General features: G+C 42.2%; 2 protein-coding genes and 1 pseudogene across 2 annotated transcripts; 1 reads left to right on the top strand and 2 right to left on the bottom strand.

The window, feature by feature from the left end:
- Positions 1-24,627: 24,627 nt before the first annotated feature.
- Positions 24,628-58,753, bottom strand: LOC110210103 (uncharacterized). The gene is made up of 5 exons (XM_020988897.2): positions 58,535-58,753; positions 50,880-50,973; positions 46,399-46,563; positions 44,568-44,867; positions 24,628-26,860 (listed from the first exon to the last, which is right to left on the bottom strand). The coding sequence occupies exons 1-5, from the start codon at positions 58,684-58,686 to the stop codon at positions 26,456-26,458; spliced, it is 1,116 nt and encodes a 371-aa protein (XP_020844556.2). The 5' UTR covers positions 58,687-58,753; the 3' UTR covers positions 24,628-26,455.
- Positions 58,754-60,982: 2,229 nt separating this feature from the next.
- Positions 60,983-113,103, bottom strand: LOC144454858 (uncharacterized). The gene is made up of 5 exons (XM_078147651.1): positions 112,990-113,103; positions 102,377-102,555; positions 87,749-87,934; positions 67,537-67,622; positions 60,983-61,078 (listed from the first exon to the last, which is right to left on the bottom strand). The coding sequence occupies exons 2-5, from the start codon at positions 102,531-102,533 to the stop codon at positions 60,983-60,985; spliced, it is 525 nt and encodes a 174-aa protein (XP_078003777.1). The 5' UTR covers positions 102,534-102,555; positions 112,990-113,103.
- A 30,740-nt stretch (positions 113,104-143,843) lies between these two features.
- The window catches only part of LOC110210198 (large ribosomal subunit protein uL1 pseudogene), a 605-nt pseudogene continuing 269 nt past the window's right edge, over positions 143,844-144,179 (top strand).

Genomic DNA, 144,179 nt, shown 5'->3' with positions numbered 1-144,179 from the left:
TCCCAGTTAGAAGTATGGACTAGAAATACAGACTAGATCTACTCCCTGCACCTGGTGGCACTGAAATCTGGTTACTACTCGTTATCAGCTCACTGGTACTTCCCCTCTGCCAGTGCTTTGGGGACTTGACAGGGATGGGTGGACTTCAAAGACACCTTCAGTCCTGTCCCCAACTTCCTTTTGAGGTCTGAAACCCCCAACCTAAGCTTGCTTTTCAAGCTCTGTCTCCGTCACAGCCATACACATCTTTAGCGTTATACCAGACGTGCCGTTTTTCACCTCATCCACCTGGTATTATATAGACACTGCCTGGTTCAAATCGGAATATTCCAGTATCCTGACTTCCTGGATATTTTTTTTTCCCTTAGACCACAAACTTGCCAAGTCAAGTAGAAATTTAACATCTTACTGAATCCTAAGCAACATGCAAAGTGACTCTGCAATTGAATCATAGAACCGACGACTGAGAGCTGGAGGTCCCTTTATCCAACACTTTCTTCCTGACTCCAGAAGACCAGACACTTAGAAACCAGTATTTATTTCCAGTGTTTGTGATGAGAGATCTCCTGGGAAAGTCTGACCTGCCCTGGCAAGCACTTGGCTTGTGGTAGGATGACCTATGTTTCATCTGAGTGTCAGGGAGGAGTGTCCCTTCTCCTTGGCCAGCTGCCAAGCTCCATATTCCTCCCAGTTCCTCCCCACCTCCCGAAGACATGGATGATCCCCAGAGACCCACCCTGAAGAAGCTCTGGGGCCCAGATTTTCACCCAGGATTCTAAAGGTGTGTCCTGTCTTCTGGGCAGAGGTGTTTCAGCTCTGGGCATCCAGGAAAGGATGAGTTACAGGAAACAGTAAAAAGACATAACGAAGCATTTAGCTATACCACCACCACCAAAAAAAAAAGGCATAAAAAATGGGTGTGGTGGACACATCTGGTTTTGATCCTGGCTGCTCTAGAAAGAAGGGAGCCAAAGTCATTTCAGTAAGCAGAGAGGGCAAAGCTCATGTGAGTAAACCGTGTCTACAGCTGTTGCCTAATATGGACTTTCCCACACTCTTCCTGACACTCTGTCTCCTGGACAGAGGGCAGGAATTCTCAGTGATGGGCCCAGGAATCCTTCAGTGGGAGATGGCTCTCCATGCATTTGGTGTTTGAAGTTTGGAAGGTCCCACAGGAAGAAAGACCAGGGGCTTTTTCTGAGTGGGCTGAGGTCTTGGCAAATACTGCCATGGTCAGCTCCACATTGGGAAGTAGGAGGAGGCCTGCCTCCATGCCAGGCTGGCCAGGGGAACATGATGTCACTTTGGCCCAGTGTGATTTCTTCAAGGCTAGTACAGTATGTGGTATTCCCAGAAGGTCTCCTATGTAAGCACTAGCTAGGCCTGCCTCAGATGTGATGTAGCCCATTCAGGGAGGAATGGCCTGCCTACAGGGAAAAGATCACTGCTTCTGCAGTCAGAGAACCTACCTATGACACACTACCTGTGTGTTGTTGGCCATTGTCCCTATCTATCTATCTATCTATCTATCTATCTATCTATCTATCTATCTATCTATCTACCTGTCTGTCTGCTTGTCTACCCATCTGTCTAACCATCTGTCTTTCTCTCTACCAATTTAGCTACCTATCTACCTGTCTATCCATGTGTCCATCCACTTGTGTATCTACTACCTGTTTATTTCTTTCTATCTATTATCTAGCTACTAGTCTATCTATCTGCCTGTGGGCCTGGAGTCAAGAAGACCTGAGTTCAAATCCAGCAAGTCACTTAACCCTGTTTACCTCAGTTTCCTCATCTGTAAAGTGAGTTGGAAAAGGAAATGGCAAAGCACTCCACTATCTCTGCTAAGAAAACCCCAAATAGGGTCATGAAGAGTCAGACATGGCTAAACAACAATACCTATTCATCTGTCTATCTATCTACTTTATATCTATCTATCTATCTAATCTGTCTGTTAGGGGAGTATTGTTGGAGCAAATTAATCAAATTACCCACATTCCACCCAAAGTTAAGTGATGGAAAACACTATGCCCTGGTGCTTCTTTATAAGCCCCGTGCTTGGCCCATAGTAAGTGCTTAATAAATGCTAATTGGCTGACAGACTAACTTACCTGTACCTTTGTAGTAGAACTTTAACTCTTTGAGTGTAAGGACTTTCATTTTTGCCTTTGTATCCCCAGCACAAAGCCATTTGTCTAGAACACAATAAGAGCATGCTAAATGCTTATTGAATTTCAGTGAAGAGATCACCTATTCACGCGGTCTGGTGTATTAGATTTTGCGTTATAGTTGGAAGGGACCGCAGAGGTCACCTGATCCAACCCCTTCATTTTGTAAATGAGGTGACTGAGATCCAGAGAGAGACATTCACAAGGTCACATGGAGGCAGGATTCAAGCTCAGATCCTCTGGCTTCCTAGTCCGTACTCGTTGCTTCCACTGCACTGTCCAATATAGGAAATGTTTCTCAGATAGAACTCTCCAGCCTCATCTCCCTGGTTCTCTTTCCCAGCCTCTACTTTTTATATTTCAGGGTCAGTCTGTTGGAGGAATCTTTAGCATCTGGGCCTCTGACCCTTGTGGGAGGGTTGGCGCCCAACTTACAAAACAACAAAGGGGAGTGACTGCAGGCAATTTAATTAACCTCTCAATATCAGTTTCCTCATCTGTAAAATGGGGATAATAATGGCACCTGTCTTATAGGGTTGTTAATGAAGCTTAGATATAAATAACATTTAAAATGCTTTATAAGCCTTAAGGTGCCATATGAATGTGGCTTGTTGTTATGATTATCACTATCTTCTGGCCTTTCATATGTGAAAAGAGGATATTATTATCTTTCCTGCCCAAGAACAGGCTTTTGGACCAGATCAGCTAAGGGGTGCCAGAGTGCACAGAGCCCAGTCTCTGGAGTCAGTAAAACCCGAGTTCAAATAAGGCCTCAGACACTTATTAGCTGCCTGATGCTGGGCAGGTCTCTAACCTCTGTTTGTCTCTGTTTCTTCATCTATAAAATGGGGATAATAATAGCACCTACCTCTGAGGGTTATTGTGAGGATCAAATGAGATAATGTTTGTAAAGTGCTTAGCACAGTGCCTGTCACACAGCGGCTGCTTAATAAATGCTTGTTTCCTTTCTTCTTGAGGTCCCCTCCAGCTCTAGGATTCTGGAATTCTTTCCAATCCACTCATTTTACAATTGTATTTTCTAATATTTGCTCACCAGCAGCAATACTACTAGTGAAACAGGGTTAGAATCTTATATATTCCCTGCCATGGGTGGGTCTTTCTAATTTACTTTTCAAATGAAAATATGATTTGCTTCCAAGTACAACTTTTTTTTAATCCACTAAACTGGTCTCCCTGCCTCGTGTCTTCCCCTTCTGAGTCACCCTCTGAGCAGCTGCCAAAGTCGTATTTCTAAAGCCATCTGAGCATGTCACTCCCCCACTAAATCAACATCCGTGGCTCCCCATTACCTCCAGAATCAATACACACCCTTTTGTCTGACATTTGAAGTCCTTCACAAATTGGCTCCAATAAACATTTTTTGGTTTTTTTATACAGGGTCTTCCAAAACATTTTAGGCTTTATTAGTTTAAAACTGGCTTTCATGTTGTTATTCCTCACATGCCTGCCATTTCTATGCTCCCATGCTTGGAACACCCTCATGCTCCTTTCCTGAATACTCCCAGTCACTGGAGTTCCTTCCCAAATGACCTCGTATTTATTTTGTGCATATAGTTTGTCTACTTCTTTGTTGACATCTGTAATTTGGTGAGGACCTCTCTCCAGTCCACCCTGGCTAGACTGGTTTGGGACCTCTGGCTGCAAGGCCATTTGCCCCAGAGAAGCCATCCCAGATCAGCAGAGCCTGCTGGAACCTGCCTTCCACTGATGAAGCCTTGGAGGGACCAAGGTCACTGCCACACTATGACAAGGCACTGAAAGACTGCGGAGGAGAAAGGGAGACAGGACTTTTGCAAACCATAGCAACACAGTAAGTAATAGCATCTCAGGCAATACTGGTTTGATTAGCCAAGTGAAAGGAGGAATTCATTGTTCTGCAGGAATATTTACAGTCTACAGGAGAAAATGAGAGAAGTTGGGAAAAGGTAAGAATTTACAATGCCCAGACAAACACAATTGTCCTTACAAATAGGTATGGGAGGAAAGTGGAAGGAGCTGAGTGGATTTCCAGTGAGTTTGTTCTAAAAACAAGCCTGTGGGGAAAAGACACAGACCTTTTTCTAACCAATGATCAATATTCCTAAGCATACTAGGGTAGAGCAATGAAACACCTGAGTTCAAAACCTGCCTCAGACATGTGCTAGCCGAGTGTTTGAGATCCGGGTTAGTTACTTGACTCTGAAATTGGGGCACCTGCCTCCCAGAGCCGGGGCCATGAAACTGCAGCTCTGGGGAGTGTGGGGCTGCATTGGCTGGTGGACTGTGTTTGATAGCTCCGGCAGTAAGGATCAAGTGCTGTCTGTACGAAAAATGTCTGGCCAACTTGAAAGTGCTACAGAGTATATAAATGCTAGCTACTATTAATAGTAACAGTATCACTTGGAGCTGGAAGGGTTCTTCAAGTCCTAACTCCCTCCCCCAGTAACTTCCCTTCCATGTTTCTGTTTCTCCTGGGTGTTGGAACGAATGATATCTAGGATTCCTTCCAAGGAACTCGAGTACAAATTTGCATAAGAGCTGAACCTCTTCTTTTTTTCAAGGAGGAAAAGTGTCTTTGGTCTCACCAAGCCCTAAGGGAGGGTGAGAAGAAGAGCCTAAAATCACTTCCTCCTCTTCCTCTTCCTCCTCCTCCTCCTCCTCCTTAAGCCGCATGGTCCCAAGAAGTGGGCTTGGGGTATTGTTCCATTTCATTTGTCCTTTTCAGTTCTAGGTGCATGGAGTGGAGTCCCTGACCCAGTCACTCAAGCCATGGGGACCTTGGAGCCCATGACTCTAAGACGATCATAGCAAGCCCAGCAGGGCAGCTTCCAGAAGTCAGTGTCCTGGGATACTAGCTGGGCAAAGAAAAGGGCCTTTTATTTTGAATTTAGTGGGTGTAGGAATTGAGCTAAGCTGCGCGCCTACTTCCTCTCCCCTTCTGAGAGACTGAGATGATATAAAGAGAATAATGCTCCCAAAGCACTAGGGGAAATGTTCGTATATTTGTTCATGCTGTCTAGCTTTGAAATAAATATTTCTCTGTAAAAGTCACTCTGACTGTTAAGGGACGCTTGGACTTCTAAGATGGGGGGGGAGGATGAGAAGGGGGAGGGGAAACATAATCAGTGGAGGATCAGGGCAATGTTAGAGAACAGAGACTCTCCCAACCCCCTCAGGATACTGGAAAACCTTGGGTGAGGACTTCTATGTGACCTTTAGGGAGTGGGGCCAGAGGCCACACCTTAGAGGCAACCAGGTCCAGCCATTCATTTTACAAATGAGGAAAATGAGGCCCACAGAGGCATAGTGACATGCCCAGGTATAAGGAGCAGAGCTGAGATTTGAGCTCGGGTCTTCCTACTCCAAACTCAGCAGTCTTTTCTGGCACGATACTGCAAGCAGGTACCAAGTAGACACACGTGCGCTGAGACAGGTGGTATTTGCAGCATTTATGCCTCATTCTGTCTAGCTATACAGTCCCTCCAGGGGCAGGCAAGAATCCCTCTGGTCCCAAAGCTTTGCAGGGACACAGCTGTGGATGCCCAGACCTGACACTGCTCAGGATGCAGAGGGGAGATCCCTGGGGGCTTGTGACAATGACCTTCAGAGCCATCACAGGTCATTTATCTAATGGCAGAAGCCCCGAGGCAGACAGAGACATGAGAAAGTGAAAATGCTCAGAAACAGAAAATCATACTTAAAAAAAAAGAGACCCCATGGCTGCTTGCCTTGGAAGCTGGGCTGCTGCATCATGGCAGGAAACAGCAGTCTGAGTGATGCCTAAGTGGCTGTATAGACCAGCCAGACAGTCCCCACAAGAGCCCCCCCTCCCCAGATGGTTCCCCTTCTCTCACCCCCCAAACTGGGGTTAGAAAAGACTGAGTTTTGCAGCAGGAACTGAGGCATTACCTGAATAACCTGTGGACGATCTGTGGGTAAATTTCTTTTTAAATTTTAAAAAACTATCAAGCATTCCCTTACTTCTTTGCCTACCCCACTCACTGAGAAATAAAGATAGAAGGAAAGAAACAAAGGAGTCCTGGTATTACATTTCCATATTGGTCATGTCCAGAACCATTGCTACCTGTATGTTGTGTGGCTCTGGTCAAATAGGGGTTTTCATTTCACCCATTTATGTACTGGCAGGCAAGAACAGATCAGTTATGGGCAGCCGCCCTTAGAAGAGCACCTGCATATGCCTATCATTTGCCCAACTGGGTGAACAGTCCTTCCAATCCAATCCAATAAACATTTATTAAGCACCTACTGTGTGCCAGGTACTATGCCAAGCACTGGGGATTAATTAATAAATTAATTAAAAAGAAAGACAGTCCCTGCTCTCGAGCAGCTTACACTCTTAACAAAGAGGCAGCACACAAGGCAGCAGTGGGAGAGGGACACCCAGGGGTACCTGGCATGAGACCATCTTGTTTAGTGGAAGGTCTAGGCAGGGCAGCAGATACAGAGCTGAGGGATCTTCCAGTCTAGTTCCTGCCTCTAAAGGGATTGGGAGGAATTTGGTTTTCCACAATCCAGCTATCCAAACAGAAGAGAGAAGAGGCTGAGGGAAAGGGAATCAATCAAGGCTTGAGTTAGCAGCATAGTGCTAAGTTTAGATGGGATGAGCTTATCTTAGAAGAGGTATCTTGTTCCCTCAAGTTGAAACCAGGCAGAGCAGCAGATGCAAAGTGGAGGGCTTCCAAGTCTGGCAATTCTTCCTGGTCTGGAGGTTGAACAAAGGTCCAGGTTGGTATATGGCCTCTCTTATCCCTCCTACCCAGACTGTTGACTAAGCAACTGTTATGCTGTCATCAATCAATCAATCAATATTTATTAAGCACTTACTAGTTAGTCCTCTATGCCCCTCTGTTCTTCCTTTCTGGTGCCAAACTCTTCGATACTCCAATACCTGTGTCATCTCCTTGGGCTATGGATTGCTTCCAACCTCTTGATGTCATCTCATCCTGAGAAGGCTCTTGTCCATATTCTCCCATAAATTGTTCAAAGAAGGTTCACTCCAATGGACTCTCAACTTGAGTCAATAGATACCCCCCAAGGGATCTATGGATTTTAAATTTTTTAAAAATGATCAAATATTTTACTTCTCTCATTTCCCCCACCCACTGAAAAATAAGAAAGAAGGAGAGAGAGAGAGAGAGAGAGAGAGAGAGAGAGAGAGAGAGAGAGAGAGAGAGACAGAGAGACAGAGAGAGACAGAGAGAGATTGAAAGTCTCTGTATTACATTTCCATATCGGTCATGTCCAGAACTACTGCTACCTTTATGCTCTGGTCAAGTAACTTAACCCTTCTGAGTTTCCCCTTTCTCTTTATGGAAAACCAGGACAAGGACCAAATCCTTTGAGTTCCTCCATTTCCTCTCCCTTTCCTTTCTTCAGGCTGTTGGGGTTATGTAGCATAAATGACAATACTCCAAATCCCTCCAGTAAGTGGTCAGATCTCATGGAACTGAGCAGGATACATTCTTGGCAAAAATTTAAAGTGGTCTAAGTTTATTTTCAACCTCCAGCTCCCTTTTCCACTGCTTCACTTTTTTTTTTGCCTGTTCTGTTCCTTTCTGCTTTCTTCTGGAGCCCCCTGACCATAAGCCTGCCCATCCTAACTGAGTACCTTTGGAGTATGCCCCTCCCTGCCCTAGCACTCATGGCTTATTATTGTTATCCTTGCTGCATTGAAACTAACAAGAAACTAAAGCAGATGCCCATCAATTGGGGAGGGGCTGAACAAATTACACTATAGCAATCTGATCCATTACTATTGTGCTGTAAGGAATGATGAAGGGGATGATTTCAGAGAAACCTGGGGAAACTTTTATGAAATGATGGAAAGTGAAATGAGAAAAACCAAGAAAACAGTTGATACAACGATGACAATATCGTAAAGACAACATTGAAAGATTTAAGAACTTTGAGCAACACAGTTGTCACTAATTCCAGAAGACTCATGATGCAACATGCTACTCATCTCCTGGCAGAGATGTGATGGATTCAGGGTATAGAAGGAGACATACATTTTGGGGGAAATGGCCAATATGGGAATTTGCTTTGCATGTTTGTTACAAGGGTTTGGTTTTGTTTCCACCAGTCTGGAGAGAATGGTGGGAAGAAAAATAGATTTTTGTTAGTTGAAAAAAAAATTAAATGAAATCAAAATAAATAAGATGCAATATCGGGGGGGTACTTTGTAAGGTGGAAAATTACTGCCCCTTTTGAATCTACAGTTATGCCCATCTTTGGACAACATGCAAGAATGTTAATACAAGCTTTTGGCATTGTGAGAAGGATATTTCTAGTTTACTCTAAATCTACTTTTCACCAATATAAGCCATGAGATTATAAAATAAACCCTACCATTTAAATCTAGAAAAGAAAGAGAGAAATGTACCTGTCATATTTCATCATTCCCTCCAGGCCAAAGGTATCACTTGGTAAATTACTGCATTCTGGAGGCTAGAAGAGAGAACCCCAGGAAGGATGGGTGCCTTTCATCTGGAGCTAACACCGCTCTTGTAATCAGGACACCCAAAAAGCACGGGATTTGCACTTGAGAACTCAGTTTGAATCCTCCTAGCTGTATGACCTCAGGTACCTGCCTCAACTTCTCTAAGCTTGAGTCTTCTCATCTCTAAAAGAAGCTGTGGGGACAATTACACTTTCTCGTTGTGGAGAAAGCATTTTAGAAACTTCATAGCATTATTGAAAGTTGAGGTGTTATCATTCTCATACTCAACAAATGGTGGGAATTCCAGGTGAGTTAAGAGGGAAAGGCAGCATGGTCCCTTGAGATATCTAACCAAGATTGATTTGTGGGGGCCCATGACATCCTGCCCTATTCTTTGAATCTCCTGAAAAATAGGTTCTCAATCTGAGATGTGGGGAAATCTTTTTCTCTTCCTGGGAACATGATGCCCTTTCACTTAATTGTGATTACCAGAGAGCAGAAGAGGTTGTTTTGGGGGCAGGGAAGGCATATGTATATGTATGTGTTGTATTTACTATGCATTTTTTTCCTTCTGGAATACTTCAGCTTGCCTAACTCCTGGGTAAATTTTAATCCACTCTAGCCCAGAACTCCAGACAAAAGGGTGAAGTCCAAAAAGAAGAGAGGGCTTGTCATTGAACTCCCACAGCCTCTAATGGGTAAGAGGGTTGGCATCCACTGAGGGGGGCTATTTACCTTTGCAGGGAAGAAACAAGATAGAGGAAAAGAGAGGACAAATGTTTCCCTTCAGCAGCCTCAAAGTCACAGCAGGAGATGTGCCCAGAAGTATGGCTGAGGGATGGACATGCAATCAGCATTACTGTTGATGCTATACTTGGAGGCAGAGAGAACGGGGATCCCTCCACACTCTGAGATCTCCTCTTGGCAGTCTGTGAAATATCATTACTCCTCAAAATTCAATTGCTCTTCATTAGCAGAAGCACATTTCAGAGTCTTTCATCTTGCCCTGCCTGTCTCTGTCCCATTTCCACATACCCCATAGCAGCTGTGTATGTATGAATGTATGGCTGTGATTATGTGTGTGTGTGTGTGTGTGTGTGTCTCCTGCCCAGCGATGGGCTAAGATGTTTCAAGGATGTGGACACTTAAACTTTCCTCATAGCTGGTACTCTGTTTGTTGTTGTTTTAAGTATAATGCCATAAAACAAACAAACAAACAAACAAAACAAAACCCAGCCAAACAAAAACCATGGTTTGTTTTGATTTGGACCTGTGACTTCATTATATGGGGAACTCCTGGCATGGAAAACTCCTCCATCCATGCAAAATGAACAATTGCTTTGCCAAATTATCATCCTAGAGAGTGGTCTGAGAAGGTAAGTTGTTCACCTGTTGGATAGCTAGCTTGAGATGCTGGATTTGGAGCTACGTCGTTCTGACTCCCAAGCCAGCAGCCCTCCAGCCTCCATTTCATGCTTGAAAAGCATTTGATGTTTCTTTGTTTAAAAAGGAGGGGTGTGTGTGAAGGTGTTGCCTGAGCAGTGCAAGTTGTGATCCTTTCTATCAAGCTATATGGCTGCGAGTAGGGCCAAATGAAAGGTGGAGTGGCTGGGCTAATAGAAACAGTACAAAGTTGAGACAAAGTGATTTGAAGAGAGAGAAGGCTAATAGCAAGATAATGACCTGTATTTAGGACATGTGGAGTGTGAGGGGCTTTCAAGCCATTTGAAATGTGGTTCTGGAGCTCCAAAGGGAGGGCCAGAGTTTGGGGAGTCTGCTGTCCATGGGGGAAAAGTAAGTCCAGAGTCAATGAGAGAGCATGACAGAGATGGAAAGATAGGAAGCTGTGGATGAAGAGGACTTTCAGAGTTCTAAGTTTTGGTGGTGACCTCATTGTACCGCTGATGTGGAATGGAGGAAGTGAGGGGAAAAGAGAGATGTAGGGTCAGCTTGTCAGGGTTCTCGGGCTCGTTTTCCTGTTTACCACATCCATGCTTCAAAGTGAAACCTGAGGTTTCTTGTTGTGATTCTGGTGAGGAGAGCAGCAGTTTCTGCCTCAGTCAATTCATCTGCATTTTCACCTCATGTGGCATGCTTCTGTAATGGCCAACCCTGCTAGCCAGTACATATCTGCATCTCAACTCATCTCACAAAACTCCATTTCAAAATGGCTCAAAGGCCTTCATTTGCAAATCAGCAACAATTAATCAACAGACATTTATTAAGGACCCACTATATTCCAGGTGCTGGGAATACAAAACCGACAATCAGATAGTCCTCGGGCTGGGGTTGCAAGGAGACATTAACATATAAGCATATATAACATATATAACATATAATAATAATAGCGTCTATATAGTCTTTAAATTTTTACAAAGCACATTACATATGCTACTTCCTTCAATCTCACAACAGCCTGGTTGTTGTACACAGCCATTTTACAGATGGGGAAACTGAGGAAAGCAAAGATGAAGTGACTTGCCCAGGGTCACGTGGCTAACAAGCATTTGAGGCAAGATTTGAACTGAGGTCTGCCTGTCTCGGGTCCTTTGAGCACTCTACCCACAGCTACCTCTAATAAAAGCTGTAAGATAATAGAGGACCGGGGTGGGGTGGGGACGGAAGGATCTAGCATCTGGCAGGATAAGGAATCAGATTTGAAACCCACATGGACAATGCTCCAGTTGGAACATTTATTTATATCTCTGTAAGTTTCACCATTTCAAAGGTTTAAGTAGTCTATTAAAAAAATGTCCTGAATTGTGTTTCGAGGGGCAAACTAGAACCAGTTTACCAAGGGGCCTTGGTTTTGACATGAAGACAAATATTTTCCCCGATGCCATATTTTACAGAGGAATAATTCATTCAAAGCAGCCTCCAAGGGCAGGAAGTCTCCAGGCAGCAAGAAGGAGCCTGGCCTCGCTTTCTTCATTTCTTTCAGAGCCGCGCTTCCCTTCAGAGACCAGGTGTAATTATTCTCTTTATGAGTCAGCCCCGCAGCTCAGCACCTGTTACCGAATTCAAGTCCCTTCGACGCAGCTCGGGGCTCTTTGTCTCCTCCGCAGCGATGCTGTTTGCTCATTTGCTAGAATTGACTGTGTGGGGCACTTGTGAACCATAGTGATAATGAAAGAGAGAAGGAATGCAGACATTTCCAAATGTCGACACATAATGATGAGACCGGGAGGCTGATGTCAAACCCTGATTTTTCCCCTTTTAAATTGGCCGCAGATTAATAAAGGATAGTCTTGAGCTCTGGGGCATAATCAAGCAGCAGATGTGGGGAGCTGCAGTCTTGGGCTCCTTTGAAGAGAGTCTTCTTATGGTGCTTCAGGCATTAGGTATAGCATTCAAACTCGCTGCTTACTGCTGGAAAGGATTCAATGCTCCCTGAATGCATCATTGATGCAAAGATTAAAGAATCATTTTAAATAAATAGGACTTGATTATGTAACATAAAAAGTCATCCAGCTGTGGCATGCTGGGAGGGAAGGTCTTTACAAGACCCCATTAATGTCTAGTTGTGTCGGCCTAGTAAAGTCAGTTAATGGCTAAGGGGTATGGAAGACAGACAAATGGGTCCTTGAGCCCTTTCAGCAGATGACAGGGGTGTGGGGAGGTTGGGCCAGCCCATGGGAGGGCTGCTTAACTTTGCCTTGATCACCTGAGGCCTGATGGAACAGCTAGTGGGGCACCATGGGGCACAAAGAGCAGGGCTTGGAGTGAGTTCAAATCCAGCTTCAGACTCTTACTAGCTGGGTGACTCTGGGCAAATCACAGCACTCCTGTTTCCTCATCTATAAAATGGGAATCAGAATAGCATCTCCCTCCCAGGACTGTGATAAGGATCAAATGAGATAATAATCGTAAAGTGCTTAGCATAGTGCCGGGCACATTGGTTGTACTTTATAAATGTTAGCAAAGGATCTCTGGAGTTAGGCCACCCTTTGAACTGCACAGCCTACTTCTCGGCACCCAGCACTTCACAGGTGTTTGAGAAATATTTTTGAACGATTAAACACAGGAGAAATATGTACTTTACTGAAATAGCCATCCTGAGGGTAAAGAAATGGGTAATCCAATGCTATTCGATGGAATAAACAAGTAAGCTCCTACAAGAACACAGTAGTAAATCTGAGTTGCATAATCCCCAGGTTGAATGCAGCTCCAGCCACTTCAGGCTCTTTCTGACTGGGCATGCTGGTGCCAAGGGGGCAAACAGATGGGGTAAGTGGGTCTTACCCTTTACCTGTGAAAACAATGGCAGAAGCATGGAAGAATCGATAACTCAAAAGCTGGGAAGCAGTTGTCCTAATCAATGTCCCAGTAACTGCTTTTCAGGTTAAAAATAGTTCAAACTTCCCTTTCCCTAAATTATTTTTTAAATGGGTGTTGGTTATTTAATGGATTGTGTGAATGAGGCCATGAACACTTTCTGAATCCAAATGATTCCCTACTCACCGGTTCTACATATCCCATTTCTTTCACCAAGAAGTTCTCTCTACTCAATACCTTTGCATAAAATTTGAGAGCCACCCAAGACTTTCAGGAATCCACAGCAACTGGAATTCATTTGACCCCACAAAATAGATTCTGTATCAGAGACAGAGCTATGAGAGACTTCAGAATTCATAGAGTCCATCCTGCTCATTTCATAGATGGGGAAACTGAGGCCCAGAGTACGTAAGTGCCCAGTGACATGAAGGCAGTAAGTTACAGAGTCCAGGGCTGAATCTAGGCCCTCAGGCTTCAAATATAGTGGGTTTTCCATGGCAGTGGTTTGAATGTGAGTGAGTCTGTGGGGAACTCATTGACTAGTCTACTTCTTTTCTTTGTGATCAACTATTTTGCCTCAAATTAAAGATTATTCTTCCCTCCTCCACAGAGAGAATTCAGTTTTCAATCAGATGTCAGCATCAGAGGCCAAAGTGAATACAAAAGAAGGATGCAGAGGAGGAAAGAAACAGGAAAGGCGAAGCAAATGAGGTCCAGAGGCCCAGCAACCAGAAGAATTTTGAACTCAGGCCACCACACCCGTTCTGATGGCGCCCCTCCTCCCAGCCTCTCTTTTTATTGGCCTGCCCCTTTCTCCAGGGCTGGAAGGGAAAGTGATCTCCCCAGGAAATAAGCCCATAGAGCTGTAAAATTCTATGCCCGCTATTACATGAGTGACCTATGAGCAAGACTAGTGGCCTCCTAAGCCGGAGCCCCCACATGCCTCCCCTCTGCTCCTTTCCTTCTAGAATTTTCTTGTCCTGCCTCATCATTTAGTTTAAAAAAATGACAAAAAAAGGGATTAATAGTAGTTAAAGATATGCTTGTGCTTATTGGCTGCCACCCTTCTACCTTACACATGCACATACACACACATACACATAAACCCTGCCTAGTTTTAAGATTGAATATTTTAGAAAAAAAATAGAATAAAAAATAATCCACCTGAGCATGGTAAGTGCAGAGAGGAGGGAAGTCTGCACTACCCAAGAGTCACCTTGATTCCAAAACACAGATCCCTATAAGGAGGCTTTCTCAGGAAGAAAGTCAAATGTTGTTAAGGATACTTCAAACTGCACAAGATATAATGAAAAATAAAACTGGTCTTTTTCTCCCGGTCAAAAAGAGGATAAAACTAAATCATTGATTCAGAGCTCAAAGGGACCTGAGAAGTCGCTGAGCCCAACCCCTTCATTTTACAGAAGGGGAAATTGAGCTCCAGAGGAGTTAAAGGATTTATTAAGTTCATCCAGCTCTTAAGTATGTGAGACAGGATTTGAACTTAGGGTATTCCTACTCCAAGGCCAGATCTGTGTCTACTCCACATTGCTGATATGTGGGATATGAAAGGAGGTGACAATGATGTACACGCTAGAAGACAGAGCTGTGAACAGTCATTTAATTTCAAGCTTAATTCCATCTGTAAAAGATAATTCAACATGTCAGGATTTGGGTTTGGTTTTGCTGTTTTGTTTTCATTGATTTTAGAGCTTAATAAAAAGGTGCTTAATATTTACTGGAGTGGAGATTTCTTTTTATGTTCAAAGTACACACTTATTTAGAGATTCAAGGCACAAAATTCGCATTAGCCTCAGTTTCCATTTTTTTAAAAATTATTCTTATAGCTCAATGAATCTCTGTCCCCAAATATTTCTCATCTCTCCTTCCCCTAATCTCTTTCCGCTAAGCTTTCTGAGTTTTATTTGGATCAAATTTGAGTTTCATCCAAGTCATGTTTTCAAAATGACTAGCCTGCAAAAAACTAACACATCTTTTTGTTTCTGCCTCCATGATATCTTCCCTCTACTGCCATGGCCACTATCATCACCCTAGTTCATGCCCTCATGACTTCTAGCCTGGACTACTCCAGTAGCCTCCTAAATGGCCTCCCCTTTCCAAGTCTCCCCTCACTGCAATCCATCCTCCACCCAGTTGCCAAAGTGATTTTCCTTAAGCATAGCTCTGACAAGTCACTTGTTAAACTCCAAGTGGCTCCCTAAGCCTTGATGATAAAGTATAACCTTTCCCAATCGGCATTTAAAGCTGTTCACAATGTGGCCCAAGCTACTTTTTCCAGCCTTGTTGTATATTCATCCCCTTTCTGCACTCTACAATCCAACCAAACTGGCCAGTCCTCACAAATCGCGCTCCCATTTCCAACCTTGATCCTCCATGCCTGCTCTGGAACGCACTCCTCTTTCCCCTCCGCCTCTTAGAAAGCTCTTGTCTTCTTCGAGGCTCTGCTGAAACACCACCTTGTGGACGAGCCCTCCAGTCCCCAGGAATCGCCTTGTCTTCATTGTGCATAGACTGTGTTTCCTTGTTACTGGACATGTTGCCTGCCCAGCTTGAAAGCAGTTCTTGAAGACAGGGACCGTTCAGTTTGTGCCATCATATCCCCAGTGCCCAGCACGTGGCCCGTGTTTACGTGGCTTGTTGATTGGGTGTTTGATGAAGTATTCATTTACTCGCTATCGTTTCCATAGTACAAGTACTGCTCCTCCTGTAAAAGACTGAATTCAACATGGCGCAGTTTGGACTTGGCTTTGCTGGCTTCTTTTAATTGACGGTAGAGCTTAATAAGAAGGTGCTTAGTGTTATATTCTATAATACATTTTATATGTTTTATTTTATCATATATAAATATATATTTTATACACACAAAGCTATAATGTATTACATTTTGATATACTAATGTATACTATTATTCTATTGTATATGCCATAATTAATATATAATACATACAAATTATGAATCGTAAAAATCACAAATTGAAGAGATACAGATAGATCATACAGAACTGTAACTTTGCATCAAGTCAATGAACACTTTGCAGTGTCTACAATGGGTTTTTCTATCTGAAACGTGGACAGAATCAGGCTGAGTTGTCAGGCATATGAAGCCACATGTTCTCTATGCTCACTCTCTTTTCTTCTGTCCCTACCCCACCCTACCCCCACCCCAGCCCAGGACCCAGGCAAGTAAAAATTAGGAGGAATACTTTTGATGAAAATAACACGGAAATCCATAAAACAGGCTGAGCCTCTCATAGCTAATCAGGAGTTGACGTCCCCAGTTTAGTCAGGATTGGAAAGATTATGGTAGTGAAATGAAATAGAGAATGGCTCAAGGCTCTCCTTATAGAAGGTATAGCTTTTTGCTTTTGTTTTTTTTTGTCGATTTATCGGGTTGTTGTTTTTTTTTTTGCTGTTGTTCAGTCATTTAGTTGTGTCCAAATCTTCTTGACCCCATGGACCATAGCCTGTCAGGCCCTTCTTACATCACCATGATTTGCCCCAGTATCCCTCCTCAGCCCCTCCCAGAAAGCCATTCCATTTATTAAGTAGTATTTTTTAATGACAGGAGGAGGAGGTGGAGGAGGAGGAAGAAGAAAAGCTGTGTAACTAATCACCTTTGGAAAAAGTCTGAGAATGTGTGCCGTGTGCACCACTTGTGGAGCTCCCCCGCCCTGCCAAGGGGTGAGCTCGGGGTGTCTTCTCATGTCTCTTCTTTGGATCCCAGCTTGTTCTTTATAATTTTGCACCATGAACTTGTCATGTCCTTTGGGTTTGTTCTTTCCATTAATGCTGCTGTAATTCCTTGAGCAGATCATATATCGTGACTCTGCTTACTCCGTTCTAAAAGAGTTCACGTCTGTTTTTCCAGCCTTTTCTGTATTCATTACATTTGTCATTTCTTATTGCACAGTAATCCTCTTTAACATTCATGCACCACGATTTGTTTAACCATTCCCCAATCGATGGGCATACAGATGCTATAGTAATAATGTATGTTGACTAATTTCAGAGTAGTTACAAATGAAAAAATGGTAACAAACTTCAAAGTGCAATTCAGAGATGATGCCAACAAGAGTTTTATGATTGGATTAACAGCAAAAGCCCATCCTCTTTTGGTCTAAAAGGGAGGAAGACTTATTCCTCCAGTAATATTATGTCTGGGGTTTAAATGGTGAACCTAAAGTCAGAGGTGTCCCTTTCCTTAAGCCTGGCTCAAATATATTTCTCATTTTTTTCCACCCTGATCTCCCCAACCCCATCCAGAATAAAGACACCCATTTTGCAATGTGACAAGATTCTAATTTAAGCCCTAATGGTACCATTTGAGGGTGTAGCTATATATCATAGAAACAGCCGCCCTGGGCTTCAAAAATGAAAATAAAGATCCTCCTTTAAATCAGTGGAAAGTAATAGTCACTTTAATACTGGTAATGACCTTAATTCTGTAGTAATTTAAGGTTCAGGCTGGAAAATTACAACTGTAGAACTCATTCATTGTGAGGGGACAGAGGAAGTCTCTTTGGAGACAGACAAGATGAATACTAGGGCTGACCCAGCCCATGTGGGAGATGGATGTGTTTATATAGGTACACCTCCTAATGGGACCCAATGTAATGCCAGATGTTGATACTTTCCAGAAAGTACTGAAAATCTTTCACATGAATCTCTCATGCCAAGTTCACGTCCAAAAGCTTTTCAAGATTTCAAATAATGTCTCTTTTCAATTCTTGGATTTCCATTATGTACAATGGAACATACATTGTTATTTTTCAACTGTTAAAAATGACAGAAATAAGTAACCAGAATATGCTAAACCCAAATGTTGATTTTCTTTTGTCAACTTCTAGTTGACAAAGGGAAATGCCTACAATTCTCATCACAAATTCAACATTTTTGTTAATGACATTGATGAGATTTACAAATTTACAGATGATTTGAAGCATGATTGGTAATCAAAACTCTATCCTGCCAGGCTTCACCACTGGGAAAAATTGAAGAAGATGAAATTAACTAGCAATAAATGTAATGTCCTTCATGTGGGTTCCAAAAAGGTAACTTCACAAGCACAGGAGTGACTTGCCCCCGATTTATCAGAAAAGGTCAGGTGGCTTTTAGTCCAAGTTGCCAATGGTGGAATGTGGCAAGCAAAGAGCTAGTGGGATTTGAGGCCACATTTGTAGAAATAGTGTCTAGAATGAGAAAGGGTGAGTTCTGCTCTGGTCAAACCACATCTGGAGGATTGTTTACTGTCGGAGGACGTTGATAAACTGGATTGGGGCAGGATGGTTAAGGGGATCGGAAACCATGTCCCTCAAGGATTATCTGAAGGAAATGGGGAGCCTGGAGCAGAGAAGACTCAGGGTGGAAAGAAGCACGAGAGTTTTCTTCAAGTATTTGAAAGGCTGTCATATGAAATAGGGTATTGGACTATTTCTGCACAGTAGAGGCAATGCCAAAGGCAGATTCTAATTATCTGTGAAGAAAACCTTCTTAATGATTAAGCTGTCCCAAAACAAAATGGGGATTTAGTTTTTGGTGTAGGTGGTGAGTTCTCCCACTCTAAAAGATTCACAATGGACACTGGATGACCATGTGGCAGAGGTCCTGCAGAGGGGATGTCTGGTTTGGTCCAGTTTGGATTTGATGCTGAGGCCACTTCTCCCTCAGAGATGCTAAGCTCTAAAATATTCAGGCTGTAACTTCTTCTGCTACCAGGATGGTATTTGGACAAAGGCCTACTTAAATATTTGTCTTCCTGGGCTAATTGGTAGACAATAAGCAAAATCACTTATTATGCCAAATACAGACTTGAGAATTGCCAATCCTGTTTCCTCTTCTCCTTTCCCCTGACTTAGCCCCGTCCCAGAAGTTCCTAACACCCATGAAATCACAGGTCAAAAAAGCCAAAACAAAACGTTTACAGATCTGCAGAAGATTGAAACCAGGGATCTGTCACAGGCCCAAGGAACTTAACTAACAGACGATACTGGCCAGAGGATTTGTTTTCAATTCACTGAGCTTCCTAGAGATTTATAGCATCACAGTGGACAGGCATAAATATGATATACAAGAGGACAGGAAGTAGGATTTTGAGTTTAGGTCACGTCAAGGGTCCTAGTCATTCATGGCCATCAATATCCTCCATTCAGCTGTTAAATTTATATTCCTAAAGCCTGGGTCTGACCATATCACCCCTTCCCACTCAAAAGCACCTCCAAGATCAAACAGAAACTCTTCTCTTTGGCTTTAAAAGCTCTTTATAACCTGGACCTTCTCTACCTTTCCAATCTTCTTGGAAGAATCTGAAATCCAGCACCACTGGCTTGCTTACTGTTGATTGAACAAGACACTCCATCTCCTGACTTAGGGTGTTCTCACTGCCTGTGCCCCATCCATACTTGGAATTCTCTGCCTCCTCCTCTGCCCCCCTAGTTTCCTTCAATTCCTGGCTCATGTCAGGCCTTCTGCAAGAAGTCTTTTCCAACCCCCCTTTCTGCCACTGTCTTCTTTCGGAGACTCCCCCAGAATCTCACCTCTCTGTAGCTTGGTTGTATTCAGTCATTTACCTCTTGTCTTCTCTGTTCAACGGTGAGCTCCTTGAAGGTAGGGACTGTCTCATGCCTTTCTCTGTATCTTTCTTTGTGCTTAGCATGGTATCTGGCACATAGCAGATACTTAAATTCTAGTTGACTGACTATATTCACTTGCCCTTCAATGGGTTAAGTAAGGTATTTCATACCAATTTACATACCCATATGCCCACACATTTTCATACCTGTGACTGTCGGGAGATCCGAGTCAAATCCAAAGTCTGTAGAATTGATGTTAACATTTCCAATCTGTGATCTGCAAGTCAGCCACCCCACCCCCCCACTCACCCATCAAAGGAAGTGGGGTTGTCATAATAAGATTGCTGCTTTGGCCAATGGAAAAACTGGCCTCAGGTCTGCTGCTGACTGCTAATGTGATAGGGCAAGTTACTCCCTCTCTCCAGGACTCAGTTTCCTCACCTGTAAAATAAAAGAGTCAGAACAGATCCTAGGTTTAGGGCTGAAAGGGACCTTAAAGGTCACCTAATCCAACTCTATTATTTTACAGTGGAGAGAACCAAGGTACAACAAGATTTCACACAAGTAGCAAATAGAGGCAGGATTCAAACTCTAGTTCTGTGACTCCAAAGCCAGTATTCTTTCCACTATGCCTGGCTGCACCTAGATAATGTCTAAGATCCCTTCTAAGATTTGCTTTTCTGTGGTTATAAGCTAATCCACATTTTCATCTCTGCTGCTGCAGGGTAATAATATAGTAAGAACACCAGATTTGCTGCAAGAATGCCGGAGTTTGACTTCCGGTGTTCCCACTTACTAGCGATTTGCCTGATCATGTAACTCCTCTGAGCTCTGGGTTTAACCTGTAAAATGTGACAATCATAGTAGCACTCCTTTCCTCATGAGGTTGTGAGAAAGAGCACTTTGTAAATGGTGAGTGACTACATAGAAATGTGAGCGGTCATCACCTTTTCTTGATAAAAAGTCAGTACAAGTTCTAGAGTACCACCAACCTTTGTTCTTTAGATCTGCTTAGCATTCTGATGAGTGCTAAGAGCATAACCTGTTTTCATTTTTGTAGTGCATGTACCATATGTTGTTGTATCTTATAGTTACTTGTGTATATTTTATTCTTCTATTCGACTGCAAGCTCTATGAGACCAGGGAACTCCTTGAAGGTAGAGACTTTTCATTTCTGGTTTTGTGCCTGGCACATAGTAGGTGCTTAATAAAGGCATGTTAATAGATTGTGGAAACATCGAGTGTACTGAAGGATCACAGGATTTGCGCGATGGTACTGCCCTGAGAGCTGGTGGTGGACAGTCACCTGTCAGGTGTGTCATAGTGGGCATTCCTTTTGTGTATGGATTGGACCACATGGTCACTAAGGTCTCTCCAGTTCTTTAGTTCTGTGATTCTCTGTTTCTGTAACCGGTCTCTTCTCTCCTTGCAGGTGCCTTTCATGTGTCTTGTCCAAGACCAGATTTTTGGTTCACTGATTTATGATAGTCTTGTCTTGTCTCTGTTTCATGGAGAGTGGGATCTTATTGCTCTATGTTCATTGGTCCTTGGAGAGTCATCTTGAGGGAATGGAGTCATTGTTGGTGGACAGTAAGAGGGGAGTCTCGATCAGGATGATCTAAAACAGCCAAGTATGACAAGAGTCTGGTCTAATGCAACAGCTTCCTATTTCCCTGCTTCCAATCTCTCCACACTTCAATCTATCACACCTACTATTGCCTAATGTGCATTTAAAGCCATGTCATTTCCCTGTTCTCTAGCCTCCAATACTTCCCCATTGGACACCTCGTAAAGTCCAAACTCCTATTTACCCATGACTCCTTGAACTGCTTCTCCACTTCCTCCCCAATGGCCTTCCATTGGCCTCACCTCTGATTGATAAGTTCTTCCCCAGAACGACTATTTGAGGACTTACCCATGCTAGCCTTGCTCAGCCCATCAATCCCCGGATTGCTTCTCCATCCCCACCTCGATGGCCTTCTCACTCTTGCAGCCCCTCTACTCTTATAGTTTTCTTTTGGTATTAATTCCTCCTCAATCTTCCATTTGAGGAATTATCCACACAAGCCATATTTGCTCCAAACCTTGGGCAAATTAGTTCATCTTGGTGCTTCTCAACTTTCATTTGATAGGATTTTGGCAAAGAATAGCTAATGAAATATTGTAATCCCTTAGTGGATACATAGTACTATCACATATAAATAAGTGCTAAGGGAATTATGGAATTCAAGAATTATGACATTGCAACAAATGCTGCAATAAGACAAGTGTTTTTCTAAGAGGACCATGACACTGTCAAGGAAACTCATTAAATGAAAATCAGAATTTTCATATATGTAAATATACACATTGAAGATTATCAAGAAGACAAGACATTAGCAATAACTTAAAATATTTCTTTCTACACAAGACTGATGTCTTTAAGATGTACAATCCAGCGTCTTCAGATACTGTAGACACGACTTTGGGAATGCCATTGCATTCATCAGAGTTTTGGGTCATTAATGGGTCCTTCAAAGTACAATGTACACTAGGGTATCTTGGTCCAAGCTGTCAGGGTCAGTGGATTCCCATGTTCTGAAAAAGGGAGCCTACTTTTAGTTGATTTGTATGTAGGGACTTTACACATAGAAGAGCATAGTACAGTGGTAGCCGTACTGGTTTGGGAGTCAGAAGACCTGGGTTCAAATCCTGGCTCTGTCCCTTATTAGCTGCATGACCCTAGGTAATTCACTTCATACTATGGCCTCCTATTTTCTCATTGGTAAGATGAGGGAATTGGACTAAATGACCTTCTGACTATGCTATGATTTATCAATGCATGGAGACAGAAAAGAACAGTCACCAGGCAGCCCTGAATGACAACCATTTCACATGGCTCCCCTTGAATCAAGATCCTTCTGAATCCTAAGAATGTAGTAGCCAACACTTGGAGTCTGCTTCATATAGATCTAGGTTTCTTTTAGAGCCAATAAACTCACCCTTTTTCGAGCTGAGTTGGGGTTTATGTTTAAACAGGGTCTCAGGGCAAAGAATGATGGGTAGAGGGGCCTTGGCTCAAGCTCAAGGGATGTCTTCTCCTTAGAGTTATACCACCCCCCTGGGATCAAGTACTGAACATATTCCCAGGCAGGCTCAGGGATGCTTTAATGGATACCACCCTAGGTCTACTTAGAAATAGCATGAAAGGGAAAGAGACGGACTACCTATATGAATTGAGGTGGGGGGTGGGGCTTGGGATGCTGCAGCACAGGCTAAACTAGATTCTTGCAATGCATATATTTAGACTGAGGGATTTCAGTTTACTGCTTTCAGCTACTGGGCCTTAACTGCTTCAGATTAGGTAGGCGTACTAATTCTGTCCTTTAAAGTCACATAAACCTGAGAGGCTGCTGATGCACTTATGTGATAAAGTCTGATAACGTTTACACCATAGTCATAGAACTTTGCTATCACTATAATTGATTGATAATGACTTTTAAAGGCTACAAAGACTTTGAAAGGCTAATGGAACACTGGCTTCTTAATCTCACATAATTTAAAATATTAATGTGATTTCCAGTCAATTCTATCACCAGAAAATATAAATTTTAAGTAGTTCTGAGCAAAATATTCAGTGTTCTTATTCAGGAAGTTAAGAATTGCTTAAAAGAATCCATTACTTTTCATTTTAAAAGGAAAAAAATGCCCTAATGCTAGGGGAAATAAAATGGTGTTTCTTTTAGAATTTCAACAGTGAATGCTCAATTCTCTGAACACGTGCAAATTTCCACAGTGACGCTCTATTCTCCACTCATGCATAAATCTCCCATTGAGGTCACTGGAAAGTCTAGGTATTTTAGGGAGTATGGGATCAGAGGAATGCTGACCTTCCGTGTACATTGGAGGGCTGGATCTGACTAGGGGATTTCCTGTCAAGAATCTATGTATTCGGTGTGACTGTTTGGTACTAGCAGGTTCCCAACTGGGGAAGAGAGCAGGAGACGCCAATCAACTGTTTTTCCTTATTACCCATTTCCATGTTCTTTTCTCTCCCTTAAAGGTTTTCTTCAAATGATGTGAGTATACAGCTCAGACTGTGGTGTTCAAACCTTTCAAATGAGGAAAAGTTGATTGTCAACTGTGAATTCTCCAGAATTGTCTCTGTGGACATTTGATAAACATGATAATCTAGCAGGGAGCCTGTTATTAAGCCAATTTGTATAGCAGGTAAACCTGATTTCCTAAAAGTTACTCATTGTAAAGCAAATGGTTAGCAACTATTCCAGTAGAATGTTAGCTCCTGAGGGTGAAGACTGTTTCATTTTTGTCTTTGCATCTCCATTGCCTAGCACAGTGCCTTGCATATATAGTAGGCACTTAATAAATGGTTAGTGAATTAGATTGTATTGAATTAAAATATGGAAGCCAAGATTTATCCATAATTTCTCTCTTTTTTTTTCCTTCTTGTTGAGGCAGTTGGGGTTAAGTGACTTGCCCAGGGCCACACAGCTAGTAAGTGGATAATTTCTTCATATGCTCAGAATCAAGTTTGTAACCTGTGAACATTTAAGAGACTCTATTCTGTCCTTTGGGATCCAAGGAACAGAATCATAATTTAGGGGTAAAAACAAATAAAACCAAAGCAAAGCTCAACTGAACACAGGAGAAAGTTGTCCTTGTTTATTTTCACATAATAATGAGATAATATATTTTCTTATGATAATGGGAGATGAAGTTGGACTAGGTGACTCCATGATCAATAATCTCACTATTTTTCCTCTCTTTCAGTGAAAAATTTTAATTTGCAGATGGAAGCTCTATAACCCTTCAGTGGAAAGAAGAGTGTAAGGGAAATATGCTCACCAGAAGGCAGGAGAACCGAGTCTTCACCCTAGTTCTGCCCCCTATCTATATGGTTTATGTCAAGTTCTTAAACCTCTGTAGACCTCAGTTTTCTCATCTGTATGAAGACATGTCTGCAGATTAGAAAGAGAACTGCATTTTGAATCAGAGGACCTAGATTCAAATCCCAGTTCTGTTCCTTGTGACAATGCACCTCGACTGTCTGGGCCCTAGGATCTTTATCTCTAAAACAAGGGGGTGGGACTTAGAGGATCTCTGAGGTCCCTTTCTAGTTCTAAATTATATGCCTCTAAGTCTTGCTGCCCAAAGCAGGGTGGATGAGAAAATCTGTGAGGTTCCTGGCAGCTCTAAAATTCTATTGCTCTTTTAGTTTAGGTCAAATGCCATTATACTGAAAACCACTCTGTAGAACAAACAAACAAACAAAAGATTTCCAAGCCCTAGACGATGGCCAGCATTTCAAATTACATTCCACCCTCCTCAAAACGAATTCTGGTATGACAAATTTGGACAGTTCCTTGTAATTCATTGCAATTGAACCCCTTTATATGATGATATTGTTCATACCATTTCTTCTTGGAATGCCAAGGATATGTAAGGCAGGATTATGGAAGCATTTGGTATCCCTGTTTGTTGCACTCAAGGACAAAAGAATAATGTCTTCTCGGGGGCTCCATGTACCTCATGTGGGAATTATCAAAAGTTCTATGACTCTGTCAGTGAAAGTCCCTCAGACTCTGAGAGACTGGAAATGGTGTTCATCTGTTTGAGCAATTTCTTCATTTTTGTACATGGATAGGATTTATGGCACCTTTACTCATCAATAAGAATGTCACATATCACAGGCAAGTATAACAGCATACAGACAATTTATTACACATCTGTTGATATCATTCCAACCTAGGGCCTTGAAGGCTAGAACTTCCTGATGCAGTAGCTAATGAAAGATTTAAAGAGAAACTTTATTTGGGAAGACAGATTCTTATCGAAGGAGAAAGGAAGAGAAAGATGAAAGAGTAACAAGGGGGGGAATCTTGAAGCACACGTAGAATTTAAGCAGACCTAAAATGGTTCGATTTGTCTCGTTAATACCAATCCAGTCTGAGAATAGAAAATATGGAGTACTCGGAGTCCAAAGACAAAAATACCAACCAACTACCTCCTCTCAACCTCTTTCTAAGTCCTTTCAACTATCTTGGGCTGATCTTCTTTTGCGAATGTTTGAGAATGTAAATTTAAATGTAAACAACGAAGTATAAAATAACATTTACTGAAAACTACCTTCAAAAATGTTTTGCCTGTGCAAATCAAGGTCATTATTTTCTAATGTTAGTGCTCTACCCAGACTGCCAACCTGGCTCCCACAGATGCCTAGCTCCCTACCTTTATCACTTAGCTTTAACACATAAAGGTCAACAACAGTATAGGCTATGGCGGCTTCCCATGTAGCGAAGGGCTTAAGGCACAGATATGAGGCATATCAGTGACATATTGGGACAGTAAGGATCAAGAACTCTGAAAATACTTTCAGTAAAATTCTTGGGAAGTATTTATATAAGGATAAAGTGCTTTCCTTCTCTCCATGAATATTCCATTAATATGATACATGTCACATAAAAAAAAAGTACAAAGCACTACTATCTTGTTTAGAAGTAGAGATCTGTCTCTGTGTATTACAAGAAACAGAAAAGATTCTCTAGGTGGAAAATTTCTGCTGTGACCTCTAAAACTGTACCTCTTTGGGTCAGACCTGCATATGTCAAGCGGCCTGTTGGGCTACCCACTACTTCATTTCCTGAGCAACTTTGGAGTTCAGCTCTTGGCCTCTTGGAAAACTGATCCACTGATTAGGTTTTTTTTCTTTTTTTAAATCAAGCAACATGCCTTTCAATGCCCCCAAACCTAAATCTCTGAAAATCTGGTCTTTAATAAAGACAAAGATACTACCTCCCCTCTCTCAATTTCTAAGTCCCTTCCATTCTCTTGGGCTGATCTCTCGAGATTGTTTGAGAATTTAAATTTAAGCCTAAACCGCTCTAGCTCCTTAACGGCCTCAACTGAAGAGACCCCTCGGGATGCCACATGGAACTTTCTACATGGCCAGCTCCTCTCGGCTGGTTACTGCTGACTCAGTCTCTTCTGCAGGATCGCGGCTATTCTCTGCCTGGTTTCGCTGACAGAAGCCGCCTTTCCCTTGGGAGGTTTGGGGATAAGGAAGCCGGCGCTGCTCCCACGTGGGGACTTGTGCGGGCTGTGAGAGTTAGGGGACTTGGAGGAGCAGTGCAGGACGGGGACTTTGATTGGCTTTCCCGGGGCTGTGCTGGCGAGGCTTTTGCCTCCGTTGCTGACCACGGGAGCAGCCGGGGAGGCTGGGTTGCCCTGACTGAGCGAACAGCGGGATAATGGGAAGCCCCCATTGAGTTTCTGGACTTCCAGCAGCTGTTCGCGGGCCTGGCTCAGAGCTTCGGTCAGCTGGAAGCGTTCTTCACACTCTCTCCGCACTGTTTCCTGAAGAAAGGTGTTCTGAAAATAGGAAAGAGAGAGCCCGTCTTGAGTTGCAGAGCACGGAGGGCTGGCTAGTGGGCAACACTTCCCTCGGAGCTGGAACTCTGTCCCACTCTGCCATCTGGAGGGGCCAGAGAGGCTCAAGGGGCCGAAAACCTGGAAGGGGCTTCAGAAAGCATCGAGGTCAAGTCCTCAAGCTTTTAGTACGCTCCTACCAAGTAGGAGTTGAGTAATTGCACATTACTAATGCAACGTGTCCAACATTGCCCTAAGTGCTGGAAGAGGCTTGGTTGGAGTCACCCAGCTACTCTAGGAGGAGACCAGGACTAGAACCCAGATGCGCTCCTCATCAGTCTTGCGCTCTTCGAACTCTCACGCCTCATGTCTCTGACACGTGCTCCACTTTGCTCAAGGGGACGTGGCCGAGCAATCTACCTTAAGGAAAAGTTATTGTGTCATGGAATCCAGTGAATTGAACGCAACACAAGAAAAGTATATTTATCCATATAGGTATGTATATGTGCATATATTATGTGTGTACATGTATGTATATACACATGTGACACATATATATATATATATACATATATACAGTTTTAACTATTCTGAGAAAATGCTGTCTGCTGGAGTTAGTTCAAGGCCAATGATAAGAAGTGGTTATGATTAAAAATAATATTTTAGGATTTACAAAATGCTTTTCCATAGATGCCCTTTTATTTAATCCTCCCAACTACAGATAAAAGGCATTCCCATCCCCGTTTTACTAAGGAAGGAGGTAATCCACAGGGAGCATAAGCTCAGTGACTTGTCCACTTGTTACATGACTGGCAGACAACAAATCTGGGTCTTGAGCCCAGATCATACCAATCATTTCACCTTCCCTAGGTCTGCTTCCTCATCCAGAAAATGAGAGGGTTGGATTACATGGCTGCTGAGGTTGCTTCCAGCTCTACATTTATGATTCACATAGGCAAAGTTAAATGGCCACCTTACATAATTCAGCGAGGTTTGTTTTTTAGATTGAATTCTATTCAACTCATTTATGTTTGTGAATACAGCCAAGGCATTATAAAGCTTTAGATCACAACCAGAAAAAAGATTCTTCCTTTCATTTTTTTACTGCTTAAATCTAAGGGTAATGAGCTGCTGTCAGCTGACTGAACACACAGGAAAATGTCATGGAAAGCTGATCCTCCAGGTGTTTCGGATCATTGTAATTGTGGTTTCATGAGTAAATTCATGGCGCACATTGAATAAGATGTTCCATCTCCCAATGTTAGGAATTGTTAGCAGGTCGTCCCCCATACCTAGAATGCTCTCCATTCTCATCTCCACCTCCAAGCTTCCCTGACTTCCTTCAAGTCCCAGCTAAAATCAAGCCTTCTCAATTCTAATCCTTCTCAATTCTCATGTCTCCCCCTGTGATTATCTCTAATTTGTTCCTGATAAAACTGGTTTGTACATAGTTTGTGGGTTGTCTCCTCCATTAGAATGGGGGCTCCTTGAAGGCAGACACTGTTCTTTTCCTTTATTTGCACCCCAACACTTAGCACAGTGCCTGACACATAGTAGATACCTAATAAATGTTTATTGACTGACTTCCATTTGAAAAAAAACAGAACTGAGCAAAAATTCTGAATGCAAACACAAGAGCCAAGAGAAACAGAGAAAAACAAATGCAAATGAGTAATTAAAAGGAACTAAATAATGATGAAATGCTTACAGTCTAATGGGGAGAAAAGAGCTATATCCCTTCATAATCCAACCGACTCCCAAGAGAGGGAATTAAGTAGCATAGAAACACAGAGACCAGGAGTGGTTTTTCTTTTCTTTTTTTTCTTCTTTTTTGGTTTTAATGAGAGAAAAAGACTAGGTACATAAGACCCAGAAGAAACTGAACATAATAGTGTAATTCTCCAACCACTAGGGTAAAGACTTAGTATTTGACAAAAACTGATGAGAAAACTGGAAAGCAGTCTAGAAAAAAATAGATTTAGATTAACAACATATCTCACATATAAAAGGGGAAAGAGAGGGAGAGAAAGGGGGAGAGAGAGAGAGAGAGAGAGAGAGAGAGAGAGAGAGAGAGAGAGAGAGAGAGAGAGAGAAGGAAGGAAATATTTATTACAGCTATGGAAAAAGGAAGAGTTATTGACCAAACAAAGAATAGAGACTATCACAGAAGATGAAATGGACAATTTTGATTATATAAAATTGAAAAGCTTTTGTAAAAAATAAATCAATACAGTTAATATTAGAAAGGAATCAGTTAACTGGTTAAAAAAATGCATTAAATTTCCCAAATCAAGATCTGCTTTCTCAGATATATAGGGAATTGATTCAAATATATAAGATGAAGAGCCATTTCCCAATGGTAAAAGGATATGAACAGACATTCTCAAAAGAAGAAAATTAAGTTATGAAACACCATATGAAAAAAATGCTCCACAACATTAATAATAAGAGAAATGTAACTCAAAACAACTCTGAGGTTCTACCTTATACCCATCAGATTGGCAAAGATGATGATCCCCCAAAATTTTAGAGGGGCTATGGGAAACAGGCATACCAGGGAAGCTAGGTGGTATAGACAAAGTGCTAGAGTCAGGAAGACCTGAGTTCAAATTCTACCTCAGACAGCTGTGTGACCCTGGGTGTCACTTAACCTCTATGTACCTTGGTTTCTTCATTTGTAAAATGAGGGCATCTATGGTTCCTTCCAGCTTTCAATCCATGATTGTATGACCCTACAGTGCCCTGCTATTGCACTGTTGTTGTTCCAACCATTCTTAAAAATAAATTATACCCCCCAACTTCAATGAGTTAACTATGCAGACTGTATACCCCAAAGAGATCAAAGAAAGAGGGAAAGTGCTTGTATGTACAAAAATATTTGTAACAGCACTTTTAAACAAAAAAAAAACTGGAAAAAATGGGTGAACATATAAAAAATAATGAACTATTGTTTTCCACACGAAACTACAAAAGGAGCAGATTCAGAGGAATCTGGAAGAACTTTTATGCAATGATTCAGAGCAGAAATGATTCAGGCAAACAAAACTGGAAGAACAATGCCAATTCAAAACAACTGTAAACGATTTGTGAACTATGATCGATGCAGTAACTAAACATGACTCGGAGGACTGATAATGCCCATCTCTGGGCAGAGAGATGACAGACTAGAGGAGCAGAAAGAGGTGGCCAATGTGGCAACCTGCTTTGCTTGACTACACTCATTTGCTTTAAGAGAGGACTTTTATATACAAAGGGTAGGGGGTGAGTAAAAGAGTAATGAAGGAGTTTGAGGGGAATGTAGTGATAGTGAAACAAAAAAATACAAGAGTGGAAGGAAATTCAGCAGGGGACACAGACAACAAGCAGGACAGTTCTGGAACTACTAGGAAAATCTTACATATTCTTTAAAAATAAGTTGTCCATAACAGAGACCCATGACATCATATGTAATATTTTTGTTCTAGTCCTTACATAAGGAACTGTTCATTTGTCAAGTTTACATGATAATAGTAATTAATTTAAAAAAAAGATTTAGGGAAATGTTTTTGCATAGTGGATGGATCTGTTGTGGTAAACTTTTGAGAGTTCATAGCTAAGAGTCTCACAGGATGGGCAGGCATGAAGGGGTTGAAGTCTCTTATCATTCAAGGATATAACCATATCCACATGACCTCAAATCCATTGGACTGTTGTAGTGACTGTGGTACTTTATGCAATAACTTTCTCCCTCTTTGGTCCCTCCCCCTCACTGGGGATCATTCACATTTGAGTGGCAATTGGAAAAGACAGAGAAGGAACCAATGAGGCTTGACAGGCAAATGGGGAGGGGGGTGCCATAGAGGTTTCAAGCTCAGGGATGAGCCTCCAATTTCTGGGAACTGTTTTTGAATCCACTTCCCCTGTGCCATAACAAATATCTAGTACCACTGAGCAGTTGGAAATACCTACCAGCAACAGGGGAGTGGCAATATTGTCGTCAGTAACTGGTAAGACATAAGATAGCACCCAGATTGTTCAGATTAGAGTAAGAAAGGAAATCAATGAACTGTATTGAAAACTTCCTGAATTTGGGCCATAGGTACAATTGTTTAAAGTCTGCTTAACTGCAGGAGAAGCTATAGGGATATGGTGGATATTCTATTATTCATTGTATGATCCCTTTTATTCACTGTAGTTCAAAAGTAAAAATACTGGAAAGAGTATCCAAGCATGACTATTTGTTTGCAGGGATGGCTAAGTCCATTATGCTGAGGTCACATGATTAAGGCTCTGAGAAACACAGAAGATTCAAAAAAGAGGTGGGGCTGCTGGTAGGTGGGGCTAAAGAGCAATTTTCTAATTGAGTGAATTCATACTAACCAAACAAGATGAATGTAGGCCCCCAGGGAAATTCAGAGTTGGAAAATAGGAGGTACTCATTCTCTAAGAACCAAGGAGATCTTGGCATTTACCCAGAAAATCCCCTCAATGAGTAGAAACACATAATCACTAGGGTGGGAGCTTCCTGTATACTGGGCCTTTTGGGGAACAGGATCAGGTTAGTGGCTAATAATGCCACCTGGTGGCTAAATTACCACAGAAAGTGAGAATTTGATGCAATACAGTGTTGGTCATCATAATAATGAGATGAGAACTATGGGATTCTAGGTCAGATAGTTGTAGTTATTTATGTACAAAATAAATTGGATGTTAGAGATAAAGTAAGGAGCTATAGTTCATGTACTCTATATTAAAGCTTAAAATTGTAAAGTTTTAGAACACCTCATATAAGAAAACCTACATGCTTGTCCCTGTTCCAGATTAACAAATCTATTTGTTAGGTAAGCAAGGTAAGCAAGGAGGCAAATTTGACCTCATTAAGATCACAAACATATTGACCAGACTATATAATATAATATAATATGATAGGTGATATATGCCTTTGGAAAGTTTTACCTTAATTTCAAAGAAATGAAGTTAGTAAAATGGTATGAGGATAAAATAGTGTTGAATATTAAGGGAACAGACTCCTCTAGGGAAATTCAGGGATCAGAGGCAGGGGACGGGCAGAGAGCATGATAGAAAGCATTTGAGTTAAAATTAAGGGGGGCAGAAACAAAAGTGATAGTGTCTTCAGAATGTACCAAAGACAAGGAGGAAAGAAAGAAGAAATGCATGTGGGGTCACAGGCCTGTCACGGAGGATGGACAGTCGGGGTGGGATATTCCAGTTATACAGATATCTTCTAGAACAGAGGTTCTTTTTTTATTATTAATTTATTTTGGTTTATCAACAATTACTTCCATATACTTTTGAGTTTAAAATTTTTCTCCCCCTTCCTCCCCGCCACCCTCCCCAAGATGGCACACAATCTGATATAGGCTATACATATACATTCCTATTAAGCATATTTTCACATTAGTGATATTGTAAGTAAGAATTGGAACCAATAGGAGGAACCACCAGAAAGAGGAAACAAAACTCAACAGAAGAGAAAAAAAAAGTAGCAAATAGTATGCTTCAATGTGGATAGCATTTTCCATCACGAGGCCTTTGGAGATGTCTTAGATCCTTGTATTGCTGGGAAGGGTTAAATTTATCAATATTAGTCATCGTACAACGTGACTGTTATTGTATATAACATTCTCTTGGTTCTGCTCACTTCACTCAGCATCAGACCATACAAGTCTTTCCAGGTTTTGCTGAAATCAGCCTAGAACAGAGGTTCTTAACCCTTTTTGGGTCATGGACCTCTTGAGTTGTCTGGAGAAGCTAGTAGACCCCTTCTCAGAAGAATGCCTTTAAATATATAAAATAAAATATGTACAGTTACAAAGGAAGCCAATTATACCAAAATAGTTTAGAATGTTAAAAAAAACCATGGACCTCAGGTTAAGAATTTGTGTTAGATAGATATTTAGATCTCTCTGTCTCTCTCTGTCTCTGTCTGTCTCTCTGTCTCTCTCTCTCCCTCCCTCCCTCCCATTCTCCTTCTTACTCTCAAACACAAAATAGCTGATGATTTTTGGCTTGCCTTAAGGATAATTTTAGCCTTGTAAATAAAGGTGTAGTAACATCATTAGGAACTTCAATTCTGGATCATCAATCATAGATTTTGAATTGGAAGAGACCTTAGAGGTTACCTAGTCCAACCCCCTAATTTGATAGCTAAAAACCTGAGCTTCTAAGAGTAGAAATAACTTGCCCAAGGCCACAGAGGTGGTAAATGGCAGAGGTAGAATCTGAACCCAGGTCCTCTGACCCCAAATCCAAAGTTCTTACCATTGCACCACTCTCTCCTATAGGCTCTAACCAAGGAAGAGGAGCTTGTTTGGGGATGGAAACAATATAAGCCTTGGGAAGAAACTATGACTGATGAGAGGATGAGAGGAAAGCCAGGCGTAGTTTGACATACACCTCAAATTTTGGGATAGTAGATTTCAAAGGGTTCAGAGAAGAGCTAAGCAGGATCCAAATGGACTAAAATTATACCCGGAAAGTCAGCCTAAGAGGGAAGGGAAACATGAATAAAAAAAATTCCAAAGACAGAAAGAAAAACAATTAGGAAAAGAAAAAGGGATTTTTTTGTATGTTTTTAAGAAAGAAGCTAATGTGGATGTATAGGAGACTCACTGAACAATTTATGGAGGGCAAGAGCAAGTCACAGAGTCCATTTTTGTCCTTTAATCCACACCCCCTTCCAGAACACGATGCCTATCATTTGGTTGGTGCTTAATAAATGAGATGAATTAAGAGCTTGTCACAGCCCTATAAGAAGAGAGTCCAGAGGACTCAGGTTCAGAATTTGTGGAGGCTTCCAAGAAAAACCAAGGATAATGAAAAGGCATTTTTCCAGCTATATCAGGGGAGAGGTGTATTGCTTGGAGTGATTGGGACAATGAGAACTGCTTATTCTAATTTTGCTCCTATTTCCTCTTCCAAGGACAAAGATCTTTGGACTGAGGAGAACAGAAGAAAAATGGCCAATAGGGAGTTGATACCAAAGACAAGGAGATAGTAAGGGAACAATTAGCTGCCCTTAAGTTCAATCAATGGATGACATCCAATAAGGCTAAAAGAACTGGGAGATGTGATTGCTGAGTCACAGTTATTAATTTTTTAAAGGTTATGAGTTATAGAAGAAGGATTACAGGGCTGGAAAAGCACTAATGGTGTTCTGATTGTCAAAAAGTGAAGAGAAGAGATTCTTCAAACTATACACCAGTGAGGTTGACTTTGATTCCTGGCAAAATTCTTGGTGAGACTCTAAATGTCTAGAAATGTCTACAAAAAGAAGTAGTGATCACAGAAATCCATAATTGTTTCATCAAGAAGTCTTGCTAGACTAACCTTATTTCTTTTTTTTTAATTAATAGGGTTACTAGACTGGTACATTAGGGGCATGTTGTGAATAAAGTTTATCTACATGTTAATAGAGCAATTCATAAAGTCTTTCATGCAATTCTAGTGGAAAAGAAGGAGACAAACCAGAAAAGTATAATTAGATAGATTTAGAAATGGTTGAATGACTGAACTCAGACACTGGTTGTTAGTGGGTCAAGATCAATTTGGAAGGAAGCTTCTAGAGGAGTGTCTTGGGATCTATCCTTGGCCCTGCACTGTTCGACATTTTTATAAATGGCTCAGATGAAGGCAGAGATGTAACTCTCATGCTTTCATAAACTACTCAAAGCCTCTCTCCACTCTAGGACATCCTCTGCTCATATGGCAAATTCTTCTTCTAAAGAACAGGTCTGAAAACGTCATTCCCTTATTAACAAGCCCCGGTGGCTCCTTATTACCTCCAGGATCAAATACAAAATCCACTGGCTTTTAAAGTCCTTCACAACCTGGTCCCTTCCTACCTTTCCAGTCTTCTCACACCATATTCCACCACACATCTTCCGTGATCCAGTGTCACTGGCTGTTCCTTCAACAAGACGCTCCATCTCTCGACGTGGAGCATTTTCACTGGCTGTCCCCCACTCTCCATTGCCATCTCCTGACTTCCTGGCTTCCTTCTAGTCCCAGCTAAAATCCCACATCATGCAAGAAGCCTTTCTAGATCCCCTCAATCTCGTACCGCCTTTCCTCAAAGATTATTTCTAATTTATCCGGCATCCATCTTGTTTGTACATAGTTGGCACATTGTCATTCCATTAGATTATGAGCCTTCGTGATAGCAGGGAGAGTCCTCTGCCTTCCTCTGTATTCCTAGAACTTAGCACCATGCTTGGCACATAGAAGGCTCTTAAATGCTTGTTGACTTGACTTATCAAAATTTATGGATGATGCACCGTGAGGAGGGAGAGCCAACACATTGGATGACAGTCAAGATCTAAAACAATTTCTCGAGCTAGAGGTGAATGATGATGGCCTTTCAAAGGGAGAAATGTGAACTCTTACACTTGCATACAAAAAATCAATTGTCCATATACCACATGGGTGGGGGGGGAGGCATGGCTAAACAATAGCTCAGATGAAAAAGACCTTTGGGTTCTAGTAGACTAAATTCACTAGGAATTAACTAAGCAATATGACAGCTAAAAAAGCTTCTGCATTCCAGGCTTCAGTGACAGAAGTGGAGTCCAGACAGAGAGGGCAGGGAGAGGCCTGTTCCACTCTGCTTCGGTCAGAACACGTTGGGAACATTGTATTCCTTCCTGGTGCCACATTTTAAGAAGGATGCTAATAAGGTCTGGAGGAAGGCTAGGAGAGTAACGCTGCCAGCGGCGAATAGCAGTCGTCCAGAGGCCAAGTTAAAGGGAACTGGACGCTGGGGCTGCCTGGGCCTTACTTTCCTCATGTGTAAAATAAGGGCATTGGGCTAACTGGCCCTGAAGGTCCCTTCCAACTCTTGATATGACTCCACAATCAATCTGCTTCATTGGGCCTCCTCCTCCATGGGACCTTCTGGGCGTTGGGTTTTCTTTGTTCTCAACACAGAAGGTTTTAGTACTGTTAGAAAAGCATAATGATGACCAGGACAGTGGCAGACTCAGAACTACGTCATATGTTGATAATAAGTTGAAGGGTCTAGTGATGTAGCACTTGAGAAATCAGATGTGGATGATGTGGTCAGTGTCCTTGGGTAACTGAACTGAAGGGTTGTCATGTGAAGAATGATTTGGTTTGAGTGGGTGACCATCTTGGAGAGAAAACTAGATGACCACCTCTCAGAGAGTAGATGGGAGAATTTTTGTCTCTGGACTTGGACTATGAGAGACCTTCTGAGACTGTGAATTTGCCAGCGGCCTCCCTCCCTTCCTTCTCAATCCCTGAAAACCTTTTAGAAAACACTTGCATTTAATATTTCATTAACAGATAAGCATGCAAAATAACATTTGCTTGATTTCCTATCACACTATAGCAATAAGAAACATTCTACAATGTTCATATGGTTCTGCCCAAGTTTTCTCAAATGTAATAATATAAGCTTCCTATGAAAACAAAGTCTCTCATTTTGTTCTTTGTCTATTATTTAAATCCATTAACAAAGTCTGGCCCAATACTTGACATGATTCGACCCAAGTGACAAGGAGAACTGAAATGAAAAGTCCCTTAGTTAAGCCAGTTAATTTCATTCTAACATGTAAAGATAACTGACAGCAACTAACAAACACTGGGATCAGTGAGTCAGTGACAAAAAGAGTAAGTGGAATGATCTTGTCAAATGAAGTGAAGGTTAATGTGTTGATAAGAGCTCTCCTAAAGGAAAAGTCAAATTCACTCAATTAACAAAAAGTCGAGTCTCAAAAGGAAATAATAGAAGTATGCAGAAAGTCATGCAGAACAAAGCACTGGAGTTATTCCAGACATTCCAGTTCAGGTATAAAGTGAAGAGGCTGAGAGAATCAGAAATTATGTCTATACAGAGCTCTATGACCAAGTTGGGCCTTTGCTGCCAAGAGGACTCAGAGTCAGCCTTGGATGGTGGGAACTAGCTGTCCTCAGAAGAAGGCCCACTGCTCTGCAATTCATTCTTCAAGGTCATTAGTTTCCAGGGCAAAAAATTAGTTCTATTTCATCTCTTCTTTCTTGGAACCAGGAGGTCCCTCTGAACTGAAGACTTAACAGCTGAGAAATTGGTCACACTCAGTTCTGTTCCTGTCTCTCACTGCTGGGATGAAAGCAGATGAAAATCCCTTTGGGAGCTCTGCCTTTGTTTCTTCTAAAAATTGGAGTCTGTAACTCAGTTGTGCCTCACAGGAAGGCTCTAGGGTTATAGTTCATCCTGTCTTGTAAAGCAATAGGAAGAGGAAAATTTTAGGCTCAGACTAGAGAGAACTCAGGGCTGGGACTGAGCTCGGCAATGGGACATGACCATGGGACACGGAGACTAGATGGCTGCAGCTTCTACACGCCTCAGTATGCTCATCCCATGACAAATGGGAGAGAACTAGCTTTTCCTCACACTAAACTGCTTATCTTCCCAGGCAAGAAGATAACCTGGTCTTAAAAACTGCCAGAGTCATTTTTGAAAATGTCACTTGAATGCAGCACAGAATGAGCCAGATTATGTTCAATGTAGCTTATGAAATTAACAGCTTAAAAAAGTGAGATTGACAGTATCCAAATTCTTCAGTGCATTTAAGATCTTTAAAAAAAAAATCTGTGGTGAGTTTAGCTTAGTAAAAGGCTCTCATCTAAATTAGAAATCAAAACCAAAGATAAACATTAAATTCATTTCTGAACCTTGAATTAACCTTTGGTAATTTGAAAACACAAATGCTTAAAATGATGGGGACATTTCTTATTCTTCAAAGAAACAAAAGGTATTGCTATGTGTCTATCTTCTGTTGTTGTCCTAAACCTGTGATTTTATTGCTAGAGGGAAATCCCCTCACTGTTGCTGATCTGCAACTCGTACTAGCATTACCTGAAACAGTGACAGGTTAAGTGACTTGACTTGGGTCACGCTGCTAGCATGTGTCCAAGGGAGGACTTGAACTCAGGGCTTTCTGTCTGCAAAGCCAGCCCACAACCCACCATACTATTCTGCTTCCCAAGATGCATCTCTAGGCCTGGGGCTCTTAACTCAGGTTCCACTAAAAAAATGAAGACCTAAGAACACATTTTGATGACTGTATTTCAATATAATTGGTTTCCTCTGTGATTCTATGGATTTTATACATTTATAAACATGATTCTGAAAAAGGGTTTATAGATGTCACCAGACTGCCAAAGGACTCCAAGATGTTGAAAAAGAAAAGGTTAAGAACACTTTGGAAATGTTTACAACTAGTTAACTGAATTTAATTTCCAGGCCACTAAGTCATTTTTCCCCCAAAAGGGATTCCTTAGAATTCGATAACCCTAGAATCACTTTTAACCCATAAATCCAGGGCGAGGGACTGTTGAGAAGGGTCCCTGCTTTTGAAGGCCCCCAACGCCTCCAGGCTGTTTTGGAAAGAACTAGGTCTGGGTTTACATTTAAAATGAGGACCATGTTGGACACGTTTAAATGTAATTTAATTTCATTCCAACCAGAAAGGCTATAACAATTATATAGAAGAAAAATTACAGATAAATGTCAAAAGGAAGATAAAGGATTTTTCCATCTGTCCAAGATCTTTATATTAAAAAATGGCCAACTTTCCATAGTCACTGCAGATGTGAGGTTTTCTTTTTTTCCCTGTAGAAAGCTGTTATTTTCAATTAAAAAAATGAGGAGAGAAAAGAGAAGTAGCTTGCTGAGCAACTTTATCATTCTGAAGGTGAGAATCTGATTGTGGTGGGAAGCATCTGCAGTGTGTGAACTTGGAGGGCTGAGCCAGGAAAGAAATTCTCCAGTTTCTTAGCCTCAATCCATTCTTGGAATCAGGCTGGCCCTCTGAACTCATGGCAGGGTCAGGAGTAGGGAACTCCCAGTTTTATCCTTGTCTCTGTCACTGACAGGCACGAGGAAAATCTGTGAAAGTTCTTCCAACAGCCGCGTCTGGTTTTCTTCTTCCATAAAACAGGGAATCATAAAACGTAGCCTTGCCAAACAGAAAGGTTCTGTGGTGATAATTAATCAAAACCTTGCAGATAAAAAAAAATCATAAAATGGTACACTCAGAGCATAGAGAGCATCACTGTTTACCATCCTAATGGGTCACTGATTGGCTTAGGGAAAGCACCCCCAGGCTAATGCCAGCTGGAAAGTTATACAGTCTATTTATTCAGAGCTCCTTGGACCAGTCATGGAAGCTTGGAAGTCATAAAAGAAGTAGCCCACCTGGGACAGTTGGAAAGATGGACAGTGCAGAAAGCACTAGGAAACAGAACCTGCCAAGAGTTGATTCTCTAGAAAAGGTTGAGGCATCATATTGGAAATGGGTTTTACAAGAGTGAGGGTGGAATTCTTTCAGGCCCTACCAACTGAACTGTAGAACTGTACCAGCTATGCTATAGAGTGACTTGTGCTGGTTTAAAGAAATCTCATGGAATTACAGAGCTGGGTAAAACCTTAGAACCCATCTAGACCAATATCCTCATTTTACAGACAAGGAAACTGAGGCCCAGAGAGATGAAATTACTTTTCCAACATCATGCAGGTAACTAGTGGGAGCTCCAGAACTTGAACTCAGGTCTTCTGACTGCAATCATAGCCCTCAACACCACATCGATGGCCTTGCTTCTCTACTTGGTCAGTCTGATCATCACCACAGCATAGCTCACTGACAGTAGAAAAGCAATGAAAACTGGGATTCAGTGTCAAAGGAAGGCAAAAGAGAAGGAGGAGGCTAAAGGAGGATGGGAGGAGAAAACTCTGGGGAAGCTGGTTGGATCCCTGTGCTTTAGGAAGGCTGGGTGCTCAACTGATGGGTCCTGTGAACCCACACTCAAGGCAGAATGTAAAAATGGAATAATGGTGTCTCAGAGGCTATTTTTCAAATGGTGTGAGCAGCTTATACCATGACAACAAACAAAAAACAAAACCCCTCCCCCAACAAAAGTCTCTGCCCTCAAGCAGCTTACACTCCATTGTTTTTGTCACAAAGACATTGACACATTGAAAACACAAGGATCCCATATTTTATACTGCTCTGGTTCTTCTGCTCCTAAGACCCATCTTCTCCTCCCCTCCCAGGCCTAAGTTCAAGACCAAGGATGCCCATGCGCTTCAAATCTGCCACTTTCCTTGGGGTCCCATCAGCCCCATTTGAAGATTTCTTGAGTAAGTGCCCCATATGCCCTTGCCCCCTCCATGACAATGCCCAGTAATAGTTTCACAACCACAAAGCGCCTGCCTGCAATGATTAAGTTGCAGAAATTCTCTCTTTTCCTCTCAAGAATCAATCATCCATTTTTATTTCAACCCATTGCAGTGGGGGAATTAACCAACAAGGCCCCATCATTCGGGCAGGTACAATGTTTCCTCCCCAGTCTATCAGTGTGGGGGACTTGGTGACCTTATTTTTAGACATGCGAAATCTCCAGGGCCGCCTTAATCATGATGTCCTAATACCTTAAAAGCATTAAGTGTTATACCTCAATTCCTCAACTCCAGAGCCCTATGAGCCAACTTGAGGGGCAAACTGCCTTTTGGGCTAACAACTAAACCTTGTACATTCATACTGTGCTTTAGATATTTCTTCATCTGTAAACACAGAGCATTGGACTAGGTAAAGAGTTGGACTCAATGATCAAAAATTTCCCTGTCAAGGGCCTCCCTCCTCTACAGCCCCAGGATTCTCCTCTTCATCCTTCTTATCTCTAATGTGTACTTCTGGCTAGTTTTTCTCCTGCCTTTTATACATTCAGAGACATCAGCATTTCTGCTATCTTCCCAAGGTCACCAGTTCTTTGTCCCTCCTTTCCCCCACAAGCTCATTCTTTGGAGCCATCATTGTATGCTCATTTTCCTATAATTTTGGCCAAGTGCTTCTGCAAGTTCTCTGCTAGGATGTATTTCAGTACTCCAGGGTCTTCTCCCTGAAGCCTTTTCTCAAGTAGGGCTAGCATCTCCTGCCCTGAAATGATCTTGCCTTGAACCTTCATATCATTTCTGGTTTGCTTTAATTCTTCCATTTCCTGAACACAAATGTGTTTTTAATGTTCTCAAACTCTTCTTCAGCAAGTCCTGTTTGAGGAGCACGAACCTTGCTGCTTGTCCACAACTTTCCTGTTGTCCTCGGCCTTCCCTGTCTCCTCTGCTGTCTCCTTCGCTGTCTTTCAGAGGTTGCTTAGGCCTTGTCATCCAGTCTTCTCTGTACTAGTCTTCTCACGGTAGGTGAAGTCCTCCGCTCCTCTTCCCCAGGGGCAGATGCATGGGCTGATTTCCAAGAGTACTTTCTTCTACATGTCACAGGGCCCAGAGAAAGTCTCCATTGGGGGCTCCATATAACAAATGGCAGGCCCAGCAAAGTACAGCTGAGTGCATATATCACTGGCCTTGCAGTTAGGAAGGCAAGGGTTCAAATCTTGCCCCATGTGACTCTGGGCAAGCTACATAAGCCATTGGTGTTCTCAGCTGTAACAGAGAGATGACAGCCCCTACCTCATAGGACTTTCGTGAGAATCCAGTGACAAAGTCTAGCTCAGGCCTTTTGGGATAAGATGGGGCTGGGCCTGTGGTTTCACTGGCCTAGGGAATTCCTAACAAGAAAACTCCTTCTACCAACACTGATTGGCACCTTCTCTACACCTTAAGAGAGCTGCCTGGTGCACTGAGAGGCAGTGACTTGCCCAAGGCCATACAGCCAGGATGGGTCAGGAGCCAAACTGGACCCCAGGGCTTCTTAACTCCTACATCAGCTGGGTCTCTATCAACTACAACATGGTGCTTCTCCTGAAGAGCCTGAAACCTAGATAAATGTGAGCCACTCTTCTTCAATATTAATGTATTTTCTTTTTCTTCTGTAGGGTATATGTATAAATAAATATACACACAAATATGTATATGTGTATATGTGTGTATATATGTGTGTGTATGTATGTATGTGTGTATGAGTGTATGTATATTTAGACTTCCACCAACTTTTCTTCAGCTGGCTTTAGCTCTTGTATCCTTAAGCCATTCCCTATTTAATCTTTATTTGTTGTTAATTTATTAGTCCTGTAAGACTTCCTTAGAGTTGACTTTCTTTTCCTTCATCTAGAGATAATACTAGTCAAGAGAGAATAACTTGGCTAAGAGCAGGATTTGAGTTCTGACCACAAAAGTCTCATCCTCACTCTCTCTGACTTTTCCCTTGGTTCATTTCTCTTATTTAATGCCCTGCTTCCCTTTGTCAATTATTTCACTGGAACTTCATTCAGCAAGAGTCCTCAGCATCTCTCTTTTACCCTCCTCCTGTTCTTCCTAACTATGGAACCTCTTTGCCTTTGCCTTTCCCCCTTCACCTTCAGTATTTCCCTCTAACCTTCCCCATTTCTTCCTGGAGCTTTCCCCAATCTCGGCACTCCTCTGGGCCAATGTGAGCAGGTCAGGGGGCTGCAGGTGGTTGAGAGCTAGCCCCCTCTCCTTTTATTGTGACATGCTCTTAGGCTTTTGATAAGACAATGACTTTCTCCTCCCTGGAGGTTACAGGCAGTTTCCTCTGGCAAAAGGAAGTGCTGTGTCCTCCACCACTGAGATGCACTTCCTGCTTACAGATGATTATCCCAAGATGACTTCCTGAAGCACCTCTAGAGCTTAGCTGCTCCCTAAACTGGCCAGAAACTTTCTCTACCTTTCAATGAAAAGCAGCTGGTGCACAATCATCCCACCCTCCCCTCATCCTAGTTTCAGGTCACTTTTATGCCCCTTCTTCCAGTCCAAACCCCAGTCCAGGGGGCTGCTTGACTGGGACCATGAACACATCCCACCACCCAGCTCAACCCAGCCCTGGCTCCCTAATCACTGATAGGTGAATCACCATCGAGTTACACAGACTCTAAAATGAAGACAGTTCCTCTGCTGATCACAGTCGGAGATGTCCCCTCAGTTCCAGCATTTCAAGGTCTGCAAAGATGTCCCTTAAATTCATCTCAAGTGAATTGATGAGTGGGAGCTCCATCACGTAGACCCTTTCTAGAAAGCTGCCTTCAGAATTGATGAAACAAAACTTCACAAGGAGTCCTTCCCGGCGGGGTCCCCTGGCCATCCTCCCATCTCCACTCAGTCTACCCAGGGCCTCTTTCCCTCTGTCTTCTCCCGCAACCCTTATGAACAGCAAACACAAAGCCTCCGTATCAGTGTGCTTTCCTTTCCCTGCTGTTCCTCCCACTGCACAGTCCTGCCCTGAGTCCAATCTCTTCTTGTTCATCGCCAGCCCACTCTCCCCATCCCTCTTTGCTCCCCTGCTCACAGCTGAGAGCTGGTCCTCACCACACCCTTTCTGAAGACTGGAAGAACAAGTTCAGAGTCAGGGTCTTCCTGATCCCCAGAGGTCAGCTGTTACTACTGCTCTGCTCAGAGGTCTCTCTTTTTTTTTTTAAGGCAATTGGGGTTAAGTGACTTCCCCAGGGTCACACAGCTAGCAAGGGTCAAGTGTTTGGTCTGAGGCCAGATTTTAGTTGTTGTTGTTGTTGTGTGGTTTGTTTGTTTTTTTTCTTTTAGGCAATTGGGGTTAAGTGACTTGCCCAGGGTCACACAGCTAGTAAGTATCATGTATCTGAGACTGGATTTGAACTCAGGTCCTCCTGACTCCAAAGCCAGAGCTCTATCTACTGTACCACCTAGCTGCCCCATGAGGCCAGATTTGAATTCAGGTCCTCCTGACTTCGGGACTCGCGCTCTGTCCACTGTGCCACCAAGCTTCCCCTCAGAGGTCTCTTCCACACCTCAGTTCCCCACCCCAGTGGATGCCATTGGCACCTTCTCATGGGCCTTCATCTCCTGGGCTCCACTGATTCACTCCTCCTCCTCTTTCCCTCACATGAGTGAAGCTCATCTGAGCCTCATGATGCCATGGTAAGAGAGTTAGGGCAGGCGTTATTGCCCCACTCTACAGATGAAGAGACGAGGCCCACAGAGATGAAGTGACTTGCCCAGAGGAGGATCTGAACCAGAAGCCAGGCCTTCTGACGCTCAGCCCAGTATTCTCTCCACCGTGGCAGCTGTCTCGGTTCCTTTCGTCAGTTTAGATTATTTTCAGGTGTCCCTCCATGACCGTGGTTGGCTTTTTATTTCTTTTGCCTAATAATCTGAAGACGGCCACATTTTCTTTCCTTTTTGTCTTTTCGTAACCGCCTCGTACTGCAATTACTAAGAGCGTCCCTCTCTGTGAAAACATCGCACAATTTACCTCCAACTGACATTCAAAGTCTTCTTCCAGGCTCCATCCATTAACATTGCTTTGTAGCTCACACAGTTCCCCCAATATGCTCAAATTTTCCAAATGCAATAGTTTTCATGATTAAAGTGCTTAGTAATTGACCAATATTTCTGAACATCTTACAAAGCTAGCATCATGAGAAATTTATATTGTGAAAAAAACTAGACATTTTCATAATTAAAGTTATTTAGTTAGCCAAACCAAGATGTAACCATGGCCAAAATGATTTTAAAAAAAAGGCAAGAACCCTAACTAAAAAGCGAATTCCTTAACAAATTCAGGTTGATATAAAGGTTCACTACTAAAGGAAAATTACATAAACTACATATTGCAAACAGTTTTTGAAAGGATCATCCCAAACAATCCTTTGGCAACTTTGGAGTAAGAAGCAGTGCCGGGACTCAAACCTGTGCCTCCTCTGCCCACCCAGGGCTTTTCCTCAGCACATCTCACATTCGACATCCCAATCATTGGCTCACTCTTACCTCTTCCTGGGCCTGATTAAGCTGCTGCCTGAGCTGAGTCTGCTCCTGGGTGAGTTTTTCTAATTCATCTGATTTCTGCTTCACCTCCTTCCGCAAATCCTCAGAAATCGTGTTGCAGTTGTCCATCCCCTTCCTCAGGCGGGATTCAAATTCTGCAACCAAAACCTTAAGGCTCTGGATCTCCTCTTCTTTTGATGCTGTTTTTTCAGTGAGTTTCATCTGAGTTTCTTGGAGCTTCCTCTCTAGAGCGGCCACTTCCATCCTCAAATCGTTGGTAGCATTTGTTATTAAGTCAGTCATCTAGAAGATAAAGCAATGTTAGTATGCAGGCCACAGACGCTGGAAGACAACAGATTACTTATTTATACTCTTATAACAGGTTTAGAAAAACTAATGCGCTAAATTATTTTGACTGTTATAAAAAACAAACTATGGTTTCTTTCTATAGGTTTTAATTTTACCCTCTAAAATTCTGTCAAGCAAAAACTAATCTAGTCTTTAAGAAAGTTCTCTAAATCATTGTGATTGATCTCGTGCAGATTTTGAAAAGAGCAGTCCAGGACTGAACCACAGAAGTGTTTCTTGGGTCAATTTGATTTTCAGTAGCTAGCATGACACTTGGCACACTTGATAAATGGTCTTTGAATGAATATTGAACAAAAGAATTTGACTCTGCATTCTTGGAGTCATGTCCCCGCCCTAGAGTTTGGTCATCCTAGTTGAGGGCCAGAGTTCAATGTCATGGCCAATAGTAGCTCTTACATATGTCAGAATTATCCACCTTAAGAAAGATACCAAACCATTATGTACCATCTTGGAATCTTAGGTATCCATATTATTTTGTCATAATGTCTTCTAGATGAAAGTATGAGCTAAATTTTTTGGGAAGTTTGTGCAAGTATTATTTGAGTTTAAAATCTCCTACTGTATTGTAAAGCAATGGTTTGTAGATTTTATGGTCCACAGCCCACTTTCATGGAGGGAAAAAAAAAGAATCAAACAACCTGTATCTTTTGCTAAACAATGGGGAAAAACCATACTCAAGCAGCTCCTGATGAAATACCAGTAAGAAAATCCTAATTATTATAAATTAATACCATGCAAGGCATAGGTATTGTCATGTTACAAGTGTTAATTAAAATGAGCGCACAAATCACCTGGAAGATCCCCGTGAATTATTAGCAGTCCCCAAAGAACATGTGAAGAAACATTGCTCTAGATAACTGTCCAGCCAAAATTTGTGCCAATTATGAAATTCATATAAAAAAGCTATTCACCACAGCTGGTAGTTTTTACCGATGCACTATTAATAACTTATAAATAAGTAAATCAACTTCCAATTGTGCCCACATCATCTGTTCATCACAATAGGCATGATCAGGTTTCTTGCAAAAGTTGGACCAGATGAATATAGTTCTGGCCCTAATCAATCCATGCTTATCTTCCACCAGTATTTGTCATTGGTATCGATGGATAATTGAGTTAAATGTCATATAAGACTGACAAGCACAATTTTCTTGAGGTTACAGGTCAGATTTATGCTCTTATGTTAACCCTCCCTCCTCAGCTCTTCAAGGTCTGACTTCTAGGCTGTTCTTACCCATGGGAATGCCCTAACTCAGTGCAAACACAGCCCTCGAGGTCAGGTTGGGATGGTCACCCCTCTACCATTCTACTCTTCTCTTATTTCTATACCTGAGTAGAGCTTGGCTGCTGACCTCACGTACCAGACGCTGAGCCCAGCAGGCAGGAGAGAGGCAGCCCACCCTTTGCCCTTTGCCCTTTGCCCTTCACCTCTCCCTAGCCAATGCCCACCCTCTGTGCTGCTAACCTTCTCCTGAAGCTTCTCTTGCTCTTTCTGATATTGTTTTATTACTTCTTGGTGCTTTTCCTTTTCAATGGCAAGTTCCAGTTTCGCTTCTTCCTTCAGCTGAAGAGCTTGCTCCTGACACTCTGCTTGGTGCTGGATTCGCTCTTTATTGAGTTCAGATTCAAGCTGGAAAGCAGAGTTCAGCACACACACACACACACACACACACACACACACACACACACACACACAGATGCTCATTTTCACAGCTAAACAAGGACATGGAAATCATTTATACAAATATTATTTATACAGATTTCACTGCCTATTGAACAGTGAAAAGAAAAACGCTGGCATGGAATGTTAAAGTGGGAACCTGAGAGGACTACCCAAGGTAGGATCTTTGCACCAAGGAGGAGCTTAGAATTCTGCCAGATGGCTGATAGGGACAGAGTCCTGCACCACCAATGCTTGCACAGACCCAAAACCAGGGCAAGAACTGCAGAGCTCAGACTAGGGGACTATAAACAGCCTTTGCACTGGATCAGACCTCTTTGGAAGCACTGAAAGCTTTCAGGTCCCTAGGCCATTGCTGAGATCCTAGAATGGAATAATACTCAATACTCCAGGAAAATAGCCCCAGGACCAGCTAGACCTTCCCTCCAGAATTGCATGCAGCCAAGCCCTCATATCAAGTGCGAAGTCCAAGGCTGAAAGAATGAGCAAACAAACAAGAACAAGGAATCACCATATTGAGCTAGTGTGACAACAGTGATGTTCGAGACCCAATTACAGAAGAGAATGACTCTAAAACATCGACAAGCAAAGAGAATGACTCTAAAATATCTACAAGCAAGGCTCCAGAGAAGAACACAGCTTGGAGATAAACACCAGATCAGCATTCCTGGAAGAGATGAAGCAAGAATTAAAAGAGTTAAAAATGTTTTTATAAATAGAATGAGAACACATGAGGAAGAAATTGGAAAGGAATTATCAGCTTGGCACAAGAAACACAAAGCCCACCAAAGTAACAAACTCCCTGAAAATCCAAATGGGCCATATAGAAGACAATAACTGCATGAGACAACAAGAAATACTAAAATAAAATCAAAAGGCTGAAAAATAGAAGAAAATGCAAGGTTATCTCAGGGTAAAACCAACTGATCTGAAAAAACAGATTGAGGAGAAAAAAATTAATAATTATTAGCTGATACCACAAGGGATTAGAATATAATATTCTAGAAGACAAAAGATAAGGGCTTATAGCCAAGAATAACTTACCCAGAAAAACTGAGTTTAATGATACAAGAAAAATGATGAATTTTTAATGAAAGGACTTCTAAAGATTTCTAATTAAAAGGCCAGAGCTGTAGAGAAACTCTGAAGTACAAACACAGGTGCAAAGAGAAACATAAAAAGGGTTGGGCTTAGGATCACACGAATGAACAACGGTAAAAGATTAACCAAGGATTAAGTATTTACATTAAAATATGGAGGACATATGTGTCCCTCCATTGAACTCTACCCTCGTTAGGCTGCATAGAAGGAATTGTTACTTGAAAAATAAAAATAATAAACTATTTTAAAAGAATAAAGTCAAGGGGAGCCATGCATAGAAAGAATTAGAATGGAAAACTTTTGTTCTAGAAATGTGCTATTGGGTCATTTTCTAAATGGTGAGAAAAAAAATTAAATGCTTAAAGATAGAAGCTATATTATATGCTTTATTGCTATGCAAAGCACAAGTGACCCAAGAAACAGACGGCAATGCTATATTAATAGCTACTTCTCTTTCTTAGGAAAGATTTCAGAGCCCTTAAAGTCACATCTCCATGGATGACATTATCTCAGCTTTGTGTTAGTGGTATGGGATTTGGTGTCACGTTTTATCCTAAATGATGATCAATTAATCAAGAGCCGTAGCCCACAGTAAAGTTATTTTCCACTTTTAATCTAGAATATTGGGCTTGTTTATAAAACTGTGAATGCCCTTTGACCCAGCAATACCACTTCTAGGGCTGTATCCCAAAGAGAGCATAAAAATTGGAAGAGGATCCACACATGCAAAAATATTCATAGCAGCTCTTTTTGTGGTGAAGAATTGGAAATTGAGGGGATGCCCATCAATTGGGGAATGTCTGAACATGTTGCAGCATGTGAATGTAGTGGAATACTATTGTGCTATAAGAAATGATGAGTAGGCAGATTTCAGAAAGACTTACATGATCTGATTTTTGAATGAAGTGAGCAGAACCAGGAGAACATTGTGCATAGTAACAGCAACACTGTACAATGACCAATTTTGATAGACTTAGTTCTTCTCTGCAATTCAAGAATCTAAGACAACTACAAAAGACTCATAATGGAAAAATGCTGTCCACATCCAGAGAAAGAACTATGGAGTCTGAAGGCAGATGGAAGCAGACTATTTGCTCTTTTTTTGTTATTATTTCTTCTTTCTCATAGTTCCTCCTATTGGTTCCAACTCCTCTTTACAACATGACTAATACGAAAATATGTATAATATGAATGCTTATGTAGAGACTATATCAGATTGCATATCATCTTAGGGAGGGAAGAGGAGAGGAAGAGGGAGAAAATTTAAAACTCAAAATCTTATGGAAGTGAATGTTGAAAACTAAAAATAATTAATTTTTAAAAATCGGACTTAACTACCAATGTGCCTTCACAATGTAAACAAAATATTGGAAAGACTCTAGAGTCGATGGTAACATTAGAGAATTCAATTTTCTGTATATCTTTTGCTGTTGCCAAATTATCTAATCTCCCTCACTTAGCACACACATTCACACAATGCCTATAATGGATAATACCAGACCAAGTATTTAAGAGATGGTTCCATAAGCTTGAAGGCAAGGTGACGGACATTTCCAAAATCATTTTTTAAAATCAAAAGCATCTGGAAATGCTCAGTTGAGCTATGAACAACAGCTGGAAATATAGACCATCATACTTCTTCACCAAAACAGACAACCAAGCTCACTGTTAAACATTCTGATAATCACTATGCTAATATTAACTAAGAGTTAGAGAAACAGAGGAAGGGAATCTGAAGAGTAGAAAAATGATGGTTCTTGGATGAATCACCTTCTCCCTTCTGTCCAGTCTTTTAACATCCAGACTTGGACTGTTAAAGATATGGGGAGGGGAAGGAGTAGAGGAGAACTGTTCTAATTGGTCTGACAGCGGTTATGATCCTAGGAAATAAGAGGACGTATGGAGGCTCCAGGAAAAGTCAGTAGGAAACCCTGCGCATGAACAAAATCAGCATGACAAAATACTTCTTCTCAAATTCAGTTCAATTAAACAAGCATTTATTAGGCATTTTGCAATTTGAAGTTGAGATGAGTCAGGGCCCCTGCCTTCCAATTTCTCATCTACATAAGGGTGTAAAGTGACTATTTTGAATGAAGTATCATTCACCTTAACTTGTCACTTCACTATACAGAGTTTGAGCAATTGCTAATGTAGAGAAAATACAATTTTGTTTATTGACAGTGGAGGAAAGAATAGGTGTTTGTATAGTCTTAGTTAAGATGCTACATGCTGAGAACCACGACTCAAGAATTACCTGGTGTAATTACTATTATTTGTTTACATAAATAGAATTCACATCCTTGAAAGCAATGTGTACATATATATTTCTAATAGGAGTTTATTAGTGTTCTCCTTTCTTTCTGTAAAGTTCAATGATAATGACATATATAGTTTGGTACCAGATAGATCCTTGTAAATATGGTATGACTTGAAAGATAATGAGGAGTTCAGCAAATATGCAAAATACAATAGGCAAAGTGAAATGGATAATGATGAATTATATACAAGTTATTAGAAGGAAAAGAGTTATTGAAGTATTTTACAAATATGCTTTATATAACTAACATTTTCTGTATAAGAATCTGAAAGTTATTCTTTACCAACTTTTACTGTACTAGAATAAATGCCTGACATGCATCACTGAGATTTTTTAAAATATAATTGATTTTTCAATTTATCATAAGCTTCTCTCAAAGGTACTACTTGTGCTGTCTTTTCCTCTTTTCAGATTCTGAGATACTTTCAAATCCAAAGTATTCAGATGCTTCTTTCCTCCATTTTAAACATAAATTTCTTTCAGTTACAGGATATGGTCCATGTCTGAGTCAAATTTCCATTTTATGAGACCCAAATAAAATGCTTTTATTTTATAATGAAAAACTACATTTTTGCAGAAAACCACACAATATATTCACTTTACAGTAATTCAGAGGCTTTTCTGATCATAATGTCTTCCCATCACATTTCCTAAAATTTTGGAAAAGATGAATATTGCAAGCATATTTGGACTAGTGATTTCAGGAAGGCATCCAAAGAGTCAGTAGGCCCAATGAAATTTGGCAATGTATACAGCTTCCTGGCAAATGAATCGAAGTCAGGAAAATAAACAAATCATGAGCTGCCGAGAAGTGCGTTATTATTATTGTTGTTATTAGTATTATTACCTTCTCTCTCCAGTTATCATCACTCAGCATCTTCTGTCTGAAGTTTTCCTGCAGCTGCTCAAGTCTATTCTGATGCGAAATCAGCATTAACTCCCTGAAAACCACAAATCCAACAAAGTACATATTTAACTTGAAACAATCCCAGATGACAGTTTCAAGCTTATATAATGACATATTTTGAAATCTGTCTGCTCTTCCGCCTAACAATCCTGCTATAATGCAGCCAGGTGCCATTTTAGTCAATCTAACAGAAATTTACAAATACCGTACACCAAAAACAATTGACTTCTTTCCATGCCTATTTTTGCTCATGGCTTACCATACTGTATTGTCTCATAAAACAACAAAAATAATAGAGGGAAAACAAGGGTGAAAAAAGTTTTGGCCTGAAACTCAGTGCAGTCATCTATCCAGAGCATTCATAGATGAACCTGGAAGGAAGATGACAAGACTATGGAAGCAGAAGAAATCTGACAAGTTTCTGCCACATTCTGTTTCCACAATCACTGGCAGTATGACCACCGCATTAGCAATCCTGCATCTCAGGCCCGAATACAGTCCCGCTGCACCAGGAAACAGAAGGAAACACAAAGACGACGTCAGGTAGAGTAGCTGAACCAGAGCAAGCACAATAAGTCACGGAGCAATCCTGGGCTCGAGGCCCACTCGTGCTGAAAGCAGGGGCCCTCTTACGGGCTCCCTCATGATCAGGCCCCCACGGAACCTCAGCATCAGGGGACTCATCACACTGCGGGATTGCATCAGTCTTGGCACTCACACTGTGATTGGAGGGGACAGCGCAGAACGCCTCCCAAAGCCTCCAGTGAAAGAGACCCCTCAGAGCAGCCATCCCTTCCTTTCCTTTGAGATGGACTCCATCAGGGTGTTCCTCCTCCAGTGCCCCACCTTTTCATCTTCCTTTTGTGTGTTGACTGCCCCCCTTTAGATCATAAGCTTCTGGAGGACAGGGACTGTCTTTCTTTTTGTATTCGTATCCCCAGTGTTTACTTAGCACAATGCCTGGCACATGGTAGGCACTTGGTATTTATATAACTTTTTATATTGCCTTCATTTTCCAAATATGTCTGCCTCCTTCCTCTCCCCAAGCAGTCATTCCTTATAACAAAGAGTAAAAGGGGTGGGGGTTGGGGGGAGTGGTTCAGCAAAACTAACCCATGCATTAGAGAACGACAATATAAACATTGTTCCACACTGCAAAGCTCTCTCCCTTCTTTGAAGAAATGTGGGACTATGGATGGGGCCCTTCTCCCACGTCATTGCTGGAGACAGATTTGGCCATCATAATTTCACAATAGTTCAGTGTTTTGAGACAGGGGTCTTTCTATCACTGCCAGGCTAGGGCCCAATGCTGCTGCTGAAGCCCTGACCTGCTGCATTTCCCATCTGGGCTGCATCATTCCTCCTTGGCCAGCTTTGGGACATCCCATGGTTGGGGCTCACCAAATCGGTGTCAGACTTAGTGTGGACATCTAATCAGCTAATATAGCCAGATTGCTGCTCAGAACTCCTGAGCTCAAGCAACTCCCCAGCTTCAGCCTCCCCAAAAAGGAGGAATGACAAGCTGGCCAGTGATAGCAACATTGTTTCTATTGCTTCATTGTTACTGTTTCCACAGGCACCCTTGTATTTATTGGGTATATTTTCTCCTGGTTCTGCTTACTTCTTCACATTATTTAATTTAAATCTTCATATCCTATGAGTTTTTCATTGTCATTATTTCTTACAGTGCAGCTAATATTCTACTATACTTGTGTGCCATAATTAATTCAAAGCTCACCTTTTTAACCTCATAATCCCAGTAGAATTCAAGGTGACCCCAAAGGCCATAATTATGGTGGGCACAAGTAGACAATGACAGTTTTTCAATGATGACTATGCCAAGCAATGTTTTCTCTCCTCTCCTCTCTTCTTAACCCCTGACAATCTGGCTTTCAACTTGATCATTCCACTGAGACTGCTCTCACCAAAGTTACCAAAGCTCTCTTAGCTGCCAAATCCAATGTGCTAACTGCACAACGGCAAAACGAGATACAAGAAAGAGTAGCCCTGCACGCCACCTGCCTTGACGCAAGCAGGAGCAAAGCAGAGGATGCTCCTAAGTGGAAGGATCCCGCTTCGTGCTTCCAATAGCCATGGTGCTCATCACACTCTGCTCCTCAGCTGTAGGAAAGAGTGATAGGCTCTCCAAGCTGAAGAGAAACTGGGCTTTTGCTCCAGTACCTTCCAGAACACTGTTAATTAAAAACAGTAATGGCTCTCATTGATATAGTCCTCTAAGACCAAAATATGTTATTCCATTTGGTCCTCACACCAATAACTCTGTGAAGGAGCTGCTACTATTACAATACCTCATTTTACAGATAAGGAAACTTGAGGCAGGGAGTGAGAGGGTAAGAGACTTGTAGTATCTGATGCAGGATTATGAACTCAAGTCTTTCTGACTGCTGACTTCTACCACTCCCCTCACTATACTGTCTAGCTCTCCACTCTAACTGCCAATATTCTAATTTCTTGTTCCATCTGAAAATAACCTTACTTCTAGTCTGGCCCGGAAGAGGCAGATTGCTGGAAGGGAAGGTTTCTACAGTTAGGTCAGGTTCTGGGAGAAGAGGTTTTGGGAGTGGGAGAAAGCAAAGAAGAAAACAATCCATTTACAGTTTCCATTAGGTTGCATCTTTACAGACACATTCTGGTGGAGAAAAAAGGTCATGTGGCCAAATTCAAATGAAAGAGAAAAGAACAAAAGAAAACTACCTGTCTCTCCAGACTAAAAAGGTTTCTCAATAAGGAACAAAGTGATCTTTTGAGTAAGCACTTGGAGCATATGATATTTAAAAATTCCCAGTTTCTGAGGCATCAGAATATTATGTACACCCAAGTCACACAAAATGTGGGTAGGGCTGAACTTCTGAACCTCCCTACCCTCTAACCCATCAGATTAAGTCAGGTCAAGAAGCACTGATAAACACCTGGTATGTAATAATAGGCAGGCCCTGTGCCTGTGCTTGGGATACAAAGGAAGACCAAAAAAGTCCCTGCTCTCAAGGAGGCCACTGTCTAACAGGGAGATGAGATTCAACAACTCTGCACAATCTAGACACAAGATAAATTGGGCATGATCTCAGGAGGACCATGGATGGGATCTTGAAGGTCATCCAGTTCAATTCCTGTATTTTATAGATGAGGAAACTGAGGCCAAGAGAGGGGATGGAATGTACTCAAAGTCACCCAAATGGGCCATCTATCTCCAATGCCAGGATACCACATTACTGGGCAAATCTTCCCATATCCTTTCAATCTTTTTTAAAAAAAATTTTTTTTAAGGTAATTGGGGTTAAGTGACTTGTCCAGGGTCACACAGTTAATAAGTGTCAAGTGTTTGGTCTGAGGCTGGATTTGAACTCAGATCCTCCTGACCTCAGGGCTGGTGTTCTATCCACTGCGCCACCTAGCTGCTCCCCATATCCTTTAATCTTACACACAATTTAGCGACCATTTAAAATTGTCCCTTTGTAACCTTGGATAGGGCCTGATGAGGGCCAAACCCCATAAATCCTGGGTATTGATGATCAGCTCTCTCTTTTAAGTCAGATGTTGGCTTCGGGACTGACCCAAGTAGCCTAGGTGTTTCTGAAAGCGCGATATAGTTCTAGGCCACACCAGGTAACCACTACATGTCATATACGGCATGCACGCCTCTTTCTTTTGTCTCATGAAAAAGAGACTTTTCATCAGATTCAAATGATGATGTCTCTTCCTCTTCAGCAATCTGTAGGAAACCCAAAGGGGTAGAACCTGTGTATCCCTGGCACCCAGAAACTCCAGTGACAGCATTCCTCTTTGATCTCATCTTTTGGAAGGATACCCCCAAATCACTTGGATGTTTCAAAAGGCTTTTGGGGCCATGCTGTACATTTTTCTGAGAACAGAGGAACTAGGAATATAACTCTAGTCTTCGTCTCTCCTCAAATCTCCCCCACCAAAAGTGGTTGGTGGTTCAGTGGTTAGAGCACCGAGTCAGGAGTTAGGAAGACCAAATCTAGCCTCAAACGTTTCCTAGTCATGCGATCCTGGGCAAGTCACTTAATTTCTGTCTGCCTCAGTTTCCCCAACTATAACATGAGGGTCATAATAGTGTCTACCTCCCAGGATCGTTGTGAGGATCAAATAAGATAATTATAAAGGGGTTGGCAGACTGCCTGACATACAGTTGTTTAACAAATGTTCCCTTCCCCTTCCCTTCTTTCCACCACAACAAGCTCAGACTCCATTCTCTGTCCTCCCCACAGACTGCCTTTTAGATGTCATAAGTAAACACTCTAGAATTGGCAAGTTTGGGAAAACATGAATTACAGACATGGAGTTAGGAAAATGCCTCTAGCTCCATTGATCACCAACTTTGCAGCACTGGTTACATTCTAAGATGTAGGAGAGGCTCATTCAGTCCTACCCAAGATGGTTTGGGGTGACTGCCTTACCCTGGGGTAGGGATGAGTTACCGTGATGGCATCCACTGCCCACCCAGGCAGCCAGATGGTACAGTGGATAAAATGTTGGGCTTGGTGTCAGAAAGACCTGAATTCAAATGTAGCCTCAGATACTTCCTAGCTGTGTGATCCTGGGTAAGTCCCTTAACCTTTGTCTGTCTCAGTTTTCTCAACTGTAAAAGTGGGGTTGCTGTGAAGATCAAGGAGATACAATTTTGTAAAGCACTCAGCACAGTGCCAAGCACATAGCAGGTGCTCAATAGATGCTTATTGCCCCTCAATCTCCCCTCCCCTGCTTCTCTTGGTGAGTCTGCCCAATTTCCAGGAGAGGTTGCTAGGCTACATTAAAGAGGCTTAGGCTCAGTTGGTGATAACTCTATCTCCCTTCTTTCCCAAACATTTGTGTAATCTGAGTCCTAAAGACCATTGGAATGGGACTCTCCTCCTGGTGGACATCAACGCCCCACACCTGGGTGAAGGGTGGGGCCGAGTTAGCAAAAGCAAGAGAGAGGAGAACTCTGCTCCCTTCAGACTCTCTTCAGGTCCTTTCTGGCCCTTCTGGCTTCCAACTTCAAGGGAGAAGATGGAAGAGGCCAACCCCATTTCAGGTTGCTAGTGGGAGAATAAGACTCTGGGAAGAAGCTGACGTGGCAGAAGCTAGCAGACTCTATCACATCCCTATGCCTAGCTTGCTACATTTGAGATTTCAGATAACTTCCCCTTGGGTGAGAACTTGGACTCTCTCTCTTGGTTGAGTTATCTGGCTCCCAATGGGAAAGCTCCTTCACTCTGTCTGATACATGTGCCTTCTCTGATCTCTGTTTGCTATGATTTGGATAAATGGGTTTCTTAGTTACCTACTATATACTTTTATTACAGAACGGATATTTGGTGGTAAAGGGGTCAAGACTAAGATATAGAACTTGGCATCCTCATTCCCCTCAATAATGAAACAGTGATCAAAAGTTAGCTTGACCCTGAAACTCACATCCCCTAGAGTTTAGGGCCTAGACTAATATTTAAGGGAGCAAATAGGTGTAATTCTAACCCTGTATCCTCTCTCAAAAGAGAGCAGAGTGGCCAAGCTTTTGGCCCCAAGTGCCTGCTTCCCCTACTAGCAAGAATTTTAATTCCTTTAATTCCTTTAGTCTCCTTTGTAAAAGGGTTGGGGGAGAAGAGAAATATCCAGAGAAATCTATTCTGCCTCTCTTTGAGCCACACAATGACATCCCCATGCTACATGTTGTGGGACAATTCTCTCTATTTCTATCCCAATTTACTCACACACTTCTCTCCTCCCCTCACAAATACTTCTTTCTCCCAGATCTAGAGAGAAAAAATGCCCATGTTTTCTTCCCTATTGTGTCCACTTCTTTGAGGCGTAGGAGCTTCAGGAATGACTCAGAAAAGCTGCTCACAGAAGGAGGAAGGAGAGTCATGACTGACACTGTTTACTGAAGGTAAAAAGAAAAAGTACCTAAAGAGTTAGCCTGACATCTTGCCGTTTAATTGCCTCTCTATGGTACCTTCCCTACAGTACTTGACATCCTGTCAAGTGAGCCTTATCACCAAGCTCATTAGACTTGTGTCTAAAATAAGAACAAATGGGCTAAATGAGGACTTCAAAGGCCTCCAATGAGAAAAATATGGGTACTCTAATGCAAGCATGTTTTATATATATTTGGACTATTCTTGGGTGCTTTCCTTGCTTACCTCCTTTGAGTACTCTTCTCTTCTCCCTCTCTATTACTTTACTTAGTGATCTCATCGGCTCCCATGGATTTAATTACCATCTCTAGGTTGATGATTCTCAAATCTACCTTTCCTTTTCCAATCTCTCTGCTGACCTCTAGTCGCACATCTCCAATTGCTCCTCAGACATCTCAATCTGGATGTATAGTGGACATCTTAAACTCATTATGTCCAAAACTGAACTGGTTATTTTCCCTCCCACCAACCCTCCCCCACCCTCGGTCTTCTACCTTCTGTTGAAGGCATTACCATCCTCCCAGTCCCTCAGGCTCACAACCTTGGAGTCATCCTTGACACCTCATTCTCATATCCCAGGCTGTTGCCAAGGCCTGTTGATTTCACACCTCTACCCACCTCCCCAACCCTATCCCCAACATCTCTGGTCAATTTCACCTCTGCATCATCACTTGTTGATTTCATCTCTACAACATCTCTGGTCAATTTCACCTTTGCATCATCACTTATTGACTTCACCTCTGCAACATCTCTGGTCAATTTCACCTCTGCATCATCTCTTGTTAATTTCACCTCTGCAACATTTCTCAATTGCACCTCTGTAGCATCTTGTCAATTTTGCCTTTGCAATATCTCTCCAACAAACCCCCTTCTCTCCTCTGACACTGCCCCTATTCTGGTGCAGTCCCTCATCACCCTACACTTACACTGTTGAAATATCTCTTAATTCCAGTACCTTCTGTCTGTCATTTTCTATGCTTATCCCTTCCACATCACAACTTTCCTGATCATGGTTTTGATATATTGTGAGTTGGCAAAAGAAATTAAATGGAAGTTTTGGGGGAATTTTGCAGAAGCTGCAGACAATACACAAAGGCCAGCAGAAGACACAGAAAAAGTTTAGAAACTCAGAAATACATAAAATATATGTATCGCATTGTATAATATCAACATATTTTATCTTTTAATACCATAATTATTTAGACTTCTTCTCTGGTACAAAGGGAGGGCCCAAAATTTTATTCCAGTTTACCAGATCTCAGGGGCATCTCAGTGGAAGAGAGAACTAAATCTATCCTGTACGTAGCTTACTTTGTATATATTTCTTTGCATGTTGTCTTTCTCCATTAGATGGCAAGCTTCTTGTGGGCAGGGGCTGTCTTTTGCCTCTTTTTGTATGTCTAAAGCTTTGTACAATGCCTGGCATATAGTAGGATTTAATAAATGCAGTCCCTGCTCTTCTATTCACTAACTGAGCGGCCATGGGCCAGTCATTACCCTCTCTGGGCCTCAGGTTTACTCATCCCTACAATGAGCATGTTGGACCAGAGGGCCTCTGGGGGCCCTCCCAGGGTTAAAGCTATCATCCAATGATGTGCCACCCCAAATGGAAAACTTAACCATGAAAGCTTATGAAGAGTCCTGTGTGCTTATCTTTACCTTTCATTTTTCAGCGTTACAACCTCTTCCTTTGCCTGATTCAGAAGGATTTTTGTCATTTCCAGTTCATTCTCTGAGAGGCTGATTCTTCTTTTCAAGTTTTCTTCTAGCCTTTCTTTTGCAGCCACTTCTTCCTGTAAATGTTTGCACATTTGTTGACAAGCCAGCAAAGAGTCTTCCTTCTCTTTTAGCTCTCTAGCATGTCTAAAAAAGAATAGAAATAGAGCCACCAACGTGCCTGGGCTGCCGCTCTCTGTTTCTGCTAAAGCTTTGTGGTAACAAGGAGGCGGGTGCCATAGTGGGGAACAGTCACACACAAATGCCAGGGGAGGTGTTGGGAGCTGGGCCGCGGCCAGTCACATGGAGCACACACACACAGTGCCACAGCAAAGCAAGACACAGTGAAACACATGGTGCCAAGTCCCACTATTACTACGCTACTGTAAGGTAAAGAAGGATCAGGATGTGTACCGTGTTTCAGAAATTTTGCTTTCAAACTTCAGTTTTCTATATTTCCTCTGATACTCATCAGCTTCATCTGATTTAGCCCTAAGGAAGATAACAACAAAGATGAAAAAAAAAGTCCATTAAAATACATTTGGTCCAAGAAATCAAGAGTTCCATATTTATTTTCATCTCATTATTTGATAGCATTATGAAAAACAAGCCTTTTTTATTAGTGTGATTGTTTATAGATACAGACATTTCCCACTATCTCGAAAGATAATTAAGGTTTTGTAATAATACCAAAAGGTTGAGCCTACAAAGAGATGTGATTTTTTAGTTAGGGGTATCAGTCAACAAATTCAGTGGCAATAATCATAGTTCAGAGACTTCGTAATTATGAAGTAATTCTGATTACCTGCAAGGATCGCCTACATTTCAAGGAATCTAAAAGACAAACAGCTCTGACCTCTTTCTTTCCTTCTCATTTTTTTCCTTTCCCAAAATGTACTTAGTGCTCTTAGATGCCACTCGGCCTCTGGAAACTCTTGTGAGGTCTTTCATTCAGATCACGGCACAAGAGGCTGTTTTACGGAGCTACGATGAACTTTCTTATGTAGGTTTTTCTTAGTTCACTATAGTCACATAACTGTGTCATTAATATTAAAAAGCAGACAAACAACAGTGTTAGGTTTAAGCTATCTAAACGGATTGTTGATTAATTAAACCACCATCACCAGCAAAACAAACAACAAAGCCCTGCCCTGCAGGAGGAAGCAGCCCAGTGAGCTCTCTGATGAACTCCAGTGTCAGGCCAGGCATTCATCTCTTGCTCCCTGGATGTGACTCTCGTCACCAGAATGAATTGTTCATGTGTGAGGAGAAGGAGCTGGCACTTGTACAAATAACGTTCTCCTGGGCCAGCAGTGAGTACTGTAGATTGTAAAGGGCTGATGAGGACCTTGAAGATATCTCTTGAGCAATCAAATGAATGTCTGGGGTGAGCCCTGCATGCAGAACACCACGCTATTGGCAAGAGAATGCCTGGCAGTATTGCTGTCCTTCCTCCATAAAAGCTTCATTCCAATATCTCACTGTGGCATCAAATTGAGTGCCAGCAGGGTCCACCTTGTGGGAGGCCTCCCCAAGCTAGAAAGACTTAGTAATAAACTGTGAGGCTGTCAGCTGGGAGGCTAAACTGAATTAGCTCAGAGGCTTTCATCAGCAGATGGGTCATAAGGGGATTATTTGTTGTTGTTGTTGTTGTTGTTGTTATTGTTGTTGTTCTGCAATGGTAACTCATGAAGACTGTCTCCTAAACCCCAGAAGGACTGAGATCTGCATATATGCGGGGAGTCCCTGCAACAAAGACTCTGAGGATCTTCTGCAGCTTGGGTGTTTGCAATGCAGTCATCTCTTTAAGAAAACAAAGATTTAGACCAAAAAGCCTAATTGTGTAAATATCACACAGTTGACAATTTCTATTTGAAATCAGAAAAGAACCTGCAAATAGCTACCCATGGTCTCTTTGACTTGTTACATTTGCTGGATTATTCAACAAATCAAACCCAGAGACGGACACACAAATACATAAATTTCAAGATCTGGGAAAGAGACAGGAAGTAGTGGCTATATCATTTTTATTCTCATAATTTCCCACTTTTTAAGCTAGTATTTTACTGGTTACATGGATAAATTAATTATGGCTGCAGCTTTCTTTGAATATTTTTCTTTTTACTTTCAGCAGAGACAATTATTCATGTGTCTTCAATTGCTCTGACCAAGCCATCAGAATGGCTCCTGCTGCTCTTAGCAAGTGAAGCAATGTGGAAGAAAGACATGGAATAATTCCTTCTGAAAATCTAGAAAGTGTGAACAGAAATAGGTATGTGACAGAGAAGCAGGAGTAAACAGAATAGTTGAGATATATTTTGAGGATAAAATAAATATACTTGGTGGGAAATGCAATTGAAAAAGGCATGACCTGTCACTAGCCATCCTAGCCTAAGCCTTCTCGATACATTCTAGGAACTTCTGGAGACAGCAGGCACAGTGAAGCCGGGGTGCTGGGGGTAGCTCAGGACAACCCTCTGGCTCTTGCTGGATAAGTCAACAGGTAGGAGCAATGAGCTTTTGAGGTGAGGAATAACTACAGTTATGTTGTCTGCTGCTACTCTGGCTCTTGTAAAATTCCAACATCTTATAAGTAGCCAAATAAAATTTAAAAGTCAATAATGAGGCATTTGTCCAATTTATGAAAAGGGTAACCAAACCTTCTGTTTAGAAATTGAGAAGGTGAGGTATGGCTGTGTCCCAAGACAGCTCAATCTGCTGCTTGGAAGTCTCAATTTCATCTTCACTCCTTCTGCCTGGGGCCTGCTGAGCTGAGCTCACACCAAGAGTTTCCATCCTAGCATTGTTCTCCCTGGTGCCTTTGCTAACCTGGGATTCCATCTCACAGACACTGGTTCATTGGTATTCTCTTTCCTAGAATAAAGGTAGGCTTGATGACCTCTCAAAAACTTGTTGGCTATAAAATTTTGTGAAATATATTCATGGAGGGGCAGCTAGGTGGTAAATAACACTTACTAGCTGTGTGACTCTGGGCAAGTCATTTAACCCCAACTGCCTCGACCAAAAAAAATATATATATGCAAATACATATACATATATATATACATATATATGTGTATATATATATATATATATATATATAATATTCATGGAATGTTTTCCAAGGTGTTTTCAAGTGTTCAAAAGCAAAGACTTTCATTTTAGTTGAAGTAGACTCGTGATTATAAAAGGGAGATGTTAATTTTATTTAGATAATTTCCCAAGCAATTCAACCCAAAGGTCATTCACTAAATGCCTGCCTGCCTGCCCGGGGCAAGGCTCTGGACTAAGGGCATAATACTGATATACCTGTTTACCCCTAAGTATGACATGACACATGATTGAATGTAACGGGGGCAAAGGGGACTCTGCTGGTCCCAGTGCTATAAACCATTTTTATCAATGACTTGGATGATGAAGGCCTAGTTGCTGATTGGCTTTGCAGGACAGACAAAGCTGGGGGAGCAGGCAAACATGGGATAAGAGAAGGGATCCAAAAAAGATCGTGACTGGCAATGAAGAGAACAGAACCCAGAAAATAATGGATACAGTAACGACTTGATCAGTCATGATTCCAGAGGACTCATGAGGAAGCCCGACAGAGCTGTTGGTTACAGGGTGCAGAGAGGGACTGATGCTTTTTGGATCTGGCCAACGTAGGGATTCTTTTTGCCTGACTACGCATATTTGTCACAAGGATTTTATTTTATTTTTTTTCTCAATTGGAGGGGGGAGGTGGAGTCAAAGGAGTTGCCAAAGAAGAAAAGGAAGGAAGGAGTTAAGAAGATAAAGAAAAGAAAGGAAAGAGGATCATTAAAGCATTTTTTATGCAACAAAGAGAACAGAAAAAAGGTCAGACAAGCAGGACGTATTTTAAAATTAAATGTTAAATTGTTACATACTTAAAAATAGAAGCAAACTGTATATGAGATTTGTAATTTCACACGCAACCCTGTTGTTTCTCTTCTACTGCACATTTCTTCTAGTGTTTGTTAACGTCAGAATAAAAAAAAAAAAAGTTAAGATCATGGCCAGCTAGACCACTGGCCCAAATCTGCTGAAATGAAAGTTAATGGAGACCACTGAGGTCTCACACTTGGGTTCCAAGAATCCCTGGGACACACACAAGAGAAGACGGGCATGGTCAGAGAGCTGTTTGAGAAGCCAGGGGAGTTTTCTCAATCTGAGCCGACAAGGTGATGCAGCAGGCCCAGAGTTCAAGTGATTATCTACAGGATCGAACATAAAGTCCCTGATTGGCGCTCTTCAAGCAGAAGCCGGCTGGCTTCTTGTCAGGTATGCCAGGCATAGTCAGACTCCTTTATAAAGTACGAGTTGGACTTTTCCAATGTTTATTTTATTTGGATAACTTCTCAAGCAGTTCAACCAAGGATCATTCACTAAGTGCCTGCCTGCCCTGGGCAAGGCTCTGGCCTAAGGGCCTAATGCTGATGTACCTGTTTACCGGTAAGTATGACACGACATGTGATGGAATGTGATGGGGCAAAGGGGACTCTGCCGGTCCCTGAGCTGTAAACCGTGGTCTATTCCAATCCTAAAATGTCACAGTTCTTTTGTTAGGTTTGAACTTGGCAAAGGCCATAAGAAATTTGAGAAGAAAGAGATTTGTTTCACCTAGAAGGGTCGAGAAGGTCTCATGAGACAGATGGCATCTGATTTGGCCCTTAAACAAAGGAGGATGAGGCAAAAGAAGTTATTTCAGCACTTAAGAATGAGGTGAAGAATGAAGGCATAGGAATGGGACAGGGGAGAGCAGGAAAGGGGTCGATCCACTTGGCTTAGAACATAGAACACTGCATACAAAAGGCAGCAGCAGGAGACAATTCTTTGTATGTAGGTTGAAGCAATACTGTGGGGAGCCTTGAATGCTAAGATCAGTAATTAACATGTTATTTGCTAGCTAATGGGGAGACAAGGGAGTAGAGGAGTGACATGCTCATTAGGTAGCAGTATGGTGGGTGACTCGGAGAAGGGCAAGTCCAGAAGCAGGAAGTACAGTCATGAGGCTCTCAGAACAGTCTACGGGAGTCAAGAAGAAGGCCTGGACTGAACGGCTTCATGGGCTGGATGCAAGAGTTAGTTCAAAAGAAGAACCAATAATTCTTGAAAACAGACAGGATGTACGGGACAAAGGAGCCAAAAGTGACTTCCAGGTTATTCACAGCTATGATCATGGTGGGCATGGAGAGAACACTTATGGAGACAGTCAGACTGAGGGGAAAGATGAGGAGATTAGCTTGATACCCATTGGGGTTGAGGTGGTGATGGACCACTGGATAGAACATACAGTCAACAAGGAAGGGCTTTGGGGGGAAGGTGGAATAAAAGTGTCAATATAGGTTAAGGGGGTCACGCCACACAGGGGATAACTGAAGTCACATGAGTTCCTGAAATCTCCAAGGAAGGCCAGGCAAGAGGACTTGGAGAACACCCAGGTTGAAGAAGCTGGCATAAATACACCTGTGAAACAAGGCCGTATTCAATATTTCTATTGCACTCCTTTGCAATCAATATTGTGATTGCTTCTGGAAGAGTGTGTCAATAGGCTACCCTACAGACCAAGTCACAATAGCTATGACTCTCCAGATGAAAGCTCCCCTAAATGTGTGGTTTCACCTTAAGGATCAGCAAAAGGCTACACCTTGGCACTTGCATTCCTAACATTTAGCACAATGCCTGACACAGAAACCCTTCATAATTGCTTTCTCATCCATCCATCCATCCATCCATCCTTCCATCCATCCATTCATTCTAGCTTGATGTTCCTAAATCATCACTTGGATAAATTTAAATGACTAAATCTTCAACTTCACTTTTTTGAATACATTTTCTGAAAATTATGGATGCTAACTTTTCAGAAACAATCAAGTCAACCACAGGAAAACATGGTAAAATCTTACTATTTATTAATAATTTGTGATGATTTAGACTGGGCACTGAAATTTACTTTCGCTCTAACTAGGAAAAAGGGCTTGGCTATGCAAATAAATAAGTTAATCAGATAAGAGAATAAATTGTCTGTGATCACCTTAGAAACATCCATTTGTAAACAGCTGACAAGCTAATTACAAATCATTAGCCATCAATTTTTTTTTTTTGGCTAGGCAATGGTGTTAAGTGACTTGCCCAGGGTCAGCCATCAGTTCTTTAGAGCTGTCCTTGCCAACATCTGATACTTTGTTAAGTTACTACATACAGTATATTGAAAAGAACAAAACTATATTTTCTTAATAATCTTTTCTAGTTTGACTTTAATAGAGTCAGTCTTGGCCTGCTACTCAAGTAATCCCAACATAAACTCTTCAGAAGAGGCAATGTAATATCAAATAATCATATCTCAGTAGCTCAATAATATAGTGAGAATTCTTAACAGAAGAATACGCTTCCAGAGAGCACACTGAAATCTCTCTTCTAAAATGATTTTCCTGGAAACTTTTGTGAAAAACAAAATCAGTAGGTATGCAGTTAACAAACAACTTATTTGGACCCACTTTGATGCTGTGACTACATTGAAACCCATCACCTTGACACAGAAAAGGCATCCTGCAGGAACGCCAAGTCCCACTAACCAGTGGGAAAGTTCAGCAGCATCAGAGACATCAGCTCAGACACAGAAAGGTCAGTGGAGGCCCTCATGTTCAACCCCCTCTTTTTACAAGTGAGAGGAAACTGAGCCACAGAGGTTAAGTGACTTTCCCAGGATCAAGGACCTTGTAAGTATCTGAGGCAGGATCTGAATCCAGGTCTTGCTGACTCCAAGGTCAGCATCCTCACCACTGTACCACACAGCCTCTTAACATCTTAGTGGCTACCAGTGCACCTGGCTTTTCTTGCTCAAGATTCTTGTCCCTTCGTGTTTGGTTAGCCACATGGAGGAGGGATAAGGACTGAATTTGTGATTTCATTGGCATAGGAAACTCCAAGGAGGAAATTCCCTCTAGGAATGAAAGTCAGTATCTTTTCTACAACAGGTAGTCTCAGAGAATTATGTAGGGCAGTGAAAGGTTAAGTGACCTGCCCAACATCACACAGTCAGTAAGTATGAGAGACAGGATAAGTTCTAGACCCAGATCTTCCAACCCCTTTTTTTCCACTACCAAGCAGGAGAGCTGCACAGAGTTATGCTCCACCATCACCACCAAAAAGGGAAGAATGAAAGAAAAGGCAAAGTCTAAAAATGTGAGGAACCTGCTGCCATCTATCTTTCAACTTCTGAAAGTCCAGTGAAAACTGGATTTCTCCAAAATCGTCAACTAAAAAGAGTAAAAGAAACGAACATCTTAAACAACTGCCATGTTGTTGACTGTGAAAGGTCAGAGAAATCAGGCACACAGTCACCCCATGTGACAAGTCTCCACTGACTACAGGAGAGTTTTAGGACACAACCAGGTCATCAATGACTCCCAAGGCTGAGCCTGCAGGACCAAAAGAAGTGGCCCGGGAGGGAAGGGCATTACTCAACCTGGAGTCACCCAGCCGGGCCACAGGCAGACACACGGAACACTCCACTTTAGAGTAACCTACTGCTTGTAACATCTGAGGCACCAGCCAGCCCAAAAGAGCAACCCAGGTGCTGCTAGACTAGGCCAGCTTGGTTTGCACAGCTCAGTGGTGTCTCGTTACTAAGGGATCCATTCCATATCAATTGGGTTCATGTGTCGATGTATTTTAAGAGAAATTATTTTGCTAAAAATAATCTAACTATACTTAGATATTTCTATAATTGGCCTTGAATTATTAAGTAATTTATTAGATGTAGCCTTCTTTTAGGTAACAATCTTATTTTCTTTACCAAAACAAATGTTTTGTTGCTAAGCATTCTAAATATTTGTAATTTGTTATGGTCCTTCTCTCTGAATACAGGAACTGAAAATTACAGCTACCAAATATACCATAAAATAAACCTTGTTCCTTGTCAAAGACTCTATAGAGATCCTTGTCTAGTAGCAACAAATTATGAATGTGCTGAAGGCACACTGAAAACTAGTTAAGATTGCCAAAACAAACCTAGAGTTCATAAAGAGTTGTAGGAGGGTTGCGCAGTGGGGCAGAGTCTGTTTTTCCCCATATTATTTTGTTTTAGAAGATTTGTATGTTTCTTACTAAACAGAGCAGCAAACTTCCAAGGTAGAGCACAAGACTTGAGTTGGAGGATCCAAGCTCAAAACCTGACTCTGCTATGCCCTAGCTGTGTGACCCTGGGCCTCAATGTTCTCATCTGTAAAATGGGGATATTATTTGCCCCTACCTCCCAAGGTTATCGTGAGGATCACATGAATTAACATGTAAAGCATTTTGCTAACTTTAAAGTGCCAAATAAATGCTATCATTGTTATAAAGACTCCTTGCATTTAGAAGTGATTTTAAGAAACAGTTTAACCATGTGACCAGTTCTCTAAGGACAGACCAGAGATAGAGTAGGATAGGTATCATGGGACACAGACTATCTCACTAAGGAATTTGTCTTTGAGCAACTGGTTCAAAAATTCTGCAACAGGAAGGAAAGTTTGAGTCCCAACTCTGACATGTCCTGGCTGTGTGACCCTAGACAAGTCACTTCCCTTTCCAGGGCCCCTGGCTTATCTCTGAGCTGAGTGTGGAGCTGTTAGGGACCTGCAGAGGCAGAGTAGTTTTCTTCACTATGAGATTCCTAGAAGCAATGAAATGACAGGATTGGTCTCCCCAAAATGTGGCAACTCCATTTCACATGTTTACAAGAGGTCCTGTGATCTCTCACTTGGATGGGGAAAATTGCCCTTCCTCCCTTGTCTACAGTCAGTTCTACTCGGGCAGCTGGAATCCTTCCCAAGGCCGCCAGCATGTCGTGCCCAGGAGCCCACGTGGTCTGGCCAGCCATCCTCTGGTGGCACATTCTTTTAGCGGGGGTGCTGGGCGACCGGGTCACTTTTAAAATGGGAAAGTACTTGCATGAACATTTCTTTGTACTGGTCAGCTTCACTGGCTGCTTTCTGAAACTTCAGTACCACGGCCTCTATTTGACTTTGTAAATCTGAAATGACAAAACAGATCCAGGGCACTTTTTATCTTGTTGCCCAGAGTTTTCCGTTCGCATCAAGAGAACTGTCACCAACTTACAGCGTGCCCTCAGATCAAGCAGGTCCTAGTTAAAGGAGCTTTTTTTTTTTTTTTGCTTCAGGCCTTCATTGCTTCTGGCCCGGATGATGGCTCTGGCCTCCCTGCCTCCCTCCCGCTTCTCCCCATCCTCTGCACAACTGTTACAAAGTTCTGGCCTCGATGCAGGGGCTCCCTAGTGCTTCCGGGATAAACTAGAAAGGCCTCTGAGTCAGCACGACACTGGCTCGCCTCCCTCCCCCGTCCCCCGACATTCCAGCTGGCCTGGCCAACTTGCTCTTCCTCAGTAGGCCGTTCTGTATGCCCGATCCTTGCCTTTGTAGAGGCTGGCCCCCGAGCCAGGAAGGCACGAACCCACCTGCTCCTCTAGGAATCTCTAGCTTCATTCAAGGTTTATCTCAAGTTCACGCGCGACATGAGGTCTGTTGGGATCTCCCTTGTTGCTAGTACCCTTTCTAACCCCAGAAATTAGGGGGAAGGGAAGAAGATAAGCATTTACTAAGTACTTACTGTGGGCCATGCACTGCGCTAAGCACTCTTCACATATTATCTCATTTGATTCTCACAAAAGACCTGGGAGATCAATGCCGTTATTATCCCCATTGGACAGTTGAGGAAACTGAGGCATTCAGAGTTAAATACTTGCCCAGGGGGATGCAGCTGGGGAGTATCTAAACTCAGGTTTGAACTCAGGTCATCCCAACTCCATATCCAGTGCTCTATCCACTGAGCCACCCAGCTGCCTCCCAATCAATACTACATATTAAGTGTATTTGTCCAAGTTCACAATGGCCACCCCCAACCTTGCTTTTGTCCAGGATGGTGCCTGGCATAGAGGAGATGCTTAATAGATACATACTTGTTGAATTAATGAGTGCCTACAGCTATTCATTCACTTTTGTCCTCGAACCCAGGACCCACATCAGGTACCAATGTTGCCAGGCAGTCTGGCAACCTGAGTTGGGCGTCTGGGCAGTGACAGGAATTCAAGAAATTCATCGAACAAATCTTTAGTGAGTTCCTACTGCGTCATCACCCTCTCTTCCCACTAGAAATTACTGCTGTTAAGAAATAATTCCATTGCCTTCAGTTTTTCACTGAAGGACAAGGTTCTAAGGGGACTATGAAGATTCCCAGGGCATGGCTCCTGTCCCACCAGACCCTGCTTGTGCACAGATCACATGCTATTGGTCTTTGTAATTCATCAGAGGTGGTGGCCCTCGTGACTTGATGAGGTTGCCTTATTCCTTCTGAGATCCCTCACAGTGCTTGCTACACCGTCTTGTATACCACAGGCACTCAGTAACGATTCATCGGATCAATAACAATAAATACTCAGAGCAGCCTCATAGTTTGAGATTTTTTTCCAGGCGCATTGCTGATACATAAGTTAACAATCATTCAGAAAGTTTACTATGTATAGAATGCCTGCAAGATGCTACAATTGATGATGAGAAATGGGACATGGGGTCCCTGCTGTCCAATCTGCTGCAAGCAGCCACACATGCTCACATGAAGCAGAGGTACAAATGCAACACATCAACGAATAGCATCCAAACTTTTTTTTTCCTCAATAGTAGAACAAAAAATTCTTGGGAGGAACTGTTCTAGTAAAAATATTTCAGAACAATTTTTAATGCTTACCAACAATAGCATGGGCAGCTAGGTGGCCTAGAGAAGACTCATCTCCCTGAGTTCAAATCCAGCCTCAGATACTTACTAGCTGTGTGACCCTCGGCAAGTCATTTCACCCTGTTTGCCTCAGTTTCCTCATCTGTAAAATGAGCTGAAGAAGGAAGCGGCAAACCTGGGAAGCAGGAGGGATCAGGAAAGGTCTTGTGTAGAACACGGTTGATGCTTGAGCCACGCTTTACAGGAAAGAAGGGATTCTAGGAGGCAAAGCCGAGAAGGGAGTGAATGCCAGGCATGGCAGAAGCATTGCCACAGCATGGAACAATGCGTATGTGGGATGGCCATCAGGCCACTCTGTGTGGAGCATCAAGTGTGGCAAAGGGCAGAATGTCTGCCGAGCTGGGAAAAGGAGCGTGGGGGCCAAGCGATAGAGAGCTTGAAGTGCCCCAAAAGGGAGTTCCTATTTGGTCCTATGGGGCATAAGGGGACACTGAAGTTTACTGAGTGGGGGAGGTGGGCTGAAATGGCATCATCTGTGATTTAGGAAAATCACTTTGGAAGCTGTGTGGTGGATGGATTGGAGAGATAGGTGATGAGGACCTAAACTAGGGTGGTGACTGTGTCAGGAGCCAGAAGGAGAAGGTAGGAGACACGCTGAGGAAGTAAAAAGAACAAGATTTAGCACCTGGTTGGCTGCGTGGGGTGAGGGAAAATGGTGAGCTGAAGAAGACACACCAGAACCTGGGTAACTGGAAAGTTAGTGCTACCTTCAGCAGAAATAAAATTTGGAAGGGAGGTTGGGGGTGGGGCGTGAGACAGAACACAGTAAATTCTGTTTTGGACATGTCCAGTTTGAGATGTCAGTGGGACGTCCAGGTGCTATCCCATAGGAAGTTGTACATGTACAACCACAGCTCAACTGAGAGTCAGGTACGAGATACAAAAAGCTGATAGTCCTCTGCAGAGCGATGATAATTAATGTCCCAGGAGCTAATGAGGCAAGTAAATGAAAGTTACAGGGAGAAGAAAGAAGGATGCCCAGGATAGAGGCTTGGGGGTGCTATCCCTACAGTCAGGATCTATGATACCAGTGACGAAGGAGATCCAATAAGAAGTGATCAGAGACATAGGAGGAAAAAAGAGAGCCATTTCATTACAAAGCAGAGGGAAGAAGGAGACCATAGAACATGCAAAACAAAAGGGTAGACAACAGTGTCAAATACCACAGAAAGATCACAAAGAAAGAAGTTTGAGAAAAGCCCATCAAACTTCATCATTTAAAAGTCACTGCTAGCTTTGTATAAGATAACCTTTAGGGTCTTTTCTGGCTCTAAACAGCATGATGCCAGGTTGAGGCCTGCCTGGAAATTCAGGCCACAGTCATTTAGATTTGTTAAATGGCTGCAGCACTTGGTGATCTTGGATTGAATATGATTTCAAACAAAATAATTAAATGACTATGCTGTGAAGCTCCTTTCAGACTGCTTAGATCCTCCATGCTGTCCAAGTCACAACAGATATGGATCCCATCACTGAAGAATACAAGCTCATGGTCTATATGGCTTACCCCTACCCTACGGCTGGATGATGACAGGCAGAAGTAAGTAAGTATTTTAGTTTGAGAGGAAGGAAGGGGTCCTGAAATGATGGAATCTAGAGCAAGAATATGTGGAAATTATAATAACAAAGGATGCAATATAAGCAATAGAAGAGTTGACACAAGGACTTTGAAATATCTGCCATAGATAAATCCTAATGCGAAAATGCACTAGCAGAGAGAGGGTCCTATTCTTTCACGATGTTATATTCTTTGGTTCTATTTTTCCATCCTGGTGATAGAATTACAGTTATAAAATCAGGCAGTGTTGCCTCTTGCAAACAGGTACATATTAGCAGTTATTGTGTATTCTTGTAATAAAGCAATGATCTCCCCTCGTTCAGTCCTTTCTCTTCATAAATGAAGGCACATGGGCAGGCTGTGCATAAAAGATGAAAGCACCTGCCCAAGGCCACTCCTTCAGTTTTGCTGTTAGGAATCCTTAAGCAAGGGTATTGTTCTAGGGTGTCCTTCTCCAAAGCTAAACAAATTCAACTTGAATTTCCCATCATTCAGCATGACATTGGATTATGAGGCAAACGGCCCTGAATGCCTACAGAAAGAAAGGAAACGTTGGCTTTAAACTCCAAGCAGATGCAAGGCGGAACACATGGAAACAATCCAAAATTTACAACAGCAAATTCTACTACACTGTGACTGCTTTCTTTGCAGATATTAAATAAGAAGCAAATGATTTAAAATGAAAAAGACAAAAAAGAGCTCTTAGCTTCTCTTCACACGCAAACAGCTGCGAGCTGGAGAGCATTTCAACATCATCGGATTTTTGGTAATTAGTCATTTAAAAGAATCTCGTGATTCTGAACAGTTTCTAGAAACTACAAATACAAAAGGTACTCATCTGGGGAATTATTTTATAGACAAATATAAAACTGCACTTTCATTTGGGGGGAAGATAGATATACTTGAGGAAATATATAACAGAAACTTTTAAGCTCAGTGTGAGGGAAATTTAAGCTGCAAACTTCCTAGGTAAAGAAAAAAAACTGAAAATCTGTAATATATAGAAGAGAATAATTCCAGATTCAGTGAGTGTCATTGAGGGTTTCTAGGAAATGTAAAACAAAACAAAAAAAATTAGCACAGGAACTTGAGAGAAGAAAAGGAAGGTGTGAAACATATGTAAACTATGAGACATAAATGGAGTGATATGATCATAGCAGAAATACAGAAAGCAAAAAAAAAAAAATGGTGAAATTTATCATGAGATTAAAGGGCAGTAAGAGGGCTAAGCTCCTGGTCAGAACAGAGGACCCCCGTGCTAGCACTGTTTCAGGGTGGGATGCTATTTGGAAGCCCAGTACTGGTCATTCCAGGGCTGAGAGGACCAGTTTTTACCATCTGTGATCATGAGGGAGCAGAGGCCTTGCCTATGTAAGGACCAGAGAGCAGCCCAAGAGGATGGTGACCAGAACTCTCCCTGGATTACACAACCTTGGAAGCATCAAAAACCTACAGGCCATAATAGCCACAGAAGCTCAGGCTTCTTCTTGTCCTTTCCCAGAGGTGAGCAGAACCCAACTCTAAAAAAGTACAAAGTCAAGAAATAAGATGAGAAAATGAGCAAACAATCCCCTCAACCTCCCCAAAACCTGATGGAAAAAAGCTTCTAGGGGAGACAGGGAAGCTCGACACAAACTTAGAAGAAGATAATAGTTGAAAATGTTACAAGCAATGCCTCAAATCAAAATGCAGATGGGATACACACCACACAAGAATTCCTAGAAGATGGGCAAGTAGGTGGCACAGTAGATAGAGCACGGGCCCTGGAGTCAGGAGGACCTGAGTTCAGATCTGGTCTCAGACTAAACACTTGACACTTACTACCTGTGTGACCCTAGGCAAGTCACTTAACTCCAATTGCCTCACCCAAAAAAAATCCTAGAAGAGCTAAAGAAAGATATATTTTAAAAAGAGGAAAAAAACTGATTTTAATAATCAAAGAAGAGATGTAAAGGAAAAATGGGGAGGGGAATGAGAGCAATGCAAGAAATTACAAAAAGGGAATTAACAGTTTGGTAAAAGGGATACAAATGTTCACTGAGGAAAACAACTCCTGAAAAATTAGAATTGGTCAACTAGAGGTTACTGACTTCATAAGACATTAAGAAACAATTAAACCAGGTCAAAATATTGAAAAAAATAGAATATATGAAAGACCTCCTCAGAAAAGCAACTGACTCAGAAAATAGATCAAGGAGGAGTAATTTAAGAATTATTGGACTCCCTGAAACCCATAATAAAAAAGAGCCTAACACAATATTTCAAGAAATTATAAAGGAAAACTTCCCAATTACCATAGAACCAGAGGGCAAAGTAGAAATTGGAAGAATTCACCAATAATCTCCTGAAAGAGATCCCAAAATGAAAGCTCCCTGGAATATTACAGCCAAATTCCAGAGCTTCTGGGTCAAGGAGAAAATACTGCAAGCACCAAAAAGGAGGGATTAAAATACTGTGGAACCACACAGTGAGAGTAGCAATAATCTGAAAAAGTTCAAGAACAGGGATTCTAACCAAACCTTACCCTTAGAGGCCAGGCTCCCCCAGAACTGAATTCGAGTGTGCCTCAATCTAGATCCTAAGGGCCAAGAGCAATTCATTAATGTAAGGAATACAAAGTAATCTTGGGGATAAGGGAAGGTGTTGACTACCTAGGGTGAAATGCTTAATGAGAATCATTCAAAGAGGGAAGGTGACAATCTTGGCCTCAGCAGTGACCCAGTTATCTACCACAATATTGTTACACCAGGAGTTTTACTCATTGAAACTTTTTTTTTGGCTTTGTAATTGTGTATAATGAATTCTCTGCCTTCTATAAAAGGACAGCTTGCCTAAAATACAAAAATGAACATTCAAAGGAGGAAACCTTTTCAGTTATAACAAAAGCTGGATAATGGAAGGAAGCACTTTGATGAGCATTCAACAATCTCAATCACAGATTAAGGTACTTTCAGAAACTTATTCTACAAAGCTCTGATGCTAATACAGACAGTCAGAATTTCTTTTCATTTTAGGGAATCTGTCTTCAAGGTCTGATTCACATCTCTGCTGAAACAAGTGTTCTTGGAGATTCACTTAACATTTTCTGCATAATGTCAGGAGAGACTGGGGGAGGGGATGAGAATTTCAGATGTAGCTGTACAAACACCAGAAAGTTATGGCAGAGTGAGTAAGGTTAAATCATGGAAAGGAGATATCTGGGAAATCTCCCTCTCTCTCTCTCTCTCTCTCTCTCTCTCTCTCTCTCTCTCTCTCTCTCTCTCTCTCTCTCTCTCTCTCTCTCTCTCTCTCTCTCTCTCTCTCTCTCTCTCTCTCTCTCTCTCTCTCTCCTGTATGTGTATATTAAAAGTCTATATCATTTCATGACCATTGTGAACAAATTTTTACATAAGAGATTTTTGTCATAAAATACTTTTAAATGCCATGGGTGGTGGTGGTTGTTTTTTCATCACAGTGCTGTTGACCCAACCCAACTTAACAAATGTAATCCCACAAAATACAAAGGAAATTATATGATCTAACAAATTATGATACATCAAAGAGTCAGGAGATGTAAACTCTATTTGCAGATATATCACTGATTTTCTGTGACCCTGGGTAAAACATTTTAACCACTTTTTGCCTCATTTTCTCCACGAGTGGTACTCCTCTGAATACATCAGACTAGTATTTTATTCAATGAGGAAAGAAGATTTTTTTTTCCCTTTAAGATATATTGAGAGTCTTCAGGATAAAAAGATGACAACAATGGGAGAGCAGTGGGGGTGGAGCAAAGGGGGGATAGAAAGGAGCAGAGAGAATTGGCAATTTTTTATAGCAAGTAGAGAGAAAAATACTTAGAGTCTTATGGAGAAGTTAAATACATGCCCAAGGTGAAGTCCAAGAAGAGGAAACTTGGCTATACAAATACTCCCCCTAACCCTGATGGAGCTTTCTTCCCACAGCCAAGAAAACATATGCTTTGTTTTATCCAGTGCTGGGTGTGGCAAATCCAGGAGCTGGCAGCAGCGGTTGTCGGGCAAAAGTCACTTAGGGAAAATGACCCAGTGCAGAGAAAGTTTACTCTTTATCACTCCGCAGCAGGGGTTCTTAACATGGGGTCCATGATTTTTTGAAAATAGCATTTTGATAATTAAATTTAGATATAATTTGCTCCATAACGCTACATATTTTATGCATTTTAAAACAGGTTTCAGAGAAGGGATCTACATAGGCTTCACCACACTGAGTGTCCAAGTAACACACACCAAAAGGGCTGGTCTCTCCTACACACACACACACTTCTATACAGAGTGCCACATGGATTTAGAAAGTCCTTCATTCTTATCTACGGACAAGGAGAGCTTCATCTACAGGCATCTTCCCACCAGCTTGCTAATATTGCTCATAGCTAAAAACAGAGTTGAGAGGAGTTCAGTTGATGAAGTCACCAGGGCACTCCAAGACAGGAGGTATTAACGTGCTAACAAGGTGTTAACACCTGGTAATAACTTCACAGGGCATGAATAGCTTTCGATGGAATCAGAGGATGGAATCAGAGGTTGGCCCTGCTCCTTTTATTAATCCAGCCCCAGTATCTCCACTGAGCTCTAGTCCTGCAGCACCTACTGCCTAGTAGAGACATCTCCGACTCATCAAGTCCAAAACAGAATTCACGACCTTCTCCTCCAAACATATTCCTCTTATGAACATGGTTCCTTTTTACTCCCCAGGGCACCATCATCCTTCCAGATACATGGGCCTGTATCGCTGGTATAGCCCACAACGCTTCACGCTCCCTTACTTTCACATCAACGCAGTTGCCAAATTTTGTCAGCTCTCCTGGCATGGCCAGTGACCCATTTTCTCTGCTCAGACAGTCACCACCTTAGTTTAGGCCCACTTCGCCTCTTGCTTCCTAATTGGTCTCCCAATCTCAAGGCTCTGCCCCTCTGCAATCACCCTTCACACAGGTGCCAAAGGGATTTTACTTTGCACAGATTCTGACTAGGTCCCTCCCCCATTCAAGAAACTCCCATTGGCTCTCTCTTGTTTCTAGGATCAAACATAAACATCTCTGACTTTTATAGCCCTCTATAATCTGGCCTACCTTTGAAGGTTTATCATGCATTGCTTCCCTTTCTGAACTCTAAGGTCCTGTCAGACTGGCCTTTCTCTTGCTCCAACACATGCCTGGCCATCTTCCAAGCCTTGAAGGCCTTCCTTCCTTCCCCTCAGCCTCACAGAATCCCTCTGTCTCTGTAAGACACATCCTCTTCCCCCTCCCCCCACAACTCTCTTATAACCCACTACATTTTATTTTTTTGGATTTCTATTTATTCCGTATCTACTTATATATGTACACATTGTTTCCCCAAAAAGAGTGTAGCTATTGTTTCTTTTTTTTGTGGGTGTTTTGTGTTCCCAGCGCCAAGTGAAGCTGCTGACACATAGTAGGTGCTTAACAAATGATTAATCATCTATACTGCAGGGTTAGTGTGGGTATGTGATAGGGTCTAGCTGAGGCTGGGGGGAATCAGGACAAGCCAGAGAGGGGTTTGGAGTAGGACAGATTGGTACTGGCTTGAAGAAGAGGGATGTCAGGGCTCAGTGGGGAGGAGGGCAAGTTCTTCCAGTCCTCCTTTGGGTTTTTATTATTGCCATAAAAATTGTATGATTTGCTCCTGGGAACCTTTCTGAACTTTTCCTTCCTTCCTTCCTTCCTTTCTTCCTTCCTTCCTTCCTTCCTCCCTCCCTCCCTTCTTTCTTTCTTTCTTTCTTTCTTTCTTTCTTTCTTTCTTTCTTTCTTTCTTTCTTTCTTTCTTTCTTTCTTTCTTTCTTTCTTTCTTTCTTTCTTTCTTCTTTCTTCTTTCTTTCAGCAGTATGCTTCCTAGTCCCCAAACCCCTACCCCCAACAAGAGGTCAGCTTATCCTTGGAAAACCAACATTTACAGAACACTGCCAAAACACGAAACAAAGTACACGTTTGCCTGGTTGTAATCGTAACTGAACTTGAAAAGTTTTTTTTAACCATATATATGTCCTAAAAGTCATGTATTTTATGTCCATCACATGAATTTCTGCACTACACCTGCCTTCGAAGGCAATCCACGAAAGGAATGAACGAGAACTGGACAAAAGAAAATCTGTCTGAGGAAAGGGGAAGGCATGCTCCCCAAGCAACACGAGGGAAACCAAACACGCCCAAATAAAGGCCCACGTAGGCTATGCACAAAATAAACACCAGGTAAGGAAAATGGAGGGCTCCAGCAGCAGCAGGGGGGCCAGGCTGGGGGCAACCACCAGAAAGAGCTTCATTCAGAAATCCGGTTCAATCAGTTTCTATCTGATACAGGTCAGTTGAGAACCACAATGAGTGTTGGGTTCCCAACATGAAATTCCCTGGGGAAGGAGGAGGCCTGGGTGTTGGGCTCACTTGCCACATTGCTCTGATTATTTTCTCCTCCAGCAGCTAGGCCGTGGGGAGCCCCTGAATGAATCATAACTGCTCCCTGATTCTAGCACTCTATTTTGAGAGCAGAGAGACTGCTGCTGCTGCTAGCATTCTTCCAACCAAAGATAAGGAGATAAGCCTGAAAGGGATAGAAAATAATAGAGGAGAGTAATTATGGGGAGACTCATGGAGAGAGAGAGAGCACATAGGTCTACTTACATATTCTCCCCTCTGATCCTAAGGGATGACTGATCCTTGTTGAAATCCTCATTTGTTTCATTAGAAATACAATCGTGTGGTTTGGAAATGGCCCCCCCAGGAAATGCATGATAAATGTATATAGAACAGTACCTTTACAGTCATGCAGCATGTTAGCATGTTTTCAAAGTGCTGGGGGACTAGAGGGGGATTACTATTACTATTTCTATTTTTAAGGCAAAGAAATGTTAAATGCCTTCTCCAAGGTCAATCGGCTAGGAAGAGGCAGAACCAGGACCCAGGACACCCAGATTTCATTCTACTCCTCCTTTCTCCATCCTATCCATATTGCCTACGTGCTCTGGCCACTAATCACAGTATAAGAGAAATGGTAAATTATCTCAGAAAAAAATTCTCATTTTCATATCTGCTCCACTGAAAAGTTTCCTTGCAAGACAAAATACAGAAAGGTTTTCAGTTCAGACGCAGGTTTGAAAGGAAAGTTTGAAAGTTTGCCAAATGAATTTCAAGGAAGGATTTTAATACTGCAGTGATTTATCTGAACTCTGCCTCTTGTGATTTGTGACTGCTGACAAAAAGAAACTAAAGGGCACTTTATCCTACCAGGTGGAAGGGAAATAAGTTAAGCTGACTGATTTGCTGGTCACACTGACCTCTTAGCAGGGCCTTGCCAATTGGGAAAAATTATGCATTTGGGGGCACTTATTTTGGAAGTTACATCAGTGTGAACCAAACATAAAATTATATAACCATCTGGAACTAAATCTAGACATGGAAACGAAAAGTTTCATTCATCGGAAAATTTTTTTCTGTTCCCACTATTTTCTTTACAAGTCAAGATTAAATTATGATTTTAAAAGAAAAGTTTCCATCATTTGAATGGGGTTAAAATGTATGTTGTGATTTGGAAGCACCTGCATTCTAAATAACAATAACAGCAACAACAAAGTAGAATAAATTAATAGAGGAGGAAGAGGAAGAGGGGGAGGAGGAGAAGACAATTCTCCAGCAAGTATGGCACCGTATTAAAGGCACTGGGCTGGGCATCTAAAAAAACAAAAACCAAAACAAAAAACAAAAACCCTTTGATTTTGCAGCTGCTATTCTACCATTTAGTTGTATGACCTTAGCAAGTGACAATTTCTCAGGGTCTCATGACAAAATGTGGGGGCTAAGCTCAAACTTCTCAGTCCATGAGTTTGTGTTTTCTGAGGAGAAGCCATCCAACAGTAACTTAAAGAATGAAACAATGAACAAAAACTACAGAAAGGTAGAAAAATTTCTATTTAACTTTGAAACTGAGAAAACATTAAGTCAGAATCTAACCAACCTGGGGAATGGGATTGTCAATAGAAATGGAATTTTTTCAGTAAAGTCATTAATAACAAATGTGATTAGGTTCTTTATGTAAAAAGGCTTCACAGAAGGCCTTTTTCCTCTTCCAAAATGTCTGGTACATTTTTGAGAAGATGCTCATGGATTACAGATCCTACACATGTTAATTACCAAGAGTCTAAAGACTCTTTGAGACAATAATTTGCCGGAGATATTGGAGAAATTAAGAATGCTATGGCTTATTGACCACAAGGTAGACTTTTGAGGGATGCTTTCTAGCCATGATACAGTCAAAGCAGGAGGAAGTGGATGTCACATAGCTGATAAGAGAAAATAAGGTTGTAATATGTGGACTGGCCAGTGAGGCTAGGTCTTAGAACCCCTGCGATGTGCCCTGCTGGGTTCTGGTCCTGTGTGGGGGTGGGGGTGAGGGAGGGTCTCAGTGAGCTTGCTCCAGATATGCAGCATGATGGAGGGGCAGCTTTCCTTACTTGGGAGCACTGGCAGGTCTCCTCTGCATGGTGATGAGAGATCTTTTCATCAGCTGCTGGGCTGGGTACAGTGTTCCTACAAAAGGCTGAAGATCCCTTCCCTAATAGCTTTCACAGAGAATTGCTGTCAGCTTCTGGCTGGGGAGGGGAAGCAGCTCTGGCTGCTTTGTCTCCCACTTGGTGCTGGGTCCATGAAGGCAGAGAGCCTCTGGTCCTCCTGTGGTTCTTTGTTGTTGAGTTGTTTTCAGTTGCATCCGACTCTTTGTGACCCTATTTGGGGTTTTCTTGGCAGAGATCCTGGAGTGGTTTGCCATTTCCTTCTCTAGCTCATTTTACAGATGAGGAAACTGAGGCAAACAGGGTTAAGAGACTTGCTCAGGATCACACAGCCAGTAAGTATCTGAGGCTGGATATGAACTCAGATCTTAATGATTTTAGGCCCGGTGCTCTATCCCCTGTACCACCTAGCTGACCTTCAGTGGTTAAGTGTCTACATTTCCTGATGTAGGAGTGCCCAGGCCATCAGGGAAACCTGGAGATCCATCAGTAGGAAAGTCCTGGTAGCTGGCAAGATCAGGAGATCCCCCATAGCACCGGGCGCTCTCACTGAGAACCTGAGTAGGTGAGAACAGCAGAGTATGAAGAGCAGCCTGTCTGAACCAGCCTGAAAAGGAGTCAGAACAACTGAGCGAAGGGGGTGGGCCAATTGTCCACTGGCTTGGTCATACTGAGAAGTGCACTGAGTGGCCAAGACATTCCCCCCCCCATTAGAGGTAACCACTTTAAAGGGAGACTCCTCTTCCCAGGGTGGCAGTGGGCAGAGTGCAGGGCTTGGAGTCAGGAGGACCTGAGTTCAAATCCAGCCTAGACACTTCCTAGCTGTGTGACCCTGGGCAAATAACTTAATCTCTGTTTGCCTTGGTTTCCTTATCAGTAAAATGAGCTGGAGGAGGAAATGGCGAACCACAGGAGCATCTTTACCAAGAAAACCCCAAATGAAGAATCGGACACAACTTAACAACAACTCTCCCCAGGGACCAGGTGTAGAGGGGAGAATGCATTGATGCTGCTGTACTTTGGTCCTTGACATACCTTCCTGGTAAATATGCTTTTGTAAGAGCTAATAGACATTAATTGGTTAGTTAAGTTTGGGAATATATTAACTAATTAAATGATACTGGGAAGCACAATGGTAGGGGCTCATGAGTGAAAGTATTAGAAACACCCAAACCCTCAGTGTTACTCCTATAATACTAAATGGAACAGAAGCCAATCACCCTCTGGAGACTAAATCTGCTACTGCTTCTGAGAGCTAAGATAAGGAGCCTAGACCCTCAGCTCCAAAATCAAAGGAAAAATAATTCAACTAACAACATAATTAATGCTAAAAAGATCTATAGGGGTTTTTTTTAATTACAGAAAACAGAAATTGTGGAAAGGACAGCTGAAGACAAAAAGACCAGCAGCCATGGTCATAAGGAATGGATTTGGATTTCGGCTGCATAGCTAGTCCTAAGGGACATAAAAACCTTCAAAATTATTACAAAAAGTATTCCTGGCTATAGGAGAGAAAGATTAGAATCATTGTATGTCAGATAAAGAAAAGCATACTTGAGATTGAGAATGTTCTCATTTCACTTAGCTCACATTGAAACATAAAACAGAGCAATATTTATTGGATGTTAAATCCCCCAAATATGCTATGACATTTTGCTACCCAGTGGAAATACGATAATGACAAATAGAGCCCTATTTCCTAGGCATGTCACTGAAGAAGACAGCAATGACACATGGGATTCATTTTTTTTTTAAAGGAAACTCCTTTCTCAATTTCCCATCTATTTACTCTTGTCTTTTTGTTCCTGTTTGCGCCACTCTCCCAAATGACAGAATTGTTTCCCAAAACTTTATAATCCCTTTTCACTCAATCATCCCCACCAGCTCAGAACACTGACATGTGCTTTCTTCTTTTTAAAACACGGACTCTCTCTGTTTCTGCCTCTCTCTCCTGCCTCTTTGTTTCTCTCTCTCTCCTTCATTAAGGGTTTTCCATCTAAAACAAACAGAAGTCATACACAAACAACAGATTACTTTTTTAAGTCAATCAACAAGTTTTCTTTAAGTATCTTCTATGTGCCAGGCCCTGTGCTAGAGGCTGAGGATAGGAATACTACAAATGAAACTACCCCGACTTTCCTAAAGCTTCAACAATAGGTAAGTGAAATCACCAAACAAACCTCCAAAGAAATCGATTAAAGGGAGACGCAAAACCAAGCAAAAGGCAGCATCTCCCAAAGAGAAGCCCCACGTTTGGGGAAGCGAGGAGCCATCCCTGCCACTGCGCCATCGCCCCAGGCCTGGGAGCAGGAAGCCAGGATCGAAGCACCAAAGCAGATCTGGTGGTGAAGGACACGACCACTGGCCCTGCCAGGGAGGTAAGCACTGGCCAGAGCTGGAACAGTCAGGGGCCATGAAACCCATCGATACAAGGTGATGGGTTCACAGACAGGGAAAGGGATCAGCGGGTAGTGGATACAGCAGTATTGTAAGTCACAACAAGCAAACGCTTCACAAGTCAGAAGTGGAGCAAGTTGTCAGGACGATAGACAGGAGGCCCCCCTGATACAAAGACCAGCAAAGGGAAGCAGCTCCTGTCTCACACAAGAAGTCTCTTCTATGTGTTCTTCCCGCCAGGGCAGAAGTCCGTCCCAGGCAGGGCGTAGGCTGGGGCTAGGAGGCAGGAAGAGGTCAGACACGCTAGGGAGAGGGCAAGCAGCCAGGAGGATGGGGGGATCAAGAAGGGCTCAGATGGGAAGGGCTCTGGGGAGAGTGATAGCAGTAACAATTCATGAGGAGATGAAGGGTGAGTGGGCCCAACCACTACTCTGCTGGCTTACTCAGCCAATGGTCTCTGTCTCATTTCCAGAACAGAGAATGCTGTCATAGGATCATTCATTTAGAGCCAGAAAGACCTCGGAGGTGAGCTAGTGCGCTATCCTCATTTCTAGATGAGGAAAGCGTCTTCCCACAGATAGGCAACAGCAGACCTCAGAGTCAAGGCAAAGTTCATCCATTCCCAATCCGGTGCTCTCTCCACACACCTGCAGAGTAAGATGGACACCAGACCCTGTCACTTCACTGTGGCTGCATGAGTCTTGACAGCAGCTAAGCAAGCCATAGGAGCCCCTTGTACAGCATGAAGCCATGATTGGCAGGTGGCCCAAGTGGTTCATCCAGGAACGGGTGTGCCCTGAGTGATACAGAGACCATCTTTATTCTGTTCATCATTTTGTGAAGCATTTTCTTGAATGTTCTGATAATTTCAGTATTGAGACGCTAACAGAAAAAAATGATGAAAAAATATTCCTCCACATTTCGTTACAGGTGCGTGGGAGTCTGGTGTTAGCGTTATTCGGAGTCAGTTGTACTAGTTAATTCCTCCCTGGCCTCTCCCCAGGTCCCTCATTGCCATCGTCAACAGTCCCTATGTAGAGCACTACAATAGAGATCCCTGGAAATGTGCTTTCTCCCACTTATTCCAGACTGTGGGTTACCTAAGGGGGGAATTCATTCAATGCCATTAGCAAGGAACTGCTAATGCAGCCTCGAAACCCCATACTGTTTACGTGCCACGCAGCTCTGTGATGAGGGTGCCATTGTGAGGAATCTAAGCCGAGCCTCTAGCGGCCCAACACGGGGCCGCAGCTCTGGCTGCAGCCCAGGCTCCAGCTGTACTGGTGATGAGAATGCAGACTGTCCTTAACGAAGGGGAAGCCTGAAGAGGGATTTGGAACTAAGAACTAATTAGAACTGTGTTGTTTCACACTCTATAAGGGGGCTGTAAAACCCAAGAAAGTGGTGCTTATTTTTGCCAACGGATTCTGAAGAACGAGGGAGAATGAAGCCAGAGAATGATCCAAATACTGCCACCAGGGAGATCCACAAAGTACTTTACATACGTTCTCTTGTTTGAGCCTCACAACCACTCTGGGACGCAGGAACTACAGGTATTACTATCCCCACTTCACAGGTGGAACACTGAGGCTCAAAGAGCCCAAATCACCCACACTCACCCAGCTAAGGTTCCAGCTGTCGTTCCTCCTCCGTTTTTGAAGAGCACCGCTGACCTCACAGGTGGCGTCTTGCCTCACTGGTCAATTAGACTTAAGTGAGGCAGAGCTGCATAGAGTCATCAGCCTCACTCTCCCTTCCAGAGTCATCGAAGTCCAGGCAGGACAAAAGTCAAGATGACTGACAGGTGATGGCCTGGGAGGTACTGAATGACCTCGATGTCTTCGATGTCTGACCAAGCTCTAAGTGCTCCACTGTGCCTGCTTCAGCTGCCTCCATGGCCTATTCCACTGGGGGAAGTATTCACATGTTTGGGGTAGACATCCCCTTAACTCACTGATGGGTTTGAGGCTTCTCAGTCATCCCCAATCTAGCTGAGCTCATCTGCCAAGGCAGTTGTACTAGGGTATGGGCGCTGCACCTACTTTGGCTTCTTGGAGCCACAGATGAGAATTAGGGGATGAGCAGCCCTGAAAAGGGCTCAGTAGGTCCTCACATCAGAGGTGCCAGACCTCCTGAATACCCCATACACCCACAGTTAAGTAAGCACAAGAGGCAAGACTCCACTGTCCTCTTGATGAAGGAAACAAATGAATTTCAGTAAAGTAATAGGTTAAAGGAAATACTGACTCATGAACCCCGCTTTCTTTATGTGCTCCCATTTTTGTATATCAGAATTATCATGGTTTTCCTCAACCAGGCAGTCTGTCTCAGCAATTGCACTGTTTCAGCAGTGGCATCATCATCTGAACTGTGGAAGGGGATGGCTGTCCTCTCCAACAGAAGCCTGGAAAGGTCAGGGCTATGCTCTCAAACGTCATCTGCATTCTGGAGCTATTATACTGCTTTAAACTCAAGCTGCTAAGCCCATTTTCACCAGTGACATTGTTTGGAAAAATGAACTCCAATAACTGACTCTCCCCAGCTTTCTTTATTCTACACTAAATGGATGTCTTTGAATCTGAGCACTGTGCCCTTAGCTAGTTCTAAAATGGGAGATTCATCCAGCCAGGCTCCAGGTAGCTTATAAACAGAGAGAGGCCTCATCCCTTAGGAGAGACTTTGGTAAATGCCTCAGTCACATCAAGGTCCACTAGGACCTCCTGCCAATTCCCCACTTCCAGAGTCCTCTTCCTAAAAATGTAAATGAAGTGGGTTTGGGATGATGGTCTGAGTGAAAGTGTTCTGGTTCCTGGTAATCCCCACACTCTCTTCTAAAGACTCACAAACCTTTTGGTTTCTGAAACCAAAATTTTAGACAATGTCTTCATTTTCCAGTCTCCTGGCACCTTGGATGCAATTTGTCCAAGCCTAGAGACCTGAAATCCTTCAGAAGGCCTCAATTTATTTTATCTTACTGCTGTATCTAGACTAGAGCTCAATTTAATTCTTCCTTAGTGAATTTCATCTTTGTATCTCCTACCTTTGTAGCTCCTACAGAGCCTTGAAAGGACTGCAAGAGGTTAAGGACAATGGGCCCAGTCATTGCCAAATGAGAGGGGCAGGATCTCAACTTTCCTGCTATCAGTCCAGCCTCCTTTCCTCTACTCCACTCTATCTATCTATCTATCTATCTATCTATCTATCAATCAATTGATTGATTGGTCAATCTGTAGTGTGGAGAAGAAGAAAGAGGGCCACACTTGGTATCAGGGAAGGGACAGAGAGAGAGAGAGAGAGAGAGAGAGAGAGAGAGAGAGAGAGAGAGAGAGAGAGAGAGAGAGAGAGAGAGAGAGATACAGAAACAAACTCTGCCACAGAACACCTGCACACTGACCAAAATTCAGACAACAAATAGGAAGCAGGATTAATTTTTTTAAATTTGCCTGAGTTACAGACTTGCTATTTGTTCCAGCAATATGGTCTTTCACTTCAGCTGGTCATCCATGTCATGTGAGCATCTGTCACCCATGCCTGCTGGCAGGTTTAGATCAAGTCATGCATGAAAGTGCTGACTCATAACAGGGCTGTTGAGGGAGATACGGGCACTGTTTCGTTTTACACAATGTAATGTAATGTTTATCATACATGGCTATGGTAGCAAAGGGGGCAAACCCTCTGAGAAGTTTCATAAAATCCTAAGTAAATCAGACCTTTGTGATAAGTCTGTATTCACTCTTTTCAAAGTCTGATCCCAGTTTGTGTTTGTTTAGACAAATGTACATACAGGGCTCCCATTAAGGTCACAAGAAGCCATGGGTTCTTTTACAGGTGGTGACAATCCTTATCATGAAATGGTACTGACTTTAGAACCTTTGGCACCCAATTTAGGTAAAGATCAGTAGGGTTCAATTTCTTTCAAGCAACGCATAAAAGCCTTTTTTTAAAAAAAATTACATTAACTACTTTAAAAATAGAAGTGGCAAAAAGTGAATGGAGTAATAGGAAAAACAATAAACCCACTCTGTTCTCTGCCCAAGTATCCAAATGCAGATCCAGGAATATTCGTATCTATCAAGAAATTATTGTTATAAAAACCATAGGGACTCTGTGATTGCTCTTTCTTGATTTGCTGAGGAGGCGACTTAAAAACAGAGCTTGACATTTCTCTTGAAGGCCATTATTTTAAAATAAATACAATCACATATGCAACTTGCTGAATGTTTCTAAAATGTGTCCATGTGCACCAGGAATTTTACCTGGGGCCATTTTTCAGGGATCCAGGTGGATCCAGAGGAAAAGTTCTGACCTCTAGGCAGCTTATGCCTTTTATTAGTTTTTATACATGTATGAACTAAACTAGTTTTTACTTGAAAATGTCATTACCAGCATTTATACAACTATGAGGTTTCATGCTAAACAGCTGAACTGGGGCCAATCCCAAGTCTTTTGACTAAAACTCTTTTCAGGTCAAGGAGGGAGACGAGGGCATTTGAGGTGGGGAAATGGTGCATCTGGCTCACTTCACTTATTTCAAAAGTTCTTCCATGAAAATCATTCTGAGGAGGTCTTTTTTATTTTTTTAAAGCTGAGAGGAATCAGATAGAGACATGACATGAAATGCTTCAAGTCTGCTTTCATTAGTGAATGTCATCATGTACCATTAAGAAGAAGCACCCATATCAATGATATTCATATACATTAATTTATTTCATTTTCAAATGATCTAATTAAACTTCTTGCCTCAACTTAACCTGTCAGTACCTCCGAAAATTGCCCACCCTTCCAACCAACAGCTGTGTTAATAATGCTTATAAACAGCCTAAAAACTGTGCAATTGTTAGCATCCTTGGACCCCTTTCCCTGATTGCCACCATCACTGCAGATGTGGAAGGGGCCTTCCAGGCCTCAGGGCCACTTGAGATTTTCTTTGTTTCACGGGTTTTCATAGCCAAACAAAACCCACTACCAACCTACGAGCCTCTTGGTGACTGGGCTCTCCATATTTATTCCAGCCAGACAGGTTCTCAGCAAACAAGCAGAGTCTGTTGCCAGGACTGCAGAAGACATCGAGTATAGGATGGGAAACAAATACAGGCCTTGACAGAAAATGCTAAGGATTCTTGCTAGGGCTCCTGAATGGTTAAGAGCCCTCCCCTTCCCTCTCTATTAATCCCATTGCCCCTAAAACCTATGTAACCCAGTAGACTTATACCCCACCCCAGCTACACAAAGAGGAAGACGCAGGGTTTCTAGAAAGTAAGGTACCCCCTATGGCTCCCTAATGAGTAAAAACCAAAATCATTGGCCCCATTGCTCTTCTGTCAAGAGCTCCCACTACACCTCATTGTCTTCTTCTCTTCCTTGCTGAACTGCCATAACTCTCTTTCCAGCTTGATCTCATTTACACCAGGAGATAAAAGTACCTGCCCCTAGAAATAATACCTTGCTTCCTATGAATCCAAGAGATGACATAACAAGGTGAATCTCACACCCCAGGTTGAGTATGGTCTGGAGCAGTCTGCTTTGGCTACAAAACACTTGGGTATATATTCTTCTTAACCTAGAAGTGTATGGGGCAGCTAGGTGGCACAGTGGATAGAGCTCCGGCCTTGAAGTCAGAAGGACTTGAGTTCAAGTCCGGCCTCAGATACTTGAACTCACTAGCTGTGACACCCTGGGCAAGTCATTTAACCCCATTGCCTAGCCAAAAAGAAAAAAGAAAAGAAACCTAACCTAGAAATGTACCATGGGTACTCTGGTAATTATAAAGGAAGGTAAGTTCCAGAGGCTGGTTATTTGCATTTATATATTTCTGATTTCTTCCTAAAAACAAAAGAAAACAAAAAAAGCTTCTTTCTTACCTAGTACTTCCTTTTGAAGGTCATGGCATCTGTTTAGCAAGCCTGCTCCTTGCTGGCCTATCACCTGAATCTGTTGTGATTTCAACAAAGCCGTGTCTGATACCATCTTCAGATTCTTCACTTCTTCCTCCAGGCGCACCTTATCTCGCTGGACTGCTGTTAACATTTTATTCAGATTGGCCATTTCTGTAAAGAAAAATCAGTATTAATAGGTGTGCATGGCTGGATGCTGAACCATTTCTCTACAAACTCTGGTTGGTTGATCGTAAGATCAACTTAAGACTTTTCTGAGGGTAGGATGACACCTGTTGAAGAGGTATCTATTTCGTTCCCTAAAAGAAACCAGGACAAAAGGTCCCAAAGTTACAGACACTACTCAGGCAATTCTTAGTAGCCTAGATCATTATTAAATGCCCCTGGAGCATGCTTATTTAATGTTGACATTCTTGAGAAATAGAATGTGCATCATGTCCTAGGCTTCCTACAATTTAGACTGCTTTTCTGGAAGCAAGGTCCATAAAAATAAATATAAATGAATAGTCCTGTGATAGACTAGATGGGGGATGGGAATCACTAATGGAGTAATAAGGGTAAATGACAGATACATTATAAAAATGGAGAGAAAAATATGAGTTCCTATACATGGCAGTCCAGTACAAAGTGGCCAGGAAGAAGATTCCCAAATAGCCTAAGAACGTACTCCCAGAAATAAGGAAGTGATGCTCCTTCTATTCTCTGCCCTCCTCTGAAGCACCATGCTCCATTCTGGCCACCACAGTGGAAGAGGGATGATGACAAACTAAAGAACATGAAGAGAAGGGTAACCAGAACAGTGAAAGGCTTTGAGTCTGTGTTATCTAAGGTTTCAGTTAAGGAGCTGGGGATGCTAAGGCTGGAAAAGAGAAGTCTTAGGGGGACATGATGGCTGTCTTCAAGGACCTGAAAAACTGTCTCATGGAGGAGGGATAAGGCTTGTTCTGACTGACCCCAGGAGCAATGAGTAGAAGATGACAAGAGACAAATGTAGGTGCAAGGTCTGGAAAACCGTCCTACCAATAAGAGCTGCCTAAAGAGGAATGGGCTGCCAGGAGAGGTGATGGGGGATAGATGACCTCTTGTAGAGTAGGACAACATGGGCATTTCCTTTTAGGTCTAGGTCAGAGTTGATGACCATTGAGGCTCCTTCCATGTCTTGGGTTCTATATTTGGGTGCCATGTCAGAGAAAAGAATTCATTGCAAGTACTAATGCTGTTTTCCTTCCCTGACTATGAAGCATTGTATCAAATTGGGAGTAGGGCTTCATTCCACAGAATCACAAGGGAAAACACACAGTTTTTAATTAATGACCCAACACTTTTTCTAAAAGCAATTTGACATGTAAATTAGGTTCTTGAACAATAATGTGGAAATGTGTTTATAAAGACTGATTGATTCTGGGAGCAAACTCAATGTAGATGATGACAATACTTCACCAGACATTCACTCAATCCCCGGCCCAACTTGATTCTGCTGACCCGCGCTATTCACTGCCACCACGTCGGTTAAATTTGCTGTAATATGGAGCAGGTCTCGGAGACTAAAGAGGCAGCCACAGGAGACGAGTCAGTGACCACAACAAACAATGAAACAGTATGGCAACAAGGGGCAGGGAAAGGGTGGGAATCAGCATGTGGTTATAGCAGTGGCAATGCAAGCTGAGAGTAGGACCAGAGTTCAGAAACCATATACAGATGGCCAAAGAGTCTAGGAATATGGACCAACATGATGTGGTATGGCTTTGCCTGGGTAGAAGATATCTGGTGGGAGAAAAACTGGAAGAAACCAGGGAAATGGGGTTGGGTTCAAAATTTTCAACCGGTTTTCAAGTCCTGGAGATCAAAATGGGTAGAAGCTAAAAAGGTAAAGGTAAATTTACTACTGCTATCTTATACATTGAAAGATTATAGAACCCACTAATTGTGTCATGAAAACCACTAATTTATCCTAAGTCACAGTTTCAAAAAGGCTGTACTTTGTTCTTAAAATAAATATTAAAGAGAAGAAAGCTGGTATATCTTTGTAACTAAAATTTCTTTTGAGTTTTTAAACAGCTATAAATGCAGCTTCTTTTGGCTGAATAAACTGTGCTGTACCCTAACAATTTCTATCTATGTATAAGTCAGAATGACACTGAAGAGGACAGAGGGCACACACTGATATGGATTTATCATCTGGTAAAATAACACTAGTGGGTTTGCATGCTGACTCTGGAAATGTACAGTGCTATCAGTCACTAAAATAACTCCTTATGTCAATGTGACTTTCTATCTGACATTAGAAGGAAAGGAATCTGTAACACACATTTACGTCAATTTTATTCCCACACATGGAAAACTACTGTAAGATCTCAATACTTATTGTTAGGAGTTAGTTGTGGTGTCTCTGTCGCTAGATCAAGATTAAGGGGGCGAGGCTACACCTACAGAGATGAATTCACTTCCCCTACACAGTGTCCTTGACCGTGGGGGACTGTCAACAAGTAAACAGCAATTCCCATTCATGGGACTACTTGGGTTTAGCTAGCTTAATGGAGCAAGCCTCCAACACGTTCCTGCTTTTCTACCAGAAATATGTGCTCACTTATTACCTTGAAATCATGGAAATGATCATTATCTGTAATGTCTACTTTCTGCTAATACTCCTCCCTCCTCTCAAAGGGCCAGTCACCACCCAGGCATTCCTTCTCATCCTGAGTGACTCTTGATTGTCTGCGGCCTCCCCAAAATCTTCCCTAGAGGATTTCCTGATGTGCTGGAGGCTTGTAGCCTCTAGAACCTGCTCTAGAACTTGAAGCCTTCCTTGGGTATAAGTGTAATGCCGAGATGGCCTCTTGGCTACCCCCTGTTCACACTGTGTGACATCCTCTTCTCTTCCATCGCTTCCACTCCAGCTGACACTGATTATTATGCCATGGCTTTGGAACTTAAGAGACAGCTATGCCAGGTGTTTGAGCCTCAACCAGTAAGTGCCCATTATGTGTCAGGCACTGTGCCAAGGGCTAGGGATACAAAGATAGGCAAAAGACAGGCCCTGTCCTCAAGAATCTTACAATCTAATGGGGGAAAAACATGCAAATAAATACATACAAATTGAACAATATAAAAGATAAATAGGGAAGAATTAACAGAGGGAAGGCACTGGAATTAAGGGGGGTTGGGAAAGGCTTTCTATAGAAGATGGGATTTTAGTTGGGACGTAAGGAAACTAGAGAGGTCAGTAGGGGGAGTACAGGAAGGAGAGTGTTCCAGGCATGGAATACAGCCAGGGAAAACGCCAGGAGCCAAGAGATGGAGTGTCCTGCTCATGGAACAACCAGGTGGCCAGTGACACCAGACTAAAGACCACATGTCAGGGAGTAAGGTGTAAGAAGACTGGAAAGGTGGGAGAGGGTTAGGTTATTAAGGGCTTTGAATGCCAAACAGAGCATTTTGTTCTTGATCCTGGAGGCAATAAGATGCCACGGGGGTCTATCGAGCAGGTGGTGACATGACTGGACCAACATTCTAGGAAAATCACTTTGGTGGCTGAATGAAAGATGATTCAAATGAGGAGAGACCTGAGGCAAGCAGACCCACCAGCAGCTATTGCTGGCACTGAGGTGATGAGGGCCTGAAAGTGGGCAGGGGAAACATCAGAGGAAAGAAGGGGTATCTTGGAGAGATGTTGCGGAGGTGAAATCTACAGGCCTTGGCAACAGAACAGATATTGGGGGGAGGAGGGGAAAAGGGATAGTGAGGGATCCAGGACAACTCTTAGTTAGAGAGCCTGAGAGACTAGAAGGATGGCATTACCTCTAGTCCATAGTCAGAGGGAAGGTAGGAGGTGGGGAAGGGTTTAGAGGGAAAGATGATGAGTTTCATTTTGGACATACTGAGTTTAAGATCTCTACTGGACATCCTGTTGGAGATGTCTGAAAGGCAGTTGGAGATACAAGACTGGAGGTCAGCAGACAGTCTGGGGCAGGATAGGTAGGTTGGAGAATCATTAGCATAGAGATGGTAAGTAAATCCATGGAAGCTGATAAGAAAAGGACCCAGGGCAGAACCCTGATGGACACCTATGATTAGAGGGCATGATCTGCAAGAGGATCCGACAAAGGAGATGGAGAAGAAGCAGTCAGATAGGTAGGAAGGTAATCAGCAAAGAGTGATGTCCCAAAAACCCAGACAGAAGAGAGTATTGAGGAGGAGAGGGTGATCAACAGCGTCAAAGGCCACAGAGAGGTCAAGGAGAAGGAGGACTGAGAAAAGGCCACGGCGACTGAGAGTTCTTTGGTAACTTTGGAGAGAGCAGCTCTGGTGGAATGAAAAGGTCAGAAGCCAGATTGTCAGGGGTTAAGAAGAGGGTGAGAGGAGAGAAAACATTGCTTGGCATAGTCACCACTGAAAAACTGTCATCATCTACTTGGACCCACTCCCCATGGATGTGGCCTTTTGGATTCTAAAGTGATTATTATTTTATAAGAATTTAAAATTTACAGTTGTGTTAGAAAGCTGAGCTTTGGATTAATTATGGTACATGAATATAATGAAATATTAGCTGCATTGTAAGAGACAATGACCATGAAGAACTCATAGATTAGGATAGGAAGATTTAAATAAAGCAATGCAGAGGGAAGTAAGCAGAACTGGGAGAATAATATGCTCAGTGAATACAACCAATCTTTGATAAAGGGCTGATATTAAATATACATACACACATAAGTATATACATACCCACATATAATATACATGTAAATATATGCAACTAATACAAATATATAAAACTAAGAGCCATTCCCTAAAGGATAAGTTGTCAAAGGATGTGAATAAACTGTCTTCAAAGGAAAAATTGCAAACTATTAACAACTATATAGAAGATTACTTCAAATCGCTAATAATTAGAGAAATGCAAATCAAAACAACACCAAGGTTTCACTTCACTTTATTCACTTCATTTTACTCACTAATCATCAGTGTTGAAGAGATCAGCAAACTAATACACTGTTGGTGAAGTACATCTTTGGTCCAAATATTCTACAAGACAACTTGGAACTAGGTTTAAAAAAAGCAACCTGCCCTTGGACTCAAAGTCCACTTGAAGACATCTACCCCAAGAGGGCCAGAGAGAAAGAAATGTTCTTATAGCAATCCTTCCTGAATTAGCAAATAACTAGAAACAAAGCACATGCTCAGTGATTTTAAAATGGTAAAGAAAAAATGGCAATAGATAAATACAGTGGAATATTACACTGTGCTGTAAGGAATTATGAACATGAAGCATTTAGAAATGCTTATATGAATCAAGACAGAGTGAAGTAAGTAGAATAAGGAAAATAATATATAGAATGATTACGATGTAGAAATAAAGAACAAAAAGTTTAAACTGGATGCTATAATTAGAATGACCGTGCTTGCTCCAGAGAAGAGTTGAGAAAATGCATTTCCTTCCCCTCTTTGCAGAGGTGAGGACTATGGCTATAAAATAGTAGATATGCTGTCAGACACAGCTGATAGATTGATTTTTCAGATCTGCTCTTTCTTCCTTTTTTGATCTTTCTTACAAACTATGACTTATTGGATTGGAGGGGGAGGAAAGGTATTTGGAAGTAAAGGTGATGCAAAAACAGAAGATATACATTTTAAAAAATGTTTTAAGATATTTTTTGAAGTGTCCATTGATGTGATCCCCTGGTGTGCTAAGCCTTGGATGACTGCTTGCCCTGTCTATGCCTGCATCTACTCTGTTTGTCTCATAGCAGTCATCTGCTCTTTCACAAAATGGAAGAATCTAGGGACTCTGCTCCTGCATCCGGGTTCATCCTCTTGTCCTGTGTCTATATTCAAATTCCATTTCTAAAAATGTCAGGTTCATTGTTTTGTTCAACCTCTTAATACTCTCAGACTAAATGCAACTGTTTTTAAACAAATACTTAGACTAGTCTTTTCTTCACAACAGCAAATAAAAAAGGTTCTTAAAACAAATTATGCCTTTAATTGTCTTATTTCTAAATTGTTTGTTTTGCTCTCTGCCACTTCACTCTTTCCCCAGCCCCCCACTTTAATTCATCCTTTACATTGGTGCCAAATTATTTTCCGCAAACACTTCTTGGTGTCACTCCCCGAGCTCAGGAATCTTCATTGGCTCCCCATTGGCCACTTCATAAAGCCCATTGTCCTTTGGCTGCCATTGAGAGCTCACCATGCTTTCACCTCATTTTCTCCTACCTCTCTACGTCATAGCCATCTCCACTTCTCTGTCATTGCTCATACCATTCTTTTTTCCCTAGAACCTTTCTCCAAAATTGTGGTCTGCCAAATCTCGTCCCTCCTTTAGCTCTGATGCTACCTTCTCTGATCCCCTCAGTCAGAAACGATCTCTTTGTCTCTGCTGCTTTCTCTCTATCACCGTCTCTGTCTCTCTGCATATCCTTGTCTCCTTTCCCTCTCTCTCCCTTATACCTCTCTTCTAGTACTCTGCAATACTACCTCAAGTGAGAGTTACTGATTTGAGTGTAGGCCTTTCCATCCTGCTAGAGTGTAAGCTCCACAGCACTGGGCTATGCTTTATTCCTCTTTGCATCTCCCCTCTAAGTACAAAGTACAGGACTTTCCAAAGAAGGAGTTAATATTTATTAAATAAATAAATAGATTTTCCAGCAAAACATCTAAATGGTTTCCCACAAGAATATTAATCCAAGATCCTAAAGCTTTGCTGATCAGGTAAATACTAATTTTTGAAGTATTCCAAGGCCTATCATCTGAGATGTTTAATTTAGTCTAGAAACCACTAAAAACTTAAATCAAAGAATCACTGGGACTGCACTAAACAAATCTCTCTAGTCAACTCCTGATAGGCAGGACTCCATGAACAACACAGTCTGCCTTTGCAGTGTTTACATTGGGGTCCCCTATCCCTTACTGAGTGTTGGTTTAGACTTTGATCGTAAAAGCACAAGTCAACCATCAATTTGGCATGGAGATGGGGATAGAGAAAATACTGACTACACATTTTCAAAAGTATAGCTTAGTGTAAGTATGTAATGTCTTTCACACTCATTTTGAAAAATATGAGTGTCCCATATTTTTTAAATCCAGCTACGAACATTAAAGCTTAAGGTATTTTAAGGTAAAATTTGTATAACTAGAAAGAAGTTCTTCCCTTCACAAAATATCTCTGAAGAGTGTCTGTCTGGTGCATTAACCTAATTAGATTTAGACTCATTCAGTGTGTATAAAGCTTTTTTTGTAAACATCTACTGTATAAAATGAAGAATACTCATAACAACTGGAGCAGGTCACATCTTTTACTCATTGCCAATTAACATTCCCCTCCAATGATCATGTTCCAAACATTCTCTCTCTTCAAGCCTTCATCTCCACTCTCCCCTTCAATCTCAGCATAGGTTCTCACTCTTACTTTACAGAGGAAATTACAGACATTATGAATCCCCTCAACTGCTCTGTCATACTCCAAAATTTCCAATAAATCTCAATACATTTTCAGTATCCTCACTTACATTCTCCTCTTTGGCCTTAGAAGAATGGGTGACTCTTCTCATTGCCAAGGTTAATACCTTCCCCTACCGTCTCCCTCATGACCTTGTTCCATCCATCAATCCATTTCTCATGCATCTCCAGTTTCCCCTTCTGTATTGTCTTCCCTCCTTCATGTTTCCTATTACACATATACATATGTGTATATGTGTATGTGCACATGTGCATACACACTTCACCATACTACTCTATCAAGAGACTGTTGTGTCTGCTTTCCAGACCCCTCGCTGCCAATCATCTAGAAGATGTTATCTTGTTTCTGTCACTTCCACTCTAAAGAAAATGCTCTCTCCAGGACCACAAATGATCTTAACATTGAACCCAATGACCTTTTTATCTAGTCTAATCCTCCTGAAGCATCTGATACTATCGACTACTTCTTGATATCTTTGAGAAAGGAGAAGAAAAGAGAGGAGAGGAGAGGAAGGGAGAGGGGAAGGGAAAGAAGGAAGGAGGAGATTATTATCATAAAAGTTCATGGGGGAAAGAGGAAGGAAGGGGAAAGAAGAGATCATTATTATCATCATCAAAAATGTACATAAACAGTAGCAATTCGTTGGCTTTAAGAGTTAAAGAATTCTTAAAGTTAAATAACAGTAGAAATGTTTGGAACCCTTTTGAGAATATAGAAACTAATCATTTAAGGTTTTGGGTTTTTTGCTTTTTTGCAAAACAGCCAGCATAATGATTTAATCTAGTTCTAAAGGACAAATGTAGCAGAACATGGAATAGTACTAGCTTGTGTTTGTATATTGCTTTATACACACATATATGTTTGCATATAGATGTCTGTGTTTAATACACACACATACATACATATGCATATATAAATCTTATTTGATTTCCACCATAGTCCAGTGAAATGGCTCCTGTCATTATTATCATTCCTATTTTAAAGATGAGGAAGATGAGACTGAAGGGTGAAAGGGCAGAGGAAGCCATGAGGAGACCTGTACTTCTGAGCCTGACTCTGACCAAAAAGGTGCCATCGTTTTCTGGATTAAAGAGCAGGGACCCGGCTCCATTTTAGAATTCTGAACACGGACAGACAGGAGGTCTGGGCACATTCCGGATCATAACGGAGTCCGGCACACAGTAGGTGCTCACAGTGCTTTTTGGCTGATTATGTCAGAATCCAGAAAGAACTTTATAGACTGGAACCAGAGGCATTGTGAGGTCAAATGAGAAAAATGGATGTCAAAAAGGCACATTGCAAATCTATATAAACAACAGTGGTGGTAGCAGTGGTGGTGGTGGTGGTTGTGGTGACAGTTTATTATTAATCTTAGCCTCCAGTGCCCAGGCCTCCATTCTGAGGGTATCTTCATTCCTGACCCTTCTGATGCCCTCCTGCTGATCTCAAGCAGTGTGTGTGGAGCAATATTAGGGTATGCTTAGAAATGTTTAACAACTGGGTTCTGGAGGGAAAAAATATGCAATACACTTTTAAGTTTAATCTGCATTATTAACACTTGTAAGAAAAAATTCTAGACAATCAACAATAAATGGAACCCTGATTTATAGCGAGTGACAGTTTCTGAGGTGTAGATGCTCACAAGATGGCTAGAACTGGTTCCAAGACAACCCTGGCTAGAATCCTGGAATAAATTGAAGATAAAATTTAATAAGAATGAATGTAATTCATTTTTATATTACAGAATTTTAAACATACCAAAAGCCACAAGCACTTGAAGGGAGACACACCATCACACAGCAATTTGTCTGAACAAGACATGGGGTGTTCATGGACCAGAGGGCACTGACATAGCACCGTTAAGAGGAGAACAACGTCCAGGAATCGGGATTTGATACTCCTGCTATATTCTGCCCCAGTCAGACTGCATGTGGAGAATCTTGTGGAGTATTGAAATGTGTACCATCTTTGTAGCTATTACCCCCAGCCCCCCAAATCAGACTCACACTAACTGATTAGGTCCCCAGAAGGCAGCTACCACCCTAGGTTCAAATGTGCTCTGTGGATTTACACTCCTAAAAGTACAACTTTGGAGCCCCCACCAGTAGACTGACATGTAATGGTCAACTAACAGATCCACTTAGCTCAAAGCAAAGACTTTTAGCGCAAACCTGGGGCCCATTTTCCTACAAATACAGCATCCATGGGAAGAATGGGAACACACTTAGAGCTCACTGGTAGTAAGCACATAAGTATGGAAAACAAACTCACGCCTTCAGTAGTCCAAAGCCCCAGGACCCTTTTTCTTCTTATCTAGGCTCATGCCGATTCCCCCTTCTATCCCCTCCCATGGCACCAGCATCTCTTCTGGGTCAGTCACTCAGGTGTGGGATGGCTGCTCAGCTCTCAACTACCAGAGGTCCTTTTCTTTTGTGTCCATAGTAAACTGTCCTCTCTGCTGCTGGAGGTCACATGCCCCCAGTCTGCTTCCTCTGGCTAGACTCTGCTTTGCTTCCTGTTAGCTACGGCATCTCCTATTCGGCAGGTAGTTCTAATAACAAGATGAGGGAAGAAAAATACAATGCCCTGCTCCCCTTTACCCTCTGGCAAAGGAACAGGAGTCCCGTGCCACAGAATTGCTTCCCGCCTCACATGACAGCTGCCTGCTCCCACAGCTTCCAGGCTTGTCTTTTTAAAGGTCTCCAGGGACAGGCCAGTTTCCAGGCAGCCCGCGGCCCTCGGCCTGCCCCATTCAATCTGGAGGAGACGTCCACACTTTGTGAGGAAACAACAGGACGTGGGCACACTTCGCACTTAGTTCAGCATGACACACCCCCGTTCCCCCCCCCTTTCTCTTCCCCACGCTATGCTTTTATCAGTTGGGGGGCACCTGCCCTGTAAGTCATCGAGTGTCACCATGAGGACAAGCAGAATGGTGAAAGGCCAGAGGCCGTAAGAGGACCGGCTGAAGGGACTGCAGCTGTTTATCCTGGAGATGGAGAGACTCGGAGGACACATGACAGTCACCTTCAAGTATCTGAAGTCACAGTGTGAAAGATGGAGTCCATTCAATATGTTTGGCCCCAGAGAACAAGAGAAAGAGTAACAGGTGGAAACGGCAAAGAGAGAAACGCAAGCTTCTCCTGAGGACACACTGGCTGACAGTGGGGTTAGCTGAATGTGGGATGGGTCTCCCTCACTGAAGGTCTGCCAGCCAAGGCCAGAGGACCACTGCTGCGTACACAGGGAGGGGGGGAGGCTCTGTCAGATGTGAGTCACAACAGATGGCAGCAGAGGTCCCCTCAAGCTCTGGCCTTCTCTGATAGCACAGAACTGTTCAGTCTGATCATGTCATCCTCCTTCCTATTCAATAAATGCCAAAGGTTCCCTTCTTACCTGTAGATTCATTTTATGTAAATGTAGTCTCTCCTATTAGAATTCACGCTTCTGAAGGGTTGGTGTCACCTGTCACATATAGGGAAAGATTTGACTCTGCATTGGTGGAGTCCACTACAGGGCAGACGGTGGGCACCAGTGTCTCTGGAGAACCACCTGGACAGAGGGCATTCCAGGGATGGGGAACAGAAAGAAGAATCTGGCTTTTCAGCATGTCTCTGATTCCCAGTTTGCCTGGTCCACATAGACGTAGGAGGTAACTTTGCCTTGGGTGAAATCAGGCCTTCTCTCCTGGTTTGAGTTCAATCTTACCCTGTCCTCAGTTAAAGAACTCATTTATTCTTGTATAGTATGTGGTGCATATATATTTATATGTACAAGTATAGATATAGATATGTCAGTATAACTTCTCTTGCTTCTGTTGCTTGGATAAATGATTTCACTCCATATTCACTATTTGTGATGGTCTTCTGTGTAACCAGCAATTGAAGAGAAAGAACCAAGTTGCTCAGTTTAAGATACAGGCTACCCTGCCATTTAAGAGTGACCAGGGATTGGACTTTTTGGCCTAAACTTTGGGCCCCAGAATAGATGTCTGAGTTGTGGCAATTAGAGATAATGATAATCCATACATTTTTTTCAGAGACGAGAAAAAAGAAGACTCAGCCTTTGAAGTACTTCTGGGGCCTACCTGCCTGCCTCTTCACCCAGCTAATTCTTCTGAATGCTCCCATTTAACAGATTAATTATAGCACTTCAGGGACCATCTTACCCCACATTCAGGAGATTCTATGATCACATGCTTACCCCCTCACTCCTTAATAAAAGGATTTGTTCTGTAAAACTTGGACTCGGTCAAAAAAAAGGATTTGTTCTGTGAAGTTTGGATTCAGTCAAAGGGCCGCACTTGAAGACCTAGAGGGTCCCATGTGGCCTCCAGGCTGCAGGTTGCCCACCTCTGGTCTAGAGCATGTCAGTTGTTATTTTTCTGTCAGTTCCAACCATTTAGATCTCATGTAAATGAGGAAGGAGAAGAAGAAGGGAGAAAGGAGAAGAAGAAGATGATGATTTTGATTATATTAAACTGAAAGGTTTTTGCACAAAGCCAATGCATCCAAGATTAGGAGGGAAGCAGAAAACTAGGAAAGAATTTTTACAACCAGTGTCTCTGATAATGGCCTCATTTCTTTTTTTTTCCTTTCTACATTTTATTATTTCAAACCGGGTGAACAATTTGATAAAACACGTGAAAAAAGCAAGGAGGAATCTGATGCTGTTGACTCTGGGGCCTGGGGAAGGGTTCAGGGAGGTGAGGATGAGGGATGAAGATGGGAGCCCTCATGGCAGTGGCCTTTCCTATCATTAGAACTAAGGAGCTACAGTTAATAGAGCTGATGGGAGAGCTGCCGAAGGCGGACACAAGGCACAGGGCTGGTGGGAGGGGGAGATGAGGAGAAGCCCCGGGTGACGTTGGCAGTTGACTCAAGACTTACCCTTTGGAAGCATTTGTTGAGGGGATGGGGGTGGAGTTGTAATGGAGAATTCTTGGGGGTAATTGGAATAAAGAAGAAAAGGAAGAGAGGGAAGGAGATGAGGCTTCAGGTGGCTGGAGAGGCTGCTGTCCCATCATCGGTGGTATGGAACACAGGCAAAGCCCCCCCCCCTCCCCCAACAGCCCCCAGGGCTAGAGCAAGTATTGAGGTGGACAGATATAAACAAACAGACAGCCAAGGCTCAGGCTCCCCTGGAGGAGGTGATCCAGCATAGATCAGGATGACTCAGTCATTCAGTGCAAGACAGTTTTAAATGGTCTTCTCTAAAAAGGTCCCTAAAGTTCTGTTCTATATTTTTAAAAAGCACACACACAAAAGGCCCTAGAAAAACAGAGAGGAGCTTTGGGACTTCTGGGCTGAGGAATGTTGTCTTTGGTGCCACCATCCTACTCCCAGTGGCTTTGTGCTTTGTCCTGGAAGAGCTCCCCCAGGCCCTGGGCCAGCCTGAGAGGGAACAGGCACAGCTGTCGAGGGGCTTCCTTTGAATGCAGGGTTCAGGGGGCCCTAAACATGGACCAGGGGCTGGGCTGGGGGGTGATCTCCTGGCAAGGCAGAAGTGCTAACAGCATTGGCTGGAGAAGTACAGGGTTTCCTTTACCCCAAGCCCAAGTTTCAGAAAGACCAACACCCCTCTCCCCTCAACACAGAATAAAATAGAAGAGAAACCAGGATTCAGCCCAGGGTGGAGCTGATGAGGGGACTGCTTCGGTAGGAGGGCTGAGGAGGTGGCAAAGGCCTCATTTCTGAAATATATAGAGAATTGAGCCATATTTATAAGAATACAAGTCATTCCCCAATTGATAAATTGTCAAAGAATATGAACAGGCAGTTTTTGGAGGAAAAAACTAAAGCTATCTATAGTCATATGAAAAAATGTTCTAAATCACTATTGATTAGAAAAATGCAAATCAAAATGACTCTGAGGTACCACATCACACCTATCGGATTGGCTAACATGACAAAACAGGACAATGATAAATGTTGGAGAAGATGTGGGAAAATTGGAACACTAATGCAGTGTTGGGGGAGTTGTGAAATGATCCAACCATTTTGGAGAGCAATTTGGAACTATGCCCAAAGAGCTATAAAATTGTGCATACCCTTTGCCCCAGCAATACCACTTCTAGGTCTATATCCCAAAGAGATCATAAAAACAGGAAAAACAGGAAAAGGACCCACATGTACAAAAATATTTATAGCAGCTCTTTTTCTGGTGGCAAAGAATTGGAAATTGAGAGGATGCCTGCCCATCAGTTGGGGAATGGCTGAAGAAGTTTGAACAAGGGTAACCGAATAATATTATGCTTTAAGAAATGATGAGCTGGCAGACTTCAGAAAAACCTGGAAAGACTTACATGAACTGATGCAGAGTGAAATAAGCAGAACCAGGAGAACATTGTACACAGTAATAGCCATATTGTGCAATGACTGACTTTGATAGACTTGGCTCTTCACAACAGAGCAAGAATCTAAGACAACTTCCAAAGACTCAACTATGGAAATTGCTATCCACACCCAGAGAAAGAACTATGGAGTCTGAATGAAGATGGAAGCATTCTATTTGTTCTCCTTTTCCTTTGTTATTTTGTTTTATTGCTTCATTCTCATAGTTCCTCCAATTAGTTCTAATTGTTCTTTACATCTAGTGGGAAAACATGCTTAATATAAATGCATGAGTAGAGCCTATATCAGATTGCATGTCATGGGGGTAGGGGAGAAGAGTGAGAGGGGGAGAAAATTTAAAACTCAAAATCTTATGGAAGTGAATACTGAAAACTAAAAATAAACTAATTATCAAGAAAAAAATAAAAAATAAATAAAAAAGAAGTGCATAGAGCCCATTTACCACCTCCTGCCTCAATCCTTTGTTCCAAATTCCTGACTTTCTTATGCATATGTGGCCAGATTCTCATACATAGAAATAATGGATAAGAAAAGAATTTAGGAAGAAGCTCATAAGAAAATATAACTCATACATAACTCAAGCATAAAATATAATTATGTAAATAAATATATGTCAGGTGGTATGCAGGATTGTGCTAAAGAACAAGGACGTGGGGAGAAAGAATGACAACAGGGAAGAAAAACTATCCTTATTTTTGCTTCAAATATTGAAAGAATATCTCGCATTAAGTCATGTTCCGCTACTCCCAAAAGAGGCCATTGTGTCCCGAGAGGGATGTGACAAACCTGTCAAAACCATGCCTTCACTAATGTGTTGGGTTTGTAGCGTCATTTCCTCGCTCAGGGAAAGCCAGCTCTGGAAAGTATAAGTGACCTCATTTTTAATGCTCGCGAGTTCCTTCTTAGAAAACTCGAGCAGCGTCAGTGTCTTCTTGTGGATCATGTGGCACTGCTCCAGCTTCTTACTGTAAGGAAAGAAAAGGAGACCAGCAGCAAGCTTTCAGATTTGGAAACTGACAATCACTGATTCTGTTAGAAAATAATTTAATACTCGAGTTTCTTTGTTATTATACTATTATCTGAAATCTAAGAAGAAACAGTTAATGATCTCAATAGATAATTGGCTATATTCATTTGAAATTTCCTCAGCAATAAAGGTTCTTTTTTTCTCTGTATTCTGGACACTCAAAAACATTTAAAATTTTTAAGATGGTTTAAACACAAGTTCACAGTTAAAAACAAAATTGAATCCACACATTCTGTGGCTATGCCTACACAAGAATGGCAAATACTCTGGCAGGGAAAAATATGAGGAAAAGTAGGCTGGTACAGGTGGGAGCCAGCAGCCCCGAGCTTGAATCTTGACTCTGCTGTTCATTACTAGCCCACCTTGGAGCAAGTCATTTCCCTTTCTGGACATCCGATCTTTAAAATTAAGAGGATGGACTAGACAATCTTTAAGAGTCTATGAAACTCATAAGAAACCTTTGTATGTGGATATAGCTGGCATGTAATGTGATAATTAATTCTACCCTTAGGGCAAAATTTGTTTCAGACTTCCTAAGGTCCATTTTCCAGTAAAAAGTCTACTGAGCTCAACTCAATTCATGGCCTTTTAGGTATTTTCTGATTTCCTTCAGATCAACAAGCTAGAGGAAGAAAATATGATCTTGGACCAAACAATTCCAGAGCTTTAAAGTGTTTGCTTTAAGTATCTTTGTCTTTCCATATTCCTCTACAGTCTTCACAGTCAAAATATTTTATGATGCAAGAATATTTCTCTGACATTAACCTTCTACAACTTTGACAGCCATTCCCCAATAACTAGGCAGATTATTGCAGTTTTGTGCTGTTACAAACTTTCTAAACAGACAGCTGTGCCACCTACAAGTAAACATATTTTAAAACCTCTGTTACTGACACTTCCTTCTTTACGTTCATACTGTTGGAGCTAACTGTTTTTAATCTATTTCACTACTTCAAAAGAGCCATGCTCCCTCCAGTGATGCAAGCAGGATGCAACCTCTCTCCAGGTTCATTAACTGCTATGACCAACACTAAATTCATCACCGGATTGTGAGCCTTTTGATGAGGGCATACGTTTCCTTAGGTGGAGTCAGTCCTCAGGGAGCATGGTCAGTTGCCAGGCCTGTATGAAAAGATGTCCTAGCCTGGTGAGATCTACCAGAACTCCAGTTACAGACTTTTGAGAGTTCAGGATCACCTCCATTCCACAAAGAAGTATCAAAAAGGACTTTTGACTCAGTTTCTAAAACTGAATGAAAGAGATGTGTTAGTGAGTAGCAATCTGACTTTCCAGTCATTCTTAGTAAGAATGCCCCCAAGTTTCTCCATTCCAATAATTCTACATCACTGAAGTATGAAAAAAAAAGAGTTGTCTGAAATCCCATGAAAATTTTTACCATAGCAAAGAAAAATCTTTCCATTCCTATACCTTTTAATGTTTTTTTTTAAACACAAATGCTATTTTTTGCATTGGGACTTCAGCATTATTACCTTTAGGATTTAGCATTAAAACTTTTCTGTACCTATTGACACGACCACATAAATCGTATGATTTCTCTTGTTGATATGATTCACTATATAGTTTTACCAATTATAAATTAATTCAAGTTTAGCAGAACATATTCTATTTAAAATGCAGAGAGAGATACCTCTGAGAGGATCAGGGAGCTCTCAGTCAATCACATCCGTATTCCCAGTCTCCACTTGCTCTGCCACTTTTGGGCCCCATGGGCAGTTTGGGCCCAAGGTGGGATTTAGGACCAGATCCCCTTGGCTCTGAGTCCAGCTCCTTCTCCACCACACTGGGCTGCCTTCCCTTCCTGCTCTGGGGCTACCTCGCCGAGCGCTCCAAGTTGCCCCATCCCCTAGTAGAGCATCTACAGGACTCTGCCTCCTGTCCCCAGCCAGCCTGCCTCTCAGGCAGCAACCCAGTAGCTTAGTCTGCAGCCAGGATCCATGGAGAAGCCTTCCCATTCGGTAGCAGCTGTCAGAGCGCTCACTCCACTGGCACAGCCCTGAGGACCTTGGGTCCCTCCACAACACAATGAGGCATCAGAGGAAAGTTTCTGGGACGTCTTCCCTGGTTCCTAGCTCCAGTGTCTGCTCCATAAGATTATTTCCCATTCACCCTGCCTAAATCCTGTTTGTGCTTCAGCTGTTGACACAGGCAGATGTCTCAGCTATTAGACTGAGGGCCTCAAGAGCAGGGGTTGTTTTCTTGCTCAGTGACTGGCCCATACTAGGTGCTTAATCAATGATCACTGACAGATGACTGACTGATTAGATCATCTGGGAGGATGTGAATCAAACTGTCACAGCAGGAGAAATGGTTGATAGGCTGTGGTCTGCACCTTTGGAGAGAAGCCCACGTGCTGGAGCTCAGGAGCCCTGAGTCTGGCTGAGATCATCCGGCCTGAGGCAAGGAGGGGAGTGGCTTTGGGGTGGGCAGGGCAGGGAGGGTGGCAGAAAGAAGGGAAGTTAGCAATCTTCCAGTCTTATGAGGTGGAAACAGGCCTTGGTGAAGTGCTGGTGCCAGAGCTTGGGCAGCAGAAGCCAATGGAGGCCTGAGCACAGGGGAGGTAGGGTGGGGAACAGATGCAAAGGACAAGTTCCGATTGACAAAATGTTACCTGGAGTCACACGGCACCCTTAGAGAACAGAGGAGAAAATCCTTCCTTCAGCTTTTCCGGGGCATGTTCCATGCTTGTCTTTCCTGGTAGTCCCATTCTCATGGTGGCACAATACACCTGGGACATGTTTGTTGACTAAATTATTGCACTGCATGGCCTGAGCACCCCCCCAGGCTGACTCTACTAGTATAACAACCATGGTGCATGATCAGGAAAGTGGGGTTTTGTGGCAATGTAATATTTAATAAAAGCATTTGGAGATTTTAAACTGTCATTACTGTTTCCTGACTGTGACTACAACTAGGCTTCTATGGGAAAAGGTACTGGCCAAGAGACTGACTTACAAAGAACCTTTTGGCTACAACCCACTTTCAGGGAAAGGTGTATTCTAGAAAGGAAAACATGTATACAAAGGGTGAACTTCTCAGGATAGACACGTGAGAGGCTGGTTCCAGCATGGCCACTTCCTTGCCAGGAGACTCTGGGCAAGTCCCTGCTGCTCCACCGTGGCTCTCCCAGCCTCAGGGTCCTGAAGCCTAAGGCCTCCTCCAGTTCTGATCTTTGGGGTTCTTGTTTCTGGGAGGGGTGTGCCTACATTCTGGGACGCTTGCCAGGATAAGCACGTAGGTTTCCACAGCTCCTCTCAGCTTCTGGAGGATACCCCCGGTGGTCTGCATCAAGCCACGGTCCGCCTGTTTACAACTGCTTCTTTCCCAGAGGCTGATTGGAAATGATGTCAGGGGAAACGTTGAGCAGGAACAAAGCCTTGCTGGAGGCTAGATGATTAAGTCTGATTGCAATTAAACCATTAAGAGAAAAACTTGAAAAGAGCAGCTTGACCTAAAGATCTCCTTGGCCGTGGTGCTGTGCTCCTCGGAGACAGGCTCTCACGTTTTCCAAAACCAAAGGCTAATACAGGTGAACGATGCTCCGATCACTTTCCCTCGGATTCCCAAATCAGATTCCAGGCGAATTCTCCTCCGTGTCCCCAGCGGGATGCCGCTGACTCTCGAGGACACACTATTTGAACTCCTCCAGTCGATCGATCGTGCACCCTTTTGTTCGGCTTTCTTTTGCCCGGAACGTCGGCGGCTCTCTTGGTGCTAAATAAATGAACCAGAGCAGCTCCTCTGCATCAGCCCATGGAGTCATTTCTCCCCAGCGAGTAGCAGGGTCCCTATTCTCAAACAACTTTAAGTAATTAGGTCATTCTGTCAAGTGTATCGGAATCCAGACTGCTCTTAACGCCAGCGATCTTTCAGCCTGAGCTGAAGAAACCTGGGGCAAGCCCCAGGGGACGCAGCGGATAGAGCGCCGGCCTGGAGTCAGAAAGGCTCCTCTTCCTGAGTTCACACCCAGCCTCAGACATTCACTAGCTGTGCAAGTTACTTCACCAGTAAAATGAGCTGGAGAAGGAAAATGGCAAAACACTCCATGTTTCTGCCAAGAAAACCCTAGATGGGGTTTGTGAAGAGTTGGACACTCTACAACAACAGAAACCTGGGCAAAAGGACTGGCTGGTAGATGTAAGGGAAGTACCCACATTCAAAGGTGTAGCCCTGTCTAGTGGAGACCTCCTTCAGCTGACCCACAACTCCACTGACTCAGGAAACAGAGGCTCTTGAGATGGCCAGAAAAGAAGTGTCACTAACCACCACTGGGGACGATGAGCTTCTTCAAAGTTGGATTGGTGCGTGGTCAAAGGAGCTGCCCGAGACCATCCTCGGAGCCTGATAGCTTGACAGACTGTACCAGAGCAGGTGCCTCATCAGTGGAGCCTTCAAGATCCCTGAGTCACCCTCCACAGGACATCCATAGCCTGTCAGGAGGGTCACCTGTAACAGACTGGAGAATAAAATGCAAGGCCACAGGGTATATGTTCCTTAAGGTTGGGGAGGATTTCATTTTTGTCCCTGTAGCCCAGCACAATGCTGTTCCCACATTAGGTAATTAACAAGTGTTTGTGAAATTTCTGGGGATTTAAACTCGACTTATTTTACCCTACCATATGTATTCCTTGTGTTAGGGTCCCTTTTTTGTTGTTGTTCATTTCTACAACCTCAATTGTAAGATGGTGGTATTCCTTGATGCTCTGTGGTGTGAATGGGCTTTGATGGCACCTACCCCTTCTCACTTCCATCCCTTTCTCTGAACCCCCAGAAGTCAGCTCATCAAGTCCTTATATCCCCAAAGGAATTCTCTATAATTCTGTGGTATAATTTCGCTCACAGACATCAAGGCACAGCTAGCATTTAAAAATATATGAAAATATTATCTTTTTGTTCTTGAAAGAAATTAAGGAAAAAAATCAAGCACAAAAATAAAAAAATATTAATAATTTCAGAAACATGCAAATTAAATACCATAAAATGTAGAATAACATACTTGACCATGAATAATTTTTAAAACTGACCATCAAATGTTATATTCCAAAGGACCTCCCCTTTATTTTATAGATTAGAAAGCTGATATAGATGAGAAAATAGAGTGAATTGTACATAGAGAAAGAAAAAGGGTATTTATCGAGTGCCAGTATTTCCTATAGGCCAGTTACTGTGCTAATATCTTTTTAAAATATTATCCTCACAACAACCCTGGATGCTAGGTACTATTGTGGTCCCTATTTTACAGATAAGGAAACTGAGGCAGATAGTGGTTAAGTGATTTACCCAGGGTCACACAGCTAGTAAATGTCTGAGGCTGGATTTGAATTCAGATCTTCTGACTCCAGTCTCCATGCTCTACCCACTCTATCTCCTCACTGCTTCCATATTCACATTGCAAGTTGGTCAATGAGAAAGTGTGGTCTAGGATACCGGATTACTGACTCCTAGTCCTGTCATCTTTCTGCTATACTAGCCTGTCCCTATATAGCCTGCTAAAAGGCAAATATGACTTTGGAAGGAAGGTAACCTAATAATGAGCACTAATTCATGGCCTCTTTGAGACCTGGGTCCTTGGGGAATTTGGATGGGGGATATATGGGTGGCAGGGAGGGCAAGGTAGATGGAGAACTGCTTTGGGGAGCCAGAAGCCAGGAGTTCGGGGACCTAGAGGAAGGTGGAAAATGGAGAAGAATCTGAACAGGAAGTAAAGGAAGTAAAGAAATGGAAGTTTAGGGGTAGCTAGGTGGCACAGTGGATAGAGCACTGGCCCTGGATTCAGGAGGACCTGAGTTCAAATCTGGCCTCAGATACATAACACTTACTAGCTGTGTGACCCTGGACAAGTCACTTAACCCCAATTGCCTCACCAAAAAAAAAATGTAAGTTTGGAAGCAGATGGAGACTCACTGGCCTTCCTATTTCACACATTCACAATTTTCTTCAAGCCCACTCAAAAGCAGAGGAGGAAAGTGATGGGAACCAGCTCCTGCTGGGTATACTTCAGGTGCAGGGAGGAGCCAGGCCACTGACAGATGTCACTGTCTTTCCTGGCAGCAGTAAAACATTTCCAGGCAGAGACAACACTATGCGAACCAGGTGAAGTGGGAGGCCCTACCCTGCCCTTTTCTGTACCTCTCGGCTTTTCGAGCATTACTCCTTCCCCAGGCAAGAGGTGCCACTCTGATGCCCAAGGAGGCTTCTAGCCGGACAATGTCCTCTTCTCCTTCGCCATCTTCCCACCAATATGCTCATCCCTTTGGTGCTTTGTCATCAGATTACTGTCCCTGAGGAAAGTTCTTAGGAAACACACACTAAGTTATCAATGACTAATAAGGATTAACATTTTAGAAGAAGTAACCCAAACCCAGAAATTCTAACAGGTGACCTTAGCGCTCTGGGGCAGGAGGCTGGTGAGATAGCACAGAGACCTTTTGGGGTCCTCAATCACAGCAGGTGAAGGCTGCTCCTAATGTTTCCAAACTAGGCACCATTTCTTGATTCTAATAGCTCACAGCTCAAACTGAAACTAGCTCAAATTAGCAGTACCTGGCTAGTTCTCTTCTTCAAAAAGAAAGGATTGGAAAACTGCCCCAATGTTTCTGTAAGTAACTAGCCAGACACAATAGTGGCGTCTCACTAATGCACATATCCGACATAGAAATGAGTCCAAGTTAGACCTGGTTCTAACATCAGCTCTGCTGCTAATCAATTAGCAGTGTGTCTTCAGGAAGGTTTCTCCACCTCTCTGGCCTCAGTTTCTTCATCTGTCAAATAATGGGATTGGACTTAAATATCCTTAACACTCCTATCTGTATATTTCTAACTTTCTACAAAACAGGCAATAGTATCCCTTCCTTTGACATAGCTTTCCTATGGAGGGGCTGAGACTTCTGAATTACCCAATTCTTGCTGCACCATTTAAAAATAATGCAGATGGCTTGTGCCTCCAAAAACAACCCTCTTCACTCTTAGAAGAACTCAGGAAAGCCCGATACCTCCTGGAAAGACGGGAAGAATAAGAGCAAACCATTGGTGCTTCCCAGCTGGCAGCTGTCTGACAAATCCAGCCACGTAAAATCCTCCTTCCAGTGACTCGGGTCAGTCACTCCACAAATACTTAATTCATCTGTAATGTGTTCAAGGTGTTGAATCAGGGACAGAGCTGAGTTTTCTCCTCACTCTCTTCAGAAAGCCACAGGTAAGAGAGAACACGTGACTTCCATGGTTAAGAAGCAGGGTGGTATACAGTCAGCCATGGAATAATCAAAGCACACACTGAAGCACAAACATAGGCTTTGTGAATCCTATCATATATGTAAGAAACGTGCCAACAAGCAGCCTCCAAGGATGCCCTGCCGATAACCCACTTCTTTCATTTATGTTTTCCTTTTTCAGGTCTTTGTGCATCTGGCGTCTCTCCCACCCCTAAGTCCACTCCCAGTCCCCACTAAGGTATTCGAATGCCAGGCTCTGTGTATGTGAGGTGCTATGAGGATTTCATGCCATTTTAATGGGCATGGCTACGTCTGGACTGGTTCCTCAGAAGCACCCTCCTCTGTTTTCCCACCTCCTCCCATTCTCTTCAAGATCCTAGTTATCAACACATAGTCCCATAATCCATTCCCAACACACACTTGCCTGTCCAGACAAGTGTCAAGAAGCACCTCCCAAATCTCTGGGAGGAAGGCAGGGGACAGGGTCTGCTTTAGGCAAGAGTTTTGAAATATGGGACAGGCTCTGTTACCTCCTTTGCGCTCTCGCGCTCTCTCTCTCTCTCTCTCTCTCTCTCTCTCTCTCTCTCTCTCTCTCTCTCTCTCTCTCTCTCTCCCTCCCTCCCTTCCTCCCTCTCCTGCTTCTCTTTCTGATAAACCCTTCCCCTGACCCCCAAAGCCCCAGGAGCTTCAGTCTTGTCATATGACCCCCACAGCTACTCAACACAACCCCTCTACACACACTTCAAAAATCAAACAGGCTTAATGGGACTTTTTGTTTTCCAAACCATATTCCCCAAGCATCATCAAAAAAAAATTGAGGCCTAATGAAGTGCTGAAAGAGTAGAACACGGGACCCAAAGAAAGAAACTTTTGCACAATGACAAGGTACAATCTTGATTTTGGAGGCCTTGCCTACAGTCTTAAGAGGGCCACTTTTACAAATCTGATTTCTGCTCCCAGCCAGGGAAATCTGTGACCAAGAAGGGCTGCTGTCCTTAGAGGTTTTTGAGCAGAGGAAAACTAACCACTCGATGGACATTTCACTGCATGCATTCACTTGATGAATGGGTTGTGCTAAATGGTCATTCCCTCCCAACTCTCAAATTCTGTGATTCTGTGAAACCCTGAAAGCACCAGCATCCGGTTCATTTTGCTTCTCAGAAATGGCCCTCATCTCCTGCAAGTGCTCTAGCTAATGAGTATTAACTATGGAAAGTGATTTATTTATACAACAAAATACAGACTAGTTAATAAACAGGTATTATGCTTCCCACAAGGACCTATGTGGTCCTTCCCACTAATTGTCTGCAGGGCCAGGGGTCTCTGCTGGAGTCATCTTTCTTACCCTTTGCCCTCTGTTTCTCTGCTACTATTTCAACACCCCCTCTCCTGGTGCTGGATGCTTCCCTCCAGGGACTGTATGGAGGTCACTCTCCCCAGCTAACACAACCTCCTCTCCTCGTGGGTGATGATGAAGCCCACGCTTCTCTCCAGGGCCCCAGCAGCCTGCTGTCTACATCACTGTCTGGCTCAGATTCTTCCGTCTTGGGGCCTTCACAGACTCCTCTGACTCTCCAGGGGCCCCAGCCCTAACTGCCTGGCCACTGCCAGCAGGACCGAGTTCAGTCTGTGTTTTCCCTCTGTCTATGTCCACTCCCCAAACCTAGGCTCATGTGGTTCCTGTTATAACCAAAGAAGCTTCCTTCTCACAGACGAATACCAAGGGGTCAGGGATTTACCCATCTCCTCCTGGGGCCAGGCTGCTACACAAATAATGGAGGATCAGTTCTTAACGTTGAGAATATACTCAGTCATTTCCTATTTATCTTAATGACAGTGAAGCAAGAGAGAGAATAAAAAATAGGTGCTGACAGGAGACTCCAGAAGGAGAGAGGTTTGAAAAGGAGAAGCCATGTTCTATAAGTTAAGCGGAGGTGGTCAGGGGAGAGAGAGGAAGCTCCAAGTGGGATTTCCTCAATGCCCAGGGGCCACACCACCTTGACACCCATCTGGGATGATACAGCAACCTGGGAAGGGTGATGAGGTGGCACCTTCAGTGCCCAACACCCTCGAAGCCAGGGAATGTCTCTCAACCTGTGAGTAAGAGACGTGAAAATTATCACTATGAATTGCATCATGGCACTCCAATACATTAAAGCACCATAATGTCCTCTATGTGGACACTCCCTTCACTGATGCAAATCACAATCTTCCCATGCCTAGGGGCAAACAGTTTTTGTGAGCTGATGTGACAGGAAAAAAAGAATTCATTACCTAGTGACCAATTTCCTAGTAAGAAGCCTTTCATATTTCCAAGGCTGGTCTCTGGAAAACAGACATCAAGTATGTTGCCAAGCTCAGTAGGACCCTGCCAAAGCTCAGCCTCCTCTGGCATCACCTTTGGGAACCCAGGGTCACCTCCACATCATGGTAAGGCATCAGAACCAGGTTCCAAAGGGTAGTTGGGGGAAGGGTCTATTTCAAAACAAAACATTCCTAATCTGGAGAAGGTTTTACTAAACCGTTTCCCCCAAAGGTATAAAAATAAGTAAAATGAGCATTTTTCCTACTCATTAGGCATATTTTCAGGTACCCTGAACAAATGGCTATCTGTAATGCTCACATTTCGTGTTTTAAGAACAAAAGTTGACTGAAATTACTAAATCTTAAAAACAGCCACTCTTGGGGGAAGAATCAGCTCAATTTTTTCAGCTCTGCTTAGAAAAGCAAATATTCAGCCTCCTGAAAACCCTCTTCACTGTTTGGGTGTGATTAACTCCAGCCTATGTGTTTGGGAGGGGCAGTAATAGCTTCCTTCCCTGGTGCTTCCAAATGGTGAAACTTAAAATGTAGAGCATAACTTCGAAAATTTGTCTCATTCTATTCATTTTCTATCAACTGATCATCATGCTGAATGGGGTTAAGGTAATAAATTAGTGCTAATACACAATTATTTTTAATTATAGGAAATAAACTAAGGCAACATCTATATTTTTCTAATCAGAAAGAATATTCCTAGCATGATCTGAAATCTCTTAAGAAAAGCCACATTGACACTATTTTTTCAATTAATACACTACTACATTTGTGACCCTTTTATTGAAATATTTTAATTAGCCGTTTCTCCCTTAGGGAGATCTTACCTGTACTGCTGTGACCATCTATGTGTGACTTTTAGCTCATCTTGAAAACATCTCAGTTCTTCATTCACACTTTGAAATTTTTTTTGTTGGTTTTCTAATTGTGTGCTTAAGTCTCTAATTCTAAAAATATAAAGAAAAAATATATTCAATGAAAGTTTAGAATATTTAGCAATTAGCATTGTTCATTTGGTTATAATAACTCACATGTCTATGGTGCTTTACACCTCCCACTGAATGTCTCCTCTGGAAGGCCTTCCCCTTAGAAGTCCCCCCCCACCTTCCAAAGGCATCCTGTCTCCAACCTCCATGGCCCACTGAGCCCCAAGGCAGCCCAGCCCATTTGGGGGTGGCTCTCATCGTCCCAATTGGCCTCCATAACTGCCACTCATCACTGCTGCTCTTCCTCTGGTTCCAGATAGAACCAAAGGAATCCCTCTTCTCATAATAGCCATTTAAATGCTGGAAGACCACCTTCACAGTCCCCTCCACACTAAATAGTGTCATAATCAAACAGCAGAATTTCCGATTGGAAAGGGACTTGTCCTCAGCAGCTGCCTGGTCATATTGACAAGTGACCATCTAGCCCAGGAGGGGGGAACCTACCACCTTGAGGCCACATGTGGCCTTCTTGGTCCTTGGGTTTGGACTTTTGACTGAGTTCAAGTTTTACTGAAAAATCCTTTTATTAAGGGGATTTGTTCTATGAAGTCTGGATTCAGTCAAAGGGACTTGAGGACCTAGAGGGCCACATGAGGCCTCAAGGCTGCAGGTTCCCCAACCCCTAAAAGATGTCCAACAAGGATGAACCCAATCTCTCCCTATCCCCGATGCAGCCCCCTCCCCTCAGCATAGCTTTAGCTGTGAGAGCATTTTCCTCACACTGAGCCAGTGTCTGTCCCCCCACAGCTCTTCCTACTGCCCCATGGGGCCAAACAAAATGAATCTAATCCTTCCTGACAAGACAGCTTTTGTAGTACTGGAATACTATTACTACATCCTCCCTGATCTTTCTCTTCCCCTGGGCTAAACATCTTTAATTCCTTCAACCCATTATCATAGGAAATGAGCTGGAGGCTCTTCATTCTGCTTGCCTTTCTCTGAATTCTTTCTAGATTATGGGTGCCCTTTCTAAAATGTGGCATCCAGAACTGAACACAATACTCTAGATGTGGTCTGATAAGAAAATAAGGGAGGATGATCACCTCCCTGTGACTGGAAGCTATGTCTCTCTTGGTGTAGCCCATGATTGCATCAGTTTTTTGGACCCCCATCTCATACTGTTGATTCACAATGAAGCTGTGGTCCATTGAAATTCTTAGGTCCTTTTCAAGAAAACTGCTGGATAGGGATGCCTTCCCCATTTTTTATTGCAAGGTTGATTTTTTTTTTGAACCCATGTAGAAGACTTTACATTTAACCCTAATAAATTAAATTTGATTTGATTTAATTAATTTGAGCCCAGCATCTTGGAGCAGAGGCAGCAAACACAACACCTTCAGACACGTGCAGCCTACACCACTTCCATATGACAACCAATCCAGATCAAAGTGTGGTTCCTGTCTGATTTTTGTGTGTTGATGTATAATAAAAAAGAACCATGTAGAGCTGGGTGGCTTCCAAGCCAATACGCAGCCTGTAGGGATCCTTACCCAGGGTGTGGCCACCCCTGTTTGTATTTGAGTTTGATACCTCTGCTGTCTTGGACTACTGAAGACCTTCAATGGCTCTGGATGCTGTCATGCAGCACAGGAACAGGCAGGGATGGCTGGGATACTCCATGGAGACTTACAGAGTGGTCATCAAGCCAAGAATGACCATTTGGACCAGTTCAAAAGCCATCTAACTGCACTGTCGTGTAAGCTACATTTCTCTCATCTTTACATAGGATCATGGATATGGGTCTCAAAGGGACATCACCTATAGAGCTTAATTCTCTCAATATGCAGGTAAGGAAACTGAGGCTTGGACAAGTAACTTGACCAAGGTCATACAGGCAGTAAGAGTTGACTCTCCAAACCAGCCTCTGGCACCAACTCCAGGACTCTTTCCATCACACCACATTGCCTTTACCACAAGAATATCAGGAAAGACTGTCAAAGGTTTGGAAAAACCTAAGTACACTAGATCTGTGGCAATCCCCCGCACACTAGTAACCTTCTCAAAAGAGGAAATTGGGTTAGTGTGTGAACACTGCTCTTCCAGAAGCCGTGTAGGTGCATCCCTTTCTGGATGTTCAGTAATCAACAATTAATTATCGAATTTTATCAGGAATTGGAATACAATTCACTGTCCTATCATTTCTGGGCTCCATTCTCTCCCCCTCTTTGAAAAGCAGAATGACGTTCTCCCTTCTCCCTGCTGTGGCCTCTTGCCATGATCTAGAACTGCTCAGGGATCATCGGCAGTGCCTCGGCCATCACCCTGGCAGCCAGTTACTCTTTTACTATTTCCCTGCCGATCTTGGCTATTAGTTGGGCTGTACCTCCCAACCCAAGGGCCATGCTCCTTTACAGAGAAAACAAGCAAGAATGGAGCAGCTCTGCCTTTTCTGTGCTGTTCATCGGCATCTTCTCATCCACCCCAGCACTAGTACAAGGCATTCTTTGATCCTCCTTTTTATTCCTCTCAAACACAAAGAACATAGAATCAAAAACTGCCTTCTCTTCCACCTGCAATCACCAAACCATCCAGAGGATCTTCGTTTTCCCTAAAATAGCCCCATCCACAAATCTTCCAGGGCTCCTCTCTCATTTGCCCATTTGCCACGGTGCACTAGGTCCCTTCAGAGTTCTGGGGGCTAGGGTTTTCCAGGACTAGAGGTCATGAACAGTGGCCTTCCCCCATTATCAGCTGATTTCGGTTACCCAATCAAGCTTAATTAGCTTTTCTAAGTAGAGATTTACTAAGGTAGCATGTTGAACAAAAGTCTGGGACAAGCTTCCCCGAAGCCATCTAACAGAGTCCAGGTGCTGGAGACTCAAGCTGAGAGCGCAGGAGCCTGTTACTGAGAGAGCGTATTTATGAACATTACACGTGTGCACACAGACACAAACGTTTTGCATTTGGTTTATCAGTACAATGATAAATACGACAAAGATACCTTACAAATGCAAATGTTTCTCAGCCCATAAATCAAAAATATGTGTGTATTATCAAAGGACCTAATGCCAAGCACTCAGCGAATGTTAACTGATTTATTACTCTCTAATACAATCATCAGGTAATGTCTATGGCACTTTTGTCAAGAAAGCTCCAAACTGGAATCACAAAGAGTCGGACATGTCCGTAATGACTCAGCAGCAACAATAAAAGTTACACACAGCTGTTACAGCAGTACAGACACATAATGAATCAGAGTCACACATAAGACAGTTGCTTTCAAGATTATTACTTAGTAGCACTAGCATGATACAAGTTTATAAGTGATTGAAAAGTAACCAAAAAGAAAATATTTATATTTTTAAAAACCTAATATTTTCGTCTTTTCAGTTCCACAAGTTACAACAATGTGCTTTACAAAGCCCCAAAGGCAAAAAAAATTTTCCTTCTTTCCTCTCCAGGCTCTCTACTATAAAGGGAACTATTTGAAACAAACAAATAGTTACTATTCTATGAGGCAGGTAGGTGCCTATGGAGGCAGCAGATGAATGTGTCTAGGAATTACTGGAAAGGTAACCAGGAGGCTGTAAACTGTGAACAGCACAGTGACAGGATCTGTGTGCTTTGAATACTTCTGATGCAGGCATACAGTGTACATCGCCAAACAGGAACATATAAAAGAGCTGTCATTCCCATGGTACTGTGCTCCACAGCAGTACACCAAACAGTGGGAAGGCACGTGACATGCTCCTCCTTGACCTCTGCCCCTTCAGAATGTTTCCTCTACTAAATTAACATTGGCCCAAAGGGAAAAACTCACATTCCTCAGGCAACATCAGCATCTTACTCTATATTTGCTACCTTTTTTTTGGGGGGGGGGTAGGCAATGGGGTTAAGTGACTTGCCCAGGGTCAGACAGCTAGTAAGTGTTATGTGTCTTAGTCGGATTTGAATTCAGGTCCTCCTGAATCCAGGGCCAGTGCTCTATCCACTGCACCACCTAGCTGCCCCCTAGTTGCTACCTTTTTATAGTGATGGTACAAAAACACATATACTGAAACTTTTGGTTTCTAATCTTATTGTTGTTTCAGTCTCTCTGGATCTCAGTGACCCAGTTTGGGGTTTTCTTGGCAAAGATACTGGGGTGATTTGCCATTTACTTCTCCAGCTCATTTTACAGATGAGAAAACTGAGGCAAACAGGGTAAAGTGATTTGCCCAGAGTTACGTAGCTAGTAAGTATTTGAGACTGGATTTGAACTCAGGTCCCCCTGACTTCAGGGCCATCCACTGCTCTACTTACCTGCTAAAATTCTACTAAAGAATGAAAACTGGAGCTATGATTCAACATCATTATCATCATTAGGAATAATTAATACATTCTCAGCAAAAAGAAGAGAATTGATAGAAATTCTCACAGCACATGACAAAGAGGTTAAAACTTACAGAAATACTTTGGAAAAAAAAAAACCCAACATCATCCCTCCCTCCCCTTGCCGATAATAAAGGCTTTCAATAGGAATAAGCTACTGAGTTTGTAGAATGAAATCAAAAATGACTTGCCTAGGAAAGACAGTGGAACTATAAAGCTCTATGATGGCAACATTGACACGAACTCAACTGACATGAGGTCAATAAAGAAGCATCAAACATACGTCTGAGTCATGCAGATTTGTTTATAGAAATGGGAGGGCTTATTTTATTAACTCAACCTCAGGGTATCACCACCAAAAACCACAGAAGGGCAAAGACACCAGGCTTATTAATGCAGATCATACAAAGAAATGGTTAACACTTGTGCAAAGCATCTCTGTAGGATACAAAGAGTTACGATAAAAAGCATTCATTTTCCCAACTGTACAAGCATTTAGAACATTAAATAGAAAAGAATAATTGTAGGACAGTGACTCATCCCAGGCCCATTCCTACATGAACACCATTGAGGATGAGAAGAAAGAAGTGAATAGCAATATTAATAAAGCATCTTAATATGTAAAATGTTGTGAGGTTTGTAACATAAGTTTGGAAACCTATGTAAGGTGTTAAGAAAAGCCCCAGACACTGGAAACAAGTCCCCATTATTTTAGTTACATAATAATAATAATAATAATAATAATAATAATAAGAAGAAGAAGAAGAAGAAGAAGAAGAAGAAGTAAATGACCATAATAATCTAGTATATGACAAACCCAAAGATCCAAGTTTTGGGGACAAAAACTCATTATTTGACAAAATGATGGAAAAACTAGAAAATAGTATAGGAGAAACTAGGTATAGACTAACATCTCACATTGTAGACCTTGTAGACAAGTCAAAATGGATACATGATTTACACATAAAGGGTGATACCATAAGCACATTAGGAGAGCATGAAATATTTTACTGTCAGATCTTTGGAGAAGGGAAAAATTTAGGACCAAACAAAATATAGACAGCATTATGAAATGTAAAGTTGATCATTTTGATTATATAAAATTTAAAAGTTTTTGCACAAACAAAACCAATGCAACCACAATTAGAAGGAAAGCAGAAAACTGGGGGGAAATTTTTACAGCAAGTATCTCTGACATAGGACTCATTTCTCAAATAAGTAAAGAACTGAGTCAAATTTATAAGAATACAAGTAATTCCCCAATTGATAAATAGTCAAAAGATGTGAACAGGCAGTTTTCAGAGAAAGAAATCAAAGCTATCTATAGTCATATGAAAAAATGCTCTAAATCACTATTGATTAGAGAAATGCAAACTAAAACAGCTCTGAGGTACCACCTCACACCTATCAGATTGGCTATTATGACAAAAAAGGGAAATGATAAATGTTGGAGGGGATATGGGAAAACTGGGACACTAATGCACTAATAGGTAGAGTTGTGAAGTGATTCAACCATTCTGGAGGGCAATTTGGAATTATTTTTATAGCCCAAAGGGCTATAAAGCTGTGCATACTCTTTGATCCAACAATACTACTGCTAGATCTGCATCCCAAAGTGATTTTTAAAAAGGGGAGGGGGAAGGACCTATTTGTAAAAATATACATAGCAACTCTTTTTGTGATGGCAAAGAATTGGAAATCAAGGAGATACCCATCAATTGGGAAATAGTTGAACAAGTTATGGCCTATGATTGTGATGGAATACCATTGTGCTATAAGAAATGATGAGCAGGCAGATTTCAGAAAAACCTGCAAAGACTCACATGAATTGATGCAAAGTGACGTGAGTAGAACCAGGAGAACATTGTACACAATAATAGCAATGCTGTACGATGATCAGCTGTGAATGACTTAGCTATTCTCAGCAATGTAATGATCTAAGACAATTTCAAAGGAGCCATGATGAAACCTGCCTCCAGAGAGAGGACAGATTGTCTGAACACAGACCGAAGCACACTGTTTTCCACTTTCTTTCTTTCCTTTTTGTTGTTGTTCAAGTCTTCTTGTACAAAATGACTAATACGCAAATGTTTTACACGATTGTATATATAGATAAAACCTAGACTGGATTGCTTACCATCTCAGAGAGGGGGGAGGGAAAGAAGGGAGAGAGAGAAAGGGATAAAATTTGGAACTCAAAACTTTTTTTTAAATGTTAAAAGTTGTTTTAACATGCAATTGAGCAAAAATTAAAAATTAATTAAAATAACAATAATAAACTAAAATGTACTTCTATTTTTTTTTGGTCAGAACTATGATTTCATGAGTGCAGAAAACTTATAGTGAGCAAAATCCCTATACCAATGAATATTAATGACTGCTCTGCAACTTACAGTCATTTAGAGTTCCTTGGGACACTGTAAAATTAAGTGACTTGCCAAGAGTCACAGAGTCAGTAGGTGTCAGTGACAAGAATAAAACACAGGCCTTCCTGACTCTGAAGCTAGCTCTTAAGCCATTCAGTAAATGCATGAATGGATGATCTCTTAAGCACTTACTGTGGGTGGGCAGGCAGTGAGTGAGCTAAATGCTGGAGATACAGATAGGGAAGTCAGACAGTCTCTGCTCTAATGGAGGAGACAACACATGTGGAAGGTTCTGCTTCCAGTCTGATGGAAAGACTCCATGGTCCTAAAGGCACAGCAGCAAAGTAGATGGCAACCCCTCTTCTTTAACATCATTTTCCTAAAATCCCCTTGGACTTCTAGGTTGTCTCTACCAGTGTTTCAGGAAGTCAGGAAGGTGGTGATGACATGACATGCCTGCCATAGTATTCCTAATCAAAAGAACACTCCAATGATAAGTCTCCTAAGACAGGTATTTCCATCACTATTCTTCCAATGGCTTTTTTCCTCTTTTACAAAAAATAAAAAATAAAATCAATAAAAAATCCCCCCCAAGTACACCTGGGAGAGGACAACTCTTCACTTAATTTATTTCCCTAATGAATGTTTCATATAACCAGTGTCTCGGGCTCTGTAACAATAGTCTCTGGGTATGTCACATCAATTCAAAGTGAGCCTATTATACTGTCCACTGTGATCCTTTCAATGGAAATTGTCATAATGATAGAAAGGGGAAAGCAATATGCTCACTTCTACTGTATATGCTATATCATCTTGGTGAAGTAAATCATAAAATATTACAACCAGACAGTATGTACTGTTCAAGCACGCAGTTTTCTCTTATAGTCATAGCCCCGCACAGAACGTGAACACTCCTGGTACAAGAACAGATTGCTGTATAGTCAGAGGCTGTTCCTGAAGAGACTCTGGCCTAACATCATGTTCTGTGTCCTAGAAGCTGGCCAGCCAGTACGAGAATCCCCTTGCCAATATCACAACGCCTGCCTGAACAACTTCCTTCTGTTTTGTTCCGCAGGCTCCGTGGCAGGGCTAACCTGGATTAACTAGGATTCTGGAACCTGGGTGGGGATCTCCAAGTTAATAGAGAAAGGCTTTAAGAGTCAACACTCTACATTAACAATGGCTAAGCTGTCCATTACTCTTATTTAGAATTAATTTGGGGAAGAAATACTTACAAAATTCCATTTTACCACTTTCTACTTCAGCCAACACTTCTAGATTTAAACAATTAAGAAATGTAATTTTGGAATTGATAGAACTACCTATACAATGTCTATTCATCAATGTTGAGAAGTAGATTATAAAATTGTTTAATTTTCTCTATCATGTTCCCCACCTAAAAAACACCTTATTTTAATGCAACATTGAGATAAAGATACTGGATTCAGATCCAGAAGACCTGGGGCTGGGATTTTGTTTCTTTCCATATCAGCTGTACAACCTTCCACAACTCATTTAACTGCTCCTAGCCTCAGTTTTCTCCTCTATAGAATGGGGATAATAACATTCACAATATTTACCTCATAGAGTTGCTCTGAGGTAAAATTAAATAATGCATTTAAAGAATTTTGTAAACTATAAGACACTATAAAGTATCATTTTTATGATGACCACTGTTAATGATAATCATTGTAACGAGGCAAAGGGCAATTCCACGGTTTGAAAATGTTAAAGGAGTAATTGTAGCATTTGCCATCATAAAGGTTATGCCCACACTCAAGGTTCCAAGGGCCAAGGGAACGTGCTGGAGCCTGAAGACCTCAGGGGAAGAAGCAGGGACTGCTCTACTTCCACAAATGATTTCAGAAACTGACATGGAAAGGGGAGGAAACAAGCATTTATTAAGCACCTGCTGTGTGCCAGGCACTGTGCAAATATTACTCATTTGATCTTCACAGCAGTCCTGGATACCAGCCATAAGAAACGGGTTTGTTTTGTTGCTACTGGATGAAGGAAAAGCTAAGCTCACAAGTCATTGGATATTCCTTCCTCAGAATTGACGCTCTCCTCACCTGTGCCTCTTAGAGTTCTGAGTGGACATCAAGGCTCAGTTCAGGGGCCACCTCCTGAAGAAAAGGGCTTTCCTGAGGCCACCAGATACTATTCTTCTCCCTCAGCAAATTACTCTATATTTACTGATCTTTCCGTGGGGCAGCTGGGCGGCCTAGTGGATAGATCACTGGGCTTGGAATCAGGAAGACTCTTCTTCATGAATTTAAATCCAGCCTCAGACTCTTACTAGCTGTGTGACCCTGGCCAAGTCACTGAACTCTGTTTGCCTCAGTTTCCTCATCTGTAAAATGAGCTGGAGAAGGAAATGGTCAACCACTCCAGCATCTCTGCCAAGAAAACCCCGAAATGGGATCATGAAGAGTCACACATGACAACAACAACAAAATCCATGGGGTATTGTTTCAAGAGAACATAAGGTTCTGGAAAGAACTGGCTGTATATACAGGAAAAGTTCAATACACTGCCAATAGTAGAGACAGAGATGCGCTGGGAAGAGCAGAAAGACTGAGAAGTGGGTCACCTGTGAACGAACACACATGTGCCAGCCACTCTAGCTCTCCTGCTTAGCAGGACTGCTCTGAATTTGATGCATGGTTCTAAGATTTAGTCCTTTGTCAAAGCCAGTTTCATTTCATCCGAAAAGGTTATTGTTCTACTTGATAACAAAAACGCACAGTATCGGATGTTTGCTATGGAGAGCTGCAGGCTAGGGCTATTTGTTCTTGATAATTGCCAGGGCTCTCCTGAGGCTAACAATAACGAATGCTCCTCTGCAGGCTTTGATGTCTGCTAGTCACAACATTTCTCCTTGGCAGAGCAGCAGTGAATGGTACTGCAATGGTTTGAGTCGATATTGCTTCTTAATTAAAATCTCGTTTGTGTGCTTTTTCAAGCATTTGATTGCTCAACATATTTTTCTAAGTTCCTTTTGACATACAGAAACGTGCTCTCCAAACAACACACACTTTTTTCCCATCAAAAACTAAATAAGTTTCTCTACAGTGCTCCCAATCTTTGCTGACCCAGAGCACAAAAAGCTGAAATTGCAAACATGAATAAGAAGTAAATTCATCTCGCAGGAGAAAATATTAGTGTCAGCTCGCTTGAGAAAGAAAATTTCTGGTAAATCTTGAAACTATCAGATAAATCTTTGACTGCCATCTCCCCCCTCCTCCCTGCATGTGTACAGGCACACACACACATGCACATGTACGCACGCACATATACATACACACACACACACACACACACACAAACACACAGAGTTCAGTGCTACAGATCCTAAATTAAATATACTATTTTTTTTCCTCATCAAAGGCCCGATCTTTCCTGGTGAGCCACCATTGGATTTGGTGATTAGGAAGGCATTAGTGATCCTTAATTTGGCAACTCATCCAGACTTTCTATTAAGGAACAGAGGCTTTCATTCATTCATTTATTCGCTCAATTAACTTTTTAAAAGTATTTGCTGTGTGCAGAGTTGAACACAGGCTTCTTTAAGACTAGATGATTGCTCCATGGAGCTTACAGCCTGGCAAAGCTAGGAAAGAAAAAAGACACAACACACAACTATAGCAACAGAAGTGCCTTAGATCAATACAAAATAAAGAGATGAGGAGGTCCCAGGGGAAGGTGATTAATTACTCATGGGACTCAATTGTTGAATGGAATTGAATTGAACTGAAATGAATTGGGGAGAGAATCATGAAAGAAGAAGAATTTTTTTTCCCTCAGTTTTGCTGGGTAGGTGATTCTTGGCTGTAATCCTATCTCCTTTGACCTCTGGAATATTATATTCCAAGCCCTCTGGTCCTTTAATGTAGAAGCTGCTAAATCTTGTGTTATCCTGATTGTATTTCCACAATACCTGAATTGTTTGTTTCTGCCTGCTTGTAATATTTTCTCCTTGACCTGGGAACTCTGGATTTTGGCTACAATATTCCTAGGGGGTTTTCCTTTGGGGATCTCTTTCAGGAGGTTATTGGTAGATTCTTTTAATTCCTATTTTACCCTCTGGTTCTAGAATATCAGGGAAGTTTTCCTTGATAATTTCTTGAAAGATGATGGCTAGGCTTTTTTTTTTTTTGATCATGGCTTTCAGATAGTCCAGTAATTTTTAAATGGTCTCTCCTGGATCTATTTTCCAAGTCAGTTGTTTTTCCAATGAGATATTTCACATTGTCTTCTATTTTTTCATTCTTTTGGTTTTGTTTTACAATGTCTTGATTTCTTATAAAATCACTAGCTTCCATTTGCTCCATTCTAATTTTTAAGGAAGTCTTTTCTTCAATGAGCTTTTGGACTTCCTTTTCCATCTGGCCAATTCTGCTTTTTAAGGCATTCTTCTCCTCATTGGCTTTTTGGACCTCTTTTGCCATTTGGTTAGGCTATTTTTTAAGGTGTTATTTTCTTCAGTATTTTTCTGGGTCTCCTTTAGCAAGCTGTTGACTTGTTTTTCATGATATTTCTTGCATCTCTCTCATTTCTCTTCCCCGTTTTTCCTCTACTTCTCTTACTTATTTCTTAAAATCCTTTTTGAACTCTTCCATGGCCTGGGACTGATTCATTTTTTTCTTGGAGGCTTTGGATGTAGGAGCTTTGACTTTGTTGTCTTCTTCTGATTGTATGTTTTGATCTTCTTGTCACCAAAGAAAGATTCTATAGTCTGACTTTTTGCTCAGTTTGCTCATGTTCCCAGCCAATCACTTGAGTTTTAAACTCTTTGTTAAGGTAGGGGTCTGCTTCCAGTGTGGAGAATGTATTGTTCCAAGCTTTGGGGGGTTTTGTGCAGCTGTTTTCAGAGATAATTCTAGGGACCTGTAAATTTTCAGTTCTTCTAAGGTGGTACGATCAAGGGTGAGATATTTACTCCTTTCCTGGCCTGTACTCTGGTCTATGAATGACCACAAGCACTCTTTTCTGCCTTGGGACTGTGAGGAGGATTATCTCTTTGTTGCCACTACACGCTCCACCACACCAGTACTCCTCCTCACCCTAGGATCACCACCCAGATCTGTGACCCAGATCCAAGCACGGGCAAAGCAAGAGATTCCTGCCTCAGCAGCAGCAAAGAGATCCCTGCAATCCCCCTCTGATCAGCCACTCCATTCCCCTTCTGTCTGTGGTCTGAGAGCTCTGGAAGCAGCTGCCACTCTGGGGCCACACCAGGACTAGGGCTAGGACCAAACTTCTCTTTCACCACAGTCATAGACCTTTCCTACTGACATTCTAAGTTGTCTTTGGCATTTGTGGGTTGAGAAGTCTGGAAACCATCACAGCTGCCCATGATTCAGTTCCTCGAGGCCTGTTCTAGGTTCATGGAGGCCTGGTCTTTGCCTGCATGCGCCCATGCTGAACTGTGCTCCTCTCCCATCCTGGAGCTACAGACCTTTCTAATCAACCATCCAGGTTGTCTTGGGCTGGAAATTTGTTTCACTCTGTCTTTTTGTGGGTTCTGCTGCTCTAGAATTTTAGATCCATTTTTTTACAGGTATTTGGAGGAGTTTGGGGAAAAGCTCAAGGAAGTCACTGCTTTTACTCTGCCATCTTGGCTCCGCCCCCAAGAGGAAGAATTTTATTAGGGTGGTTTGAGATTCAACAGGTGAAGAGGAGAAATGAAGACATTTCAGGCATACACAAATCTCTGAATGCAGCCAAGTACAGACTGTGTCCAAGGGAGAAAGAAGAGCCAGTACACTTGGGCTGAAGTCCAGAGAACACAGAGGACAGCCATGCAACATTACCAGGGACAAGCCTTTAAACCAGGTGAAGGAGCTTGAGCTTTTCTCAGAAGACTAATGAAGCTTTTTTGAGCAGAGTAATTATATGACCAGATATGTACATTACAAAGATTACTTAAGCACTAGTATGAAAGAAGAATTCCAGAGTTGTTATTTTTGTGGGGTTTTTAAAATTTTATCTTTATTTTCAGTTTCAAATTCTCTCCTCCCTTCATCCTCCCCCATCCATTGAGATAGTAAGAAATATGATCTCCATTATACATATAAAGTCATGCAAAATATATTTCTGCATTAGTCATGTTCCAAAGGGAAAAAAGAAAAATAAAGGGGAGGGGGAATCTGCTTCAACCTGTACTATGAATCTCATATCAGTTCTCCATCTGGAGGTAGATAACATTTTTCATAATGAGTCCTTTGGAGTAATGGTGATTGTATTGGTCAGAGTTACTAAGTCTTTCACAGTTGATTAGTGTTACAATATTGCTGCTAATATGTATAATGTTCTCCTGGTTCTGTTCACTTCACTTTATATCAGTTCATATAAGTCTTCCCAGGTTTTTCTGAAACCATCTCCTTCATCATTTCTTGCAACACAATAGTATTCCATCACATTCATGTGCTGTAAATTGTTCAGCCACACCCCAAATGCTAGGCATCCCCTGAGTTTCCAAATACACATGGGTCCCTTCTCCTTTTTCTTTGATCTCCTTGGGGTGTAACCTAATAGGGGTACTAGGAATGGGACAAAGGGAATGCACAGTTTTTATAAGCCTTCGAGCATAGTTTCAAAATGTTCTCCAGAATGGTTGGACTAGTTCACAACCCCATTCACAGTGCATCAGTGTACCTATTTTCCCACATTCCCTTCAACATTTGTCATTTTTCTTTTCTGTCATTCTAGACAATCTGATGGTGTGAGATGGTACCTTAGTTTTTTATTTGTATTTCTCTAATTATTAGTTACTTAGAGCATTTTTCATATGATTACTGATAATTTTGATTACTTCTTCTGAAAACCACCTATTCATATCTTTTGACTATATACCAATTGGGGAATGTCTCGTATTTTTATAAATTTGGCTCAGTTCTCTCTATATTTGAGAAATGAGACCTTTGTAAAAGAAACTTGATATATTTTCCCCAGTTTCCCGCTTTTCTTCTGATTTTGGTTATATAGCTAGATGGCATGGTGGATAGAGTGCCAGGCCTAGAGTCAGGAAGACTCATATACTTGAGTTCAAATCTGGCTTCAGATACTTACTGGCTGTGGAACCCTGGGCAAGTCATTTAACCTTATTTGCCTCAGCTTCTTCATCTGTAAAATGAGCTGGAGAAGCAAATGGCAAACTACTCCAGTATCTCTGCCAAGACAGTCCTAAATGGGGTCAAGAAGAGTTGGACACAATTGAAAATGACTGAACAACAACAAAACAACTCCTTTTTAATTTTATGTAATCAAAATGACCCATTTGGCCTCTCATGAATCTCTCTCTCTTGCTTCATCACAAACTCTTCCCTTATCCACAAATCTGACAGGTGATTTCTTCTATGATCCCCTAATTTTCTTATATCACTTTTTATGTCTACATCATATACCCATTTTGAGCTTATCTTGGTATACAATGTGAGATGATAGTCTCTGCTCATTTTCTGCCAGACTGCTTTCCAGTTTTCTCAGCAGCTTTTGTTAAAAATTAAGTTCTTCCCCCAATAGCTGGCATGTTTGGGTTTATCAGATACTAGGCTGCTGTGCTCATTCGCTTCTGTATATTGCATACCTAATTTATTGCCCTGATCAACCACTCTACTTTTCATCATGTACCTGATTGTTTGATGATTACAGCTTTATACTGTTGCTTGAGGATCTGGCACTGCGAGTCTCCCCGATATGGATAATATCTGAAAGAGACCTTAGAGGTCAGCTACTACAACCAGTGCCCTCATTTTGCTTCTAAGGAGACTGAAGCCCATATTGCTGAAATGACTTGCTCAAGGTCACCGTAGCAGAGCCTAGATTAACACGCAGGTCCCCCGACTCCACATGCAATGGAGAGGTTAAGTAGGACAAGTACTACAAGCTAACATTTTCTCACTGAGAAATAAGCCAGGTTTAAGTAATACTATACTTCTTGAACTTATAAAGCTGGCAGATCCATTTGTAAATTTGTGCTTATGGTTTGAATAAACTAGACTTTCAAAGTTAATATACCAAACATGATTTTTAATGAGAAAATGAAATTATACATGATATAGTTGAGTGTTCTTAACATAAACATAACAAAATGACAAGGAAAGGTTTTGCTGACAAAAAATATTTCAAATGATCAACTTTTTCCATGTGGGTACTTTCTTCACCATGCAGATCACGGTCTCTTTTTCTCTTTAAGGATGACCCATATGTACCTGACCCCTTGATCCAATTCCTTCCTCTTTCTCCAGGATATTGGTCTAGCAATCATTCTTTCTACTTATTTTAATCTCTCTCCCTCTACTGGCTCTTTTAGTCTGCCTACAAACCTGGTCAGGTTTCATCAGATCTCTCCAGCTACTGTCCCATCTTTATTCTTTACTTCACTGTGAAATTTCTGTGAAAATCTACCTGCATTCATTGCTGTGGACTTGAATGAGAGTGCCAAAATGGAAAGTGTGGAGAGGGCTAAAGAAAAACCTTGATGAATACCCAACTTGAAGGTGGAGAAGAGGACAAGGAAATAGTTAACAGAGACAGAGTCAGGACAATCACAAGGGTGGAATGTCCCTTAATTCAAGGGAGAAGAAAACAGCCACCGGTAGGGGTTGATCAACAGTGTTAAATATAGCAGAAAGACTAAAGAGAATGAAAACTATAAAATGCCATTGGATTCACTATTAGGAAGGCATTGTCAATCTTCAGGAAAGCAATTTCAGCTGAAGGCTTGCTGTGGAAGCTAGAATACAAAGGGTTGATTATAGAGTGGATAGTGAGTAAATGGAAGCAGTGTAGTGACCAGAACCTCCCAATTCTCTTCCTGAAGGAAGTCTTCATGCTCCGTAGGGACCAAGCTTCTGCAGTGGGCAATTCTGCAGTCCTCTCATTTCTTCTTTCCAAGCTGGCATCTAATGATCAATGATTGCTATTTGGGTCTGACCATCCATTTCGAGATCCACAGAAAGGTACCATTATCTAGCTCACATTTCTCTTTTTCTCAAGAATAATCTGAGAGTTTTTAATAGATACAAAACAATAGCCACAATGAAAAGGATAGCAATGCTAAGCTACTCCCTGCTCTACCCTCATACTCCCAGAAAATTCATCATCTCCTCACCTAGAGATATGGCAATCAAACAATCTATCAGCCAGTGAGCATTTACTAAGTGACTCCTAAGTGGTAGGAACAATGCATTGGGGCTGGAGATACAAAGACCAAAGTGAAACAGTTCTTGCCATCAGGGTCTTTCAATCTATTGAGGAGACAATATCTACAGGTAAGGAGAAGGAATGGACTCCCTCTACCAATGTAGGTGGGAACCTTCTCTTCACCTGGTAGTGTGGGAGAGCTGTCAAGACCTCTAAGAAAGAGGCCAGCTAGTCAGCTCATTTGCCCAGGACAATGTAGAGAAGGATGTGCCAGAGGCAAGATGTGAACTCAGCTCCTCCTAGCTCCAAGGCTGATTCTCTATTCAGTAACCTCTTGCTGCCTCATGTACATCTAAAAATATATACTACACACACACACACACACATACACACACACACACACACACACACCAAAATACAAAATTATATATGGTAAATCATATGGGTATAGAGGTAGCCAAGGTCTGTACCACTTTAGAACACAAACTTATTTGCAAGATCTTAGAGAGGAGATCAGTGAAGACTCATGAGTGATATTGTCTCACAAAACAGCAAGAAACTGTTGACATAAGAACAAGTCTGCAGTGAGCTTGGCCAGAGACTCTGTTAAGCCAAATTATCCCAAGATCAGTTACCATTAATGGAACTGGATGGAGGAAAACAAAGAGCCACACAGGCAAAAAAAAGTGGCTAAAATACTTGTCTAGATTATGAAATGCAATTTAATGAGCCAACTGAGCTCATCTTACGTCTTAGGCATACACTGCAGATACAGAATAAGCTGGGCCCAGAATTGAACAGGAGAAGGAAAGCAGCCTAAAATGCCTTTGGGAAAATGCATAGTACATTTAATGGCCCCAATCTTCTTCATGAAGTAAAGGTTCATTTTTTTAAAAACACCAATATTCTTTGGGCCGTTTTATATGACTGAGACTGAGAGAATGCCATAGTCTCCAAGAAAGTATAGTTGTGGATTACCATAGGAAGGTGGAAAGACACATGAGCAAACTGAATAAGTGATAAACTCATAAGCAGACAGCACTGGGAGAAATCACAGTTTCTCCTGGAGGAAGACAAAGATTTGGTTCTTGCATTTTACACTATACTCCCCCAACATAATATATAAGAAATTATAATAGTCTGATGCTGCAGAATCTTACATAAAATGATTCTGTGCATGGCTTTTAGAAATTATCCTGGGGTGTAAAGTCCAGGAAGCAATACATGGATACCTTATGTTAAAGATTTAATTCAAAATTCTTCTTTAAAAAATTCAGGGCCCTTAGGGGCACATAAGTAGCACAATGGATACAGCACCGGCCCTGAAGTCAGGAGGACCTGAGTTCATATTCGGCCTCAGACCAAACACTTGACACTTACTAGCTGTGTGACCCTGGGCAAGTCACTTAACCCTACTTGCCTATAAACAAAAAAATAAATAATTAAACAAACAAATAAATAAATAAAATTCAGGGTCCAAAAAAGATTCAGGGTCCAAAATTGAAAAACCAAACAACCCCCAAAAAAAGTACTTAGAAAAAAATGCTGGTTTGTTTTCAGGGTTTTTGTTTGTTTGTTTGTTTTTTCCCCACTTCTGGGCCTTTCCATCCCTCCAGCTGAACTGACCTTGGAGAATATTCACAAGAAAAAGTCTTTTATGGCATTGTCCTCCAAAACTCACCTATGAGTTCATGAAATATTTGACTTAGAACAGAAAAGGTGAGAGGCTTTCTAGAAAGAATTCCTGAGACTCTTGGAATTTCAAAGAGTGACTCCCTAGTATGCTAAAGTTTGTAGTTTTTGTGGATCTTCATAGCAGAACCTATTTTAAAAATAAATCAGAGAGTAAACTGTTTTCTAAGTAAATGCTTGAGAAAAGTAGAAATTTCATTATCCTAAGAATGAGTGGGGAGTGTACTCATTAAATCTGTGTCAGAGCTCATGCTAGAAGGATGGAATGTAATTTGGAGAACAGGGTTAGAATTTAACATGACTCTAACAAAATGGAGAAAAAACCTGAGGCAAATAGCTGTAAATGAACAGCACAGTACTTTACTGAGCCAAAATAAGTTAGAACATACATGAAATGCAAAAACATCCACTGGGGCTGGGTAAAAGTCAGTCAGGAGTGAATTACAACTCAAGAAATTACACATAGTGAGGAATGAGACGTATTTTAAAGCACATGGAAAAAAAAAAAGGAAAAAACGGGGCTGCCTATAGTGTCTGCAAAGGAATTTTACTCAACTCAATGCTGCTTTGTACTTCACAGAGCAGTGATTCCAGGCTTGATGGCTACAAATTAAGGTATAAGTAGAATTCTTGGAAATTCTTAATGAACTGGGACCATAAAGTAACAACTGATTTTTTAAAAATAAAATTTAAATTTTTTTAAATATTTGAATGCAAACGCCTCTGGAAGTGTTGTCCCCACCAAAAGAGTTTTTCTCTTGTAAAATTACGGGCATTGTAACATTTCCCTTTGTTCAAACCATTTCTCATGGTCCCCTTTTGAAATGGTCTTCAGAGACTGTAGCACAATCTTTTGAAAGTTTTCAATAGGAGGCTGTCTTCCTCCTTTGGAGGAGGACTTTTTTTTTTTAAAGATTCAGAAATCATTCAGAGCCACGTCTGTTGGTAAGTGATCAAGCTGGGAAAAGGCCAGTACTTTATCCATAGTAATAACTCCAATATTTGTTGAAATGAATTGAAAAATGTAGAGTGTAACTAAAAGGTGGAGCCTGATTTTTCTGGAGTGGAGCATAAAGCAGTGTGGAAGGCGATCTAGAGGAGTGATCCTGAGGGGATGCTGAGCGAAGGGAGAAGGAGCAGATTAGACGTAAAGCCTTCCAAGGACAGATAAATGTATCCACTTATGTTTGGTCAGTTTATTAAGCTTATTGCTTTTAAAGTCTTACTCTGAGGCTTTATCTTGGACTTCTGGCTCCAAAGCTCTTCCAAAAAAACACACACTCTGACAGGGTCTACACTAAGGTTACAGACACTTAAAGACAGCCCAGAAGATGAGCCTCCTCAGCTTTGGGCACAGCTCACTATCCTCCAGACGTGCCCCTTCTCCTTTACTTAGGTCAGCCTCCTGTAATCCCTTTCTTTTCTTCCGGACATATCTCCGGGACTGCCATCTCCACAAAGTCCTTCTCCATCTTCCCCATGGCCGGTGCCCTTCCGCCCTTCCAAACCACCTGATGTTTACTTGGCATATGCTTAAACACATACCTCTCCTGTCTCTAGGAGGAGTTATTCCATATTTGGTCTCTAGAGCCTAACACAATGCCTGGCACACAGCAGGAGTTAACAAAGGACTGACCGGTTGATAGCAGCCAATGAGGTGATGAGTTGCTGTGATTGTGGCTGTAGTTGGCTAGAGCAATTCAACCGTCTGTGAAGTGCCAGTGTTGGGCCGATTCCTCCAATCTGGAAGGGAGAGCGCGAGCTATGGGAGCAGAAAGGCAGAAGTTGCTGTCATTCACCCTAACAACGTCATCAACCTGTCTTCCACTAAGAAGCTCCGGTCCCTTTTTCAGTGGCTTTAGAATCATGGAAATGTAGAATTTCAGGGCTGGAAGAGGCCTGACTGGTCATGGGATCCAATCCATCCATGAAAGGAATCCACTTTATATAATCCAGACAAGTGGCCAGGAAGCCTCCGCCTGAACTCCTCCCGTAAAAGGGAACCACAGCTTCTCAAGCAGCCCAGTGCACTCTTGTATGTCTCTAGTTATCAGGGCTTTCATTTCTTGACATCAAGCCCAATTTTCTTTTTCACTACGCTTGGGGACCCAACAGAACACTCTAATTCCTTTTTCATATGCTGCTCTGTGAAAGCTTGAAGACAACTATTCTTCTCTGCTGAGGGTTCTCAGGCTAACTCTCTCCAGTTCCTCCATCCATCTTTCACTGTCCTGGTTGCGATCCTGTGGAGGCTCTCCGATTTACCAAGGTCTTTCCCACAAGTAAATACAATATTCTAGGTGTGATATCCAGAGCAGAGGACAGCAGCACCATCACCTTCTTATCCCTTCACATTTTGCCTCTCCACGCAGCACAACATCTCAGCGTTGGTTGTCCTTGAAGGCCAGTGGGGCAATGGGGTCATGGGGGCCTAGGGGGTCCGTAATGGCTTTCCTCATGCTGCATGAATCTGTTCCCCTGCACCGTGGTTATCTCTGATGGGCTCTGCTGTTGAAATCTCTGAGGCCTTGGCCTGAAAAAAACAAACAGTTTGGCAGTCATGACTCTGTCCTAAGGTCAGTGACAGCTATGTTCTGATAACACCTTCTGAAGCCCTCGCCATTCAGATGAGCATGACTGTGTCACAGGTCAAAGAACCTGGACAGTCCAGGGTTATAGGACCTAACAAGGGAAGAGAATGCCCATATCAGCAAATTCTAGAATACTGGAGGCACTGAAGAAAGGTGTCCGTCAAGAAAGAAATTTCATTATTGCACAGTCACAACTTCCAACATTAAAAGATTGAAAAAAAGCCAAACCATGGCCTCAGCCCGAGGTGCTTCTTGGTCCAGGAATGCCTCCACTGGGTCAGCAGCAAGGTTCAGGCACTCCCCCCTCTACCAGGCTCCCTCAATCTCATGGTTTTCTGGAGGGGCTAATCAGAAACCCAGGGTATATATATATGTGTGTGTGTGTGTGTGTGTGTGTGTAACCCAGGTATATATGTATGAAACCAAGGTATGTGTATATGTGAAACCCGAAGGGGGCGGTGAATGTCTCTGTGTGTGTGTTATTACCTTTTCTCTTCCTCTTGGTCTGGGACTTCATAACCCTGTTCTCTTTTTTTAAAGCCAAGTCCAAGGGTGTATGCAGCCCAGGTATACAAAATGTCCATTGAATCATCCTCAATGATGGCCAGTGGAGAAGCTCAGGACAATGATAGGAATTCATACAATAGCAAGAATTTAACTTCCTCAAGAGAATTTTATACCTCATTAAGGACCCTGGCTAGGCCAAAACAAGTGTCCTTAAGTGGTGGGGGGTGGGGAGGACTTTTAGCCCTGGCACAAGGAATTTCACACTTGGAAGTAGGATCAAGCCTGGGCACACTCAATACAGAAGAAGAATTATTACATATCAACTGGAAGAAAAACCAACGATGGTGCCTCTAACAAGGCCGAGTAAAGCAAAATCACCAGCTAAAAGACGAACAATCGATAAAAAGAACTTCCCCAGAATCTTTACAAAGAGAAAAGAGTGCGAGGCCAAGGGCCTGTCCACAGTCCATCCTGGGCACCCTCCTCTCTACAACTCTCTTCTTTGGTGATCCCAGCATCTCCCCTTGTTTCAACAATCACCTCTCTGAAGATGACACTTGGGTTTTCACATCTGACCTTAGACTTTCTTCTCATTTCCAATCTTGCCTATTGGATATCTCTAACTAGGCGTCCTATAAAGATCTTAATGTCAATATGATAAAAAAAAAAACCATTGTCTTTCCACACAAACCTTCCCCTTCTCCAAACTTCTGGACTTCTCTTAATGTCACCACCATCCTCCCAGTTAACTCTTTTGACAACCTTATTCATCCTAAAATTTTTCCTCTCCTTTATCTCATATATTCAGTTAGTTTTCAAATCTTGTCAATTCTGTCTCTACAAAGTATCTTGCATCCATTTCCCTTCTCTTGATCTAGGCAGCTAGGTGGTGCAGTAGATAAAGCACTGGGCTAAGAGTCAGAAAGACCTGGGTTCAAATCCAGACTCAGTTACTTTGTAGCTGAGTGACCCTGGGCAAGTCACTTAACCTCTGTCCATTTCAGTTCCCTCACCTATAAAATGGCAGTAATAATAGCATCAATCTCTGTGCTTGTTCCCTCCTCACTCTCACACTCACTACCTTGGCTAAGGTCCTTATCACATCTCAATTTTCATAATAGTACTTTCATTGGTCTCTAAGTTTCCAGTTTCTCCCCTCTCTGATCTGCCTTCCTTTCTTTTTTTTAGGTTTTAAAATTGTATTTTATTTCCCCCCAGTTACATGTAATGACAATTTTTAACATTTATTTTTAAAAATTTTCAAGTTCCAAATTTTCTCTCTTCCTCCCTCACCTCCCCTCTCCCTGACAGAGTAAACAATTTGATACAGGTTATACATGTTTAATCATGAAAAGCATAACACCAGGTTAGGCATGTTGTGAAAGAAGACACAAACTCAAAGGAGGAAAAACCACATAAAAAGACAGAAAGTGAAAAACAGTATGCTTTGCTCTGTATTCAGACTTCATCAGTTCTTTCTCTGGAGATGGCTGGCATTTTTCATTGTGAGTCCTTTGGAATTGTCTTGGATCATTGTATTGCTGGGAATACTAAGTCATTCACAGTTGATTATCGTATGGTATTTGCTGTCATTGTGCACAATGTTCTCCTGGTTCTGTTTATTTCACTCTGCATCAGTTCATGTAAGTCTTTCCAGGTTTTTCTGAAATCTGCCTGCTCACCATTTCTTACAGCACAACAGTATTTTATCACAATCATATACCACAACTTGTTCAGCCATCCCCCAATTGTTGGGCATCCCCTCAATTTCCAATTCTTTGCCATCACAGAAAGAGCTGCTATGAATATTTTTGCACCAATATGTCCTTTCCCCTCCAACCCATTTTCCACATAATTATGTATTCATAAAACACAGGCCTAAACACATCACTTTACCACTCAAAAATTGTCAGTGTTTCTCTATGGCCTTGAGGATAAAGTACAAACTCTAAGTCTGAAATTTAAAGTCCTCCACAATGTCTACAAAACCCTATCGGCTCACCTCATCTCTAACCTAAAGCTTCTCAGTTTTGTTTTCTCTTTTCCAAGTTCTCCTTAGGAAGGACCTTCATCACCTTAACTACATCTAAAATCAGGCTCTTCTCTAAGCTTTAAAGATGTACTTGGCAGCAACCGTGGAAAAAGAAACAAAACCTGAAAAGTGACCTACATTTAACCATTTTAAGAAATTGAACATCAAAGAAATTTTAACATAAAACATAAAAGCATAAATGTCACCAGCACATATTGTCTTGCAGTTGCCAGTCAAGTGGAAGGTAATTTCACCCAAACTCCTGCCAAACTCCTGATCGATGTTGGAGAAGATGTGGGAAAATTGGAACACTGATGCATTGTTGGTGGAGTTGTGAACTGATCCAACCATTTTGGAGAGCAATTTGGAACTATGGCCAAAGGGCTATAAAAATGTGCATACCCTTGCACCCAGCAATAGCACTTCTAGGGCTGTATCCTACAAAAATGGGAAAAGGACCCACATGTACAGAAATATTTACAGCAGCTCTTTCTGTGGTAGCAAAGAATTGGAAATTGAGAGGATACCCATCAATAGGGGAATGGCTGAAAAAGTTGTGGTATATGAATGTCATGGAATACTATTGTGCTATGAGAAATGGTGACTATAACAGACTGCGTGCCGTCTTAGGGAGGAAGGGAGGGAGGGAGAGGGAGAAAAATTTGCAACTCAGAAGCTTATGGAAATGATTGTTGACAACTAAAAATAAATGAACCAATTTAAAAATAAATAAAAGATAGAGGAACCAACAAGGGGAGATTCTTTTCTGCATCTCTGGCTGCTGTAGTGTAGATAGTGGGAACCCCCAGGAGGATGTGACCACAGTGAGGGAGGCAAAAGGCACCAGTCGCCTAGAGTCTGACGTGCCACTTGGGTTTGGGGAAGGTGGATGAATTCAGCGCCTGGCTTACAATCTGTCCTCCCCAGCTCCTGCTTTTGGGCCCAGGGACACCCCCCCCAAACATCCTAAACTACTCCCAATTTTAAATTTACTTATTTTCCATGACTTACTCTTCTATCTCACCTCGGCTGCACAGAGATGCCCATACCCTGGATCCTGCCGTTAGCTGGAGTTGTTCTACTTCTACGTTCACGAACTATGAAATTCCTTCATCTGATCACAATCTTTTATCATTCCATCATCCCTCTCTGCCTTGCAACTCCAAATCCTGATTCTTCATCCTCACTAAGACTTCCAGTCTTTCCACCCCGTAGTTCTTTCCCAGGGGTGGGAGGAAGGGAATAAGCATTTACTTCAATGACTACTAGGTACTGTGCCGTGTTTTGCAAATATTGTCTCATTTTCTCCCAGTCCATCACCCCTGCACTGGCTACTGCCTCCTCCATTTCCTGTTTCAATCACTATCTTGTACACTTCAGTCCCTTGCCCCTTACCACCAACTGTGCCTTGCTGATCCCCAGCCTCGGATTACTCCCACCATCCCTTGCCCTTACTCTTCCTGTTCTCATGCTACTGAACGGAACTAGAAAATAACAGCTGACAGTGCCCACTACACATTTGCTGTAATCTTTGTTAGCCTCCCTAATCAATCCACTACTCCACTCATGATGGTTTTTCCAGACTTTTGTGTCCCCTCAACCTTCCCAGGACACACCTTCTGTCTCCCCCCACCTCAGCTGAAATCACTGCATCACCCTTCCCCTAAACATTTGCGGTCATCCATTGAAAGCCCCTTTTCTCCCTTTCTCATCTCACATCACTCAGATGTCTTGCTCCACTAACTCCTCCTTCACCCCATATCATATGAAAAGATAGCCTTTTCTCCTTGCCAAGGCTAATCCCTTTACATGCACCATCAATACCATTCCATCCCATCTTCTACAGCAGAGTGCCCCTTCTACCATTCCTACTAACCCCTAGTATGCATTCTCTCCTGTCTACCAGGTGCTTCCCTGCTTCCTACAAACACATTTGTGTCTTCCCATCCTTTAAAAAAACCTCTTCTAGATCCATCCCATCCTATGTCTCCTCCCTTTAATGGTTTCTTTCTCTCTCCTCTTACTGTCTCCTCAAATCTCTGTAGTCTGGCTCCTGGCAGCATCATTCCATCAAACTGTTCTCACCAGAGTTCCCAATGATCTCTGAATCACCAGATGAATCAGCCTTTTCTCAACCCTCATCTTGCTTGACCTCTCTGCTGCCTCTGGCACTGTTATCATCCTCTTCTCCTTCATTCTTTTTTCTCTCTGTTTTCATGCCACTGATCTCTCTTTATTCCTCTTACCTAGATGTTCTTTCTTTCTCAGTCTCCTTTGCTAGATCTTCATCTAGTCAGGGGTGGGGAGCCTGAGGCCTTGAGGCCACATGCAGCCTTTTGACTGAGTCCCAGTTTTACAGAACATATCCTTTTATTAAGAGGATTTGTTCTGTGAAGTTTGGATTCAGTCCAAGGGCAGCACTTGAGGTTCTAGAGGGCCACATATGGTCTCGAAGCTGCAGGCTCCCTACCTCTAATCTAGGTCATGCCTGTTAACCATGGCAGCACCTTCCTTTGCCCTGGTCCTCTTCTCCCTCTATACTAGTTAGCTTGGTGATCTCACAAGAACCCAGGGATTAAATTAACGTCTTGATGAAAATGGTTCTCAGATCTACTGATCCAAGCTTAACCTCTTTCTTGACCTGCAGTCTCACATGTCTAATCACCTACATTCCACAGACATCTGAAGCTCAACATGTTTCCAAATGAACTCATTATCTTTCCCTAAAATTCTTCCTCTTCCTAACTTCCTTATTACTAACAAGGGCACCACAATCCTCCCAATCACCCAGGCTCAAATCCTAGGTGTCATCCTCAATTCCTCATTCGCACTCATCCCACATATCCACCGTGTTGTCAGATCCTGTTGGCTCTTATCTCATATATGCCCCTTTCTCTTCTCTGACATGGCCTGCACCACCCTGGTCTGGGCCCTCTTAGTTTCATTCTCAGCATCCTGCAATAGTCAGCCTCATGCCTCTCCTCATTCCAGCTGAGCCTCTACTCAGATACCACACCAATCTTCCCAAAGAACAAATCTGACCATTTTGATCCCCTACTCAATAACTCCTTTTACCTCCAGGATCAAACATTAAATCTGATTTGGCTTTTAAAGCCCCTCCCAACCCAGGCTCTTCCTACCTTTCCAGCCTTACACTTGCTCCTCTCCATGGACTCTCCAATCTAGCAACCCTGGTCACCTTGCTATTTCTTGCCATTCCTCTCACCCCACACTCCGTCTCCTGACCATGCCTTTTCACTGGCTGTCTCCTCTGCCTGGAATGCTCTCCCTCCTTATCTCTGCCTACTGGCTTCACTGGCTTCCCTCAAATGCCAATTCCAAGAGGCCATTCACTAACCTTTTCAATGCTAGTACCTTCCCTCAGATGATCTCTCATTTATCCCACATACAGCTCATTTCTACAGAGTTGTTTGTATGTTGTTTGCTCCATGAGATTGTGAGCTCCTTAAAGGAATTATTTTTGTCCTTTTCTGTACCTCCAGAGCTTAGCCCAGTGCCTGGCAATTGGTAGGCATTTAATAAATGTTTGTGGACTTGACTTGTTGACTCAGGTACTGAATGAACTGGCAGATGTGACTGCTCAGTCCACGTTTGAAAAAACCCCAGAGAATGGGAGAGTGACTGAAGAAATGGTGGACGAATGTTCCAATTTTCCAAAAAGAGAAGAGAATCTGTGGGCCAAGAATTAAAGTCTTGGCAAAATCCTAGAACACATGATTCATGAGATAGTTGGTGAACATCTAGAAAAGGGGGTGGGGTGGGTGGGATCACGAAGAGCTTTATGCCAGACTGGCCTGATTTTTCTTATTTGGCCCAGTTGCTAAACTGGTAGATCAAGGAAATCATGTAAATACAGTTTACCTACAAAAATAAAAAATCCATGCTGTTCTTGTGGAAAAGATACAGACATGTGTGTTAGGAGATAGTACAATTATCTGAAGTCAGAATTCAATGACTGGTTGGACTCAGGGAGGAGTCTCATTCATGGTTTGATGTCAACTTGGGACAAGGTCTCTGAGAGTAAAGTACCCTAAAAGGGCCTGTGTTGCTTCACTTTTGTATCAAGGACTTGGATAAGCCACTGATGTCATGCTTATCAAATTGGCAAAAGACACCAAGATGGGAATGATAGCTAATAAACTGATGACAAAGTCAAGATCTCAAACAATCTTGATAGGCCAGGACACTGGACTGAGTCTAACAAGATAAAATTCAATAAGGAAGAACAGCAAGTTCATTCTCGGATTTAAAAATCAGCTTCCTAGGCATGATATGGAGGATGGTTGGACAGCAGCTTATCTCAAAAGGAAGTGAGGTTTTCGGGGCTGCAGGCTCCACGCACATCACCAATGTGATCTGACACCAAAACATGCTAAGGCGAACTTGGCTCATTCTACAGAGGCACTGTTTCCAGGAACAAGAAAGGGGCAGTCCCACCCCACTCTATCCTGGTCAAACCACCTCTGCATTGCAGGCGTCAGGTAGGGGAGACACAATTTATAAAAGACGTTGATGGACAACATTCAGAAGATGGTTACCAGGTTGGTGAAGGACCTTGAGTACAGGCCATATGTTGTTCATTCTTTGTTTTCAAAGATGATCAGCGATGTCACAGGTGACATCTTGACTTCATTGGATTGAAGTGAGGCAGAGCTGCATAAAGTCGTCAGCCTCACTCTCTCTTCCAGAGTCATCGAGGTCTAGTGGCAGGACAAAAGTCAGGATGACCAGGGATGGCCCAGGATGCAGTGGATGACCTTGGCCTCTTCGATGTCTAACCGAGCTCTGAGCGCTCCACAGCACCTACTTCTGCCACCCCCATGGCCTTATACACCCATTCCTCAGGGGAAAGTCTTCACATGATTGGGGTAGACACCCCCTAACTCACAGAGAGCTTGAGGCCTGTCAGTTACCCTCAAACTGCTGTGGAGACAGAGTTTTATCAGGGTGTGGCTGCTAGGCATGGCACGGCTTCTTGGAGCCACAGGGGAGAGTTGGGTGGCAGGTGGACACCAAAGATGAATGAGCAGCCCTCCCACCAGAGGTGCTAGCCCTCCTGAACACCAGGGATCAGTTGAAAGAACTGGTGATATTTTATGTTGAAGAAGACATGAATAGGAGACTTAGCTGTCAATGGAACTATCAGTGGAACACAGATTAGACTTACTCTATTTTTCCCTAGAGTCAGAAAAAGGAACAAAGACAGAAAGTTATGCTAGATATAAGGAACACACTTTCTAAGGTTTATATACATGTTGAGCAGTGGGATGGAGTACTTCAGGAGGTTGCAAGTTCCCCTCAACGAATGTCTTTGAGTAAACATCAAATGAGCTAATATCTGTAAAACCCTCAGCTCAGTATTAGGCACATGGCAGGCTTGCTCCCATCTCCTCTCCCCACACTTTGTGTAAAAGCTGAATGAACACTTGTTTAATGGGTTGTTTGGGGGACTTTATAAGTATGGGGTGGAATAGATGGCCCCTCAGGTTCCTTCCCATGCTGAAATTCTGTGATTGTTGGGGGGGTGGTGCTGAAAAAGTAATTATTTTAAAAAACATTTTTGATGATTTTGTTTCAATTTTGGCACTATGTTGTTGTTGTTCAATCACTTCAGTTGTGTCCAACTCTTCATGACCCCATCTGAGGTTTTCTTGGCAAAGATCCCAGAGAAGTTTGCCATTTCCTTCTCCAGCTCATTCTGCAGATGAGGAAATGGAGGCAAACAGGGTTAAGTGACTTGCCCAGAGTCACACAGCTAGGAAGTGTTTAAGGCCAGATTTGAATTCAGGAAAATGGGTATTCCTGACTCCAGGCCCCAGGCTCTATCCACTGTGCCACCTAGCTGCCCAATCTGTCAATATACATTGAGGGAGAAATGAATGCCTTAACATAACTTCTGATAAGATCACTTGATACAACTTCACTTTTACGTCAGCGATATATACAAATTCAAAAAGAACCACTCCTGACAAGCCCAGCTCTGTATGTCAGTATAGAATGTGTCCAAAATCTCAGTGCAGTTTTGGGCTTTAATAACTTAAACACTTAAAATAGCACTAAGAATTTTAGGACACCTTGTAAATAGTATAATTCGAGGGAACTATTAAAATGTATTATAAGACTAACTTTTAAATCTTCAAAAGCCATGTCCAAATTAGCTTATGTTCCACACTCTGGCTAAACTAAGTAATTAAATGTTTCTTACCAGAAAATTTTTAATTCAATTCACATTAAATGTAAGTCATATATATTATCAACACAAATTGATAACTTAAATTTCATATTTGGCCAGCTGCCAACTTTCACTGGCATCCTTTCTAGCTCAAATAAAATATCTACACTGCAGGTAAGTTCAATCCTGCTGATAATGCCATTATGAAATGAAAATCTCATTACCTAAAGTGAAAATAGATTACTTTTTCTCTTCTTTTTTGGTGAATAATCTTTTTCTAGGTACTCTATTGAGTGTTTCTAGGGCATCTGGAGAGATAGACAGATATAGAGAGAAACAGACAGATGACAGGTAGAGAGTAGTCTCATCTAATAATGGGTGAATATCTAGGTCTGAAGATCACCTCTTTTGATAGGTAGGCTGGACAGATCATACCAGCTTCACTGTTATCAATTATAATGATAAAGAAAACCGACATTTAGCTGGGGAGATTTATTATGCTTAGCAATATACCAAAAGTTGATTAATTCAGACTCCACTGATTGGGAATTTGTAATGATTGGAACATGGAGCTTGGCTAAAGTTTATCTTTGACTATGTTTTTCAAGATTGATATAAACGAGATATTTGAAAAAGTGTTTAAATTCTTTTTTTTTTTGGAAGCATTCAGTATTAGGTCACTTGCCTAAGGTCACACAGCTAGTAAGTGTCTGAGGCTTCATTTGAACTCAGGTCCTCCTGACTCCAGGGCTTGTGTTCTGTCCACTGTGCCACCTCGCTGGCCCTGAGTGTTTGAATTATTTTCAAAGAAAAACTTTTAAGCATCCTCAGGGGCTCGAGAAACAATCCTCAAGACAACTGAAGTTTGTAAGGCATTCTAAATCACAATGATAAGTACTCTAGTGACTCCCTATTAGGAGCAAATATAAAATTCACTGCACAGCCTGGCCCTTCCTAGCTTTCCAGGCTTCCTCCTTCTCCCCCTCCCCTGCCCACTTTCCAATGGAACACCTAGTCTCCTTGCTGGTCCCCACACGAGATACCCCAACCCCCATGCCTGTTCCTTGGCTGTCACCTCACATGTTCCCCCTTTTCAGAAGGCCTCTTCCAGAACCCCTCAATTACCTGAAATTACCTCCCATTTACCTTATCTATATCTGGTCTACATGGGAATGTGAGCTCTCTGAGGGCAGGAACAGTTTGGGCACTTTTTAACATCCCCAAATGCTTGTGAATTTGACATATTCATGAAAGCGATGTTCCTAAGGATTGTACTAGAAAATAATTTGTGGTCATTTCCTTCAAATCATAGGAAGCAGGATGCAATGGAAAGATCACTAGCTTTCAGAGTCCGAGGCCCTGGGTTTGAATTCTGGCCTGCCAGATACAAGTAGTAGGACCTTGGACAACTCACTCCCTTCTCAGGTCCTCAACTTCCTTCTCTGTAATATGAAGAGACTGGACTAAGTCAGCTCGAAGGCTCCTCTCCACTTTAAATCTATAATCCTAAAGATGTCATCCCATATAGGTCACCCTCGAATTAAGACTCTCCATCCATGCAGATTGGTCTTCTCAATCGGTGTGAATGACTGGCATTTTATCGTTCTTGCCATGCTAATGATTACACTCACAACCCGTTTCACTCTTCTCCTTCTCCTTCCTCTTCTTCTTCTTTTAGTTTTTTTTTTAAAACCAGACCCGTGATGTCATCAATGCACAGATTCCCACCAGACACTTCTTGGACTAATGTCAATCAACAGCTGCTCGGCCGTTTCTAGTCTTTAGAACGCTGCCTGCTTTTCTCGGTGTGTGACCACTGAGCAGCCAGGAGCAGCAAAGTCTCTCGTGCAACACTCTACGAAGCTGTCCAAGGACGCCTTGCATGGAATCCAGTGCAAACACAGAAAGTTTGCTGCAGATCAGTTTGAAGAACTACGATTCCCAAAAGGACGAACGTTTTTCTGGCACTGTCAGGCTCAAATCCACACCTGACCTAACTTTTCTGGGTGTGTCCCGGGAGACCAGCAGCATGGTGACGAGGTCAAAGCTGTAGAGATTCGCCCACATGGATACTGAGGCCCTGAAGAAGCTGAATAAGAACAAGAAATTGGTCAAGAAGCTGGCTAAAAAGTATGGTGCTTTTTTGGCCTCTGCGTCCTTGATCAAGCAAATCCCTCAAATCCTAGGCC

This window comes from Phascolarctos cinereus, unplaced genomic scaffold (genome assembly GCF_003287225.1).
Source record: "Phascolarctos cinereus isolate Bilbo 61053 unplaced genomic scaffold, phaCin_HiC Scaffold_7;HRSCAF=346, whole genome shotgun sequence".
Classification (NCBI taxonomy): domain Eukaryota; kingdom Metazoa; phylum Chordata; class Mammalia; order Diprotodontia; family Phascolarctidae; genus Phascolarctos; species Phascolarctos cinereus.
Note: the sequence above shows the minus strand (reverse complement) of the source record. Positions and strands in the feature narration are given on the sequence as shown.

Coding starts and splice junctions, on each gene's coding strand:
- LOC144454858 (XM_078147651.1), bottom strand. CDS start 102,533: ATGATCCACAAGAAGACACTGACGCTGCTCGAGTTTTCTAAGAAGGAA. Junction 87,935..102,376: donor TGAAGGCATGGTTTTGACAG/GTTTGTCACATC, acceptor TTTTCTTTACAG/AAATGGCCAATCTGAATAAA. Junction 61,079..67,536: donor ACAAAGAAATGTTCATGCAA/GTACTTTCCCAT, acceptor TGACTTATCCAG/CAAGAGCCAGAGGGTTGTCC.
- LOC110210103 (XM_020988897.2), bottom strand. CDS start 58,686: ATGTGCAAACATTTACAGGAAGAAGTGGCTGCAAAAGAAAGGCTAGAA. Junction 46,564..50,879: donor ATGATAACTGGAGAGAGAAG/GTAATAATACTA, acceptor TCTGCTTTCCAG/CTTGAATCTGAACTCAATAA. Junction 26,861..44,567: donor TTAATCAGGCCCAGGAAGAG/GTAAGAGTGAGC, acceptor TCCTATTTTCAG/AACACCTTTCTTCAGGAAAC.